We start from the raw sequence: 144179 nt of genomic DNA, 5'->3' as shown, positions 1-144179 counted from the left end.
CGACATATACATAACTAGACAGAATGATCTAGACTCGAAAAGATGCTCTTCTTTCATGCAATATCTCGGCAATGTGCATCTAATTACTTTTAGTTTTATATTTTATTTCGTTTATGCCAAATCGTTTTTAAAATGTGTGGCTTTGAAGCATATTATTAAAATGTTGGTACTCGTGCCTAAACCAATATAAACTGAAAATTCATCACACATTTAGTTCGTGTCTTAGTCGGCCTGTTAATAAATCTTTAGTTTCTTTGGTTTGGGCTGTGACAGAAGGAGACCTTCCCTTGCTGGGTGATTTAAAAGCATAATTCGTTGGTGAGAGTCTCTTGTGCTTCTTTCGTGGGAGGTAGGCTTGTGTCTCGCATTAATGCTGCTTCTCTTTTGTCAATTTGGGTTGAAACCCGCCTCTGTAATAGCAACCCCTGAGGGCAGACTTGGTAGACTTTGAAAACTTGGTTTACTTGAGGCTCCAATTACTTTTCAATTGTGACTCTGAGCACGAGGGTACCGGCCTTTCGGATTGTCCGTGTTGACCTTAAATATCCCTCTCCATGGCAACAAGCTTGCTCCTTATCGATTTGTCTCTCTGTTCCACATTGATAAGTCTGTTCATGGCAGATAAGTGGTTCAGTAATCTTTAACTGTCTAATCTTGGAATGGGCACCTGTAATTAGAGGAACAAGTGAATCTTTTATTAGAAAAATCACACAAGATCTTGAAGAATTCCAGAAACCAGAGAAAGAGAGCAGATGTCCAGGATCATAACAAACAGGAAACATTGTTATTTTTCTCTCTGGTCTTTCTTTTTTAATGTATTTTTTCTTTTTCTTCCCTTCATTTTCTCCTTACCAAATCCAATGCACACACTTCTGTGTTGGGGCTTAGGCACTAAACATGAGGATGGAAGCATTGCCCCTTGTGATCTCCTACTTCTGAAGCTTGACTGACGCTTAAGGGATATTCTAACCCTAAGGGTACAAGCAAATATTGGGTCGCGGGGACCATAAGGAACCTCAACTCTGGTCAGATCAAAACAGAGCTCTGCCTGCATCTCAGCTACTATAAATTAAGTGTCAATTCCCCAGCCCTGCTAGACAGGACCTTTTTGTTTTTCCTCTTTTACCTTTTAGATTCTGTGACCTAAGCAGAGATGCCTCTGTACGTTCTTGGTGTGTTAAGCAGTAACTCGTGTAAGTCTCTCTCTAAAATCCTCTACCAGGAATATTTTGGCAAAGCACAGCGTTGGACATTCTGGTGTTAGTATGTCCCCATTAGGGCTTTTTCTCTTACAATAAATGTTTTCATGAACTCACAAAATGTGTGAGCCGTAACCATCAGAGTGCCAGTTGATGATTAAAAAACAAACTAGGTTTGGGATAAAATTCAAGATGCCTTCCATCCTCCAGATTCGCTCCTAGTCAACAGAGAACAGGGGCCAATGTCCTGAAAGTAAACATGTTTTTGAAACCAAACACCATCAGCCTGAGTGGAGCACCCTAGCCTCGCCCAGGCCACAGATTAATGGAGTCGCTGAAAGCATTTGTTTCACACTTGCCTAACTGAACAAACACATATCTTTTCACAAAACAAACACAAATCCTGGCCATCCCCCCAGGCCTCTTTGCTTTCAAATCCTCAATGAGAAAGTATAGAAGGGGATTGGGAATTTTTTTTTGTAAAAGATTTATTTGTTTATTTATACAAGCACTGGATACAGTCAGAAGCGCAGGAGGGTGAGAGAATTCACCAGAGCCAGAGCGGGGAGCAGAGCAGGCAGAAGGACCGAAGTACACTGCTGAGGGGAGCAGCGGGCACGGCAGGAGACGCCTGTCGTACCAGAAGGGACCCTCGCCGGTGGCCGGGGATCAAACTGGCAGTGCAGAGGCTGCGGGTAGCTTCGCAGCCCAGCGCTCAACCCCTGCACCACCAGGGGAGGCCTGGGGGTTTGGGAATTTTAACCAAATAGTTAAACCTGGAGCCAGGAAAAGAAGGAATGAAAATTGTATATGAAAGAAACAAAAGGGGCAGGGGGAGAGAAAATAAACTGAGATAAATATCCATAAATAATCTTTTATATTGTTAACATTTTATTTCCTTGAGTAAAGGAACGTTTTTTCACGTACATGGGATGGTGTCCATTGGATGGGTAGAGAGAGTCTTTTTAATGTACCATTTGTTTACTTTTTTTATAACCAGAAGAAACATACAACTTACCCCTCATGGAAAATTGGAGAACACAATGGAAACAAAAGTATTGATGGAAAAAATAAATTGCCCTTTAACCCCTCCACAAGGCCTGAGTCACCTTAGCATTTGGTGCTGAGGCTTCGCGTCTTTTTAACAAAAATGAACGTTCCAAAGCCAGTGACGCCCCTGGCAGCCTCGTCTTCTCTCCAGCAGCATGTTGGAGACCTTGCTTTTGTCACTAAGTGCTCTCAGAGAACACAGCTTTTAATGACTTCCGTTCGTCTTCTTGTTGATGTTTCCTTGACTTCACCAAGCTGTAATTTAGAACTAATCATTTATGATGCAAAAAAGTCCTTATACTGGATCAACACCATTGCACATTCAGCTTCACCTATGTGTTTAATTTTTTCCACATTAAATCCTAAAAGTGCAAGCTTGGGTTTGCACCATTTCTTTTGCACAGTGTCAGGCTCTTGGTGAATACGCGTGAAGATCAATGCCGCCCGTGGCAGTTCTGGGGCCTTCGCAGCCCGCACACTGCAGTTCCGCCGGCCAGTCAGCCTGCTCAGCGGTGCTGGCCAATACCTAGAGCCCCGGAGGAAGACTAACTAAGATGTTTTCAATGAGTGTGGGCTTGACCCGAGTGAGGAAACAGAAAGATCTCGAAGTCAAAAGGGACAACGACCCGCAGTCATCAAGCACAAGAGGGAGGCTGAGTGTGTGAGGCAAGAAAGGGCTTGTCTGACTCTGCCATGTGCCTGTGGGTGGTCACCCAGGATGCTGGACAAACCCCAGGGAGAGAATAAATGGTCTGGAGTTGGCAGAGCTGTTTTTCAGCCAGACATGGAAAAGTGGCAGTAGGTTCTAGGGGCTGAAGGGCGAAGAGAGGCCAGAATGAAGCAAATGAGCAGAGCACAGGTCTGGGCCAGGGTAGGGAGGGGTCAGGAGGCCATGCTGTGGGAAAGATGGATGCGGACTCTGGCTCCCTGGTCAAAGGATGCCGCTGCTTGGGACCCCTGGGAAGCTTGTAAGAGAGGCCCACATTTCAAAGAGCCATGGAAGAGGAACGCTGGTGACAAGGCCTCTGGTGCCCGGCAGCCCCGGCCACACCAGGGTGACTGGTGTGTCCCTGCACAGAGTTGTCTCTGCTATACCCCCGAGCTGCCTACCCAGGGGGACAATGAGATGACTTCCCCTTGGGCAGGTGTATCATCACCAAGTCTGTCCTGCCAGGGTGGGATGAGCCCCTGCTACCTGCCGACCTAGTATTGGTTTTGTGAAATTTCAGATGAACAGGGCTTGGCCTGTCTGAAGCTGTGTAGGGAATTTGGAGTCACCCAGAGATGGTAGAGTTGTCAGTCCCACTGGGGAACACACTCAGATGCTTCCTGCTCAAAGCACCCCTCTCCAACCAAGGGTCAGTGGAAGCTGGCTTAGCCAACCTTTAAAGCAGCTTCCAAATCAGAGGTTCTGTGGCTGTCTGTGTGCCAGGGACTTGGGGTGAAGGGGAGGCTGAGTGATGAGTTTCCATGAGTCCAGATTTTGTTTCCATACAGGATGGAGCATTGGAAAGCCACACCGCCTTTTGGAAAGGCAGTGTGCACCAAGAAAGTCATGAAACATCCAAATCTTTTGACCCAGTAGTTCCATTTCTGGGAATCTCTTCGAGGAAATAATCTTAAATAGAGATAAAGCTCTATGCACAAAATTTTTCAATGTAATCTCATAATCGAAAAACTGGAAACAATTCAATTGTCCAATCATAAAGGAGAAGATTTTAAAAACTGTGGTACAACTACTTGATGGATATTGTTTGGCCACTCATGGTTCCAACGAATAACAGAGGGGAAATGCTTATGAAATAAAAGCAGGTTAAAGAAAAAGTCAGCAGCAATGGCATAGGAGCGATTTCACAATCTTGAGTAGAAGATTTCAGCCTGCACACATGCAGCAAGAACGAAAAAAAAACAGCAAAACTAAACTGGCATGTAACCTTGGTTCTCTGAGCGGTGGAACTCAAAGTACTTCTGTCACTTTCCTTTTCTATCCTTTTACAAGTTTTCTTTCATGAGCCCACATTTAAGCTAAAATGTAAGTAATTCTATATGATGATCACTCTTGGCACATGGAGCATAGAAAATAAGTTTTGAGGCAGAAACAAGATAAATATTGTCATGAAAAAATTTATAAGCTGTAAATAAAAAAGTATTAGAAGGAAATTTATCGCGCTCTCTACACACACACGCGCGTGCACACGTACACATATATACAGCCAAACAAAAAATGAGCAAATCAAGTCTTTGGCTGGTTCTGTTCAAATCCTGTGAGGTGAGATCTTTGTTGCATAGTTTATTGCCTCTCCTTGCCCAGGGGAGAGGTCAGAGCCTTCCTTCGTGTCTGTTCCAATCCCTCAGCCCAGGGAAGTCTTGGTTATGTGCATGCACCGTCTCGTCACTCCCAACTTCTCTGGCTCTTCTTGCCCTTCGGATCAAGTCGAGAGTCCCAACAGACTTTCAGCCTCCCAGCCATTGGCCTCTTCCTGACCGCCACCCTCATGCCCAGGGTTCCCTCTCTATGCTTGCCTCCAGAAGCCAGTCAGCGTCGAAGACCACTGTGACGCTGTGATTTATGATCAGAAATCCATACATATTGTTTATTTCATATGTTTGTATACACATACCCATACAACACATAGCTATGTATATAGATACCTGTATATCTATATACCTCCACACAAACAGGTGGATAGAGACATAGATATGTGTTTTTCTTTTGGGAGCACCAAAGGATGGGCCGGTTGAGACTTTCAGCCCCGACTTCCTAGCTGGGAGGTCAAACCCATGAGCAGGGGTCAGTGATTTAATCCAACCCAACCTAACCTGTGGAATGAAACCTCTATGGAAACCCAGATGACCTCCCTACTGCAATGTTTAGATGCAGGAACCTGGTTTCCTGATGCCAGGGATGCCCCCGGGGGTCTCTGATGAGGGGGCACTATGGCGGGTCAGCCAGCCCCGGTGCCTCCTCCATAGGCAATGGTGGGATTCCTCACCTCCTGAGAGAATGGGAGGGGTTGATAGAGGTAATGACTATGGAGTCGGTGCTCAAGTGCTCATCGTGAATTCTTCTTTAACAAAAGACCCTTCTTTTGTTAAATAATTCCAGTATCTAGCAAAACAGCTTATATACCAGTCATGATGAGAAGCTTTACACCAAGGAAACTGACAAAGCAACAAATCTGAACCTTTTTTTTCAGTGCCAGCTAACCAGGTCCTGTTAGATGCTAGTGAACATTGATGGGACTGAGTTCAGTTGAAAAGTCAATTAAGGCCACAGAAAAACTTAAAGCACCAGCTGAGAGGGAAAAATTACCTGTCCAGAAATGACAGAATAAGGCCTTAGCCTTGCTTGGTGTGAGTGGCAGGTTCAAATGACATCTTATTTTTTATCCTCGGCCAATACTCCCTTCAGCATATTTTTCTAGCCATCACTTTTCATCACTGTCTCTAAAATAAGTGTGAAAATAACTGAGTGAAATAAGCACTAATAAGTTTTAACCACGCCTGAGGTCTCAGTACTGCAGATCATTTCAAGTTTTGTCCCCTCTATGAAGATGTCCAACAAGATACAGATTATAGTAAGTTATCTAAGATGGAAAATAATAAAGAAAAAATCAAATATTCTAGAACAGAAAAAAAAAAGATTGTGACACTTAACAATACAAGAAACCTTATCATCAGACACCACAGGGAAATTAAGCAAGTGGGGAATGCCACAGGAAGTATGAACACCCCAGACACTGCACCAACATTTGGCCAAGGCAAAAGATAAGAGTACATATCTCTCTTTTAGAGGTTAACAGACTCGTTTATGTCTAAGATCTTTTCAGAGATGATACTATCCAAAGAAGACTGATTGAGAAAATCCCAGTAAGGAGTCCTCACTCCCCTATAAGAGATTCCAGGGCTGGAACCCCTGAAATTGAGCTTGTAAGGACTGACACTGTAGTTCAGCCTCTCAGAAGACAAAAGTGGAGTGGGAGGAGATTCCTTTAAGTCAGATCAGGGCTCCCTTCCTAGAACAAAGGGCTGTTCTGTGATGTTAGGTTAGGACTGAACTAATGAAAGCATTTACTCTCTCTGACCTACTTTGCCAGTTCAAGTTTAAAATGCAGTCACACCGTATTTTTTCTTTCAATTAGTCGCTAGGACCCCACTTGCTTTTAATAGCAGGCAGGTCTCCATCCTTCCCTCCGTGAATGATCTAAGAATTCTAGGGGGTTGCTTGCTTCCAAGGGAGTCTTTCTGTGCTACTTCCAACCTAGACAGTAGAAAGCAGGAAGCAAAACCTTTGACTGTCCTCTCTCCCCGTGGCTTTAGTTGCATCAAATGGTGACACTGCTGAACACAGGTCACATGCAGTCCAAGAGATGCTTGTTCTCTTGAGGGGGTACTTTGTTGGCCCCATTATTATCCCTTAATTAAGCTTCTATGTAATGACCCTTTTAATTCCCTTATCATGTGTGCGGCCATTACCTCCCCTCCAAAGGACAGTTCTATGGTAGAATGAATGCAGACAAACTTCCAGTCTTATATACCAACACTTGCACCCCCAAACACTTTGTGTCTCTTTGCTGAGATTCCCATTTACCTTTTAGTCAATCCAATTTTGGGGTCCATGGTGCCCTTTCTTTACAGCCAGCTCAGGGCCAGTGCACTCCTGGTCCATGACTGATTTCCTAAATTTGCATCATGAAAAGCTGGACCCTTCATTCCTTACTTTCTAGAAGGTCCTGGATGCTTTAAGCAAATAATCTCAACCCCTCAGTAGCTAAGAGTTACTGGAAGGAAATTTTCATTGAGCCACTAATGAGAACCTCTTTCTATGTGTAGTGCTAGTGCAATTCCCAAGTGATGTTTCTCAACAATAATAAGTACCTACTCCACATGACCTGGATCTCTACGTATTTGTCTAGAAGGTCTGCCCCTACTTTTTAAGTTCCAGTTCATCAGGCCCAAGCATGTTCTAGAGAATATTAAGAACTTAAGAGCTAGAAATAACCAAGGACAGCTGTTTTATTTTGAATTTGAGGGAACAAACCCAGGGACTGTAGCTGATTAAAGTCCTAATCTCCTTGGGCCTCCCTAGGCAGGGAGCTGACCCACACGGTGCAGCAGACCTCTCCTGTCTCACCCGCTGCTCCCCTCAGCAGTGTACTTCAGTAGATCTGCCTGTTCTGCTCTCCACTCTGTCCCTGGTGGAGCCTCTCACGCTCACACCTCTGACCTACACCAGTTCTTGTATGCAATTTTTATATGTATAAATATAAAATATTTATATTTTAAATAAATAAAATAAATCTATGAAAAATAAAATAAAATAAAATCCTATTCTCCTTTAGCAAAAATAAAAAAGGGAAAGTCTTTATTTTACTTTCAGTATTCATTTTTACTACCCTATCATGGTATTCATGATTTTGGATGGGATGGGCAGGACATTTAAAGACCGTTTCTACCAGATGGAGAATGGCAAAACAAAACTTACCTGACGGGGAGTCCACCAGTCTCCATCAAATTTGTGATCAGTGTCCACTTCCCTGACTTTGCAAATATTTCTGCCACTCGCCATTCTCAATTGCTTGTGAAGAATGGCAGGAAAAATATGGCAAAAACTAGATTTTTCAGTCACTTCCACCGATGACATTATGAATTCCATTTGGCTATTGCTAAGGAGATGGAAATCAGAAGGAAAGAAGAAATTGATGGCATCAAAGAGGAGCAGCCCCCAGCTTTGGAGAACCACACCGCCTTGGAGTTATTCTGACCAGTTCTCCTAGGAACAAAGACGTATCAGGCTTCTGAGAACACCCCAATCTCCTCTCCATTCAGTGGTGAACAAAGCAGCTTCGGTGCTCGCGGCCTTTGTTATGCACTGGGCTTGACCCACCCAGAATGGGGTTCCTCTCCTTGTTATTCCAAGATACAACCCCAAGTCCAGAGTCTGAAGCTAAAACCTTGAAAACTCTCAAATAGGATGCAACTCTTTTCTGTGTTTAACAATGAATTTCCAGTGAGTGAGTAATTTTTGTCCTGAAATATCCACTCAGTGGAAAACAAACGAAGAGGGGAAAAACTAAGTAAACAAGTCCGAAAAAAGGTCAGGATCCAGAGATGGAGGTGCTGCTGAGCTCAAGAGTCCAGGAAAGCAGGTGCTGAGGCTTTATCTCAAAGTCCTCCTTTTCAACCAGCCCCTGACTGAGCCTCACCCACTGAATGACTTCCAGGTCCTCTGCCTCTTGGGGGACTAAAGGAGAAAATTATTTTTAGCACAACTATTTGGAAAGCTCTGAGATCTTGGATCTGCTTTTCTGTCTGGTACCAAAGCAAATTTTTCTCTGAGCTCTCGTGAAAGAACCTCAGTCTCTCGTGGATCTAGAATCCTGGAGCAACAGCAACACACCACCTCGAAGCAAGGTATGGGGTTTACTCTACTTTCTTTAGAATGTTGGCAAATGTAGCTGCAATGGCCTGTCTCACTGCAGTTGCTTTGAGCTTATTCAGCAGATGGCTCTGTGAGAAGAAGCCACAGACCAGGCTTTATATCTCTGGCCAGATGCTAGATTTGTGACGAGAAACAAGGTACCTGCTTTTCTGGACATCACGCCCCATCCAGCCTGCCACAGGAAAGTCTTTGGGAAGATGACGTGAGCCTGTTGCTCTGTAGTCTAGAGAATGTTGACAAATGTTAGTGTTTAGTACTGTTGTGCATCGTCGTATTTTACCCGAAGCCGCCAAGGTTTTATGAATCATGAACTGTTGATAAAAATAAATATCAATGAGTAAATATTTCTCTTCGTTCAGCCTTTGCTGAGCCGCTACTGTAGAGAGTCTTTGTCCTAAGTGTTGGTGATACAGAATTGACGGTCTGGTGGAGGAAAGGCAGGTAAATAGTCATCACACAGTAGGCGTGGGTGGCCAAGTGAGGTGAGTGGGGCAGGGAGAGGGTGGGAATGTAGGCCCAATAGGAGCAACTCCCAGGAGGGGAACCAGACCCCAAAGCAGAGCTGAGGAATCACTAGGAAAGGAACTGGGACAGGAGCATCTCCAAGGCCCCCATCCTGTCCGTCTCGCCCTAGCACAGCCATGGAGGACAAAGCCTGCTGTGGAGAAATCTCCAGCCCTGCAGGCCAAGGACATGCCTCATTTTGGCTGTCCCTTGCCACCTATTCTCTTCCTAACGATTTCCAGGAAAAGCAGTTTCAAATTGAATTAATAATCAAGTGCAGCCCTTTGTCATGAAGTCATGTTACGGTTCCCTTCACATGATAGGGGGAGACTCAAGTGTTTGGAGACCAAAGAGCTCGGCCACTCCCTGCCTGTGTTGTTTTTAGGGCTGTGTGGATTTGAGCCACGGTCTTGATTTTCTTGTTTGTAAGGGAAGATACTAGCACCTACATCCTAAAAGTGGGGTGAGGATTGAGTAAATGGTCTTCAAAACACTTAGCACAGTCGTAAGAATACCACTCATGCCCTCCACCCCAATGTACCTTGGTTGTTTTTTTTTTTTCTCCACTGAATGTGCTTTTGATTGTGGCAAAATAAAATAAAATCACATAAAATTTGTCATCATCCCAGTGGCCACTTCTGCAGCACCAAGAACATTCACATAGCTGTACAACCATCACACCGTCCGTTTCCAGAACCTTCCGTCTTCCCCAAATGATACTCCGTCTTCATGAGATAGTGCCTCTGAATACCACCCCCTCTCCAGCCCCAACACTCACCATTCTGCTTCCTGTCACCATTGTGACTATTCTGCACATGTCATACAAGTAAATCATACAATATTTGTCCTTTTGGGAACAACTTATTTCAGTCAGTTTTCAGTTTTCAAGATTCGTGGGTTTTGCATTAGGTGTCAAAACTTCCCTGCTTTTAAGGTCAAATCATATTTTATTGTAGGCATGTATTTAGCCTTTTTTGTTTATTCATTCATTGATGGACACTTGGACTGCTTCTACCTTTGGCTGTTATGCAAAAGCTGCTACGAACGTGTGTGTACAGATCTATGTTTCAGTTCTTCTCACTTTTGTTGGTTTATACTCAGGTAGATGACAGATATGTACCTATAAAATATTGCCATGTCATCATTGTAAAGATGTCTGTTCAAATCCTTTGCCCATTTTCAATGAAATGATTTGTTCTTGCTGTTGAGTTGTGTGATTTCCTTATATATTTTGGACATTAGCCCTTTATCAGATAAACTGTTTTCAAATATATCCTCCCATTTCATAGGCTGCCTTTTCAATTCCTTCATCATTTCTTTCTCTTTGCAGAAGCTTTTAGGTTGCAGGTCTTGCCTGTTTATTTTTGCTTTTGGTGTCATATCAAAAAAAGACAGTTGCCAAGGTCAATGTCAAGGAGCCTCGCCTTTGTGTTTTCTCCTAGAGGTTTGATGGTTTTATGTCTGGCACTTAAGCCTTTGATCCACTTAGAGTTCTGGTTTTTGAGTGGTGTCAGATAAGAGTCCAGTTTCATTTCTTTTGCGTGTGACCGTCCAGTTTTCCTAACACTGTTCATTGAAGAGACTATCATTTCCCCACTGAATATTCTTGGCTCTCTCATCAAATGTTAGTTGACAGCTCATGCATGGGTTTATTTTATTTTTAACAAAGAAAAAAATAAGCTATTTACAAAGAGATCTCAGTCTACGGAAAGATTTTCTAACAGTTTAATCTTCAAGTGTTTCCCATCCAGCAGAACAAGAACAAAGCATCCAAGACTCAAAAAATTTTACAAAACACTGAATACTATATTCCTGCTGTTCAGATTCAAAATATACCTTAACATGAAGATTCTGAAAGCTACAGGACCATGAAGTTACTTTTTAAATATCTTTTAAAACGCTAACATGTGAAGATTTATGCATTTCCTATGTTCATAGCAGCAGTATCCACCATAGCCCAGCCATGGAGTCACCTGTGTGCCCATCAGCAGATGCCTAGATAAAGAAACTGTGGGACATATATGCAGTGAAATACTGCTACAATATTTAAAAAAAGATGAAATTGTGCCTTCTCGGATAAAATCGATGGCTCTTGAGGGGATTATGCTAAGTGAAATAAGTCAAAAGTAAAAGACACATACCGGATGGTTTCACTTATTAGTGGAACTTAAATAACCAAAGAGCACATACTGGCAAGCACAGCAAAAATAATTTCTGGACTCTGAAAAATATGCTGGTTACTAAAGGGGCTGGGGGGTGGGAAGAACAGGGAGTAGGGGGAGGGCAGGGATAGGGCGCTGGCCCTGGAGTCTGTGTGGGTAAGTGAGACATGTGCACGCAAGCAGGTATGAAAAGGCATCGCCAGAGCTAATAGACATGGATACGATTGGCAAATTAATATTTATAATAAATAAAGAGATGTGTCTTTTAAAAACTGAAAACCTGTTGTTTTATAATCCCTACAGGAAAATGGGATAGAAAAATCCTTTACAATAAACATCCAAGTCAGATCTGATCAAGATTCACAATATGTCCAGAGTTTTGATTTTCCAACCCAAAGGAATACAGTGGTAGGGGGGAATACATCTTACCACATATTTTACATCTATTTGCATAATTCCATGCAATCCTTCAAAGCATTTTGTATGGGCAGTGACTGCTAATGTCTATGAAGTCTCTTTCCACAGCTTTGAAAATGTTCTAAAGTTAGATTATATGCACGCACATCTGTACAAGCTCTTGCAGTCTCCTTTCATCTGGGGGGCCTTTTCAAGGGTTGGTATCTTAATCAGACCCACTGGAAGTTTCAGAAAGTGTCTTAATCCCCCTTGAGCAGTAGAATAAACGATTCTGAGTTTATGTTGTGTTACCAGTCAAACAAGCAGAGCATAGCAAAAATGTTCTCCTTGATTTGGGGGGATGGGGTGTTGGGACAGGGGAGATGGTACTGGTAACACACAGATTTGCTCAAGGAACAGAACCTATATTTGCATAACTGCTTTAGCCGCTCACTGATGTGATTTCTAGAAATTAGACTTATTTCGGACCCCCATGAGCACACTATGTTTTCCTCAGCTTGCCCTTCTAGTGTGCTGGCAAATTTCTGCGTCTAATTCCAAGGTGTTGCATGATGTACCTGTTTCATTTTCTAATGTGCCTGTCAAAAAAAAAAAAATCCCTTTCGGATTGTTTCCCCCATGTGCTATGGTCCCTCCCTTTGTGTAAGTAGCCCCCGGCATTCACCTCCAGCATCGCACAGATTTCTCATTTAAGCCCCCTGCAAAATAGCCCCCTGAAGCCACATGCACACATTCTTCCATTCGAGAAGCTGCTAATACTAAGGACTCAGAAAATCAAGTGTCTCCAGCCAAAAGTCCTGCTAAAAACGATCCATCAAACTCAGCTTTGTGGGGGGAACAAGAGCCGAGGGCTCTTGGCTGGTGGCTGAAAGACCTGTGGCCGCCCGGCGTGGAGCGATGGCATCAGGCAAGGCTTCCTCCCACTCAGCTGCTCACCGAGTCCAGTGCTAACGACTTAATGGATACCACGGCGTCCCGTCCCGCAGATTTTAAATTAAAGTTCGAGACCCCCCTCAGGGTAGGCACTGTATCAAATTAACACTAATTGGCATTACACACGATTATCAAGATTATCAAGTAAAAAGCACGGTTTCCTGAAAATGCCACCTCCTTTCTCCTGCTTTCAAAAGCCCATAAATTCTGAAGAAATGAATATGAGCACAAGCAAGGGTGAGCTGCAAGATGTCACGTATGATGTTTCTATTGACAAAACTGGAAATAAATGTGTATAATAGTGAATCAGGTGCAAAAAGGATAGTAGAGACAAATGGGGCCTTTTTTAATGCAATTTAAGTGGGTTTCAATATGGGAAGGTGCTCAGGATAAAGTGAAAAAGTGCAAGAATTACAGGAATGACCTGGGAGGAAAAAAGACTGGAAGGATGTCTATCAAAATGCGTAGAAAAACTACCTCATGTTGACATTTATCATATTCATTTGCAGCTCTAATTTCCTTTTAAAAATGCACTACTTTTGTCAATAGAAAACTTTGTGTTTAAAGCCCATCTTGGATTCCTGAAAAAAATAAAAGCTATAAAGTGACTTATTTGGGGATATTTTTTATTTTTTTTAAAGATTTTATTCATTTTTTTTTTTTTAATATACAAGAACCAGGGTACAGGCCAGATGCCCAGGAGGGTGGGAGGATTCACCAGAGACAGAGCGGGGAACAGAACAGGCAGACTGACTGAAATACACTGCTGAGGGGAGCAGCAGGCGAGACAGGAGAGGTCTGCCGCGCCATGTGGGACCCTCGCCGGCCAGTCGGGACCTGCACTGCAGAGGCTGTGGACAGCTTCACAGTGCGACACTCAACCCTCCACTTGGACTTCCACCAGCCCGCTGGTTGGGCACTGAGACAGCTGTCAATAATGGGCTAATGATTTTCAATGCCTCATGAGGTTTTGCAGGTTTACGTGCATGAGGTGTGAACTGTTGCCAACGTCTGTTCTCACGTGCAAATATGCCAACCCCCCAGCTGAGCGCTTGTATCCATGTGTTTCTCTTTCAGAGCCAAAGATGTTTGTCTTGCTCTATGTTACCAGCTTTGCCATTTGTGCAAGTGGACAACCCCCACGGGGGAATCAATTCAAAGGCGAGAGCTACTCCCCAAGATACATCTGTAGCATCCCAGGCTTACCTGGGCCTCCAGGGCCCCCTGGAGCAAATGGTTCTCCGGGTCCCCACGGTCGGATCGGCCTTCCGGGACGAGATGGTAGAGATGGCAGGAAAGGAGAAAAAGGCGAAAAGGGGGCTGCAGGTATGAAAAATGAAGCTCTCTCAAACACCCCTCCACTACCCCCATCTTTGTTCCCTTTCTTTGTTGTTTTTTTCTCCTGAGAATTACTCCTAACTCCCTTCCCTGCCTCACCTCCATTGATGACAAGGACTGAGCTCTTACTGGGCTTCAGCTACTGGTCCACTCTCCCTGCATTTTCACTTCATTGAAGTGACGGGTCTCATACACAGACGCCATGGTATAGACAGGAGCACGGGGCAACACCATGACTAAGCGAATGAGGGAAGATGGAAGTGACCCTTCATGGCAGGTGGAACCAGAGTCAAACCCTGCCACCCCGACCCCAGGGCTGGGGAAGTTGTTCCAGGCCATGGTGGAGAGACAGACAGATGGACACACTATGCAAGGCAGAAATCAGGAAGCCACAAACAGGTGCCCCCCGCACTCGCGTCTGGGGCAGAGCTACAGTGAGGACTCTCTTCTGTGTTTCCAAATGAGATGTTAGCTCTCTCCAGCTCCCTCTCCCCAGCTGCCCAATTGTCCCCAGTCCTCAGTAATTTTCACTTTTTTCCCCCCTTAAATAAGTTGGCCCAAAAAGTTTGCCAGATTCTGGCATCCTTCAGAGTCAATCAGATTGAAGTTCTAGAGAGGCTGAGGCTGTGTTAACTCCAGTGATTGGAAATCGGTCTTGAAAATAAGTTTCTGAGGGCAAACGCTGGGACAAAGGGTAGGAAGAAAAAAATCAAAAGGTCCAGGAAGCATGTCTCCATCTGGTCATGGTACCTGATTCGCTGCTGTTCCGTGGAACAATATCATAATCCATCCAAATTATTGGATAATAATTTGTTTCTGAATATATCGTGCAGAAAATGTTTGACAAATCAGCCACCAAATCTACAAACATTATTCAAGATAAAAAACTTTTTAAAATAAATTTATTTTTTAACTATGATAGCATTAGGATCCCCCCATCAGTTATCACCACCATAGTCCACCCACCACCAAATTCCCCATCATCCCCCACCATAAGCCATTGGGCTTCCTTCCCTCAAGACAAAGAGCTTTTAATTTGGAACTTAAATACTATCTTCCAAAGGCTGCTTTATTGTAACATCTATGAACACAGTCGACTGCTGGGTCATGACCATGAATCGTGTAATATCACCAGTATTGTAGATGTATGTTCCCAGCCCTTCTGGTTTGCTGTGTCTGGAAGCAATAATGTCAAGTTTACACAAACAAGCATTGGAGTCAGAAGGACTTCTGCTCAAATCTTGGTCCTTCAATTATTTAGTATCCTTGGGCAAAATTGGCCTCTTGAAACCACCATTTCTTCATTTATGAATTGGGGTTAGTCAGGGCAATAGTGAAGATTAAGCACAATGAAACATGTAAATCACTCAACAGAACAGCTTCCACGCATCAAGCTCTCAGGACATGTTGGCTGTTATTACATCGTACATTGTAAGCTGCAAACATGGTCATAGTCAAGTTCAGAAATATCCAAAGCCATATTAGAAACTAGAAATGGGTTATCTGTTTCATGGAATGGTTCTAGTTAAAGATTCCTCTCTGGATATGGATTCAGATTAAGTCAAATGTGCAACATTGCTATGATTTTTAAAATTCGTTGCTACCAATGATTTTAAAAGGTCAGCTCTACTGCCATATTCATTCCTCCACTCTTTCACTCACCAACTCATCTGTTCAGTTCACTCAGCAGGCTCCTTATGCACCCATTGCTAGCCAGTATTATTCCAGACTTAAATAAAACGATGCATGTAAGTGCCATCCCTGGTAGATCATAAATATGAATGGATCTAATTTTGGTCAATTCTGTTATTAGTAGCACTAATAGATGCAAAACAGGACATGAAATTAAATAGGCTCAGAAATCTGTTTCTCACTGTGCCCATGTCTCACCTGAGCACTGACATTGTCAAACCCACTGAATTCCTTCTGTGGAATCCATGCTTAATTTGGTGGCAGGTGATCGATCATCAAAATGATAGTAAATTATTTTCAACTAGTCATGATTTAAATGATTTCTCACATACACCAGAAAATGTTCTTGAAATTTCTGATGAAAAGTTTCTCTCTCTACCTCAGTGCTTCAATAATGTTCTAAAAAATGCATGATCTCATAGGATACTGTTGGAAATGGACCGAAAACACACATTTAGGGTGTGCTGGGACCGGGTGGCCGGCCCTTTGTGACTCTACATTTAGAGGAAGTATTAATTAAACTCTAAACTCTTTTTGAAGGTTTGAGAGGTAAGACTGGACCCCTGGGCCTCGCTGGAGAGAAAGGGGACCAAGGAGAGACTGGGAAGAAAGGACCCATAGGACCAGAAGGAGAAAAAGGAGAAGTAGGTCCAGCTGGAGCCCCTGGGCCAAAGGGAGACAGGGGAGAGCTTGGGGACCCAGGGCCGCCCGGAGTTTGTAGATGTGGCAGCATCGTGCTCAAATCTGCCTTTTCGGTAGGCATCACAACCAGCTACCCAGAAGAGCGGCTCCCAATCATATTTAACAAGGTCCTCTTCAACGAAGGGGAGCATTACAACCCTGCCACAGGGAAGTTCATCTGCGCTTTCCCAGGCATCTATTACTTTTCTTATGATATCACGTTGGCCAACAAGCACCTGGCCATCGGGCTGGTGCACAACGGGCAGTACCGGATAAAGACCTTTGATGCCAACACCGGGAACCACGACGTGGCTTCAGGGTCCACAGTCATCTACCTGCAGCCAGAAGATGAGGTCTGGCTAGAGATCTTCTTCACGGACCAGAACGGCCTCTTCTCAGACCCAGGTTGGGCAGACAGTCTGTTCTCTGGATTTCTCCTCTATGTCGACACAGACTATCTAGATTCCATCTCAGAGGACGACGAACTGTGATTGTCAGACCTGGATGCTCCGAGAACCTGTGGCAGCCGCTTTGACTTACTCTGGGGCCCTGGTAGGCAGAACATGCAGTAACAAGATCCAAAAAGATTCCCACCCAGATGCCAGAGCATTAAAAGACAGTTCTAGCAGAAGCCATTAAAACAAGATGAACCACCGAACAGTTGAAATGATGCTGAAATAAATTACATAAACCGATCACCCCAGATATGAATTCTCTTGAAAGCGATCTTCATAAATATTTAAACAAATTAAAGACAATGTTAACAAATTTTCTATTAAATTCCCTGAGTGATGAAACCAGCTGGCAATAATATTGGCTCATTAAATCTCCATCAAATTACATGTTTTGTCTGTTATTTAAGAGAATCATAACATCCCTTCTTTGACAATTCTCAAAAGGCTCTAGTAAGTCATAAACCAAAGGTAAGAGATGTAGGGTCATTTTAAGCAAGCTAAAGTAAGTAAAGTGATAATTTCTCTTGTTTTCTTAGTCCTTGTTTCCTGCTTGCAAATATTCACTCCACAATTTTTTAATGAGCTTACCTGCTCCAGACCTTATGAGGCTGGGTCAGATTTAATAATAAGTTAAGGTGAAATGCCTACCTTAATGTAGACAAGCATCAGAATAGATTGGTTCAATATTGGAGGCACTTGGGACCTGTTATTTCTGAGAGCGGAGACCAGAGGAGGTTTTGCACTAGGCATGCTAAGGCCTCTGTGTTTAGGTAGGTGAGAGGGAAGACACCAAACAAGGAATTCAGTGGCTGCATTCTCCCCTCCCATTCCTCAAAACACCCTTGGTGGGCCTCCCTGGTGGCGCAGCGGTTTTGCGCTGGGTTGTGAAGCTGCCCGCAGCCTCTGTGGCACCGGTTCAATCCCCGGCTGCTCCCCGGCCCCCGGCGGAGGGTCCTACATGGCGCGCAGACCTCTCCTGCCGCCCGCTGCTCCCCTCAGCAGTGTACTTCGGTCCTTCTGCCTGCTCTGCTCCCCGCTCTGGCTCTGGTGAATTCTCTCACCCTCCCGCGCTTCTGACTGTACCCAGTGCATGTATAAACAAACAAACAAACAAACAAATAAATAAATAAAAACATGCCTCTATAAAAAAAATTTAAAAATTTAAAAAAACCACCCTTGGTATAAGCAATGCAGAGGTGTGAAAAATGTAGAGAAAAAGGCAGCCTGGAAGGGGCGATGGAAATGAAGAATCATAAATTACTAGGACCAACCAGTAAGTCATTCTCCCAAGTCTTTGAAGGGGCTGATTTCTCAGGACAATGAGTTGTCCTCATGGCTTCCTGACAAATAACAGACCCACTCTATTATAGCCAGACATAGTGCCTTGTAGGTTTCCTAAGTATAGAATTCAGATACAGCAGAGTAGATGTCCTTTACATATGAGTGAGCTGATGGGTGGAATGAGCGACCAGACACAGACCAGAATCCTGAGCAAATTGATGTTCCAGTCAACTCCCACAGCTCCCACTCTCAGCAGTGTCAACATCTTATTCTCCAGTAAATCTCACCCTCAACTCTCTGGTCTTCCTCTCCTTTAACAGTAGTAATAGTATTCCTTTGCTATCTCTCCCTCTTAGTGTCTCCTAATGCTCCTGCCATGCAATCCTCTCTTTGCTCATTCAATTCAAAACTGTTTTTTAATGGACAGGAGTCTGGGAGACCAAGGATGATGCCAATTAGACAAAGAAGAGTAAATAAAAAGGGTGGTTTGAGATAGTCACTTGCTTCTAGACAACAGCTTCAACCTGGAATTCCATGCTACCAAGTGTAAAAAATATAAACAGAAGAAGCTCATCTGGGTAACATGAAAATATGGGCCCTTTGGACACAATGGGATTTGCTGGAGGAACTGGAAATGAAGATGTTATTGCAGACATGGCCACAAGACTGTTTTGTGAATTCAATTTTCTTCTTATGGTCTTCCATGAATGCATTTATTTCTTGGCATTGTCTACTTTTAAGTGTTTCTTTCGTGATGAAGTCTATTTTGAATAGCTTTTGAAACTGAAGTTTCTTTAGCTGGTTGTAAACCCAGCAATAAATTTTATTTTTAATGTCACTGATGGGATCAGAGTGTTAAAATGGGAAAGAAAAGGCTATTTTGGTATTAAAAGGATAAACTCTTAAGCAAGCGCAGGTGTCTTTTATTCTGAAAAGAATGACAGATACAATTTATCCACATTTATTTATATTTGTGTAAAGGAAAAAGTAACACAAATTTGGTTTAAAGAATTCCAAGCCTCGTTCCAATCACTCTAAGGGCTGCCATGCAATGAATATGTATTAAGAAATATTTTTATTGACCTTCTACCATTTTGTTTCAGGGAATATAAAGCCCCTTCTGACAGATGAAATACATAAATCACCTGTTAGAGCACATGAGAAGAAAAGGGCAAAGCAAACAAAAATGAAAGAGGGAGGCTAACACAAAACTGTGCCCACATCACAGCAGGATGGCACCAGGGAGGGCTGAGTGCAAGAACTGTCCTCAGAGGGGAGGCAACTGGCTATACCTCCTCAGACTGTAGGCACCTGTCATAAGCCCCAGGTGATTATCTGTGCTTCTGACTAGCTACAAGTCAGGTTCCCAGGACACCCACCTCAGGTTCAATTAATTTGCTAGAATGACACACAGAACTCAGGAAGCCCATTACTCCCTAGATGCCCAATTTATTAGAAAGGTTGCTACAGGGCCTCCCTGGTGGCGCAGGCGGTTGAGCGCCACACTGTGAAGCTGTCCACAGCCTCTGCAGCGCGGGTTCGATCCCAGCCGGTCGGCAAGTATCCCACACAGCAGGGCAGACCTCTCCTGTCTCACCTGCTGCTCCCCTCAGCAGTGTATTTCATCAGTCTGCCTGTTCTGTTCCCCACTCTGTCTCTGGTGGATCCTCTCACCCTCCCGCACATCTGGCCTGTACCCCGGTTCTTGTATAAATAAATAAATCTTTAAAAAGAAGAAAGAAAGGTTACTACAGAATAGGAATCAACAGCCAGATGAAAAAGATGCCCAGGGCAAGGTATGAGGAAAAATCCCACATCCTCTCCAAGTGTTCCATTCACCCCAAATCTCCTTGTGTCCTCCAACCCTGAAGCTCTCTGAAGTCCCCTCCCATTAGGTTTATAGAGAGGTTTCATTACATAGGCATGAATGGCTTCATCACTGGCATTGGCCATGAACTCCACCTCTCTCCCCACTCTCTTCCCTGGAGGTCTGTGGGAGTAGGGTTGGAAAATTGTCTATTCCCTGGCAAACATCCTCAGGGGGTTCCCAAAAGTTGCTTTCCTTAACACAAAGAGACAACTTCATCATTCACAGCACTTAAGAAATTCTAAGAGAAACTGTGATCCAGGAAATGTAGATTGAGACCAAATACGTAGGAGAAATGTATGTTGGTCATCTGAATGACAGATACGTGTATTTCCTATAACTCACAATATCACACACATTAATATTCCTTTCCTTTCTATTCTACCTCAGGGTCTCTGTTACTCTGCAATAGTGACATTTGGGACTGGACCAGCCTTTGTTGTGTGTTTTCTGTCCTGTGCATTGCAGGCTGTCCCAGGTCCTCCTCCCTCTGGGCATGACCATCACTGGTATCTCCAGACTCTGTCCTTGAGGGGGAGCAACAATGTCAGAATTTTCCTCAGTTGAGAACCATTTCTGTATAATCTGGTGCCGGTGACGCTACTCAGTCCTACAGGTTACCTGGTTGCCAACAACTATTTTAAAGATGATCTTTTTTTTTTTTTTTCACAGACAACCACACAGCTGGTCATCATTGTAGTATTTGTTCCCTTCTAAGGACCAAGAGTGGAACAGTACCTTAGCCGGGAAGGTACCCAAAAGCAGCTAGAAGTTATCCCTCATTCCAAATCCTACTTGCTGTAGCCAAGACATTTCTTCTCTGTTTTTGTCTAAGATAAAAAAAAATCACAAAGTCTCTAATTCAAAGAATTTGTTCCAAGAAAATAATGAATAGCTTGTGCAAAGATTTAATTACAAAAAGAGTCTTGTAGCAAAGATTATAATATGGAAGGTTGGGAAATAGCCCAAGTGTTTGATAATAGAATATTGGTAAATGAGTTGTGAAATATTCATCCAATAGAATATAAACAGTGTCACTAAAAGTTATGAGAATAGACATGTATTGGCACCATAAGATGTTCATTAAATGTTAACAGAACAAAGTAGATTACTAAAATATTTTTTCAGTCCTTATCCCATCTTTAAAGAGTGTCTGTATCTGTGTATAGGAAAATTCTGGATAAAATCTAGTTATTAATAGGGACATTTTAATTTCTTCCCTTTTGATCTTTATTTTCAATTTTATATAATGTTAACTGGAAATTAAATTTCTGTGAGTTAAATCATTCATTAGGTCATCAAAGTGATCATTCAAACCCAGGAGGAAATCGGACAGATTTTAATGTGAAAAAAATCATTCCAACAGACACAAGTTTGAATTTAGCTTATAGAGGTAAGAACAGTGAGTCGTTGGCATTAAAAAGTGTAGCTATTCGGGCAGGCTAAGGGGCTTCTAGTTCTAAGGAGACCTAGAGATATGTTGATGCTGTCTATGAGCACAGGAAGGCAATGCAGGATTTAATCTCTTCCTTTCTAAAGAATGCACTGTGAGGGCCTCCCTGGTGGTGCAGCGTTTGAGCGCTGGGTTGCGAAGCTGCCGGCAGCCTCTGCAGCGCCGGTTCGATCCCCGGCTGCTCCCCAGCCACCGGAGGAGGGTCCCACATGGCGCGCAGACCTCTCCTGCCGCCCGCTGCTCCCCTCAGCAGTGTATTTCGTCAGTCTGCCTGTTCTGCTCCCCGCTCTGGCTCTGGTGAATTCTCTCACCCTCCCGCGCTTCTGACTGTACCCAGTGCTTGTATAAATAAATAAATAAATCTTTAAAAAAAAAAAAAAAAAAGAATGCACTGTGGACATGCAAAGCCTGGATGGACATTGTTAAATCTTCATCAGACTCCTTGGATATTAGTGGGTGTGAAAAAAACTGGCCTTACCACAAAACATCAGATTTTGAGTAGCTGTAGTCACACCTATGCAGACGGCCTTGCTCTCCTGTCTGCCAGAAAGGGGGGGTTGGCGGGGAGGGCGGGTCATGTTCCCAGAAAGTCTTCTAGTATGTTCACAATAGCTATACTTTACATGGAATTTTTTACTCTTGAATAGTCAGAGTAATTTCATATTGTTATGCAAAGGATGGCTGAAAAAAATTCTAAGGAAAAAGGAAAGAAACCTCAAAGGTATAGTTTATGTGTGAAATGACATCATCCTTAACATTTTCTGGTAGTATAGCTGGATGTCTATTTCAGAGGATTCTTTAAAGCAAGAATCAAACAAAATAATCCTAGTTTATGTATATTTTTTTTAATTATACCCCCCCATCACACTTGAGCAGGGAAGGAAATGAGTCTTGAATTGACATCATTTTATTTGAGCTTTTATTAGTCCAGATCTGTAAACCCAATAGTTAGCCACAGTATGAAGTCATCCAGAGCCAGCGCATCTGTCAGATGGCAAGGGCATTTATGAGCAGCAATATGAAGAAGGCAGAATCATGGCTTTGCTCCAGTGCCATCACAGAGGTGGCAGAATTTTCTAAAGTAAAGATTCGCCCAATCTAGTCAGAATTCCAAAAAAAATGGTCTGAAAGCACTAGAAACAGAAAAATCATAAAATAAGAAGCTGCAAAGATGGTCTTGTATTACAAAACACTGTCTTTTACAGGACTGCTTGTAAGATGCAGCCTTGGTTGACATAAACAACAGAAAGAAAGCAAAGTCTCTGTAATCATCCCAATCACAGCTTCAGATGACATTCTTGGCACTGCAGAGATTCCTGTTATTCTTGAAATTACTCTGGAACAATGATATGGAGTTACAAGGATTTTCTACAGAAAACACCCAGGACTTTTTAGATTCAGAACTAAAATTAAAGCAAAACTTATTGATGTAGTCTAGTTGGTCGGACTATTGGAAAAAATAATTCAACAGTTGGTAGATGAGCTATTCAGTACCCAGGATGCATACACATCAATAAATCAATTCACACACACGAGTCCTTACCCACTTGAATTCCCTTTGGGCGTAAAACTGAAATTAAATTCAGGACATTCAATCAATGGGAAATTTAGGCAACAAAAAATAATTAACTAGCATTATTAGAGCTTGACTGAGGGCCACCCAGGGACCCCAAATTATTAAGGGGTACACACTCTAAAATAGGTCTGGCCATACACAACACAAAGACAAAGGAAGCAAACTCTTAGTTTGAAAGACTTTTAAAAGAATTTGTGTGTACAGAGAAAAGAAGAAGGGTAGTCTTACTAATAGTTTCCCAATAAAATCCCCCAAATTACCCAGCAATTCATAGGGGTGCCCAAAGAGGGGCCACTGTAGCCTGAAATCTTGACCCAAGTCTAAGGCACCTACCAGTGGGGGACCACAAGAAAATTGTTAGGCAGGCCCCAAAAAGCTTGGACCAAAGAAGTGATTCAGAATTCAAAGTGTACCAAATAGTCCACCATGAAGTCAGAACAAAGGCTGCATTGTCTCTAGCAAGGACCAGGAGAGCAGCTGACTCACCTGTCTCTCAACTACGTGCCTCTTCCAAGTATCACTTCCAAGTGTCTCTACACGTCTCTTTTCCATTTGTCTCCTCCAAGTCTCCTTCCCAGCAGTACCAGGATGCAAGAGTGGTCCCACCTGTCTTTCATGTATATAGTCAGCTCAGCTCCACCCCAGTTCTCATAGCTCCCCTGCTCAGGACTTGTAATCCAAGGTGGCTGCATGTAAGAGGGGGCAGGGGAAAACGGTGCCTCCCCTTTACAAAGGTGTATCTCAAACAGTATGAGGATATTCTAAATCTCCACTGACCATGCTAAGTGCATTGAGAAATAAACTCAGAAGTCACATATGAACCAAAATGCTGGTTTTCCCACTGAAAGCACCAAGTCAGAGAAGAAATTTGGACATGAGACTGAGCACACTTCCCAATGGTGACTTCTAAGTCTTGACCTTGAGGAATATTTGAATCCACAAATCAGAAACTCTTCTATTCATCCTCAGGGAGGCTGGAGATCTGCCTCAGCCCAAGCCAAGTTCATAGATCTGAAAATTGGCCACACCTGCAAGTGGCCTTTACACACATCCCACTCTCAGGACTGACACGGGTTTCAGGGGGGGTTCTAGATTCTTACTAGTTCATCAGTCAGACAAATTACTCCTGCTCCCCCATTGGATGGAGTCCTTGAAAGACAGAGATAAATCATCTGCATTTCAAGTCAACAAGACAAGAGAAGTTCCTGTTTTTCAAGATGGCAGGAACTGGGGGAGGGTAAAGAACTCAAGCCTTCCATCCCACATCTATAGGAGAAGGACTGGTCTGTAAACCTATCTCCATTGTAATTCTCAGAGACCACCATTGGAGTTGTTGGCATGCCTTCCCTACAGAAGAATCATTTTCGGTATCTCTTTGATCCTGTCGCATAGATGTTAGTACATCTAGGTCTGTAGCGCAACCACAAGTTCTTCAATAACTAGAGTTAGTGATACTTCTTCCACTCATGACATCTTCATCCTAAGATTATTAGTAAACTCTGAAGTGAGTGTTTAGCAAAAAGAGTTTAAGGAAATCGAGAAAGGCTCTAGTGAGTCAGAAAGAAGATGGTTTCTCTGGAAAGCTTCTTCCTTCCCCAAACAAGGTGAGAAAACATTAATGCTGCTTTGGCCTTCAAGGATTGCTCTGATGGCAGAATGGAATGTGGCCAGTTTACTTTTTAAGGTACTGACCTCTAGTGGCCGACAGTGATAACGATTCTCTTCCAGGACACATTTTCTAGGATTTTACAAAACCCAAGGGTGAGTACAGACAAGCTTTAGAGATCACCTTTCTCTGCCCACTTCTTATTACAGAAGGGGAAACAGATTCATAAATGATAAGATCTCTGTCAGTGGTCACTAAGGTGGGACTGGAGCCAAGGTCTCTTGATTCATTCCGTTCACCTCTTCCCACTGCCTAGCAGGTGGAAAAGCTACTCTCCTATCTACACTGCAATTAATAATCCACAGAGTAACCACGACAACACTCAAGTTCCAGCCAGCCTTTCTGGGAGCTATCACAAACCTGACTGCATGAACTTTTTGGTACCACTGCATGGTCAGCAGCTAGAAGCTGCGGATTATTTTTCTTCATCATTTTGAATCTCTAACTCCTTTCACCATTACCACCACACAGCAAGCGTCTGACTAAATAAACGTCAGATGGAGGGATGGGTTGATGGACAGATAGGTTTTCATTTGACAGTGACACCAAGTAAACACAAAGGCTGCTTGTCTTGTTTTCCAATTAGCAAATGACAAGTCTAAGATATGTGGGCTCTGCAGCTCACAAAAAGCCAGTATCCGAATCCCGTGCCCCAGGCACCCCACCATTAATGACAGCCTCCCTAATTTCACAGAAGTGGCCATTCTGGCTCCATAAGTCAACAGTTAATTCAAGAAGGGATGGTGTTTTTCAGACTCTCAGTCATACATTTTCATCTTCAAATAATGGCCCAGGGAAACCTTCCTTCCTGCGTTCATTTACTCCTTCAGGCATTTACTACACATTTACTGAGAATCTACCCTGTTCCAAGGATTTCCCAGAGTGCTGAGAACTCGGTGGGAAAGACAAAATGATACGTCCCCACTGCTTTGCTAGAGTTCAGCACGGAGAGGATGAAGAAAGAAGGAAGCCTTGGTTATGGGATGGATCCTTCTCCACTATTAGTGGAGACATGAATTAAGACATGACCTGAAAACCTCAAGAAGTTGCTCAAGTGAGTCAAAGTCCCTGAGAGTCCATGCCCAAGAGAGCAGAATGGTAGCAAGTGTCCCTTTGCCGTCCGCTCCAAATCCCATCTCTCAATAGGGATAATACAGCAGCTACCAATTTGTAGACTTGACTTACTTTTACTCCAGAAATCTATTTGCTAGACAGTTCTTTGGAATCTGCCCTGTGCTTCCAAAAACATCAAGAGTGATTGAAATCAGAGGCAAGTCCAAGAAAGTTCTATTTATACCCTGGTCCATTAAGAATGTTAGAAACAGTTTCCCAATTTGGCAGATAACAGAAAGCAAGCAGATGTCCCCGGGTACTCTCTATACGGATAGATCATCTGGACCAATGTAGGAACCCAAGATGCCCAAGGATTCCGCTTCAGGGCACAAAACACAGTCGCCTCTACAGCAAGCTGTGACTGCGGACAGCAAAGACATGAAAATTCTTGACCCGGAATCGGTAGAGTGAGCATCCCTAAATTGAATCTCGCAAATCACTAGAATTCTTACTTCCCAAGAATCTATAACATTTGGTGCATTTGAAGGAAATGCAGTGCAATTTGCAATATCACAAGACATGAGAAAATGACGGCTGGATAAGAACGCCTAGTGAGGCAGAACATAATCATTTTTTTATCAAAAGACATTGTCAGTTACTTCTCCATCTTGCGAGTCCAGCAAATCTCCTTGGATAAGAATTTGCTTCAGTGAAGGGTCGTTTGAGCCACTCTTGATTTTGCAAACGTAAGACAAAGAAAGACCCGCTAGGAAATGGGACTGGAACAGGATTTTCAGTGACATGACTCACGCTGCCTTTTCCAAATGCTCCTTGTAGTCTTTGAATAAATCTGCAAAGTGGCCAGGGAACCTCTTGCGGACAAAAAAGATTTAGACTCTGGCCCCTTTGCTGCTGAATTTCAACAGCATGTAAACCTCTCTGATAAACTTGGACGGGTCTAGTTGAGTTGATCAGCCAGAAGGATGATTGGCGTGGTGAAGGGAATGCAGTGTCAGGGGGGTTCTGTGGACTGTGGCTCCATCAGAACTCAAACGATGGGGCTGGGAGCTAGGGAATGCAGTTGCTGGTTGGGCTGAGCTTGTGTTTCAGTCTAAAACACCTCCAGACCTGGTGGCAGTTCTGTTGGTGGAAACCATATGGAGAGACCAAAGTTTCTTAACCTGAGCACAACTATTGATATTTGAGGTCAGATAATTTTTCCTGGGGTTGGGGTGGTGGGGAGGCGGCTGTCTTGGACAGTGTGAGCTGTTTAGCAGCAACCCTGGCTTCTACCCATTAGACACCAGTACCATGTTCCCCGGGTTGTAACAACCAAGAATGTCCTCAGACTTTTCCAAATGTCTCCTGGGAGGGCAATATCAGCACTAGCTGAGAAGCACTGATATAAACTGAAGAGTGTGGCACTGGCATCTCTAATGTGAGGAATCTGCTTGGAGACACACGGATGGAGGTGATGGCAAAAGTGCTAGGACCTCCCCCCCCAAGCCCCATACTCCCTCCACTGGCATTCAGGCACTCGACTAGCCCTCGAGGGCAGCAAGTCCCTCAAGATTAATCAGCAACTCTGAGTGATAATGATGTTCTGATGGTGAGACACTGGATGTCCTGCTAATAAGCAAGCACAGCAGCAGGCAAGAATTAGAAAAGAATGACATTGTGATGGTATTTGCACCCTTGGGGTGTTGAAGCAAGTCAGACCCATGCGAGGCACTTAAGGGAAAGAACTGGAAAGAGTAGAATGTAAAAATTGTAAGAGACCTTTCCAGCATGAAAAATATGAGAATTCACCACTCACACTAAAGGAGCAGTTTTCTCTGATATGTAAAAGCATCACCAGTTATTTCAAGTTATGACATGTGTCTCTAAATAAAATGAATCTCAAAGCATTTTATTCTCACTAGCTCAGACAGCTCTCTTAGGAAGTAAGAATTCTGTGAAATGAGCAAATGAGGAGAAAGTGCTGCAATTCAAAACAGGCTGAAAATCACAGCCTTGCAGGAAGAAAATTAAATGCTTTAATATCTGAAAAATAAAAATAGGTTACACAACCAATAGATCCAAGTCAGTAAGTGTTTCTCTCCATTTACTATAGAAATAAGAGGCTCAGATTTGCTATAGTTTGAGTTATATCTCAGGAGGAGATATATATTTCAGTAAATTAGAAGACGTTAATCAACTGTTGAAGAATGTAGTTTTAAATAATTTAAGATTCAAAGGTGATTCTTCAACTTCAAAGTTGAATTTTATTTTAGTGATTTTTTTCCCTTGTGATACATTTTTCTTTCATGGAGAATGAATAAGCCACAACAAAAATACTACCAGACTCTAAGAACCAAGTAAGAATGGCACATTCATCTAAAGTTGAAATTGTATTCCACATTGCAGGTGCAAAAAGCATACTTTAGTCATTTTTTTGACCTAAGTAATGTCTATTGCAGCTCTCCTCCCAAGAAAAGATAGAGAGTAGTCCAATTTCGGGAATGTTCCCCTCCTTAGTCCAGGGCCCTGGTCTCCAAATAGGCTTTAAACACATGCTTAGCGGCATTACCCTTCAAGGCTTTGGGTATGTTTGCTTATCTGTTTTTAGTTACCCATATAAAAATGATGTGCCTCAGAGTTCTATGTAAAAAGGTAATAACTATATTCCGTCACTCAATTATTTAAAGATGTCAAGGCTGTCATTAATGTCGCTGTGTAACAAATGACTCCAAAAATGCAGTGGTTTAAAGAGATTATTTGGTAATGCACAGTCATTCTATGAGTCAGGAATTTGAATAACATGATTTCTACTCTACCAAGAGAAAATTTGAACCCTGGGAGGTGATAGGCTTCTTATCTTACCTACCTCTCATGACAGTTGACCATATCTTTAAAATACATGATATATTAAGTCTGAAAGAAGAAGAAATGTAAAAACCTGAATAGGTTCATAAGCATCAGAGATATTGAATCAGTGGTCAAAAATCCAGCTACATCACTCACACACATACACACACACAAACACACACACCAGTTTTCAAAGAAGACATACAACTAGTCAATAAGCTCATGAATTATGTGATTCACATCACCAGTCTAAGGAAATGCAAGTTAAAACCATAGTGAAATACCACTGACACCTACAGGGACGGTTATCATCAAAAAATGGAAAATAGCAAGCACCAGCAAAAATTCCAGAAGTTAGAATTCTTGTAAAATTTTGTCTGTGACTGGTGAAATATAAAATGGTGGAAAATAGCTTGGCATTTCCTCAAAAGGTAAACCATAAAGTTACCATATGACCCAACAATCATTTCTAGGTATAAACCCAAAAGAATTGAAAGAGGGTCTCAAACAAATACTTGTATGTGACTGATCACTGCAGCATTTTTCACACTAGCCAAAAGCTGGAAACCAGCTGAGCACTCATCACATGATGAATGGATCAACAAAATGTGGTATGTCCATACAATGGAATATTATTCAGCCTTCAAAATGGATACTGTATTGAAACACATGACAATATGGATGACTCTTGAAAACATTATGCTAAATGAATTAGTTCAATATCAAAAGGACAAACATGATATATGATTCACTTACATAAAATGTCTAAAATAGGCAAATTTATAGAGATAGGAAATAGGCTAGAGGTCATGAGGGTTTGGGAGGAGGGAGAAATGGGAATTATTATTTAATGGGTAAAGAGTTTCTATAGGGGTGATGGAAAAGTATTGGAATTGATAGTGGTGAATTTAATTAATGTCACTGAATTAGTGACATTAGAAATTTGTCTAACTCAAAGAACCATTTTTACCACAATAAAATTTCACCAAACCCAAACAGTTTTATAGACAAGTTCTCAGAATAGATAATGTGTGTGTTTGTGTGTGTGTGAGAGTGTAAGAAAGAGAAATATTAGTCTGTTTTTTATTATATCATTTATTCTTAAATCAATGCAAGAAGTGTAAAACAATCAACCATGAATGAACATAAAATCAAAAAATCTAAACATTAATAACTAAATCCAACAATTAATTTCTAAAATGTCTTCACCAAGTTTAGTGCAAGTATACTCCAGGAATGTAAGAAAAGTTTAACATTAAAGCACTCAGTTAATGTAATTCATCACATTAAGAAATGAAAGAAGAGAAGTCATATTCGATTATCTCAAAAAATGCATTAAAAATTTATGATGTATGATTTCACATTCATTCTTGATTAAAAACTCTTTAGCCAGCTAGCAACACTTAACCTAACACAAAAAGATTTTTACATTTTGATTTAAAACAAATCTGAAAGATTCATTTTGCTCTCCCAAAAATTTTTTCAAGAAATAATATTTTTGAATGATCTTTTTTATTGATTCCAGGACATAATGAGATGTATAATTCATGTGAACTGGTTTAGTTTGGTTAAGTTTCCAAAGATAAGGAAGGTCATAATCAGAAGGCTAATTAACACAGCAGTGATGCACAAATGAATGACAGCTGACCATCTTGAGTAGATGGTCCTTTACAATAAGCATCTGCTACGGGCTGAATGGTGTTTCCCAAAACTCGTATGTTGACGCCCTAACCTTCAACATGACCATATTTGGAGATAAGGCTTTTAGGAAGTCATTAAGGTTAAATGAGGTCATAAGAATCGGGCCTTAATTTGATAGGATTGTGACCTTATCAAAAGACAAGAAAGCAGGCCTCCCCGGTGTTGCAGCGGTTGAACGCTGAGTTGCAAAGCTGCCCGCAGTCTCTGCAGCACCGGTTCGATCCCCAGCCACTGGGGAAGGGTCCCACATGGCGCACAGACCTCTCCTGCCTCCCGCTGGTCCCCTCAGCAGTGTATTTCCTCAGTCTGCCTGTTCTGTTCCCTGCTCTGACTCTGGTGAATTCTCTCACCCTCCCGCGCTTCTGACTGTACCCAGTGCTTGCATAAATAAATCTTTTTTTAAAAATGTTTAAAAAAAGACGAGAAAGCTATGTCTCTCTCTAGCCACAAATATCAAGGAAAGGTCACCTGGGGACATAGCAGGAAGGTGGCCATCTGTAAGCCAGGAAGAGAGCGCTCACCAGAAACTGAATTGACTGGCACCTCAACTTTAGACTTTCCAGCCAGAAGGATGAAAAATAAATATCTGTTTTAAGTTACCATCCCCCTTAACTTTTTCATTTACTAAAACAAATAGCATGTACTGTGTGCTAGGACTTCATAAATATTAACTTAGCAAGCCTCTTAACAACCTTCTGGTGTAATTATTATTATTAACCTCAGTTTATAGGTGAAACCCTGAATTGAAACCCAGAAAGAAAGTCGACGTGGATCCCTCAATTTGAAAACCAGTGCTCAGCCCCTTCCTTCCTGCTCTCACCTGGAGCTCCACCAGACACGCTGGGCCTCTCTAGTCTCTCCGCCACATCTTTCATCCACTCTTTTCTATATTCCGTCTCTCTGTGCCACATTTTAGTATTTTAATTTTCGCTTTTACATCATTAATTCTCTTTCCAATTCTCTCCTCTTTAATCCAACTTCTGTTTCAAAACAAAACTATGATGACTTGTTACTCATTTCTTCACGTTCTAGCTGGTTCTTTTTCACATTTCTGTGATCTTTGATAGTCTCTTACTCTTTTTTCATATTTTCAGCTCTTCCTCTCGTGTGCTTTTATGGTCATCACCTCTTTTTCTCTTCACCATCTGAGCCTTGTGTTATCAGAAGTTCTTGGTTGTCTGAAGACTCTGCGTTGCCTTTTGCTCTTTTGTGTAATTTTGGATTGTGTGATCATCTTCCACAAAGTTTATCATCATGATGTAAGTCATGGTTGTGAATTCACCAGCAGGAGATAATAAACAGTCCCTCAACCTAAAGATTCGCTCCTTCACTTTGGAGGGTTCTTCTTCTTTCATAAACTCTCCTTTTCATTTTTCTGATTCTCCCTGTGGTACAAGTGTTTTATTTCTTGACCTAAGATCCTTTTTATTCTCTCTAAAACATTTCTGCATGAATATGAAAGTTAATTTTTTCATTGAAAGACCCAAAATTGCCAACATCTGGGATCTGTTCTTTATGACTATCCTGTTTCTCCAGAAAATAATTTCTTACTTTTTCCCAACTCAGTGCCGGAGGAGGGAGAAGGGAAGCCAAGCTGTGTGTTGGCGCCTCGGTCCCCAGAGAAGGCCATGGGGAGCAGCCCACCCACGCTCCATTTCATAGGCGTTTTCAGCCCTGAGACCACCCACACGTTCTGCTGTACCTGGGAATTGAGACCAGAATGTCTCTGCCTCCATTTCCCTAGAGAAGAAATCCTCCATCTCCTCTGGGCAGAAAAAGGATGTGGAGTGGGCATTGTACTTCAGGCTGCCTGGAGTAAGTGAGGGTCCGAGGGTCTGACCCCTCCATTCAGAGACTTTCAGATCTTGTATTCTCAGCCCCTTGTCCCTGATCTCCGATCATATTTTTCTCCTGGTGCTGCTATAACAAAGCGCCAGCCATCGGGTGGCTTAAAACAACAGGAATGTGTGGTCTCACAGCTTTGTTGATGAGAGGTAAGAAATCAGGTATTGGGCCTCCCTGGCAGCTCAAAGGGTTAAGCACAGCACTATGAAGCAATCTGCAGCCTCTGCAGCACGAGTTCAATCCCCAGTCAGCCAGGGAGATACCCACATGGCACAGCAGACCTCTCTTGTCTCACCCACTGCTCCCCTCAACAGTGTTTTTGGTCATTCTCCCTGTTCTGCTCCCCACTCTGTTTCTGGTGAATCCTCTCATCCCCCGCCCCCGCACCTCTGGCCTGTACCCCAGTTCTTGTATGCATAAATAAATCTTTAAAAAAAAAAGAAATCAGGTTTTGGAGGACTGTCTGACTCTGAGGGCTGTGAGGAAGGATAGATTCCAGGTCATGCCTTCGGTATCCACTTTCATGGTAAATGAAGTTCCCCCTGTGTCTTCACATCATCTTCCACTGTGCGTGTCAGTCTCTGGACCCAAGTTTCTCTTCTCCCCATCAGCTTTAGATCACGGTGCACTCAAATCATGTCATTTTAACTTGATTATCTTTATTAAGACCCTACCTCCAAATAAAGTCACATTCTGAGGTACTAAGGGATGGGACTCCAGGACTCTATTTTATTTGTTTGGAGGGACACAATGAAGCCCATTACACCACTAAGTCAAATCCTGTCCATTTCTTCATTCTGGTGCCTTCCTGCCCCCACGTACACAGACATACACACAGACACCGGGACACACAGATACAGATGCACAGAGACACGCACAGCACACACACACACACACACACACACCACACACGATACGCTTGGAGTGTGGCTTTCTTTGGTCTATTCTGTTACTTCTCCACCTACTTTGCCTCTTCTCCCACTTCCTTGCTTTTTGGAACCATAACATGTCTCACCCCCTTCAATAATTTTAGTGGAATTCAGGGATTAAGCAGAGATTTGATTCTGTAGATTCGGTCTTCCAGGCTGAACAGGAAACACTCCAGAGGAACTTTTGCTGGTGCCTGGAAGCACCGCCATGGAGCATTTACTTAGGACAAGTTCATGCCCCAGCCCAGTAGGTGCAACCTACCAAGATTCTAAATCGCCCCCTCTGAGCACCTTCACAGCAATGCCCTGATCCCTGGCAATGAGGAAGGCAGACTCTTCAGGCTTGTCTTGGTTTCTGTTCAGCTCCCGGGGGTGGGTTTCCCTCTGTCCCTCCCTGGCTGGCTGTGCTCTTGGGCTCTCCTGCTCCCTTGTACCCCACTAGGAGACATCACCTGTCACTTTAAAAGAAAAAAAATCCACCGAGTGACCTTCCTTAGGAACGGGTTGCTAAGCTGGTGTTTTTTGCTCAGAAAGATGGCTGTGGCTGCTGCTTCCCGGGGAGCAGCCCAGGGGACTACCCAACACACAGCCTTTCCTTTTGGACTCTGAGAAGATTCAACAGTGAGGCCGATCGCTCCACCTTCCCATCATCCCAGACAGCAGAGCCTGCAAAGTGCCTTTGTCAAGTTCCCTGAGGTAAATCAGCTCTCACAGCTGCAGGGAGGGTGTCCTGCTTTCCGTTAGCCTTTGAGCTCAACCTCTCCCTGGGTGCCCTGAGCGGATTAATGAATTGCAAATGCAGAGTTTCGCGTTAGTATTTACAGTTTGCTTTCTGGAGTGGAGACTAAGAGCAGTGCTGGGGCTGCTTTGATTGGACCTGCTGCCCGTCTGCTTTGCAGGAAATGTAAATCAGTCTCTCCATAGCCAGGGGTGGAATTCCCCCCGGCCGCACTCTCCGCTTCCTTCCTGGGATTTCCACGCCCTCCTGTTGCATTCCTTTCTTCCGGAAATCTGGGCTGCATGTTGCATTTTCAAGCCTTTTAGTTCAAATTAATTCAAGAGAAGTTCTGGTTAGGGCAAGCTTTCATTTTCTTGGAATTAGAGAAAAGAGCCCGTACAGACAAAAAGCTGAAGGCTGCTGCTCTTTCCAAAAGACCGCAAGAAAACCTGGCTGTGATTTAGACTGTTTGTCTCCCTTCATTGCAAAAAGGTACTATGAAAGAGCCAATAAACTCTAATGGCAGTACACGGATGTTATTGCATTTTCATAGAAAAATTTTCTGAAAGTAAATCCAACACCTGAGCGAAATGTCTCTATCTATCTGTCTCCTAGACGCCACTCAAAGACTCGTGCATTCAGCAGTTACAGAGCATCAGCGATGCACCCGGCCATGGGCTGGAGTTTACAGTGTGCAGAGGTGAATTAGACCTGCTCAGTTTGGAGTTTACCTGAAATAGCCTATGTGTAGATAATAACAGTACAATGAGCTAAGTACTTTGAGAGATTTATAAAAGGGTCTAAAGTGCTCAGACGACAGAGGGAACCACTTTCAGGGAGGGGCATGAAGCACTCACTTCATCATGGAAGTGCACTGGGTACCTGTCACCTGGCATGGTGCAAAAATGGCATTTATACAACTCCTTTGAGGGTGGTTATATTATAAGCAACTGATTAAATGATTTTATAAAGCTTTATGTCACTAACTTAATGCTAAAGGATGCTAAGGCTGGAATGATTTGTAGTTAGATAATGAACTCAAAGGGGGGCTTACAGCACCTGCCCAGGGTCTCTGACTCCAACTGAGTGAGACAGAAAGCTAAGCTGTGTACCAGAGAGCGGATGCTCCTGGGGGAGGAGCCAGGGAGGCCTCGGAAGCACCATAAATGGAAACTGGAGGAAGGAGAGAGGAGACATGGGGCATTGGAGTCAAAAGACTGAAGGTGGGAACAAAGATGGTAATGGAGGAATTTTTTTTTAAAGATTTATTTATTTATGCATACAAGAACTGGGGTACAGGCCAGAGGTGTGGGGGGTGAGAGGATTCACCAGAGACAGAGTGGGGAACAGAACAGGCAGACTAACGAAATACACTGCTGAGGGTAGCAGTGGGTGAGACAGGAGAGGTCTGCTGCGCCGTGTGGGTAGCTCCCTGACTGGCGATCGAACTTGTGCTGCAGTATCTGCAGATTGCTTCATAGGTTGTGTCTCAGCCCTTTGCGCCACGAGGGAGGCCCGGTAATGGAGGAATGGACTGTGATCTCAGTTCTTCACTGCTAGTTGGGGGGATCATCAGAGAAGCAAGAATAAAAGGCAAGACTGAGTGGTGCAGAGGCAGGAGGGGGGTGCTGGAGTCACAGTTTGTGGCAGGTGCTGAGCGCGACAGGGGCTCACTGTAACCCTGGGCAAACCAGGGAAGCTGCCAGAGACTGCCTCAGAGGGAAGCTGGGTCTCCTCACGCGTCACCTGAGGCCAGAGTCCTGTTGTGAGGCTCCTGTATCAGATCTAGAGAGAGTCTGGAGAGTCTGCAGTAAATCATGGCTCTTATTTTGATGGCGCGGATAGGGACATATTAACACGTCTCCGTGCATGTAGCGAGACAGGCTGCACACAGTCGGGCAGTGCACATTTGTCTTTTCTTAGCATCAGTGTTCATGAAAATAAATTTGGATGTCACTCGATTTCCTGTGAAACTCATTCAAAGGTAATGATCAGGAAAGAATGAGGAGAAAAACTCAACCCCATTACATTTTTCATTTCCTACGTCTACTTCTCTCATAGGTAATATTTTTTTTTAATTTATTGAGAATCTCTTTTGAGTTACAAAATATTTCCATTTTTTCCAGCTTGTAATCACACTGTTTATGAGAGAGCTTTTCTGTCCGTCAGCATTGAATTTCCATCCTCCACCTTCTTGGTTCTCTCTAGGTTACCTCCTCACCCTTGATTTTCTTGGCCGCTTCCAGCATTTCACTTCCTCTAGTATGTGTGGCCAGTGAGGAGGATGGAGACAGAGTCTCAGGTGTCCATCATCCCCTTTAACGAGATAATTCCTGCGACAGCTGGTGGACCCTGAGCGCCTCAGAGGAGCAGCTTGTACGAGCAGGTCCCAGCTAAGGTTTGGACCCTCGTTATTAAGTGCAGGGAGGATTTGTCACGTTCTCGTATCTGATCTTTGCTAAGGAGGAGGCTAAGGCCCGATCTGCAGATGTGGGGACGCAGGGCCACTGGAGACCCAGGCCAGAGCAACTGCAGAGTGCGCTGGACCCAACGCTGACAGGGAGAGGGCCAGTGACACGATGGGCAGTGGCCAGCAGCAGAGTGAAGTCCAGAGAGAGACTTTTGCAGGAAGGGGCTCTCACAGCTCTTTGTGCACCGAGAGTTAACGAGCCAATGGAGAGGAGAGAAAGGGTCATCCCAGAGAAAGGGGGGAGTATCCAGTCAGGGTCCTGGAGGAGAGAGGGGGATGGGCCTGGTGGGGGCAGGGACAGGTCACAGAAACAAGAGGAAGGGTGGGGGGTGACGTGACCCCGTGGGCGGGGCGGAGAGGGGGCAGCGAGGCCCTCTCTGTTAGCATCTGGGCTCTCCGAGTAAGAACCAAGAGCAAGGGGAGGAGGAGGAAGGGAGAGAAGCTGGAAGTTTGAGGACCGAGGAGACTCTGCGAGACAGGCCCTCAGGGGCACCCCACTAGGTCCAAGCGGCCAAGGCTGAGCTCTTTCCTCACCCCCACCCGCTGCTCACCAGGCCAGGCTCGGGCACAGACAGTGTCCCCCTCCCTCTCCCCCAGAGTCCTTCCCGCCTGCCTGCAGGGACGGTGTCCTCAGAAACAGGCCATCCGCCCAGCCCAGACGCTTCATGAACTATCAAGGGCAGCTTCATAGCTGCCAAGAGTAAGAAAAAATTTCATTGCACAATGCCTGATGTTTTCTTTGTTCCTTGCCTGACAGGGTGCAGCCGTCAGAGGCAAAATGAATGCCAGGGAAGAGAAAGTGAAAATAATTACAGAGGTAAGTGGTGGCATCACTGCCCCAAAGGCTGGTGTGCCCACATGCTCACATCACCCGTGTTTGTGAGGATGGTAAGCCACAGTGCGGGCCCTGCAGCGCTTATGGCACACCCATTGTAATGAGCATTTATGGCACACCTACTGCATGCACAGGGTGCTCTGCGAGGCTGCTGGTGACCAGTGTGGTTGACACCAGAAGTACAGACCTGTGCGCACACTAGGGCTTCACCTCCACTAGAATACTCTAAGACACTTCTCCACCCTCTCAGGAATGCCCACACGCGGCTGTTCTAAGCTACCACCCACAGTAGGTGGATGCCCGCTGATTTCTAAAGAAGTGCAGAACGAAGGTAACCACTGTGGATTATAACCACTCATAAAATCCTCTGTCTCCTGGAGTCCTGCAATTGCTAATTCTCATTACTTGCTGTGCTGTCTGGACCAGGGAAGGGAGGTGCCATCTCTAGTCTGGAGACTGCAGGCCTCCAACAGAAGAGAAAGTTTCCTCTCAATCCTTGTTTCTCTCTTGCCTCAAGGGCTCACGGACTTGAGCCCAGGGAGGCATAAGGAGAGACTTTCTGCTGTTCGCAATAGGGGAGTAGGGGGCTGGGAAGAGCCTAAAGAAGCCCAGGGAGGCATAAGGAGAGACTTTCTGCTGTTCGCAATAGGGGAGTAGGGGGCTGGGAAGAGCCTAAAGAAGCCCAGGGCCCAGGACCACCCCGCAGGCTTCCCGGAACCCGCTAGTGAGAGGCCCTAATCGCCCACTCTGAGGTCAGCACATTCCCTGTGCTCTGGTTCTGCTCACAGCGTGCAATCCAGCCCCAAGTGCTCATGGTTTCACCTTCTATGGAACCTAAAGTCCTGCGGGACAGTTTTCCATGGATGAAAGAGCAAAGCACCATAGGGGAACAAAATGACGTCAGTTCTCACGAGTCCAAGTGGCTGGACTCCTGAGCTAAGAATTCTCCCCACTGGGGGCCTGAAGAATGAGGCCGGAGTGAGGTGGGGCTTGCATTCTGGGGCGCGTCACCTGGGCCCAGCCAGGCCCCCTCGCCGGTGGGGACCTGGTTCCCTCCCCTTGCTGACCTCCACTCCTCAATGACCCTCGCCCAGGGCGGTGGTGAGCAGCGGGGGGGGGGGCGCCTGGCGAGCTGCACGCATTGCCATGACATCTTATATCATTAAGATTCATAGTCGATGTTCCAAGTTTGCTTGGGTATAAAGACCAAAGTATCCCAATTAAGAGATACCTAATAAATTTGGGATACCAGGGAGGGGTTCTGGGTGCATCCTACAACTGCGTTCTAAAAGCAAAAGCTTGGGCAATTTAGAGGCTTCACCAAAACCTTAGAAAGTGTCAGGCCTCCTTGGTGGCGCAAGGGGTAGGACGCAGCCTATGGAGCTGTCCACAGCCTCTGCAGTGCAGGTTGGATCCCCAATGGCCAGGGAGCTACCCACGTGGCACAGCGGACCTCTCCTGACTCCCCGCTGCTCCCTCAGCAGTGTATTTTGGTCAATCTGCCTGTTCTGTTCCCCACTCCGTCTCTGGTGAATCCTCTCACCCCCTACACCTTTGGCCTGTACCCCAGCTCTTGTATGCATAAATAAATAAATCTTAAAAAAAAAAAAAAACCTTAGAAAGTGTCATCTAGAAAAAGTAACAGCGTCCCCTGCTAGAGCTTTTCGTCCTTTTCCAAAGGAGCAACTGACCTGCCCTTCACTGGGCCTCCCTGGAGTTGCCTCTTACATTCTTCTCTGCCCAATAGCAGGCCGGGGAGCAGAGACCCCAAGCCTGAAACAGGTCCTCAGAGCTGCCCCCGCACCCCCAGAGCCCTCTGTGCGGTCAGAGCCACTTCCATGACCTTCACTAGCCATGACCTTGAGGGCAGCCAGACACTCTGAGCCCCCGGCCCCGGAGTAAATGCTCGATAACTAGTGTGGCTGAGACGGTGGGCGCCCCGATGTCGTCGCATTCGACATGTTTTGAAGCAGAGGCTTCGCAGGACCGTCTATGGCGAGAGGAGTGGGCCAGGGCAGGAGGGGAATCTCATTTTCCTGCCTCGGATCACACCTGGGGTCTCCTCCGGCGCTTCCCGAGGTGACTCTGCCTCGGCCTCTTCCCACAGGAGTTCGTGGAGAACGCGGAGGAGCTCGCAGCCGGGGAAGGACAGAGGAAAGCCCCCAAGGCTCCGAGGCACAAGAGGAGGAAGCAGGTGGGGCTCGCGGGGCGGGCGTGTCCGCCGCGGGGTGCGCCCTGCCGGGGAGGGGGCGCCTGGGCCCTGCAGGGCACCTCAGCCCACCTGCCCCGCCTCGACCCCGGTCGGCGGCGCCCGCTCCCCCGGCCTGGAGGGGGCCTGGGAGCCGGGGCGCCGGCCGGGGTGTCTGCATCGGCGGCGGCCGCAGGTGGCGGTGCAGGACCGCGCAGCCCGGGCCCTCCGCTCCAAGCCCAGACCCGCTCGGGGCTCGGCCCAGCCCGCTCTGCCCCTGCTCCGAGCTCCCGCCCCCGGCTTGCCCCCCGGCTGGGCAGCCTCTGGCGCCGGGCAGCCGCCTGGAGGTACATGACTCCCCGGGCGGCGGGAGGATGCTGTGGCCGGGGGCTGGCGTGGAGAGTCCCGGAGGCCGGCGGGGAGGGCAGGGCAGGCTGCGCCATTTTGCGCCAGCAGCCACGTGAGGGCTCCCCTGGAGGGGGGCGCGGAGGGGAGGGCCCTGGAGAGCCAGTCGGGGAGGCTCCCCCTCCGCCGGGCCGGCCGGGCCGGGCTCCCCGGCCTGGGGACCGGCCGCCCTGGCGCCGCGTCCGGGTCCCCGCGCTGGGATGGAGACGCCCGGGCAGGGCGCAGACTCGGGGCGTCTCTCCGGCACCCCTTCCTCTGGGCCAGCGGGCTCCGCAGCCGGGACAGGGCGCGCCCCGAAGGCGGCGATGCCCCGGGGCGGATGCACGAGCTCGGGCCTCAGCGCGGGGCGCGGCCGCGGAGACCCAGGCGCGCGCGGGGAGGGGGAGTGAGCAGGGAGGGGGCGCAGGGCACCCCGGCCTCGCGGCTCTGTCTGGACAGCCCTGCGGCCGGAGACGCCTCCCCTGCTGCGCTGCAGAACCGCCTGGGCAGTTTTCTTTTCAAATCAGATGCCTCCGGCCGCCCCAGGCCGCTCACTGAGTGTCTCAGACCCAGCAGCCTCCCCGGGAACAGGCCGCTTTGTTTCTCTGCCTGGACCCCTGAGGTCAATAACTCGCATTAAACTCGCTCTTGAAGTCGGGTCCCCGCAGTGCCTCTCCGTGCAGGGCAAACCTCCGTCTGGCCCCGAAGGTGTGCTCACCTGCCCTTGTGCCCTTATGCTCACCTGCCCCTTCTGCGAGCTCGAGGAGGGGCACGGAGGCCGCTCTCTGCCCTGATTTAGGGACACTCTAGTGCTGCTTCCAGACGATTTGGAACCGGGGGAACCTGGCTTGGAGGGGACTTCGCGGCCTCCTGTCCTCCCAGGCCTGCCGCACGCTGCACCGTGCCTCGGAAAAGTGAAAACGCTCATTTTATGTTAGGGCGCCCCATCAATTCCCGAGAAAGCGCCCAAGAAAGTAGGCAGAGGGCCACTTCCCTGGGGGCGGCCACAGTGACTCGGGACAGGGACCCTGCATGGTCGCCCACATTTAAACACGGTGACCTGTCCACTCACCCAGGGGCCCACCCCACCCTGAGATAGGAACCGAGTTCACTGAAGCCAGGCCTCACCCCTGCTGACCGTCTGCCCACAGCTGCTGACCGCTGGCCCCGAGGACATGGTCTCTGAGAACCCCCAGCTGGGCCCCCCGCAGGAGTCGGCACAGGAGGACCCCGGAGCCAGCCTGCTGAGCATGACGACCCCACGAGGTGCTCGGAGTAAGTGTCGGGGTTCAGTGCTACCGTGTTTACTAATAGCTGATGGGGTGACACGGGGGCTATTATGCTTGCTCCCCCTCACTACACGTCCCCCCGGCATGGGTGGATTTTGAGGTGAGCATGTGTCCAGTCCCGACACACACCTTCAGGGCATATTTTTGTAGTCAAGGGCAGTCGTTGGGAAGGTCTGTTGTCAAAGAAGCGGGGCTGGAATGAGACATCAGAAGACACAAGGGAGTTTCTGAGGCCCTCGGTGACCTGGTCTTGAGGGTCCTGGCACTGATCCCTCACAAACAACAAATAAGAAACAAAAAGAATTACCTTTCTTGCCTGCTAAGGTGTTTGCACACTATATTATTACATTTCAGTCTCAGGAAAGACCTGTCTTCCGGCGTTGTTTGCCAGACCAGGAAGCCAAGGTTAGAGACCCAACCGCTAAGGAAGGGGAGTCAGAAGTCAAACCCCATCTGTAGACCCCAGGGCCCGTGTTCTTGACTGTGCTCCCCTGGATCCCTCTGGGGCGAGCTGGTCTTAAAAGCTGACCAGTCACCGATCCACTGGAGGCCGACAGCAGCGCTACCACCGGCTCCGGTGGCTCCAGGACGGGGCTGGCCAGCAGGGCATCGCCAGCTGAGTGTCCTCACAGACTGTCACTTCTTTCCGAAAGGAGCGCCCTCCAGGTGGAGCACCTCCTCCTCTCTGTCCCTAGAGTAGCTTTCTCTCTTTGGGGTTTTTGCTTGTCTCATCCCGGCTGCTCTGGCTCAGGCATCCTATACATGCAGCCTCCTTGGAAGGCTGCCCTCCGCCCCCGCGTGGGCTGAGTCCACCTTCTCGATGCTTCCTGGCCACTGCACCTGTGTAAGGGATGGGAGTCATTTTTTATCGCCTGTCCTCACTGCCGGACAAGATGGCTCCGAGGGGCAGACTGACTCTCAGCTCAGCTTAGCACACTCTGGCCCTCAGAGGGTGCTGCGTCAATTCTGAGCGACAGGTGTCTCCAGCTGTCACGCTGCTTTTTACCTGAGGCCAGGCCTGGAGACCTGTGCTCACCCACCAGCCCACACGACTGGCACTGCCTTCCTCAGGTGAGGATCTTCAGTCCTCCCGACTCAGCCCTTGCCGACCTGATGGCTCCAGCCAGCTCCTCGCCTGGCACTGGCCCTCTCTCATCGTAGCATCCCCGCCCCAGAGCTCCACCGGCATCAAGGTCAGGCTGTGCTCCAAGACTCAGGCACCAGCACCTTGTGGCCTGCCCCAGGGTACCAGGCACAGCCCAGTGGTACCACCTCCTAGGTCGGAGGCAGCCCAGCGCCTTTCGCTTCCAATTTACTCTGCAAGCATATGCTCGGTTGTGACATTGCAAATCAAGAAAGCTTTCACTGACCAGCCATGTTCCGACTCAAACAAACATCTCGAGAAAAAGTCCACACGTTCCCCCATGATCCCAGCCTGCACCATCTCTTAAGGGAGGAACTATCAAATGTTAAGTCGTTTCTTATGAATCTGAGTTTCCTCATTACCAACATCTGTTTTCCATTCAGCCACGTTAGTTTCTCTGATTAAAGCATGATTTCGGAGCCAGTTCCGTAGTATGGGTTGAAAAGAAAGTTTGGATTCCGATGAGACTTGATGCAAATGGAAGGAAATAGATCATTTATGTTAGGCCTACTTTTTAAAAGTCATCAAGGCCTAAAAACAAGTGTTAAAAGCAAAGAATGAGACACAAGGGAGAAAGTGCAAGGGCCTGGGTCATGGGGGTTACCTGAGAGACCAGCAGCTGGGGAAGGGGAAGAACATTCTAGTTCGATGAGGATGCTTAACGGGGAGCAGAGAAAACGTCAGGAAATTCACCAGCACTGGGTTCACACCAGCGCTGGAAGTCCCGGGACGAGGAGAAAGAAATGGCACCTCGCGTTCTCAGTGTGTGTTACTCCCTGCATGTCAAGGTGCTTTGCCATCTGAAAAGGCTTTCTGGTCAGGAGAGACTAACCCTTCCTTGGGGAGGATGAAGGGCCAGCCCAGAGCGGCCTTGGCCAGGCAAACTGACCAATCCCCAGCCAGACCCCCTCAAGCAGCCCCTGCTCCCAGGAGGTAACAGTCCTCTGAGGGAGTCACCCCAGAACCAGGTGCTCGGCAACCAAAGGCAGCCCCTGTGGCCCCAAAGCAGCCAAAATTACCCAGAATAGCCACTTCTAAGCTGTGTGCCCTGCCCGGCTCTGCCTTTTCCAGCAGCTGCTGTAACCAAAGCCCCCTCTCCTGGCTGGGCCCCCGGAGGCCTGGGTGGCCCCCATGTCTCTCGACCTAATGTCCATCCTCCTGCCTCTAGGTTCCGGAGGTAACAAACTTTGTTTCCTGAGCTGCTTTTCTGCCTCCTCTTGTGGCCACCCCTGACCGAACATCTCAGGAAAGAATAGCAAACGTGCCCATGGCTCCTTTTAGAAGCCTAAAAGTTGAGGGCCTCCCTGGTGGCCTAGGGGTTAGTCTCAGGGCTACCACCACTGTGGCCTGAGTGCGATCCCCAGCCAGGGAGCTACCCACATGGCGCAGCAGACCTCTCCTGTCTCGCCCACTGCTCCCCTCAGCAGTGTATTTCAGTACATCTGCCTGCTCTGCTCCCCACTCTGTCTTAGTGAGCCCTCTCAGCCCCTGCACCTCTGGCCTGTACCTTATATGCAAAAATAAATAAATCATATATATCTATGGGAAGGAATTTTTTCCTAAAAAAATCTCTTTTGCAGCAAAATTCCTCCAGAATCATCTATTCTGTTTTTGTGGCCAGCCTGGAAGCTGCTGAGTCACGTGTCCCACTCCATAACAGAACTGTCCGTGTGTGTCCGTGTGGAGGTGGCTGGTGAATTCATCCTGCACCGGCTGATTCAGTAGGGGTTCTCAGCTTCCGCCTTCCTTGGCATCAGCAGCCCTGAGGTCACTGCCTCTTCCTCCTCCTTTGACCTCTGTTTCCAGGGGCTTGGATACAGGTTTTCCTTTCACCCCACTGGCAGTGCCTGGAGATACAGGTCTCCTTTGCAGCTCCTACCCCTCATCGGTGACAGTCAGAGCGCCCCAGCTCTAGCAACACTCTTCTCTGGCTCATGGCAAGACTTTATAGGTTCTATCTATACGTGGACCAGTCCCCAGTTTTTACCCCCAGCCTGGCCCTCTGTGAGCCCCACCTGCCAACTCAGCATTCACTTCTGGGCATCTCCGAAGTCAACTCACATTTGTAGTAATAACCTCGGCAAGATGTAATTTATATGTTGTAAAATTCACCCATAGTAAGTATAAAATTTAATGATTTCTAATAAATGGATGGAATTGTGCAGCCATCAAAATGCAGGTTTAGCCTATTTCATCCCTCCGAGAAGATCCGTTGTGCCTCCTTGCCATTAATTCCCACTCACGACCCCCCATCCTCCCGCCCTGTCCCAGACAAACACCCATGTGTTTTTTTAGACCTTTTCTGGACATTTCTAAATGGAATCATACCAAATATAGTACTTTTTGTCTTCCCTCTTTTACTTAATAGAAAGTTTTCTTGAGACTCATAGATGTTGTGGCGTCTAGCCACATTTTGTTGGTTTTTACTGGTGAATTATATATACCCCATTGTATGGGGAGCAAGGATATGCATTTATTTACCTTTTGATGGATATGTGGATTCTTTCCAGCTTGGGTTGTTATGAATAATGCTATGAACACTTGTGACCTGACTTCATATGTTTTCATTTCTCTTGGGAAGTCTCCTAACAGCAGAATCCCTGGATATTAAGATAAATACATATTTGACTTTGTAAGAAACTGTTGATGTTTTCCAAAGTGATTGTAACATTTTACTTTCCCACCAACAGTTTATGAGGAACCCAGTTTCTCCTTCTCCACACCCTTGCCAACACCTGGTATTATGTCTTCAATTATAGGCTTTGCAGTGGGTGTATAGTGGTAATTCAAGTGCTTTCAATTTGTACCGCCTTAATGATATTGAGTATTTTTATACATTTATTAACCATTTGTTTACCTTTCTAGTAAAATATCTAATTTTTACACGCTGTTAATTAGTTTGTCTTACTATAGAGTTTTAAGTGTTCTATGTGTTCTGGATACAAGTACTTTATCAGATATCCACCTGCAAATATCTTCTCCAAGTAAACAGCTTGTCTTTTCATTTTCTTAATGAGCCCTAGGGAAGTACAAAAAATTTTCTATTTTTTTCTACTAATGCTTTGCTTTCATGATTGTATCTAAAACTTCTTTGCCCAACTCAAGGTCATGAAAAATTTCTCCTACATTTTCTTCTAGAAGCTTCATATGATCTATTTTGAGACGACTTAAATTTTACTTGCTAGAACTGAGCTTTTGATCCTCTTGCAGTTCCACTTATTTCTCCCCATCTCCCCATCTCACTAAAAGGACATTCCACTTTTTCTATTGCTTGGATTGAAAACTTAGAGCCATCCTTAAACCCCATCTTTCCATCTGCCCACATAAGTGCTATTCGCGCTACCTTCAGAATAAATGTAAAATGTGACCATTTCTCATTGCCTCCTCCCCATCTATCTTAATCCAAGTCACCTTTAATTCTCATCTAGAGTATAGTACTAGTGTCCTAGCTGATGTCCTTGTTTCCATTCTCACCTCCCAATCTTAACCCAGCAGCCAGGGTCATCTTATAAACTAAGTCCGTGTCCCTCCTCTGTTCAAGCCCCATAACGGCACTCACAAGACTCGAAGATAAAAGCAAATTCTGTAATATGACCTCTACTTCATCTCTATAAGAGCCTGGTATTCCATCTCCCACCTCTAAACTTCCCCTTTCTGCTCTGGTCTCACATGTTAGTATTTGCACTAGATATTACTTGTATCTAAAATGTTCATCCCACCCCCCCAGGGATCTACATGGCTTTATACCTCCTTTTCTTCACCTGCTATAATGTTGCCTTGAAGTCCTTGCTTGGCCAATCTGCTTAAAACTACAATATACCCCTCCTTCTAGCTCTCCTGCTTTATGTGTCTCCACACCACCTGACAATGGTAGCTGCAGAAACCAGTAACCTGTGGTCAAAGGAGGGAGAAATATATTTGGAGCTCCTCAAAAGTCCCATCTACCCCCAAAGTGTCACTATGTGATCTGTTTCACAGCCCACTGAAAAGCTCCAACCTCATGGCTTCTAGGGACTTGGCCTGATGGCGCTTACTCCAGGAGAGCACCCTATACACAGAACATTTGTGGAAAACAGTTAGCGGCAATAGTTCAGCATCACAGAGGTCATTGTTCAATGTGGAACTTGCCAGAGGTTGCATTACCAGTTATGGTTTATCAAGAGGCTGATCAAAAAAATTAAGAAAAAACTGGAAATGACCTGTCTATAGGGACTTTGAAAGCTTCAGCATAATTCTGGCAACCATAGAAAAGCCTGTGAGGTCCCCAAACTCTCATCCCCAGCTGACATCAAATCCTTATCCAGCCCAAATATGAGAGGAAGTACTTTCAAGTCATGTATCTGATAAGGTAGAGTGTTTAAAAAATAAAAAAAGCCAATAGCCCAATTAAAAATAGTCAAAAGACTTGAATAAACATTTCTCCAAAGAAAATATTCATCTAGCCAATAAACATATAAAAAGATGCCTAACAGTATTAGTCATTAGAGAATGGGAATCAAAACCCCAATTAGATACAACTTCACCCCCGATGGTTTTAATCAAAAAGACCGATAATAACAAGTGTTGCAAGGATGTGGCAAGATTAAAATCATTGCTGGTAAGAATGTAAAATAGTGTAATTACTTTGGAAAATATTTTGGTAATCCCTCAAAAAGTTAAGAAAAGAGTTAGCATATGACTCAACAAGCCAACAGCTATACCCAGCTATACTCAAGAGAATCAAAAACATGTGTCCACACAAAATTTGTATATAAATGTTTATAGCAACATTATTCATAATAGCTAAAAGGTGGAAAACAAACCAAATGTCCATCAGTGGATGAATAAAACCGCTAAGTTACACTTTCAAAGCATGAACTTTATGGTGTTTGGATTCTCTCTCAATAAAAGCATTAATGAAGAGAAAAGCAGGGGAGGTATCAACCTGGGGACATAAAATGAGAGGATTTTAAAATTATTTCAAAATGAAATGCCTATTTATTGGGTTGTTGGAAAAGTCATGATGCATTTTTGCTTGAAAAATACAGAAAAAATACGTCATGACTTTTCCAATAACCTGACATTAGAAGGCCATTGTGTTTTCTGAGGTACCCATTGTAGTAGATGTGTTTAAAGGAAAAATGGAACGTGTCTACCATTTTATTAAGCCTGTAATGGGAGTGTTTGGGGTACAGTGAGTATGGATGATAGGAAAAGGGACACAGAATTAAAAGATCTGGAAGCCATTTGCAGACGTGAAGCTGACAAAGCCTTGGGCTGCAGAGTTTGCTACAAAGCCAGAGTAAGACAACTGAAGTAAGCCTGAGGCCTCTGAGGAAAAGCATCAGTTTGCCAAGGAAATCCATGATCCATATTAATTGCCATTATGTATGTATTTTTAATAGAATGTCTTGAATTTTTCTCATTTTCCATACATTTTTGCATGCCCTCAAATCAAATCTTTAATACTTTCGAAAATTACTTTCATCACACTCTTTGCATTTGGTACTTACGAAGCACTTTTCATGCCAGGTTTCCCTAGCTGTGTCAAAGAGCTCTTTCTGAAGGTCTCCTTGTGTAAATGTGAAATCACACCCTTCCTTAAGCTTGGCCAATCAGTTCTTATCCCCAGGGCAGGAAAAATATAGCCAGTTTGGGATCTCATAGCTGATTAGTCATGTAGTGGAGTAACTGACAATAAAATTGGGGGGGGGGGGAATTTATGAGGGTTCCCTTAGTATTTCCAGCTGTTTAAAGAAACACTGTCATATTCCACCAATATAAAAATGAAAGTAATACCTTGAAGTTATTATGTCAAAGGGAATTCGTACCCAAGCTTTCACAGATAGCACTTTAGTAATGCTATCTTTAAAAAATAGTCTTCAGTGTCATCAGCTGGGTCCATGCAAACGCTAGGTTAGAGCTACAAAGTCCCGTTGCAATAATCACCAAACTCACCCTGGAGCCGGTCACATTCTAGATGGGAAAATGACACGGCTGCAGACAGGGCTTGGAAATTCTTATGCCCCTAAACGTTTTTCACTAGCACAGACTTTTTTTAAGAAACAGGCAAATATAATACAGTATAAACACATGTTGATTTATAATGTTGTACACCTGAAATCTATATAATGTGATAAACCAGTTACTTCAATAAAAAAAAATTTTAAATAAATAAAAATGGGAGGGCTGAATAAAAATATAATAATCAGACAAGAGTACTTTTCACTCCTTCAAAATTTTTCATGGGTTTTAAAAATTAATGTTAAAGGGCCTCCCTGGTGGCGCAGCGGTTGAGCGCTGGGTTGCGGGGCTGCCCGCAGCCTCTGCGGCACCAGTTCGATCCCCGGCTGCTCCCCGGCCACCGGAGGAGGGTCCCACATGGCGCGCAGACCTCTCCTGCCGCCCGCTGCTCCCCTCAGCAGTGTACTTCGGTCCTTCTGCCTGCTCTGCTCCTCGCTCTGGCTCTGGTGAATTCTCTCACCCTCCGCGCTTCTGACTATACCCAGTGCTTGTATAAATAAATAAATAAACAAATCTTTAAAAAAAAATTAATGTTAAAGAAGCCACTTGGGCTTCTTTATTCAGAGGAGATAGCATTTCAATAAAATAGACTGTCTCTCATTGAAAGAATAATTCATGTGTATGTATAGTAAGCTGTCAACTGAAATTTCCCTTTTTTAAAAAAAGGGAGAGACTTTGTCATGATCAAAGAAATGTACAGTTAACATTCGAAGAGCTTTTCTCCAGGGACAGAAGTGAGGTGGGTGGTGAGCCAAGAAACGGATTGGAAGGCACCAGAGAGCTGATCCCGCCAAGACAGTCCACACACTCATGTAACACTCACCTGTCCTGCACTGTGTGGCCAGGCCACAGAGCCTGGGGGAAGTGGGTGTGCATCAGGGAGCCACCGAAATCTATAAATTCCAAAGGCAATACCTGCCAGTAGGAAATGTCTTGAGAATGAGGGATTGACCCACCCCACTTACACAGTCTTTAAGATGGAAAATAATGGCTGGATTTTTTTTTAAGATTTATTTTTATTTTTATTTATGGATACAAGAACTGGGGTGTAGGCCAGGGGTGGGGAAGTGAGAGGATTCATCAGCGAGAGTGGGGAGCAGACCAAGCGGATCTACTGAAACCCATTGCTGAGGGGAGCAGTGGGTGAGACAGGAGAGGTCTGCTGTGCCATGTGGGTCACCTCCCTGGCCCGGGATGGAACCCATGCTGCAATGGCTGGTGATAGCTTCATAGTGCTGAGACTTAATCCCTTGTGTCACCAGGGAGACCCCTGGTTTAACGACTATGTTAATCACTTCTGCCCCCACCTCCAGCTCCCCCATTGCAGGAGTCAGGTTTCTGGTCTTGAGCCTCTTTCCCAACTTTTCTACTTTTAACCTCCATCAGCTTCACACTCCTAGTCACCTCCTTCAAAGCCTCAGCCACCACTACCTTCTAGTTCTTTCTCCAAACCAAAGCCCTCCAGCTTGAGTGTTCTTACATCACCTAGGTTGCTGGGCTCCGCCTTCAGATTTGGATTCGGTAGGTCTGAGGTGTGGCCTGAGAGTCCGCATGTCTGACAGTGCCCAAAAGATGCAGCTGCTGCTGTGGGCACCCCCTCCAAGTCACCCCGCCATTTCCTGCTTGCACCCTCTTTGCAATTATTCCCACTGATCCCCACCCCGACTATCTCACCAGCACATCCCAGTGCCCCAGTGCCGGCCCTGGGGTCTGACCCACTCTGCCCCCCCCACCCCCTCCACCCTCGGCCCCACCAAGCATCCTGGATGTGCAGCTGCAGGTGAAGCTTCCAAAAATGGTGCTGGATTCACAGCCTCCTCTCTCCATGTTCCTCAAGACACCCCCACTGCACAGAGGATATATTCTGTCTCTGAGTGTGGCCTCAGAAGCACCTCATATCCTGACCCCAACTCCTGCACAGGGCCCTGTGTTCCAAACATGACGAAAGTCTGTCCCCAACACTGTCTTATTTCCCCTCAGTCATAACAGGTTGGAGCAGTTGGGCACGTACAGAACTGGACCAAATCCCCGGCGCCAGAGCTGTGGGGTTGCAGAACCAGTGACTTGTCCCGAAAGGCCTCAGCATCTTCATCTTCAAGATAGCTGGTGATGAGAGCACCTTGTCAACTGAAATACTCTCGATGATCATTAGACAGTTTATTAGATGAGTAAAGTGAGGATTCCTACCTGGAAGCGGTCCCCAGATTTGACTCTGAGACCTGCTCCTGTAATCACAGGTTGGAGCTCAACTTATAGAGCGTGTTACAGAGTCAGAAGAGAAAGGAGCCATAAGTCGCTGATGTCAAGTGTAACTGACAGGGGCTGCTGGGTCCTGTCCGTAGGGTCAGACCTTTCCTTTCCCTAAATGATCTTGACCCAAAGAGATGGCGATGCTGTCTGGTGCAGAGGAGGTCAGTGCTGGGGTTCATCACTTCCTTGGTGTCTAAAGAAGGAACCCTAAAAAGCTCCACACCCATTGTTTGCATTTTCTCTGGCTTCTTGGTCCTTGGTGAGGATGGATGCCTGGTTTCCCCGCAGGCATCACAGGACAGGACGGAGCCTGTTCTGACTTCAAGTCTGTGCAGATGCTATGCCCTCCTACCTAAGATGGGGGAGGGGTCCCAGAATGCTCACAACAAGTTCACCCTCCTGTGCCCTCCAGCAGGCATGGCCTAAGACCACGAGAGCGTGCATCGAACACAGATTTCATGCTGCCCGGCCCCTAATAGCTACGTAGCATTTCATGAAGCTTACATATCTATGGAATAGCAAGTAAAAATACCTGTGGTCTCTATGCTGTAGCCCAGGACCTCGACCAGGCCGGTAGAAAAGGTTTCTCTGATTAAAATTAGCAGCATTGGGCCTCCCCGGTGGCGCAGCGGTTGAGCGCTGGGTTGCGAAACTGCGCGCGGCCTCTGCGGCGCCGGTTCGATCCCCGGCTGCTCCCCGGCCACCGGAGGAGGGTCCCACATGGTGAGCAGACCTCTCCTGCCACCCGCTGCTCCCCTCAGCAGTGTACTTCGGTCCTTCTGCCTGCTCTGCTCCCCGCTCTGGCTCTGGTGAATTCTCTCACCCTCCCGCGCTTCTGACTGTACCCAGTGCATGTATAAACAAAACAAACAAACAAACCAGCAAACAAATAAATAAAGCATGCCTCTATAAAAAAAAATAAATAAATAAAAAAAATAATAAAATTAGCAGCATTGTTGAGAGTTGATCCCAGAAACCCTGTCCTAATAGCTACCCATTCACCTGAAGAACTATGTTTCTCAAATCAACAAATTTGAGAGCCTCTCCCCAGTGGTGACGGAGCTGGGAAGTGTGTCTGATCCTTGAAGAGTCAAGTGTCATTTGTTTCATTCTCAGTTAAGTGGGTGTGACAGCGCTGGCAAGACATGTGCCTATTACATCAAATGGACGGTCACCAGCGTTAGCTCATGGGTGCTTATGTAAAGTTCTAAATTTACAAATTAAAATTGTACTCTCATGTTATTTTTTTTCTAATCTGATCTCTCCTTTGGAAGAAAAAATGTTGTTTTAAAGTCATTTTCTTGTATTGTTTTAGGCTTGCCTCCAATTCCTTCAGCTTCCAGAACAGGTTTTGCAGAATTTTCCATGAGGGAACGCATGCGGGAGAAATTACAGGCTGCAAGGGTGAGAGAAACCACATGAATATTTTGCTCTGAGCTGGTTACAGCGCTTTAGGTCTTGTCTGGATAGATTTGTTTGCTCAAAACTACGTGGATTTGAATACTGTTAAATTTGCTTTTCCTGTTTAAATATTGATGTAGTGTTTAGCATTGGTACAGATGAAAATTATGCTTAAGAATTTAAAGCCATTGTCTAAACATTTCCACTTGCCTTTATCGCATAAAGAAGGATACCGTGGAGTTTTTATTGACTGTTCCATGGAGATGGTGTCTGAGATTTTCCAAGGTTTGCTGACATTATGGAGCAGTAAATTTCTGTTTAATTTTTAGTCCAAAGCAGAGAGTACATTGCTGCAGGAAATCCCTACCCTTCGGCCCAGGCGCTTAAGAAGCCCCAGCGAGAAGGAATTGGAGACTGAATTTGGCTCGGAGGTGAGAAAGGGCCACCTCTACTTTGTGATCAAAAACAGGGAGGCAGAATATAAAATTTCCAGCAAAACTTTCTAGGACAGTGCTGTACACAAAGGAGGTGTCCAATGCTTAGGAAGAACTATGCCAGCTGCAATTTGAGGGGTACTCCTCAATGCAGACATTTTGTCAAGTCTTTCCCCCATGTTTTCACATGGAAAACATCCCCCAGGGTGTCGTCTGACAATCCTATAGGATGAGTAAGCCATGCCCAGCAGTGCCAAGCCAGACTCAGAGTACAAAATGCTGGAAAATTGTCCATTTCCAGTCTGAAAGTCTGACAAAGGCAGTTGTTACACAGGTGAGACATGGGAAGATGATATTAAAGGTCCCCAGAGCAGGTACGCTACCTTGTATTCATAATAAAAAAAATAACAATTTCATGCTAAGAAATTGGTCTTGAATAATGATAAAGTTTCTATCATAGCATAAGCTTGTTCCTTCTTTTTTTTTTTTTACATTTAGATTTATTTATTTATTTATACAAGCACTGGGTACAGTCAGAAGCGCGGGAGGGCGAGAGAATCCACCAGAGCCAGAGCGGGGAGCAGAGAAGGCAGAAGGACCGAAGTACACTGCTGAGGGGAGCAGCGGGCGGCAGGAGAGGTCTGCGCGCCATGTGGGACCCTCCACCGGTGGCCAGGGAGCAGCTGGGATCAAACTGGCACTGCAGAGGCTGCGGGCAGCCTTGCAACCCAGCGCTCAACCGCTGCGCCACCGGGGAGGCCCAAGCTTGTTCCTTCTTTTGTGAATGGCTTGGGATCTGGACCATAACAGTGAATAAAAGAGAAGTAGGTAGGTTCCTGGAGAGGTGGATCAGGAGTGATGGTGGCAAAGTGGGAACAGCAGCTGGGGACTGGCTGTTGGAGAAAGAAGGGAACCCCCGCATGAGAGTGAGTCCACCGAGGCCTGGACCTGTCCAGAGGCAGCAGGCGCTGTGTCCGAGGCTCTCAAGAAGGCCCTCCAGGCAGTGCAAAACTTACTTACACTCAAGCATTACTGACACTTTTCTTCATAGACTCTCTAGAAGGATGCTCTGTGAATTAGATAATCTACAAATCTGTAGGATGAAACATCATTTTCCATTTTCAGGCTTGTTGAGTTTAAATTTTCTATTTGTTCAGTCTTGAAAGAGACAGAGTTGAGTAAGAAAACACTGAACCATCCTAGCCTCCAAATGTATTTGACATATGCACCCAGTTCGTTCCTTCGTGATGTTGGGGTGTGACAAGGAGCAGGAGAAGGATGGTGAGGGCTAGCACTTACTTGAGGACATTCTTAGCTTCTTGATTTCAGCGGCGTGTATATCATTGTTTCCACTTGTGCAGCCAGGCAAGGAGGAACAAAGACTTCAACAAAAAGATGAGTCCCAAAGCTATTCCAGAGTGAAGTTTCGTGATTCGACACGAAAATCCAAGTCTAAACCCCTGGTGAGAAATTCATTTTTTTTTTTAAGATTTATTTATTTATGCATAGAACTGAAGTACAGGCCAGAGGTGTGGGGGAGGGAGGTGAGACGATTCACCAGAGACAGAGTGGGGAACAGAACAGGCAGACTGACGAAATACACTGCTGAGCGGAGCAGCAGGCGAGACAGGAGAGGTCTGCTGCGCCATGTGGGTTGCTCCCTGGCTGGCCAGGAATCGAACTCATGCTGCAGTGGCTGCGGACAGCTTCATAGGTTGCGTCTTAACCCTTGCGCCACCAGGGAGGCCCGAAATTCATTTTTTTAACTCATGATTGTCTTAAATCTTGTATGCTTTAAGTCACATTTGCTTGTTTGCATTTTCCAAAAATATCCAATGAGAAATAATAATACAATTAATCTGGTTTCTATTGCATGGAGTTTGCAAGAAAAAAAGCTTGAGAAATGACTGCTACTTTTCAATTTCTACCATCTAGCTGCAGAGATCAGAAGATGAGCTGATTTGGGAAAGGGAGATGCCTGGTAGGCAGGAAATATTGGGAACAAGACTATTTGTTCAGCTCTGAAGTGGCGCCAGCTTTCCTTATGGGGACAAAAGGAGGATGCTTACTCAAGAAGAGGCAAAACTTCCCCAGTAATAACTTTTTTAAAAAGTTAATAAACGCTATGTTGCTTATAACTAAAACTAACTTTTTTACCATTGTCCTACAAAATGGTGAATTAACTTTAGGGCATTTTTATCATCTTTTCTGAAGGATTTACTGCTATAAGTAATATAGTTAGGTGTTTGTTAGAGTAGAAATAATTGCTGGTTTATGAAAAAGTAACTTACTATAGTAACTTATCAAAGGGGAGCCCACCAGCTGCCTGTTGAACTTAAAGTTCATCACCAGGAATCCCACACCTTCGACAAGGATGATTCACTTTGGATATATAGAATGTTCCTGATAGACGTAGCATCAAGGCCACTACCAGTGAACTATACAGAGGTTGTTTCAGCTTGTATGACCTGAAAGTCTGTTGTTTCCACTTTTCCTTAGGTGCCACCTGGTTTCCCTTCTGCTGAAGAAGCTTATAACTTCTTTACTTTCAATTTTGATCCTGAACCAGAGGAACTAGAGGAAAAACCAAAAGCAAAAAGGAGAGATGGAACTAGCCAAGGGGAAGAGGAAGGAGAGGAAGAACCACCCATGCAAGAAGTAAGTAAAATGGTACTAATACTGTGATGGTAATGAGGACAAAGGCAGTAGTGATGGTGGTGGTGATGACAGTGATGGTGATGATGGTGGTGGTGGTGATGATGGTGATGGTGATGATTGTGGTGATGGTGGTTGTGATGATGGTGGTAGAGATGACGGTGGTGGTGATGGTAGTAGAGATGATGGTGGTGGTGATGGTGATGGTGGTGGTGATATCGGTGCCAGGTGGGAGGTTAAAGTGCTGCATTTTAACTTAGGAACCCAAATCCCTTAAATAAGTGTCAAGAATAGTCATCCTGTGAGGAGGCCAGAGTTGTGGAGATGTCAGTGGCTTTACCTGACACCTCTCTTCTGGTTTCATCTGATTCTAACTTCACTTTCTGGGTATATAGAATAATGAAAAACAACAAATTTGTTTGTTAAAATAAAAGGCCACATATTTTTAGACTTTCCATTAAAAAAGATAAACCAAGAAAAAGGTCATTTTATGGTAGGAGAAGTTGTTTGATGAGCTTTCTACCATTATTTTTTAAGCAATCCAATAACCTTTGCATGATTTCCCATCATTCTTTAATATGATGCAGGATGAGGAGGACCTGCTGGATGGCAAGGAGGCTGAGGAATTCCTCCTGGGCTTAGACCATGGGCCTGAAGGCTTCGTGGCGGTCAGGCCTGCGGATTATGAAAGTGCCCATGTTCGGCTGCAGGTGGAAAAAGAACTCCTGTTCATACCCAGCAGGGCCACAGGTACATGCTCTTTTTATCTTCCTGCTTAGCTTGGGCTCTTCATTTTCCTTTGAAAGTATGGCTGGTGTACCAAGATGCCTGATATCCACAACTGATCCCAACTTCTAATCTGACTTAATAATTGAGAAACAGCTTCAGATAAAAAATACATAGAACATGAAAAAATATCCAATCAACAATTGATAGAATAGCAGACGAAAGTCCAGGATGCTGTGGGAGTCCCTTTATCAGATCTTGCACCTGTTCTGGGGTTGAGGGTATGAGACTTAAGATTGAAGCTGTGAAGAGGAACAGCTCTCTGGTTGGCTAAATCATTGCCTTGGGTGAATAATTTAACCTCTAGTCCCTCTCCCCTCCATAGGTGAGTAGGTCTAGAGAGGGAATGGCTAAAAGTCCTACCCTCTTCCTCCAGGATGGGTTCCCCAACTGTTGTCATCCTTGAATGACCCAGGAGACCCCAATCTCCTACATCTCATTAGCATACAAAGGACATTATCAGTCTGGAAGTTTTGAGAGTGCCAAGAAGCAGGCTGGAAGGGGTTCCTCACCCACCCATGGACACAGGGCAAGGATACTGGTGCAGGACCATCTGGTTAACTCCTATTTATGCTTCTCTCCTCCTTCCTGCCCGGGGTCTCCCTTCACTCTTTATTCCCCTGGGATTTCCTTCCCTCCTGAGAGCCCCTGAGGGATCACCCCCCTTCTGATAGCTCACCCCTAAAATGGCAGGCAGCTACATCCTGTAAGAGGGGGCCCGGACTTCCCTTAGTTGGAAGCAGGATTTCTTTTCATCAGATTTTACCCGAGTTCCAATTAAATGTGGAACCAAGGACACGTTATTGTTTGGCTTGGATGGGTCTGACTCATAAGTCTAGAAAACATTAGAATTGGTTGGACAGCCGAAGTTTCCTTTAAAAATGGGCAGCTGGCAGAAGCACCCAAAGATTGGGATTTTGCTGTCATACAACAATGATGATGGAGCTGGTGGTGGTGGTGAGGGTAACAATAAATGAGGTCATGCCCACGATCACCCTAAGCATTTCCCCACGCTTATCCCCATCTAATGCTCCCAATAACTAGGGGGTCGGTATCATCATCCCTCGTGTGCAGGAGGTAAGACCTCAAAGAGGGGCCTGGCCCTTCCCATCATCCCTGATGGGAGCTCAGTCCTGTCATCTGCAGGTCACACCTGCCCCTTTGCTGTGCTGACGCCTTAGCTGTTGCACCCTGCAGTGTCACCCCTTAAATAGGGGATTCCACCACATGTGTTTGCCAGTAAACACATTCCTCTTTTCCTCGGTTCTGTCTCTAGCTGTCACTTTGGAAAACATGCAACTTCTAAGAACAGAAATGAAATCTCCAGTGGCGTTTTTATTCAGCAAATTGCAGTTTGAAATGTATCTGTGGACACTGATGCTGCTTGTGTTTATTTATGAACTCGCTAGTGCCGACATACAAAAAGCTCCCCGAGAACGTGCAGCCCAGATTCCTGGAGGACGAAGGGCTCTACATCGGGGTGAGACCGGAGGTGCCTCGCGTCAGCCAAAACATCATGGAGAACAGGTTGCTGGAGCAGGAGCAGGTGAGCAGAGCTGAGCCTGGAGGAGCGTCTCCCGAGGGGCAGTGCGGCACGCTGGGCCCTGAACTCTGGGGTGTCTGCACACAGAGGCTCAGTTCCTTTTTGTCTTGGTCTTGTACATTCTGCAATCCTCCAGCAACCCCTCCCCTCCACTGCTGGATGCAGGCTCCTGCTGCTAAATCAGATTTGCCAGACTTTTCCCAAGAAAGCAAAGTAAATATTAAACTTTGTTAAACTTTTTAGGGGGGCAGAGAGTGAAGATTGTATGTAAAATTAACTTGCAGGAAGGGTGTCAGTGAAGACTCAATTTCTAAGGAAACAGAGGCTTTAACAGAGATGAGGAGAGTGCATAAAATGCGTATGTTGACTCAGAATTTTCCAGCAAATGTCCATTTTGTAAACTATTTCCTGTCCAGCTAAAAGAAAATGCCCTTCCCTCTGCTTGGATTTCAGGGGAGAAGGTGGTTCGGAGATGATGGCAGAATCCTCGCCCTACCAAACCCCATTAGGCCATTTCCTGCGAGACCGCCGGTGTGGACAGCCGGGCAGAGCGTCAAGGCAGAGCTTGAGACGTTGTATAAGAAGGTAAGGCCCTCCCCTCATTTTTTAAAAGGTTTATTTGTTGGAAGTGCTTTGTTTTTGGAATAGCGTGCAGTACTGAAGTTCTAACATTCTACTTTAGTGTGTTTTTTAAATAATTCCCGGTCTTACCTGCAAAGACCAAGCAGCAGGTGTGTGATGTGGGGGCCGTGCTCACCTGTCCCTGCTGAGCCCAGGTGAGCTCCCAGGTTGGGGCTCAGCCGGCATCTCTAGCTCCTGTCCAGCTCGGCCACCTACTGGGCTCCTTGGCTTTCTGCCTCATCGCACACGTACACGTTCCCCACCCGCTGTCTCTTTGTTAAGTAGCTGAAGGTTTTCCATCCTTGCCGGTGCTTTGTCTTTCCCTGAGCTCCGGGGCTGAGCTGTCTGGGTTGATCTCCCGACCTTCCTGTAGAACATGCACCTCAGTCTCTCTCTCTCTGCGCAGGCTGCGGTTTCCTTATCTGTAAAATTGAAACGATAGCACTCTTTGGGCTGCAAGGAGCTTAAGCAGAGGGCACTTTGTGCTTCCCCAGCCGGGAAGACGGGGAATGAGAGAGCCTCCCGGGACGGACGGACGGGGCGGGTGAGAGCAGCAGCCCGCTGCAGGCTCTCTCGGCTCTGGCTCTCGCTGCATGCACGCCCCGGGGCTGTCATTCCCCAGGACAAACGTAGAAACTTGTACTTCAATTCCACCCCCCATGATTCTTTTTCTGCACATCTTTAAACTTTTTTCTCCGTTGCTGTGATCTCTGCATGGGCTGACAACATCCACTGGGAACGCACACACCATGCGAGCCTCGGATGGCCTGGTTTACAGTTTTCAAATGAACACGGGAGACTCTAGTCGATCCCCAGTTGCAACAGTATATACATCTGTTCTCGGGGGAAGTTGTTGCTCCAGTTTTCATGCACCTTCCCAGCATGTAAGAAAGGACAACAGCCTCAACCAAAGGAAGACAAGGAACTAGGGGTCTTTCCCCCTAGCAGGAAGAGAGTTGGGGTACCCCTGGCTGCCTAATCCCAGGGTGAGCGGGAGCAGGGCTGAGCGTAAGGCAGAGGCCGTCGGCCATCCCTGGAAGGCGGGCTAATGCAGATTTGGGGATGCAGACGCGAAGCCCTGGTCATATTCCAAAAACTAGAACCTGCTCTCGGCGTTACTCATTCCAAGAAAAGTACAAGACAGAGCCTGAGAGCCGCACCCTGGGTGAGCTCAGGCCCCTGAGCCCAGTGAGGCAGAAAAGCAAGACAAGAACCAGCAGGAGCAAAGCAATTAAGGAGGAATTTCCCACGAAGTCTGTGGACTGGGGTTTAGTTGTTCGCATCTTTATGGAGTGAACATGCTTAATTAGTCCAGGTGCTCCTGGATGCACAGAGGCCACGTGCTGTCAAAACTTTTGACACAAATCCATGTTGGGATTGAATCCTTGTGCCCAAATGAAGGAGAAAAGGAACAGGCTTCCTTTCCCACGGTTGGAGCAGTGAGGATATTAATAATCAGAACTAGGCTCTCCTTAAATACAAAAGGTCAGTGGCCCATAGAGGGGTGGTCTTTCTGCCCTTCAAGTTCAAATGGAGATTCAGCTCAGTATATCTAGAAGGTTCTGAGCTGGAGCTGGCCACTGCTACCATACTGGTCAACACACCCAGGACTACAAGGACTTTTTTTTTTTAAATAAAAAAGCCATCTGGGCCTCCCTGGTGGTGCAAGGGGTTAACTCTCAGCACTAAGAAGCTGTCCCCAGCCACTGCAGCACGAGTTGGATCCCAGGTCAGGGAGCTACCCACATGGCGCAGCAGACCTCTCCTGTCTCCCTGCTGCTCCCCTAAGCAGTGGATTTCAGTAGATCCACCTGTTCTGCTCCCCACTCTGTCTCTGGTGAGTCTTCTCACCCTCTGCACCTCTGGCCTACACCCCAGCTCGTGTGTGCATAAATAAATAAAATAAATATTTGAAACAAAAAAGCCATCTATCAGCCCTTCCACAAAGAGCAGACTGAATGCAATTTTCTAGGACAAAATTTGTTTTGTTAAAATAAATGCAGGCTATGCTGTATTGGTGTCCTACCAGAAATCACAAGTCCTAGATATGCGTTAGTGATCTATGAGGCCAGAAGATATGAATTGAATGACTATAAAAGTAATAAACTAGATCCTTACTTGTGGGTAATAGTACAGATCAGGCCACAGCACCACCCAATGACAATTTTACTGGTAAATGCAGGCTCCTGTGCCACTGCCAGTATTGGCGTTATTTCAATTACCAAACAGAAACAGACTACCCACACTGCAAACGAACACCATCACTACACTGGAAGTAAAAAGAAATATTAATCCAAGTCACTTTGGAATGTAGCACTTTGACCATGTGATCTCAGACTAAATGTGAAAAGAACTAAAATTACCACACTTAACATGTTTGCTGCTTACAGTCACGTGGATTAGCAGTTCCATGACTCATGTTCAGAATATTGCAAAATTGAGCAAAGGAATAATTATTCTGATGATGGTGGAGGCCACGCTTCTCAGGTTAGAAAGGGGAAGAATGGAGAAAACAAACTAATCGTGATTGAAAAACAGGTCTCATTAGATAACAAAAGTGAACGCTTTCTGTACAACACACACACACACACACACACACAGTGTTGAAGAACGTCCTTTGCTGTTCTAATAGGGAAAAATGCTAATAAAATCCTCTACCCAGCGCCCAGCTCGCAAGCGCCCTCTCCTGGCTCGCCACCCTCCCTCTGCACACTAGGCTTCCTCCCGCCTGGGGTACAGCCCTCAGGTCCTGTTCATCTGTGTGCAAAGATGACATGAGATGGGTGAAGTGCTTTGTGGGATCCCACAGTGTGTAAAACACAGACTGAACCTTTCTGCTCAGCCTCCTGATGGATGGATAGAGGCCTGAGACAGGCCGTGAGCTGCCCAAGCTTCCAGACCAGGTAGGAATGAGTCATCACTAGGAACCAGGGCTGTGACCTCGGTCCAGCACCGTATTTGACACCATGAAGATGCAAGTGAGAAGACTGCCGAGCAGGTTGCCCACACCCCCACAACTGACCCCCATCACCCACAACTGATGGACAGAAGTTTCAGTTCTGATGAGAGTTTTGGAAACTTCCGTTTAAGCTCATAACTTGTGAATAACACATGTATGCCACGTAATCTTATTCTCGCGATAACAAATTAATTTCCAAGCTTCTACCTGCGAAAGAGGAAAATAGAGCAAAGTGTCTCAAGCCCCACACCCCCCTTTTGGTGGGTGTCTAGTCTAGGACAAGGAGAGAAAATGGAGACACAAGATCAAAACCAGCTTTGAGGTCCCAGCCTCAAAAACTAGAGCCCACCAGAGTGTAATGATACGCACAGAATAGTTTGAAGATTTTGTAGAAGAGAAACAGAGAGTGGTTTCTCAGCTACAACAGGCGAGCCCCAAAATCCCAGGAAAACGAGGCGCCCGCGCAGCTTCCATGAAGCAAAAGTTAGTCTCTGGCAGTTGGCTATAAAATAAAGGTTTCTCCACCTGAAGAATTTATCTGTGCGCCAAGTCATGATCAGCCTGGGAAGTCCTGTGTCTGGTTCCTGTGGCATATGATGATCCTGAGCCTGTCAAAAGGAGAAAAACAAATGCCAGATGATTTGCTCGAAGGAACAGAATGACTCAACAGAAGCAAACTCTTGGAATCTGACGCAGCACTGAGGCTGCTGGCAGAGGCCCAGAGTAGCTACCGGGCAAAGTAGGGGAGAAGAGTTGTTGGTACTGATGTTTTGGTGGTGGGCAAGGTGGGGTAACATGCATTTGAAGAGATGTGAGGCTGCACCCCTAAAACATGCTGTGTTGTAAACCAACATTACCTCAATTAAAAGAAGATAAATAAAAAGAAAGGGAGACCTAATTCGAGAAACAGCCTTTTTACCATGCTAGGAATAAAATCTTTTAACATCATTTCATGACGGCCACAAATACTGATCAGTTTGGGCTGGCATGTATGCTTCTCTCCTTAAAAGAAAAAATTAGGGCCTTCCCTGGTAGCGCAGGCGGTTGAGCGCAGCACTATGAAGCTGTCCGCAGCCTCTGCAGCGCAGGTTTGATCCTGGCAGACCGGTGAGGGTCCCACATGGTGCAACAGGCCTCTCCTGTGGCGCCCGCTGCTCCCCTCAGCAGTGTATTTCATCAGTCTGCATGTTCTGTTTCCTGCTCTGTCTCTGGTGAATCCTCTCACCCTCCTGCGAATCTGGCCTGTACCCCGGTTTGTGTATAAAAAATCAATACATCTTTAAAAAAAAAGAAAAGAAAAGAAAAAATTAAAATTCACAGCTGCCAATGCAGGATGTCGAGAAATAGAGTCACATGACAAAGATTGGGACCGTGACTTGCAAGGATCTAGTTCTAAATAATATAGGAAAGCAAGATTAAAACCGTTTCTTTTCTCACTCCTTGTCTTTCATTTTACTTTCAAAGTATTCAGTTAAGTGTGGGTCCCTTCGATCTGGAGCCTGGAATTTGGGCCCCTGTGCTGGGGTTCACAGGGAGGGGGGTACTTTGCCTCTCACTGATTTCCCAGGGCAGTTAGATTATTATCCAACATTTTAGCTGTGTTCCCCCAACACTCTGCTCTCTTTGGCAGGCAGTGAAATATATCCACAGTAGTCAGCATATGATTGGATCTGGAGAAGCTTCCGGAAACTTCCAACTGGACATTGATATCTCAGGATTAATCTTCACGCACCACCCCTGTTTTAGCCGGGAGCACGTGTTGGCGGCCAAGCTGGCCCAGTTGTATGACCAGTACCTCGCAAGACGCCAGAGAAACAAGGCGAAATTTCTCACTGATAAGGTACAAATGTTCTTTTCTGTGCACCTTGTGATGGGGTAGCTTGGTTATGAGGGTCACAGAACACAATGGAATATTCCTTTATTTGTTTATTGTTTATTATTATTGTTTATTATTCCATTATTGTAAGAATAGGAGGAATAGCTCTGTCGAAGCTCATTTTGTTAGAAGTCTGGAGACAGTGGAAGCTGGACCAGCCATTCTCAGAAGAGTCAGGGCATCATTTGCCCTGAGAACTCGAGTGGGGAGTAGCGTTTCTAATTCAAAACTTTCATCCATATCTTTTTAAGCTCCAAGCTCTAAGAAATGCGGTTCAGATGGACCTTAATCCAGTGAAAACTCACAAGTCTCTTGACACAACCCAAAAAGTCATCAATGACTATAAATCTGAAATTCGGTGAGTAAAGCTCATAATACGACTGTTTTTTTCTCGTTAGATGTGAGCTTGTTGAGTTTATTTATTCAGTTTTTCTGAATACATTGAATATATGTGAGTTAAGCCAAATGAGGTAATGAGATATTCCCATCCTATTAACACCAAATTTGAATCCCAAGAAAGGAGTAAGGATGTGGATGATGGTGACTTGCAGGCTCTGCTGGTGGAGACAAGTCCTTCTGCTGCCAGACGTGACAGGGCAGCGAGACAGTGCTCGTGAGCTGGGACCCAACAATTCTGCATCAGATGCACGGATGCCAGGGAGCTTCATGCAGTTATGCGCGTGGAGATGTGTGCAGATTTCACAGCCTCATTTACCAAAGCAAGAGCCCCTACCAAAGTGAGCACACCCAGCGCGGGTGGAAGGACTGAGTTAGATCTGCACATGACACAAGTAAGACAGCGCTGAGGATTCTCATGATGTGACAGGTCCATGCAACCTGAAGAGCACCCGAAACGACACTCATGTGTCTAGATGTGTGCTGGGAACACACAGTGACCCACATAGAAGAATGTTCTCCATTCTAATTCAAGCTTTCTTGCTTGCTGAGGTCTTTAGAGAGTTCTGAGTCTCGGCCACCCAACCACTAGCCAGCTGTCCTGTTCCGCCATCTTCCCTTCCCACAGCCACCAGTTGAGTATTAGAAAACTAGACCTCTGTGTTCCTGTGCCATCTCCATGGACAGTCATCACAAGTACAACCTCCACACTCAGACCTCCCCCTGAAATTCAGGAGCTAGCTTGTGAAACACCCCCCCTGGTTGTCCTTGGAGCTGTCTCAGGCAAACCCCACATTGCTGTGGGCATTTGTCTGTGTCTCTGTCTTGAGGGAAGCTCTAAACTCTCTGACCTCCCCTATCTCCTAGACACTTCTCAGTCCCCTGGGATGACACTGGGTGTTGCTCAAGATTGTCCAAAGAATTAATCAAGTGATTGGTTGCATAATCGAGCACTTAAGGGTGTGGATTTGACTGTTCCTAGAGAGGGCTTAAAATAAGGCAGTAAATAATTTCCAAAGACCTTAGCTAATGGAAAGAAAATTAACAGCATTTTCAAAGGATGCCTCTTCAAATCACACTCAAGGTATTATTAATCTAGCTAGCACTGAAAACTCGCCAAGGCCTGAAGTAGATTACCTCATGTCCTAATGTGGAGCTTGTGATGTGTGTTGACACAGACAGACTTGAACATATTTGGTGTTAACCAGGACAGCTCCATAGCCTCTTGTTTAGTTCATGAGACCTGCAATTACTGGGCCTCTTTTTTTCAAAACTTCAAAGGTGGTTGTTTGTTTAGGATACAAAGTGTTAATACCAATTTTAAAAGGTGATTTACTTAAGTTGCTGTCAGTCTGCCCTAGAGAAATCAAAATCAAATAAGACTCTCAAAACAGGTTGGCATCCTCTTGTCTTCAAATTTACGTTGATATTTTGGTTTTCTAGAAATACTGTAACTAGCAAATTAGCTCTACGGTCACTATAGCATTTTGAGTTTACTTTCTATTTGTAAACAACAGCGAGTAACTTGCTGTTGTTGCTTTCTAATATGTTCTTGTGTATTATTTTCTGTCTTGTAGGCAAACAAGGAAACTGCGTGATGCTGAACAAGAAAAAGATCGAGCATTGCTTAAGAGCATCATAAAAGTCTGGAAAGAGATGAAGTCCCTTCGAGAGTTCCAGAGATTTACAAATACACCCTTGAAGCTCGTTTTGAGAAAGTAGGCCCTTTTTTCAAAGATTTGTTTTATTTGGGCTTTATCAGGCATAGAGAAAGTTGTATAGAACACAGGTACAATTTTTAAAATCATTACAAATTAATAACCATTCCTCGGGTAAAAAAATAAACATTGCCTATATCTGAGAAGCCCCCACGTTCTAGCCCCAGCTGTATTCCCCCTACCCCCATCTAGAAGTAACCATTTCCTGGATTTTCAGTTTTGCTATCTCTATAATCCCTAAAACATATAGTTCAATATGCCTGTGTTTGATTTTCACATAAGTGAAAGTACATCGTGTTAGTTCTTTGGTGAAGTAACGTGTGTTACTGTGTTTGTGAGATTCAATTACTTTATGGCACATAGTTGCAGTTCATTTTCTTTGCTTTATACTACTGCATTAGATGAATGTAACAAAGTTTTTGTAGATTTACTCTTTAGCTCCAGAAAGTAGATTTTATTTTTTTTTTTTAATAGAGGCATGTTTTATTTATTTATTTATTTATTTTGTTTGTTTGTTTATTTATACAAGCACTGGGTACAGTCAGAAGCGCGGGAGGGTGAGAGAATTCACCAGAGCCAGAGCGGGGAGCAGAGCAGGCAGAAGGACCGAAGTACACTGCTGAGGGGAGCAGCGGGCGGCAGGAGAGGTCTGCGCGCCATGCGGGACCCTCCTCCGGTGGCCGGGGAGCAGCCGGGGATCGAACTGGCGCCGCAGAGGCCGCGGGCAGCTTCGCTACCCAGCGCTCAACTGCTGCGCCACCGGGGAGGCCCAGATTTTAATTTTTTTTATTGAAGTGACATTGATTTACATTATAGGTGTTTTAGTTGTACAGATTATAATTCAACATCATGGCCTCCACCAAAATGTCTGGTTTCCCTCCACCACCATATAATTGATGTCCATTTTCCCATGGATGGACATTTGAATTAATTCCATTTTTCAACTTAGTAGATAATGTGTGCATGTCTTTTAGGGCACATGCACATGCACATGAAGGTTCCAGAAATATACCTGGGAGTAGCATTGTTGAGTTTTAGAAGATGCACTTTTCATGGGGATCCCAAACATTTCCCAGCTCATTTTGACACCGGTGGGTGGGGCTGGGGGCACACATATAGTGCCCTCCTGAAGAATCACACAGCCCATGGCTCTACAAAGGCATCTCCCAGGTCTAGGGCTCCACAGAACACACCACAACACACAGTGTGGGCAGATCTCCTGAGGGCTTGGCATTAGCGGCAGAATCACCAAAGAAAAACCCACATCATCACCCTAGGTCAAAAAAGTGGGTTCAGGAATTCAGTAGCAACATAATGAAGCGCCTCCTCAAAGGCTTGAGTGAATGAAATACCACAATTTAGCTGCTGCTGTGGGCTGTAGTGGCTCAGTTCACCCCTGGGCATTTGACTAAGTGGTGGCCAGCTCAGCTCCCCTTGCCACCGGTGTGCTGGGGCTAGTGACTCCCTACCTCCCTGTGCCTGCTCCCCCACCCCCGTGGATAAACATGAATTATAAAAGCACCTGCCTCTCAGGGCCAGGAGCTGATGGGCGAACCTTTAGAAGAGGTTCCAGCATATAGCAAGCCCACGCTTCACCAAAGTTGGCTGTTGTTCTCTGACTTGATCTTAAGAAATAACCAAGATACTGTGAATTATTTCCAAGGGAAAAAGTCGACCAGAAAGCAGACAGTGAGGCATATGAAGCAGAAATCCAGGCTGAAACGAGCGAGTTGGTGGAGGAGCGCATGGAGGAGCACGAGCAGCAGATGGCGGAGTACAGGGCCGCGCTGCAGCACTGGAAGGCCTGGAGGAAAGCCCAGGTCTGCCAGCAGCCACCACCTCGGGCCGGGCTAGCCAGGGGACAGGCCGGGACAGGGCAGGGAAGCTGGGGTCCCCTGCCAGCTCTGCTGGCTCCCTCCCCCCCCACACTGGGGGATAAAAAGGATGAGGTGGTGAGTTCATAATGCAATTGATAAAAAACCCCCAGCCAGCCGGTACCAGCACCAGCTATTCTCATAGCTGGCCCTGGTGTATCACTCTGGTTATTTGAGTGAACTAACAAGTAACAACAGGTAATCACTTATGCGTGTGTCCTAAGCTGCAAAACACTTAGCATTACACACGCATTATCCCACTGAATGTGGAGTGTGGATGCTTCTGGGTTTCCCTGAGAAAAGCGTCTAACTTTGTGTGCATGACTCTGCAAAATTGAACCCAAGAGCAATAAGTAATATATCAGGTGCCCTGTGATGCCACCTGGCTCGCAAGTCTTCAGTTTCAAGATGCGTCCTGAGCTGTTAGAACCAGTAATTAATGCTTTGCAAGTTCAGGGGCCGTCACAGGGGTCAGTGCTTTCTGGGTATAACCGCATTTCAACAGCCCTGGAGAGTGGTCCCGAGGACTGTTCCCAGTTTGGAGATGAGAAAACGGAGGCATCGAGAGGTCCCATCTTAGCAGCCTCCCCAAGTGGTCGCAGGGGCTTGGGGAGCAGCTGGGTTGGCCTCCAGGCTTGTCTGGATCTGAAGCATGCTCTTCAGTGACTTTCCAAATTCCTGTCTGGCCTAAGCTTGCCTCTTACCCAACAGAGAGCCAAACAGAAGAAAAAGCAACAAGCAGAGGAAGACCACCCCGATGAGGAGCTGGGGGAGTCGCCTCCCGAGGAGGAGCTTGCAAAGCCCGTCCCTCCGGAGCCTGCGGACCAGGCGCTGGTGGAACAGCAGGTGCGGGAGCGAGTGGCCCAGAGCCGGAGGAGGCCCGGGGAGCCCACGCTGGTCCCGGAGCTGAGCCTGGCGGGGAGCGTGACGCCCAATGACCAGTGTCCCAGGTGAGTGGACTACGCAGCTAGGAATGAGGTTGACGGGGACACAATTACACAAGCGCCAGCACACACGCGAACACAGACACTAGGGTGTGCATCTCCTGACAGCAGGCGTGATGGGCTCCATCGCTGATTCTCTGTAAGTAGTTCTGAGACTAAGCCATGGGAGACTCAGGCATCTGTAGTTTGGGTGATAGGATTCATCTACCTACGGGCGCGCACTACCTGATGCTGCCAGCAGGAGGCGCTCTTCCCACAGGCTGCCTACCTGGCTTCTAATTTGCAGCCTTTATCTGTAACTGGCGGTTTCTGCCTACTAGTAGCATCCCACTCCTGGCACAGACACCTGGGTTCCCTGATGGCCCTTGATTTCAGCTGTGCTGGAGGCCAGCTTCTCTTGGAAAACCTCGTGGAGCTTCCCAAGGAGCTGTGGACATTCCCTGTACCTCTTTGGGTCAGGCCAGGGAAACATACTCTCCAACGTTGATGAAAATAACATCTCTTGTCATTTGTGTGTGATGCCTAAGACAGAAACAATCAGAAGCTTCATTTAGCATATATAAAGCTGTACATAATCACAAAAACACATGTACATGTCCATCTTTTATTTTTTAAGATGTATTTATTTATGCATACAAGAACTGGGGTACAGGCCAGAGGTGGGGGGTTGAGAGGATTCACCAGAGACAGAGTGGGGAACAACAGGCAAATCCACTGAAATACACTGCTGAGGGGAGCAGCGGGCGAGACAGGAGAGATCTGCTGAGCCATGTGGGTCAGCTCCTTGGCTGGGGGTTGAACTTGTCCTGCAGCAGCTGCAGATAGCAAGATAGTGCTGAGACTTAACCCCTATCACCACCAGGGAGGCCCCTAATACTTTATTTTAAATTGTAGCTTCTTGCACATGTTCACATGTTCCCTCAACTCTAGCACTTATATGCTAACACCACCACACTATTCTCCAGCACTTAATTAGCTATTTCCAAGCCACAATGCAATAGCATATAGTTCTGTAATGAACATTCACAATGCATGACCACGTAGAAGGATATTTTAATTTGTAAATGATCTAATTTATCAAGGTGATGTTTTTTATAGCACTGTAGATGATTTAGGGGTACAGATCCATACCTCTTCACACACGTCTCACCACACCGCCTCCCAGGGACACATGTTTCATTATATCAGGCTCTGCCAGACCTGTCGCTGCTGGGGTGAGCGAGGAGTCGCACCTGGTGCTTCTTGCTCTGTTGAGATACCACGCGTATCGCCTCGGTCAGGTCATCCCCCTCTGGCTGCCGCTCACCTGTCTGCCCCGCCGTGCAGGGTGGAGGTCTCTCGGAGGGAGGACGTCAAGAGGCGCTCCGTGCACCTGAAGGTGCTCTTCAACAACAAAGAGGTGTCCAGGACCGACAGCCGGCCGCTCGGCCCCGACTTCCGCGTTCACTTTGGACAGATTTTCAATCTGCAAATATTCAACTGGCCGGAGAGCTTGAGCCTGCAGGTAAGCGGGTCCTGATGGACACTCGAGGGAGAGATCAGCGCCTCCTCGGCACGGCGGCCCTAAGGGTCTTGGCAAAGGAGATGTGTTAACCTCTGACTCCTGGAAATGCCGGCAGAGTGACTGGAGAAGAGCCAGATGGGTGGGGGGCCAGGGGCTGGGGACGAGGAGGGTTCTCCGGCTCATTCATGGGGGGATGCTTCAATATCACTGTCTCCAGGGCTCTGGCATGATGTTCCAAAGACATGGATCATGCCTTGCTCACCGCTGGCTGCGATGGAGGCAGAGCAGAACAAGCAAATCTCCCGCCAGCCTCCTCCACACGACCTTCTCCGTGTCCACGGCACGGTCATGGCCTCGGGACCTGCCTCAGCTCCAGCCTGAGCTAGCCAGCTCTGTGCAGAGCCTTTTCTCAAAGAAGATCACGCGTGTGGCTCCAAGGCCTCCGTTTCTAGAGGACACTGCCCATCCCGCCACGGTCTCGGGCGCGCTGCTCTCGTGGCGAGTCCCCCCCAGGTGCCAGCAGGATCGCGTGCTGCGAGCCAGCCTGTGGGTCGCGTGGCCTTGCTTGCCGCCAGCTCGGGCAGCACCGCCGGGCCTCACCCACCACTTACGCGGCAAGTCCTCATCCCCAGCCACCACGAGTGCCAAAAACGACAAAGTGTCCTGCCCCTCGCTCTCTGCTAAGCCTAGATGTGGCTTCAGAAGCCTCCTCAGCACAGAGCTGCGGCAGCCACTACCTGTGGGCTACGAGCGCTGCTGTGCCTGGTGATTCCTGCCGTTTACATGCAGGCCACTGCTGGGGCTCCTCATCCTTTCTGCTCTCGGGTCCAAGGCTCCCCCTCCCTCCCCTCTGGGGGCTTCTCCTCCTCTGTCCTCTCAATGTGTATGGGCGAGGGAGGGAGGGAGGTGGGGGACTCTGCCCACTTGCTTTACCTGGGTCTCACTGTGTGCCCACCTGCCTTACCTGGGTCTCACTGTGTGCCCACCTGCTTTCCCTGGGTCTCACTGTGTGCCCACCTGCCTTACCTGGGTCTCACTGTGTGCCCACCTGCCTTACCTGGGTCTCACTGTGTGCCCACCTGCTTTCCTTGGGTCTCACTGTGTGCCCACCTGCTTTACCTGGGTCTCACTGTGTGCCCACCTGCTTTACCTGGGTCTCACTGTGAGACGCATGTCTGAGCCTCCTGAGCCCTCTGCGCCAGGATCAAGACTCCATTCCTGTCCCCACACACGCGCTCTAGCTCTCTCTACCGCTGCACCCGAGCAAGAGAGGCCTTTCTCGGCTGGGGTTTCCAGGAGCCAGAGTTCCTGGCGCAGTGCCCCCCTGTTAGGATGGCGAGGGGGCTCTGGAAGGTTTACCATCTTATGCCACTGGGGGGCGCTGTGCTGCTGGGCTGAAGCCCACTCTTCCCACATGCCCCCTCCTGCCCTGGCGGGAATGTGGGCACTCGAGCTAAGTTTACAGATTTCACCGCAAAGGGAAAACCATCTCTTCAGGATAAAACTTGATAAAGTCAACATAACTCCAGAGGCCAGCTCCAAATTTTGCTGACCCCTGACCTTCACCAGGAGGGGCTGCTGGTGGTCCCTGGGGGAGTCAAAGAACAGCAGAGATTTCCCTTGTTCTAGGCTTGGGACCCATTTCAACCTGCTCTCCCCACACCCCTTGCAGAGAAGGGGCTGCCCTCCCCCATTCTGCCCCTGCAGAGTGGGAGCCTCCTAGGAGAGCAGGTGGAGAGCTAGAGGGTGCAAGAGAGCGGCAGCTGTAAGGGGGCGGCAGGAGGCCGAGGGAGTCCTTGCAGCAGACACCTCCTGAGAGTGCACGATGCTGGAGGCAGGTGCTGCCCCCACCCCAGGGGACCGGCCAGACCTGTGCTGGTCAGCGAGAGTGCAGCCACCTGGGCAGCACGTGAAGCCCCACTCAGGCCATTCCAGATCTCCTGAAGTGCTGTGGCAGGAATGTCACCCCCCACCTTCCATGAGTGCACAAATGTCTGGCTTCACGTGGGTTCTGAAATACACAAACCGCCTTCTCTACGATCTCCTGGTCACTACCTTGAATACCAGCTGGCTATGGGTGTGACAACCCAAGGCATTTTTTAAGGATAACATCATATTTTCTAAAATAAGATGAAATGGAGTTTTTAGCTGCAAAAGCAAAACTTTATCCCATAATATCAAGAATATGCTCGGAGGCCGGTGAGCTTGGACCTAAGAGTGAATCGTGCTGTCTTCTTTTAAACAGCACAAATCAAAGGGGCCTTGGCTCGGTCCTTGCACTTTCCTTAGAGACGTGGTCACTGGTCAGACCGTGTGGAATGGCTCTGTGGCCCAGCGATTGAGTAGTGGCGACAGAAGAAGTAAAGTTAGGGGCGACTGTATTTTGACCCTCAAGGCCTAGCACTGTGCCACTTGGAAATTTTCTATACAACTGCAAGTTTTGGATCAGAAGATTCAGGAATCATTGGCAATACCAGGAGGGTCAGGGAAGTTGCTTTAAATGCATCCATGTGTGTCAGCACTGCCCAGTCTTGAATTACGTATCTCAGAAAAAGTTCTGAGATTCCAAAAATGATAACACATCAACTGATGACTCAACAGCCAACTGTGAATATTTCTCACTTGATTTAAGAGCCAACTGTGTGTCTAACGCTGAGCCAGGAGTGTAGTTTAGAATGCCCAGCCCTGCCGGGGAGCTGTAAATCCAGCCAGGAGATAGAGAGAGAACCACAGAGCAGCCGTACTTGGCGTGGATGAATATGTCCCTCGAAGGAGCTGTGTCGATGGTGACATTAGATCTCATGTGTCCTGAGCCACAGGCTCGGAGCCACCCAGCCCGGCTTGAGATAAGAAATGCCAGGCAGTCCAGCAGGAGATAAGGCCTGAGCTAGCGCCGGCAGTGAGGCATGGGATCGGAGCTGGCGGTGGAAATGGGAAGGAAGAAGGAATTAGAGCAACACCACAGCCTCGAAAGAAGGACTGTGAGGGGCCTGCTGCCCTGGTGGTGCAAGGGGTGAAGTCTCAGCACTATGAAGCTATCCACAGCCACTGCAGCAGGCGTTGGATCCCCGCCAGGGAGCTACCCACATGGCACAGCAGACCCCTCCTGACGCCCGCTGCTCCCCTCAGCAGTGGATTTCACTCAATCTGCCTGTTCTGCTCCCCACTATGTCTCTGGTGAATCCTCTCACCACCTCACACCTCTGGCCTGCACCCCAGTTCTTGTATCCATAAATAAACCTTTTTTTTTAAAAGAAAAAGGAGGGCCTCCCCTGGTGGCGCAGTGGTTGAGCGCTGGGCTGCGAGGCTGCCCGCAGCCTCTGCAGCGCCGGTTTATTCCCCGGCCGCCGGCGAGGGTCCCACAAAAAAAAATAAATAAATAAAAAAGGATTGTGAGGAAGAGAAAACAAGAGACATATGGGTTTTGAAGTGAAACATGTCTGAAGTCAAATCCTAATTTTGTGACTTACCAGATGGGGGGGTGAGGGGAAGTTTCTCCCCCTTTTTGAACCTTATCACTGCACCTGTGGGGTCTGTTACCTGGCTTCATCCTTACACAAACCATCCCTCAGAGGGACGTGTAGAGATTAGACAAGATAACAGACCCGAAGCCCTCGGTGGGCTCATACAAAGAGGTGTCTTTGGGAAGCAAAATTTTTGCAAAACATGAAAAAAAAAATCTTAAAAGGCAAGAAAGCACATCACTCTGAGATGATCCGAGAATAAAGGGAAACATGGGCAGCTGGAGCAGAGCATCCCACCGGGGCTGGAGGGTGGACTGTGACCTGTGGCCTCCTGCCCCGTCCTTGAGCTCAGGGTGACGGCAAAGAGTGAACAGGCCGCAGGTGCTCACACCACCGGGGAGAAGATCCGAGAAGGACTTGGGCAGGATTTCAGCAGCTCCCAGACAACCTGAGGCCCTGAAGGGACGAATTCATGAGCTCTAAGTAGTAGACCTGACCCCTTCCTCCTGCTGGCATCACTCTCTGATCTAACCTAAAGCAGCTGGGAGAGGCGGGCGCTCCCTCTCTGGGCGCCCCCTGCGTTGGCTTGAATAGGGCGACTGTCGCGGCCTGCTCTCACTCACCCTCTCCCCCGGGGGTCAGGCCATGCAAGTGGACAGGGCGTCTCAAATTTGGCACGGACAGGGTGCACCTGATCTCCGCGGGTGCCACGGAAGCCCACGGCTCAGCTGTCCCCTCTGCGATGGGGCTCCCAGCTGGACGGCGACCGGCCCGGCCCTCCATCTGGGAGCTGAGCCCCGCTGATTGGGGCGCCTCTCTCCTCCCTGCAGGTTTACGAGACCGTGGGACACAGCGGCGCCACCTTGCTCGCGGAGGTGTTCCTGCCTGTTCCTGAAACCACCGTGGTCGCGGGGCGCGCGGCCGTGGAGGAGGTGGAGTTCAGCAGCCGCCAGCTCGCCGCCCCGGAGCACGAGGGCGTGGGAAGCGGTAGGCGCCGGGACCCCCGAGCCCCCCCCCCCTCTCTCTGACCTCACTTCTCAGCCACCAGGTCGTGACCTGAGGGTGTGCGTGTCCGATCATCCCTTCCTTGGCCTCTTGAACACACTGAATGTATTTGTTTAATCCCCTGCTTGCTCTACTGTGTATCTTGCTCTACTGCGTATCTTACCGTCCTGGGCCATTGCCTCTCACTCCTGGGGACTCATTTTCTCGTGCGTCTGGCCACTTTTTCTTGGGAGCTCACAACTGGACAGTGATCTGCGAGAATTCTTGAGGCCCAGAAGTCTGGGGCCTACACTTGCCGTAGCTTCACGCTGATACTAGCGAGCTGGGCGGCCAGTGGTCAGCGACCCTCTCCGACATGGCCTTCCTCGTTCACCCCGTGGACAGAAGAATCCTTTGATGTCCTCTGGGGTCATATTTAATTTTCAATATGAAGGGGAAAATCTTCCCAACACCCAAAGACACTGCGCAGGGCAATCATGGTATTCTTTGTGTGAGTAACGCTACTCGTAGCTCCAGAGAGCGATGCTTTCATGAAAATTTCTTCTCCCTTTTGTTGACTGAACACACGGCCCCAAGATCTTTTATCATTTATTCCTAATCAGCGGCCACCACACCGGTGTGGCTGACTGGGTCTGCAGTAACTTAGCCAGAGCCACAGCTTGGGCTGTGTCCAAGCGCTTTGCAAGCAGAACCAACTGGACTGGCTGCTCCAGCTTGGGGTCCTCCTGTCTCTTCTCCAGGGCCTCTGCACATCTCGCTTCCTGGCTTTCCTTAGGCCTTTCTCCAACAGTTTCCCCCCCTAGAGCCTTTCCTACCGCCCCACCCAACAGTTCAACCTGCCCCCACCCTTAAAACACAAATGTTCCAGAGCCTTCCTTGGCTTATCACCCAGACGTGCCGGCCATTTTCTCTTCATTCTCCCATTTGATGCCTGTCTCCACTACTTGAATATCAGCTCCCCGAGGTGCAAGCGCTTAACGTTTTTGTTTCTTTACTGCTATTTTCAGTGCCTGGAAGGTACTGTTTTAGACAGAACCCCATTTTAGACAGAAGAAACGAAGGCTCGGAGAAGTCAGGGCCTGTCTTCGGTCACGCAGCTGTTGGGAGGGAGCCAGAAGCAGCCACAGTAACAGCCACTGCGGAGGCCTCATCCTGGCAGCGTCTAGGCCGCCCGCAGCTGGCCCAGGGCGGCATCGCTGGGAGATCAGGGCTGCAGACTAGCACTGAGGCGCCCCGCCAGCCCCGCTGGCCCACCGCTGTCTGCAGTTTGCTCTCCTCCCAACGCCGGGCCGGCTCCACTGGCTCAGCGCGTCCTGTTCGATGGTGTTCCTAGGGGTGCCCTTCTCCTTTGAAGCTGATGGCAGTAACCAGCTGATCCTGATGACCTCAGGGAAGGTGTCCAGCAGTGTGGCGTGGGCCGTCGGAGAAAACGGAGTCCCTCTAATCCCGCCGCTGTCACAGCAGAACATCGGATTCAGGAGGTAGTGTGGGCTGGAGCAGACGGGGGAGCTTGCGGGCACCAGCCGGAGCCACAGCCAATGGGGGCTGCTCGAAGCATCGAGTTCTTACCTGGATCCTCATGGGCCAGGTCTTCAGAGATGTTTATTGTTCTCCAGGAGAAAAATGTAAATACTAACAATTTAACAAACGGGGCATTTGCCAGTAGAAGACACAGCGACGGCCCCGACCCTTATTTAAGCTTCTCGCTCCGGGGAGTCTGCTCCAGGAGGGGCGTGCTTGGCATGAGGTTGTGTGTGTCTGGCCCTCTGCAAGGTAGAACCTTCTGGTTATATCAAAGTCTTCTTCTCAACCCCCTTCTTAGAACCTTAGATTTCTGCTAAGACCAGCAGAAAGGGCCCCAGGGATACTGAGGTGGCTTTGTAGCCCCCTCGAAATAACTGATGACCAGCTTTTCATTTACCTCTGTCCATTTGAATGTCTTATTGGGAAAAATGTCCATTCAGTTCCTTTGCCCATTTTTATGAGATTATTTGTGTTATTTGGGTTTTGCTATTGAGTTGCATGAGCTATTTATATATTGTAGCTATTAACCCGTGATGGTGTGCTCTGCAAATGTCTTCTAGCACCGTTTGTGCTCCTTGATTGTCCTTCTAGCATATTGAATAGCGACCATCAAGGAAACAAAATGGTGGACGTCCTTGCCCGTGATCAAATTTTTTCTCATGGAGCATAAGGACCTCCATGAGCTGTGAGTCCCCTGGGATTTTATGGTTCGATGCAACCTGCTCTCTGGCGAAGCCACCTCATGCAGCCAACTTGGTTTTCAGTGCTTTGAAGAGAGCAGATGCCATCTCATCTATTGGCACGTCAGGACTGACGGACATGAAGAAGTTGGCCAAGTGGGCAGCAGAGTCCAGGCTTGACCCGAATGACCCCAGCAATGCCCCTCTGATGCAGCTCATCTCGGTAAGGTGGCAAGAGGCTGGGCACACACCACTCTTGGCTTGGCGTGGCCATGATGGCATGGCTGGGTCCTTCACACTCGTTTCTTTCGCTACCTGCCCTCCCTGCCCAGGTGCTTAAGCTGCACAGCAGGTGTCAATTCCAGCAGCATCTTCCTGGCGGTGTATCAGGCAGGCGCTTCACTCCCAAGCCTGTGCCACTGCATAGGTGGGGACAAGCAACCAGCAGCTGCCGGTCAGCTCTGGCCGGCACACACTCACTGTGCAGTAAATACAAGCAGCTGTTGCTTTTGTGGGATGACGCTCTTACCTCTAAACTCTGTGCAGCCCTCGAAGAAAGGTCTTATCTTGCCCCTTCTACAGAGAGACACTGAGGTCAAACGCTCAGTTACCTGCCCCAGGTGAGCACATGGATCTGATTGCAAAGCACATGCTCTTTGCATCACACTTTTAAGAAATGGTGATTTTGTGTGTCTCCTTGTTGAATGATTGATTAGGTTATCATTTAGGTTTCATGTAAGTATTTATGTGATCAATTGCTAGTATCTATCATACATTTAAAATTCCTTTTCCTGTCGATTTTTAAATAAAATGGAACATTGGTTAGGAAATGGTTGTATTGATATCGTATGCCATGTTTTTACTCCATAATTCCCACAAAAGCCTAGAAAACAAGTAAATGGTCCAGAAAATGTCCATCCCGTGTCCCTGTTTATCCACAGGGTAATTATAACCGATATAAAAATTTCCATGTCTCTCCCGGTCTTTATTAGATAACTTCAAAGCTTATTCCAACTTTCGTCTTTATAAGCTCTCCTTCTAAAACGATACCTCTTAATGTGGATAAGAGAAATATTGCAAAGAACAGCCCATCTCACCTAACGTGTTTTCTCTTCCATGCCAAGTATTCAAATCCCACTGTGGCCACCATCTTGAAATCAGCAGCAAATGATACCTCTGTTTGATCCATTTTGGTCCATTCGCCTCCCTGTGGAAGGACAGGATGCAGGGGCCGCCTTCCCCTCTGGCCTCTGGTATAAAGCGAATTCTCCACCAGGATGTCCTTTGCCCCAGCACATCTCAGCTCATGGCTTCCTCTCTGCCCAGGAGGTCATGGTTGGCAAAGCTCCCAGCAGTGGAGTAGGGGGCAGCCCACACCTGCCCAGTCCCGCTGGTTCGGGCAGCAGGTGCCCCTGGCACTGAGCGTGTCCATCACCCATTTCCCAAGGGCACGCAGCACTGCTCAGAGACAGGGAGCGTGGCCAGCAGCGCAAGGGGCTGCTCAGCTGACCCAGGGCCTTCTCCTACCATTGGATATGAATAGATTTTGAAGCTATATTTTTATATTTTAATATCTTTTTGTAGACCGTGTGAAATAGTTTACAGACCGTGTACCCAGCTAACCTGATTTTCAGCAGGCACCTAGGAAGGCACTGCCAGAAATCTCCTTTTTTCGGCCTGTATAGTGTGCCTAACACCTAGTATCAGGGAGCAAGCACGCCAAAAGGAACCTTGTAAACTTTTTGGGAAAATGATCACTGTTGTTACTATTTTAATGTGTTTTGTGTTTAAATGAAATGTGGGGGCCTCCCCAGTGGCGCAGCGGTTGAGCACTGGGTTGTGAAGCTGCCCGCAGCCTCTGCAGCGCCAGTTCGATCCCCAGCTGCTCCCCGGCCACCAGAGGAGGGTCCCACATGGCGCGCAGACCTCCCCTGCCGCCCGCTGCTCCCCTCAGCAGTGTACTTCGGTCCTTCTGCCTGCTCTGCTCCCCGCTCTGGCTCTGGTGAATTCTCTCACCTCCCGCGCTTCTGACTGTCCCCAGTGCTTGTATAAATAAATAAATAAATCTTTGAAAATAAATAAATAAATAAAAATGAAATGTGGGATAGCGCCAAGTCTCTCGGTCCAAAACTGCTGAGTGTTCACTCCCCAGAGCTCAGGGCCCAGCTTCTTCGCATGGAACCCGCCCTGATCTGGGGGTCGCATTTTCTGCTTTTCGTAGGTGGCTACCAGCGGTGAATCCTACATCCCCGATTTCTTTCGACTGGAACAGCTGCAGCAGGAATTTAACTTTGTTTCAGACGAGGAATTAAACAGATCCAAACGATTCCGGCTTCTTCGTCTTCGAAGCCAAGAGGTGCCAGAATTCCGAAATTATAAGCAAGTCCCAGCGTATGACCGAGAGATCATGGAGAGGGTGTTCCAGGTGAGAAGCTGTCGAGAAGGAGCTGGCAACGGGGAGATGCTGCTGGCCGTGCGCTCTCCGGGGACATTGCTGTGCTGTTCTCAGTCGCCAAACCCACTTCTCTTCGCAGCCCTTTATGTGACCGGTCGTCGATTTTTTTGAATTCAGTGTTTAAATCATCTGTCGCAGTGTAATGACATATACATGAAGAAAAGCTAGAACTGTGGGTTAGAAAATATCTTAAATGTTAGAATGTCAAGCTCTCCCTAGCCAGGAGCTCTGCACCATCATAGTGCAGTGAGTATTCACCAAGCACAGGCCTGGGGGGAGCATCGCAGGGCAAACTAGACGGTCTGAGCAGCCTTGGGGTGCAGTGGGTGGGGCAGAAAGGAAGTGGGGTGCAGGGCAAGAGCAGCAGGCAGCTGTGAGGTCTGAGGGAGGCGGGGGCCAGGTGGGGCGCCCCTGAGGGTTCCAGGTGACACACCCGTGCAAGTGGGGGAGGGCAGCGGAAGTCAGATGGGCACGTATGTGTTTGATGAGATAAATGAGGAGCCATAAAAATTTGATTTTTTCCCATTTGAATTTTCATGCAGAACCTATTCTTTGAGAATATTTGGGTTACTTGGTTCTTTGAATTAGATGGGACAAGTGAATAGAAATAATTAAAAACCCAGTTTGAACTTGCTCAGGCGCCAAGGGAGGTTTATTGGCTCATGAAATCCCCACGTGTTTTATAGCTAAGACTTGTGAATGCAAGAGTTGACCTGGCACCCCAGGGCCCCTGCAGGCAGGGCATGACCCCCTTCTCCATCCTGTCTGGGCGTCACCCCCACTCCCGTGCAGAGAGAGCTGCCTGCCCAGGTGGTCCCCAGCACCCCTCAAGTCCACACCTCATAGCTGCAGCCGGGCTGGGGATGTGTCCCCCCGAGCCACCTGCCCATTAGGGACACCTGGGCCCACCATGCCCAGCCAAGTGCTGAAGGTGGCTGCTGCCTGGGGTCCGTGGGGAGTTTTATCCCTAGAAAAAGAGGGACGCCCAGCGGCCCAGCAGACAAAGCCAAGCAGCATCCTCAGCGCTCCAAGTGGGTGTCTCAAGTCAGTCGCGGCCAAACGCCATTATTTCTGTCATGACTTTATTTAAAACGGAAAAGGCTCTGTTAAGCGCAGGCTTAGGCTGCTGCTGGCGAGCCCGGCGGGCGCTTGAGCCGCGAGCCCTTCGGAGGCCTGGGTCGTCCGGCGGCCGCACGAGCCCCCACCAGGCAGCCGGCCCACCGCTCCCCTCCGGGGCTCTCCACGGTCAGCTCCGAACCAGGCATTAAGCGGGAGGTTAGAAGCACCTGGCGTGCCCCCCGCCGCGTGTGGTGGCTGCTCCTCCATCTCCAGGGCGGCGAGCGGGCACTGGCTCTTTCCGAGGAGGAAATGATTTCCCCGTTTCGCTTTAGGACTATGAGAAGCGGTTGCGAGACAGAAATGTGATCGAAACCAAGGACCACCTAGACACCCACAGGGCCCTGGTAGCCAAGTACCTGCAGCAGGTAAGAAAAATCGTTCACGACGACTTCATGTGGAAAAACAGCATCCTGAGATGGGGGGGCGGCAACTGGACGCGGGGCGGGGGGTGTCCCAGGGAGAGTCTGTACCCTATTAGGCACCCGTGGGATGCTTACCAGCCCCAGCCTCATAACTGCACAAGCGACATGGACTCATAGCTACCTTCATCTTTTGAATGAAAACACGAGGACAAATCTCCTTTTATGAGCAGCGGTTCTCTTAAGCGGGGCCCAGTAACAAGGGGCTCCATTTCCAAGTTACGATTTTCAGTTATTTGGACGTTTGCACCCTATTGCCTTCGTATTGAGCCACCTACTAACTGCCCGGGCCCTGAGAGTCAAATGTGCTTCCACCTCCCCGGCTCCTTCCTGCCCCTGGCTGCCCCTCCCTGCCCCTCCCCTTCCTGTGGGAAATGTGGCCGTAAGACACGCTGGAGAGACGAGAGTCATCTACCCATCCAGGTATCTGCCCTGCGGCCGCCCATGTGTTAAAGCCCATTATGACATTTAAGGGAGCTTCTGTTTTTTTAAAGATTTATTTGTTTATGCATACAAGAGCTGGGGTACAGGCCAGAGGTGTGGGGGATAAGAGGATTCACCAGAGACAGAGTGGGGAGCAGAACAGGCAGATCCACTGAAATCCACTGCTGAGGGGAGCAGCGGGGAGACAGGAGAGGTCTGCTGCACCATGTGGGTAGCTCCTTGGTGGGCTTGGGGATTGAACTCGTGCTGCAGAGGCTGCGGACAGCTTCACAGCGCTGTGCTTACCCCCTTGCGCCACCAGGGAGGCCCTACTTTGTTCATTCAGTCAGCAAAATTATTTACCGTGTGTGCCAGGAGCTCAGCTGGGTCCTGAGAATATCATGGGATCCCAACAGAGTTCTCTGCCTTTGCGGGGCGTCCACTCGAGCAAAAGTGGGTGTTCATGCTGCTGAGAAAAGCGAAGCCACGCTGGGGGTGGGGCTGCATCGGGGCAACATTAGGGTGAAGTCGCCGAGGGGTCTAGGAAGTGAGCTGAGAGGATTATGGAAGAAGAGCGTTTCAAATGAAGCTTCTTTCTTGCCCCAGGTCAGAGAATCGGTGCTAAATCGCTTCCTGATTGCAAAGCACCATTTCCTTCTGGCCGATTTGATAGTGGAAGAAGAAGTTCCCAATATCAGGTAACAGCAGACCTCTCGTTATTTCTTAGAAAAGTTTTCCTGGAGCAGAACGTTCGTGTAAATGGAAGATTTTCTCTCTGTGATGACGCGCATTTGGGCCCCAAGGAAAGCTGGAAACGGGCAAAAGCCGACTAATGCCTGGCGGAGGGGGTCTCTGTAGGAGCCACAGGGGATCCCCCATCCCATGCCAGGACCCCGTCTCACTTACCCCCACTTCCACCAGCCTGTGCCTTTCCCGTTCCCACCCGGCCTAGCGCGGCCCTTCCCTCCTGAGCTCTCCTGCCCTCGCATCACCTCCGCCCCCCGCTTTCCCTGGCTCTCTGGGCACAGGGCCTTGGGGTGGCTGAGAACTAGGCTCCGGGCCTGGGGGCCGGAGGGGGCCTGGGTCCAGCATCACAGCTGTGAGCCCACAGCTGCTGCGTGGCGAGGGGAGGCGGCAGGGAACGGGGATGTTTGCACACGAGTGAGGGCTCGTATTTACACACTGACTCCCCGTCACTGACACTAACGCTCTGAAGTCTCCACACGGCGGGGACGCATAGACGAGCACACCCAGATCAGACCTGGAGCACCCACGGGCGTCATGCCCTTCGGGGACCCACCTCTCGGTCTCTGAGGTCACTCCCCTCGCACACACTCCGCTGCCCCCCGGGACGCAGACAGGGACGCGTGTCCGTGCCCGGCAGCCCCTCGCCGGCCGCCTCCGGGCAGGGAGAGGAGGGAGAGGCGCCCCCCGGATCCTGCCAACCTCATACACCCCCCTCCGCCCCCGCTGTCCCTGGATGTTGTCATGATCATTATACACGGGATGGATGATGACTGTTCATGCTGTTTTCTCCATTTCTTTTCTTTCTTTTTCTTTTTTTTTCTGCTTTACTTTCTGCGTTAAGTTCTGAAGGCTCGGGGTACGTTCTTTCTTCTTTTAATTTGGGTTTGTTCTGGGCTGTAAAACGCGATGCTTCTGTACCCAAGGCCCCGCCCCCAAATGGTCTCTCCCTGGCTCCAAGGAGGCAGCACAGCCCAAGGGGGAGGGCGTGAGAGGGGAGGGTGGGCCACGGAAGGGCCCCCGGCAAAGGTGTCTCTCTGGGGTCCCCCAGTGTGTCTCAGGTAGGTGCTAGCAGAATGGCTAAGATGATGGGGTGCCGTGTGGGACATCCTGGGTGGAACTTGAGGGCATTTGCTAGGTGAGAAAGACAAACACTGCGTGTTCCTAATACGCACAATCTAAAGGAGCTGAACTTTGAAGACCAGAGTGGAATCGGGTTCCCAGGGGCTGCGGGGGGAGAGGTTGGGGAGATGTTGTTTGAGGATACAAACTTCCAGCTGCAGGTGACGTCCTGGAGAGCTGGCGCACAGCGATTCTGTGTTAGGGGCTTCGAAGTCACTAAGAGGCCAGATCTGAATTATTCTCACCCCCCAAAATTAGGATCGTCCAGTGCCCCGATGGGGCGCTGACTCACGCAGGCGTCGCGCACGTTGTCATGTGCAAACGCGTCCGCCGACACCTGTGCGCGCTAAACGTACAGTGTCTGTGGCGGTGGAGCTCACCAAGGAAAAGTAACTTAGAAAAGAAAATGTAGGTGACAAGTCACCAATAAAAGGAGATTTGCCAAAAATGTAAACCAACGCTGCCCTTCTCATACTCCTTTTTGTTTTGTTTTGGAAAAGATCATTATTTCTCATAATTGGATCTGAGCAAACCACCTCCCCTCCATTTCTTTGTAAAAAACAAAACAAACAAACAAACAAACAAAAAAAAACGGAGAACAGTAACTCGTAAGGATGAGAACATGAGACGCCAGACGCCTGCTGCTCCCTGCGCTCGGAGCTGCTGCGTAGAGGAGCTGCCCCCTCTCTGCGGGACACCAGGCCCCGGGACCGTCCTGTGCCCAGCTGGCCCCTCTGGACAGCGCCCAGGTCAAGCAGGAGGCCGCGGGCCCTGAGCCGCCGGCCGGACAGCTGGCTTGGTGCTGCCATTCGCTGCCGGTCACTTCCACCTGCCGGGTGGAGTTGGCGGGACCCCATCCCTGTGAGGGGCTCCCCTCCTGCCCGCCCCCTACTCCCTGCCCATCCCTGGCAGCATCCCCACAGTTACCTGCAGACCAGTGCCGGGTGCTTCGATGCTCCTCCCTCGTATACCCCTCAACAGCCCCAGGAGGTGGGTCCTGTGATCCCCATTTCACAGGTGATGAAGCAGAGACTGGGCGAAATAATGTGTCCCTGGTGAAAGCCCAGCGCCAGGGCCACTTCTGTGTAGCTGTGAAGCGGGGGACGCTGGGACCGCCCCCCTCGGGCCCAGCTAACAAGTGCTGGGGGCCGGGACAGGAGCCCCCTCCTGCTCACACAGCCGGCGCCCCGGGGAAGGGGCGGTGGTGGCCCTGATGGGGCGGGTGCAGCTGCCACGGAGCAGGGGCCGGAGGCGTCTACCAGCAGCGACGGGCAGACCCCAAAGCAGGGTATCGGGGAGCGTGTGAGGGCTGGGGCACCCCAGCCTGCTCTGCTTCTCCCCGAGAGAGCAGCTAAAATCTGTCCCCCGCTTCTTGGGAGACAGCCTGGACCACGTCCTCTGTCCTTCACGGGACAGCTGTCCAGAGACGGGGTGGGGGGCCCCCGGAGCAGCGTGGGAGTCGTCTCGCCCCGCTTTCAGACCTTTCTTTTCTGCGGAGTCCTAATCCCGTTCTGTCCTCACTAGCATTTTAGGCCTAAACCTTTTCAAGCTGGCAGAACAGAAGCGACCGCTGAGGCCAAGGAGAAAAGGTCGGAAGAAGGTGACGGCGCAGAACCTGTCCGACGGGGACCTGAAGCTGCTGGTGAACATCATCCGGGCTTACGACATCCCTGTGAGGAAGCCGCTGGCCAGGTGAGGCCCCAGGCCCCACAAAGTGGCGCCGCGGGGGGTCCCCCCACAGGTGTTCACACTTGTTTTCAACATAGATGTTGTCCCTGGTGCTTGGGGCTTGGGTGGGGGCTTCTTGCTGACATCAGCGCCCTATTGGCTGCAAGTAACAGAACCAGCTCAGCCCAGTTAGGCTAAAGAGGGTTGTTGGGGTACCTCTGGTACCTGCACACCCTGGGGCTGCCCCTGGCTCCCCTCTCTGGGTCTGCTCTACTCTTCTCCATGTGATACGTCTCCTCCACGCGTCTCCCACAAGCCCCCACGTCCCCGGGGCAAGCCCAAGGCCCAGAACAAGGCCCTTCTCCACCTGTCTGCCCTTGGGCCCGCGGCTGTCTGAAGGCCCAGCCTCACCTGGCGCTCAGCCCACCTGGCGCTCAGCCCACCCGCAGTGAAGCAGGCGTGGGAGACATGGCACCTCCCCTTTTTATGGAAATGCGCCTAACAAGCAGAGGGCATTTCCCGGGAGGCGGTGGGAGCACCCGGAGTGGGTGAAGGCAGAGCAGGCTGGTGGGGCTCCGGGCCCTGCTGCCTGAGAGAAGAGGGTGTCACTGGGGGGAAGGCAGGTCCCCACTCAGGCATGCCCGGGGACAGGAGGGGCGGGGACTCTGCTTTGCTCTCAGACATGCAGGCCTGGGGGTAGAAGGTGGGGAGACCCTGGTAATGCTGTGCCGGGGACCCACAGGAAGCCTGGGGTGTGGAGCCCCAGCGTCTGTGCGGCGCCAGGATCGGCAGTGGTGCCCATTCCTGGAGGACCCACCTCTGCTTCACCCTGAGGTTTATTTCTTTTGCTCATTTTCCCTCTCAGCAAATTCCAGCCGTCCTCGAGATCTGCAAGGACTTTCAGCGAAAAGCACCCTGCTTCCCCGAGCACCCACAGCCCCACCCCCGGCGCCGAGCACCCGCTCGGCCAGGTGAGACGCCCCGCGCCGGCTCGGGCCCCGCTGCGTGTCTTTAAGAAAAGCCATGGTTTGTTTTCTGCTTTGGGTTCTGTGGAAACCTACTGTTTAGCAAATACATTCTGCCTCCGCGAAGAGCAAACTGAGGGAGCAAATCAGGGACTCAGGATCTGCCCTTGGTTTTCAGGTTTTAGTCCGTCCTTTCGTGGAAGTCTCTTTTCAACGCACCGTCTGCCACACCACCACCGCCGAGGGGCCGAACCCCAGCTGGAACGAGGAGCTGGAGCTGCCCTTTAGGTGAGCGGGTGTCCCTTTCTCCCGGCCCGCGGGGCGCGCCGAGGACACCGGGAGGAAGAGCGGAGGTGGGAGGCCTTGCCGAGGGGACGCCATTGGGAGTCAGGGGGCAGAGCGTCCAGCTGGGGACACTTGGGCTCGGGGGACACCCGGCTTCCCTCCGGGCTCTGGCTTCTTGGAGCTTCCCTGGCCCTACCGCCCTCCAGCGCTTTCCTGTCCTCACTCGTCACCCCGACTCTGGAAGCTTCACATGAGTTTGAAACTCCCTAGTTCCCCCAAGTGCCGCTTTCTCCGTCACTGGAAATGCACAGGCACCTAAAATGTTTGGTTATGTGATCTTAGATTTGAAAAGACAGTCTTTGAGATCTCCACGCAACCTTAGAAATTTTCCAGTTCAGGGGGCTCCCTGATGGCGCAAGGAGTTAAGACGCAGCACTATGGAGCTATCAGCAGCCCCTGCAGCACGAGTTCATTCCCCGGCCAGGGAGCTACCCACATGGCGCAGCAGACCTCTCCTGCCGCTCCTGCTGCTGCCCTCAGCAGTGCATCTCAGTAGATCCTCCTGTTCTGCTCCCCACTCTGTCTCTGGTGAATCCTCTTACCGCCCCGCATCTCTGGCCTGCACCCCAGTTCTTGTATTCCTAAAAAGGTAAATCTTTAAAAAAAAAAAAGAAATTTTCCAGTCCAGCGCTCGACTGTGGTAGAGTTGAGAGGAGAGAGGGAAGGAAACTTGCTGAGGCCATGAGAACCAGGGACACGGCAAGGCCTGGTTAAGCCAGACGGGAGGGGCAGATGCCGTGGTCACCCAGCAAAGCACAGGCTGGAGACCTGGACACGGGTCTGGAATCCGCAGCGTGGCCTGCTGGGACCTGGGGGCAGCGGGTGGCGATGTCCGGGAGAGGATGCCACCCCTGCACGCTGACCTGTGGATGGGATGGGGTGGGAGCCGGGCCACTCAGGCCGGCCCGCGCCCCTAGGAGGGTGCGGTTACTGCAGAAGCTCCGCTCCCAGCGCCAGTGCCTGCTGGGCTGGCCACCGCACCCAGCTGCCGGCTCCCTGCCGAGCTCATGGTGGGGGGGCAGGGAGGTGAGTGACCATGACTGTGGAGGCCGAGGGTCAGTCTCCAGCCTCGTGCCCTTCCAGAGTGGGCAGCACGGCCCTGCCCAGGCACCCCCAAGGGATAGGCACTGCTTCCCCCCCTCGTGTCTGGGCTGGGGTTGGGGTGTTCGTTATTCGAGCGTGGCCTTTGCCCACTCGTTGGCTCTATTTTGCCCATTTTCACGCTGCGATCACACCGCAGGGCCCCCGACGGGGACTACAGCAGCACCAGCCTGCAGTCGGTGAGAGACGACGTGTTCATCAATATTTTCGACGAGGTGCTGTACGAGGTCTTGGAGGTGAGGAACCCCCAGTTTGGAGGAGGACCTCCGTGCTTGGGGTCAGGGCGGCCCCCCCACCGCAGGGTGCATCCCACACACACCCCGTCCTTCCAGGGCTGCGGGCTTGAGGCGGCACGTGGGGGGGGCAGGAAGGACGAGAACGTGCTGCTTAAAATTTCCAGTTGGCGGCCCGCGGCGCCCCAGGATTCACACCGTGCCCCCCACTCACGGTCCTGTTAGCTCTGGATGACTCTGTGCTCACTAAAGCTCCAGTTTACTGACGAGGAAGCGGAGGCTCAGGGGTTAGGTGACCGTCCTGGGTTGCGAATCTGTGAGCGGAAGAGAACCTGGGCCTCTCGCCGAAACCCACATGCTCGCACCTGAGCTCCTCCCGGCGCCGCCGGGCCAAGGATGGGGTCGTCCGAGTCCTCGAGCAGCTCCTCCTCTCCCCCTCCTTAGGACGACCGGGAGAGGGGAAGCGGAATCCACACGCGCATGGAGAGACACTGGTTGGGATGTGTGAGAATTCCGTTCAGCACCATCTACTTCCAGGCCCGGGTAAGCATGTCCCATCGCAGGGCCCCGCGGACCGGGCAGGGCCTCTCCCTCTGTGCCTCTGCGGGGAAAACCCCCTCAGTGCTGACAGCCCCTCCGGGCCGCGCCGCCTCGAAGCATGGAAACCGCTGCCGAGCCCCAGGTCTGTCATGTTCGCCCCAGGTCTGTCATGTTGACATGGCTTCCTTAGGCCTGGCGGGTGGCCGGGGCTGTTCCCCTCTGAGGACTTTTAAAACACTTCAGTAGACATGAAGGAGCGGGGCCAGGGAGGGGGCTGCAGGGGGCCGCAGCTCTAGTGAGGATGGTCTTTCGTGAGCTGTGGTTGCTCTGACAGCGCAGGAGTGAAACTCTCAGCCTTTTTGAACTTGTGGCTAAATTAGATCATTGAGTAGAATCCCTCAGAATCCGCCCCGCCCACCTCCACGGGTACCTGCTGTGATGGTCGCAGGAGGGTGACACAAAGGGAGTGGGATACAGACCTGCTCAGAGCAGAGAGCGCAACTCTGAGCCCTGTGACCGCAGATGGTGTCCGTGGCGCACACGAAGGAGGCTCGTGGAGAGAACAAAATCATGTGAAGAGAAAACATCTGAGCTGAACCTTGAAAAACCTGGTTCTCATTCTGAAAGGTGGGGCGGGAGGCTGGGGTTTTACTCCACGGCAACTGAGAGCTTCCATGCGCCAGCATATCCCTGCTGTTGCTTGTCTACTCTGCAGTCCGCGTGCACTCAGTACGTGGTTCTCCCTCCAAAGCGAGTACTGTCATTGCCTCTTTGTTTCTTTAAGATTTATTTACTTATTTATCTATGCGTACAAGAACTGGGGTGCAGGCCAGAGGTAAGGGGGGGGTGAGAGGATTCACCAGAGACAGAGTGGGAAGCCAAACAGGCAGGCTGAAATACCTGCTGAGGGGAGCAGCAGGGAGTCAGGAGAGGTCTGCTGCGCCATGTGGGTAGCTCCCTGGCCAGGGATAGAACTCGTGCTGCAGTAGCTGGCAATAGCTTGATTGCACTGACTTTAATCCCTGTGCCCCTATAATTGTCTCCTTTTTTAAAGATGGTCAAGTTGGGGCCCTTGGAGTTTACCCAGGGCATGAACTCAAGCAAACTGGTCTTATCACTCACTTGCAGAACTAGTTCTGACTCTGCGGAGCCGGAGCCGGAGCCGAGCAGCATACAGGGATACAGGCCTTTCAGTGAGAGCAGAGAGCCCAGCGGGATGGTGGGGGAGGCCCCAACGCCGGTCTGAGCAGCTTTCAGTGAAGGCTGCCGGGAGGTGGACTTGTGCTGGAGCACCACCAGGCTGTTGCTATTGAGTCATATTTTCTTCACAGATCGATGGAACCTTTAAAATAGACATCCCCCCCGTGCTCCTGGGCTACAGCAAGGAGCGAAGCGTGCTCATCGAGCGGGGTTTCGACCACGTCCGAAGCCTCAGTCAGGGCTCCTACCTCACCCTCTTCATCACCATGGAGCCTCAGCTGCTCCCCGGGGAGCCGGTGCGAGAAAAGGTAATAATGAGATCGTGTCTCTGACGAGGAGCACCCGCCGCTGCAGGTGGTGCTGTGTACACCGCACCCGCGCTCAGGCAGAGGGTCCCGGCCCAGGAGGGCCCCGGTGCCATGTGTGGCTCTCGCCGTTTGGACAGAAGGAAGGCGGCAAGGTTTGTACTTCACTGAGCCAGGGGTGAGCGTGCCCAGCAGCCTGAGCTTCCAGGCAAAGCAAGACAAATATCCACAGGCTTTGCTTTCAGGATTTTCTGAAGGGGGGGGGAGACCGTGTGATCTGACGCACTGGAGAAGCAGCTTTGCTCTTGCGGGGCGGTTCTGTAGCTGCAGAGTCCCCCTCCCACCCCAAGTCCTCCTCCACCGGCTGGTGCTGCTCTCCAGCCAAGGAGGCCCCCAGGCACCTGGTGGGGGCGGGAGGGCGGGTCCCCTCAGCTCTCTTCAGGGCACAGCACTGCAGTTTGCAGTGTGGAGGATGCCGAGGGGCCAGGGAGCGGGTACAGGCCGCGACCTGTCGTCGCAGCTACTCCAGCACCAGCGCCCGCCCTCCGGGAGCTGCGTCTCGCTCAGCCCCACCCCCCCAGGGTTCCGCCCTGCTCTCTCCTTTGGGGCTCCCGGCTGCCTCGTCCAGCGGGTCTCCATGGAGGGAGGAGGGCATGAGGCGCCCTGCCCAGGGCCAGCAGACAGGAGAGGGCAGCGCCACGGAGACAGCTGACTCTCAACCTGTGTGCGCAACAAAAATTCGCTGAGCAGCCTCCACGCGGCGTGGATTTTAGTCACTGGGGACACATCCCAGAAAAGCAGATCAAAGTCTCCAGACTGGAGCCCAGACACGCAGGGGAGGCCGGGGCTTCGCCGAGCCTCAGTCCAGCCACTGCCCTAGGACTCAGGAGGGGATGGAAGGACCGAGCACGTTCCCGCGTCTGCTTTCGTCTTAGAAGCTGGTTCACAGGGAAAAGTCTATCCCAGGTTCCCTTTCACGAGCCATTTATAGCTGCATCACTCGGGGAGCCCATTCACCCCCTCCACACGTGCACCTGCCCCGCTCACCCTCCCGAATGTCTAAGCCCAGGAAATCCACCCCATGTCCAGGTGGGCTTCCGAAGCAGCTCTAGGCCGCCTGCTTCCCCGGCCAGATCTCCCCAGCAGGGCAGCAAAGGGGCTCTGGGCCCTGCAGGAGCTTTCTGTGCTCCAAGCCGGGCTGGGGGCCGGCAGCTGCTCTCTTCCGTGGCCTTCCACTGCCCCTTTGTGGCTTGAGGAAGCATTTCCCTGAGCCTGGAAAATGAGCGCTTGGGAGGGGCGGGGTGGGGGGTGGTGCTGGCGGGGCAGTAACCCGAGAGCGAGCTCCTGTCCTGACACACCAACGCCAGGTAAACCAATGTTATGCCAAACAAGCAGCAAGCCAGCCCTCCCCTGGAGGCCAATTCTTTGCCAAGATCCTCAGCCCCTGCCATCCTGACAGTGGCAGAAACCCAGGCAGTGACCAGGCCCCCAACCCCGTCCCACCCTGCCCGCCCAGGCCAGGCTTAGGCAGGAAAGAGGGGCTCTGGCCTTACCCAGAGCGACCACCCCCTGGAGCTGTTCTTCCACTTTCAGCACTTCCAGGACTCCAAGGTGAGTCTCTCCCCGCCATCCCCCCTTGTGGAACATTCCCTTTGGCTTTTAAGAGTCTTTATTCATAATTTTCTTTAATAAGAGTAAGAGCTCCGGAAACTATTTTAATGCCCTCTTCTTTGCATTGTCTTGGTGAAAACAAGTTTTAAAAAGTAGATTATCTCCGTGAACCAAGTATTCTCTCACGTGTTTTTCTTTCTCCCTTGCCTCTGGCAGATGAGTGCTGTGCTTAAAAAGGTACTGGGCATCTCGTTTTGCCACTCACTAGGCAACAGCTGTGAGGCTGATTCCCTGCTTCTGTCCCTCCCTCCCTGCCCCCCCATCACCCCCAGCTGCTGCCCCCCCCCCCGTCACCCCCGCCCCTACGCACTGTGACCCACCCACCCCTCACCCTTCCCCAGCAACAAGCTGTAGACGTCAGTTCCGTGAAGCGTGTCCACCTTTGTCTCTCGGTCCACTTTCATGTGTCAGGTGGATTCCTCTTTAGCCCTGAATCTAGAAAGCCGGGGGGGGCTGTCCCCTGCATGCGGGGAGAGACCACCACTCTCTCCAGGCCCATCAGATCCACCCGCTGCTGCCCACATGGAGGTGACCTTGGTCAGCGCTGCTGCAGGATGTGGCTATTCAACAGGATAAACCCCTTCTGTTCTCTCTGAACGTTTACATTCACTCAGGACAAAGAACGGGGCTGGTTAAGAATCTTTCCATTTCACGTTGAGTTACGACGCATTGTAAACTTAGTCCACCTTCCTTTGTTTCACCTCAAGCTCTTTCTGCCTTTAGCTTTCCCTGGGTGCTGCTTAGATGACCAACACGGCAGGCCAGGCCGTGGTTACTCTCACCGCGGACACAGCTCCCCGGTGCCCTCGGCATCACTGACCGCGAATAGACACTAGGAACATCTGCCCGGCGGCCGCCCCGCGAGGGACACAGAATTATTCAAACATACGTGACCCCCGCCCTCCAGACACACCCGTTTACAAAGTCAAAGCACAACACAGCATCGGGGCCAAGGGGGGGAAGCTGTAGATGCACCTTTTCTCACCTGGAAGGTCAACGGTCAGCACAGGCTGCAGATCGTTGTTCTTTCTGGGCCGGGCGAGAGCTGCCTCCCTTCAATGTTCCCACGCAGCTGCCTGCGCCCGCCCCTCAGGGGCTGTCAGCGCCTGAGCGCTGACGGGAACTGGACTAGAAGTCGCTCGAGGGAGCTGTTTCCGCGCCTGTGTCCAGAGTGCCTGAACCTTGTAGACGCCATTAAATGTCAAGTTTGAAATAATCATTTCAATTATTTGAAAATAATTTTAAATTATTTGAAAGTTATCTGAAAATTATGTAAATGAATGCGTATAGTGGAAACAGGGATTAAATCAACTAGTTTTTTTTTAATACCACCCTTGTTTCATGATTCTCCTTCTAAAATTAGATATTTGTGGCTTGATGATTCTAGTCACTGATGCCGTATAATCTCGGCATTTTCTCTTATGTGCTGATCACAGCCCTGGGCACCGAGTGGGCAGCTGCCAGGTCTGGACACTTGGTGTTGATGTAAAGTTTCGGGTCTGGGCACAGCCCACGAGAACATACAAGAGGCTCTGGGGCACACTTTCCCCAAGCCTATGGAATATACTTTAAGTATTTAATGAATCCGTGTAATTTTGGGATTATAAGCACAATTAGCTAGAGCTGTGGACAGACGGGGCAGCACCATTTTCTAAGACATCACGTAATCTCTCCCTGAAGCGCTGTGCTGGGGGTGGTCTGAGGGGTTCTGCTGTGTCTTTCACCATGCCCTGTAAACTCCACCGTCTCTTTCTTTTTGAAGTTTGATTCTCAGGAAGATGAGAAATTGCTTCAAGCAACAGAGAAGTTTCAAGCTGAATGTGCGCTGAAGTTTCCAAATCGGCAGTGCCTGACCACTGTGATCGACATAAGCGGGAAAACGGTCTTTGTTACTCGCTATCTCAAGCCTTTGAACCCTCCTCAGGAGCTCCTGACCGCCCACCCCAACGACCCCCAGGCCACAGCGGTGAGTCTCTCATAGGCTGTGGGTGCTGGTGCTGAGGGAGCACTTAGAAGGTCGCTGTGTTCACCGTAACTGCAGCATTTCCTAGTCCTTAAGAGAGGGTCCACAGCAGGATCAGGAGTGACCAGAGCCACGGTCACTTGTTTTAGTACCACGAGGCTTATCACTTCCTCTAGAAAAGTCGAAAGCCACCAGAGAGTTATAATGATAATTCTTAGTTCATCCTTTCCGTGCACAGTATTTGAGGACTTGGTGCCCTGGACACTAGACTGGCTGCAGGAAAATGGACATCTGGAGGACGCGCACCCAGACACGTGTGCTGCGTAGTCTCAGCAGCTTTGCCGGGATCTGAGCCGAGGTCTCTGATGTCACGACAGATACACTTTTCTTTATGCCAAGATCACTAGTGGGCATGATACTGAGTAGTTCAGATTTAGCAAAGATGATTTCTTAGATTTACTATGTGCACATTTAGGCCCTTACCACACAGCGGGCACACGGGCTGTGAGTGCACACATACCTCTGACAGCACAGTGTGTGCCCCTGGCGGCCGCGGGCCCGAGCTTTGTCAGGTGGGCTATTCTCCAGTGGATCCTGCAACCGCGAATTGTCTGATAGACAGTGTGGGATTAAGGGCGGCTAATAGCTCATTAATATAGTAATTGAGGAACAGGGCGATATTTGCAGATATAGTAATATCCAAAAAAAACCTTTACTTTTTTTAGTAATCAAATTTTACTGAGGACTGCAATAGGAGCTCCTATTCTCTCTAGCGTAGTGTTTGCGTGAAACTTCTCCCCACAGAGAACACTTAAGAGGAAGTAAAATACTTAGAACATTTTTTAAATCAAGGAAACCCAAAGATGGCACAAGAAACCCGATTTCATAGAGATGAGGACTTGAAGTAGTGTTTGCTGCGAGGTTGTAGGGGATTCCCAGAGGGCTGAGGGAGGCAGGACGATGCTTGGGGCTAGAGCTGGTGGAGTCTGGAAGGATAGTATAGCAGGTGGGTAAACTAGGAAACCACCTGCAGGGCAGGAATCCTGCCTGTCCCAGCCCTGACTCTGGATGGAAGCGAGATAAAGTCTTTCCTAGAATTCTTAATCACTAAGCAGTGTTGACTCACATTTGAGACTGGAATTTACACTCCTTGTATGACCTAAAAAACCTGAAGCAAACATGTCACTGAAAGGGCCCCCTATTGGTAGTACCTCTAACGCAAGACCTCTGGAAGAATGTTGAAACTCAGCCTCAAAAAAAATTCACAGAAAAAGTTCCAAGCAACTGGAACATCAACAACAGAGAAACAAGTTACCCTGAAGGTAAGAGTTAGCAAAAACAACTGCAGAAGCAGGCCACAAAGAACGCAGATATGGAAGTGATCATACTCTGAAGACAGCCAGCCAGGACTGTTCCCTGAGAGCAACCAGGGCTCCTCAGAGCAACGACAGCGTTCCGGAGCTAGAGAAAACAAAATAACCCGGGAGAGTCTTCTGATACGAGAAAGGAAGCACGGAAACCAGAAAGAAATGATGAGGGCGTTTCCGGGAGAGCCAGGAGCCAGTTCCAGCCGGTGAACACGGGAATCGTGTGACCTTCCCGCCGTGACCTGGGTGGCACTGAGAGAGAAAATATGCGCACGGCACTCGGGAAGCTCGTGGGGCGCGGGTTGTGCTCCCAGAGGTGCTCGTGGTGTGGCCTGCTCAATTTTGTTTTACTTAGTTTTTAAAGGTCCTTTTGTTTAAACAGGAGCTGGTGGCTCGGTACGTGTCCTTGATCCCTTTCCTGCCGGACAGCGTTTCCTTCGCTGGGGTCTGTGACCTGTGGAGCACGTCTGACGTGAGTCGTCCCTCCTCCCCTCGAGGAAGGCTGGCCGGCTGCTTGTCCTGAGCCGCCCTGGCCCTCAGTCAGTCCGGGAACCTACATTCCCATCCTTCTGGCAGGACGAGCTATATTCTCTCTTCTTCACGCAGTTTCCCCAAAGTGCAGAAGTTTCAAAAAAATTACTAATTTGCACAAAGAATAAAAAAAAAAAACCCCAAACCCAGACACTTCCGATGTCTTAGTGCTGATTTATCCTCCCAGGGTTATCTTAACGACACCCCAGTCTTAGTCACTGAGAGAGTCAAAGCGCCGCACCAAGTCACACTTGGAAACTGCACACACCTGGCCTGGCTTCACTCGCGGGCTCTCGGTCTCCATCCCATGGCTGGCGGGGCGAGGTCTGGCTCTGCACAAGCACCTTGGCCTCTGCCTCCCGGACCTCCCCGTCCACCTGGGCGGCCTCAGCATCCCTGACACGGGAAACTAACCAGGTGCCCATTCTGCCCTGGCCCTCATGTTGAATTGTGTTTGCAGAAAACGGAGCTCTGTTCTACAGCTTCCTTTTGAAGGATAGCTCTAAACTGAACAATTTGACTTCAAAAATGTTTGTTGCCTGTTACATTTTGGCAAGATAACACTTGCTTTAGAAATGAAATGACACCACCCTGGGCTCTCAGAAGGCCTAAGCAGCCTAGGCCATGCCTGTGCCCTGGAGCCACCACGCTGACCCTGCCTATAGTCAGTCTAGACTGAAGCGGTGGATCCACGCAACATGTATCTTTTTTTTCTTTTTGTCAGCAATTTCTGGACCTCCTGGCAGGAGACGAGGAGGAGCACGCAGTACTACTGTGTAATTACTTTCTCTCCCTGGGCAAGAAGGCCTGGCTGGCGATGGGCAGTGCAATTCCTGAGGTAAGTCCACCCAGGCTGACTCAAGGGGGCTGGCGCTGGCTGACCCACTGTGTTGATGATGGGCAGGACTTATTTTCTTAACGATCCTGGACAGTGGCCCAGATAGCAAGAAGTAACCAGGCGCTACACAGGCTTCGGAAAATGTTTGTGCAAATCTGGGCCCTTTGCAATCCCAAGCTCCTGCCTGGCTCTATCCTTTTACCAAGGGTCTCCTCCTGTCCATGGACTCAGAATCCTCTCCCCCTCAGGCCAGGCTAAGGTGTGAAGGGGACCCCAGAAGCACGGCAGGGAAGTGATGTCCCTGCTCCGCCTGCTGGCTCTACAGGCAGCTGCAGAGCTCACAACCCCAGGGGCAAGCACTAGACTCTCAGCAGCTCTGCTTGGAGATCATCGTTGTTTTCGATTGGAGATTTTCGGACTATGAAAATTTGTTTCCCCAGCCCACTACCAATATCCCTAAATTGGAGACATGTTGGGTAATTAGGGACATAAAAATTTGCATGGATCAAGGCAGCTTATCCAAGGGGGTGGAAAGCCTCAGGAAGAGCTCCGAGGCTCTAGGAAGCCTTGGGAGGTGCTGCTGGGCAGGCAGTGTCACACCTGAATCCTAACCCACCCCCAGCATTACCTTCCGAATCACCTGGTATAAGGGAAGGAATGAGGCTTGAAGTCATAGGGCCTGGGCATAAGGCTCCAGTCACGCTGTGAGCTGTGTGACTCAGCAAGTCACTTCACAACGCTGAGCTTTATAAGGAAATGGGGATAATTTTTGCCCCACCTTTCCCAAAAAGCTATTGTGAGCATCGAATGAAATCGTTCATTGCAATAAGTAAGTGCTCATTGAAATGCTTATTGTAAAAAAAAAAAAAAAAAAAGAACCCAGTAATATACAGGATTCCAAGTAAAATCAAGCCCCTCTTCAGGCTCCAGCCCATCCCACTGCCTCCCAGGGTGTAGTCACTGTCCAATAGTTCCTATCCTTCCAAAGAATTTAGGCGCCTGCAAGGTCATCCACTCAGAGTAATGTCAGTTACTGCATTCAAAACAGACGTAGTACTCAGACCTGATCAGCACTGGAAATACTTAAAACCCAGTTTACTGAGTCTAAAGAGAAAATGCTTCTAAAGAGAATGCTGCTTTGGTCCAAGAAGAATCTTCAGTCAATCCTAAAATACACTGATTAGGGATCTGACCACTTAGCCCCCTTGAATCACCAGCTACACCAGGAGCAGAGGCAAGATTTTGCAACAATGAACATTTTATTTCACATCAAGTGCAACCTAGAACTTCAAACTCATTTTGACATGGATTTTAGAACTGACTTAATGAATTGTCTGTGCCAACTACTCTTGACTTCAATTGCATGACCGGTTGGAAAATGTTTTGACGGCTCTTTCCCTTTAGGGACCAACTGCCTATGTAGTGACTCGGGAGCAAAGTCGTTACCTGATATGGAATCCCTGCAGTGGCCACTGTTACGGACAATATGATACCTTCTGTCCCCTAAAAAGTGTGGGCTGTTTAATTGGCCCTGATAATGTAAGTATTATCATGTCCTCTTTTTTTTTTTTTTAAAGATTTATTTATGCATACAAGAACTGGGGTGTGGGTCGGGGGGGGGGGGGGTGGTAGTGAGAGGCTTCACCAGAGACAGAGTAGGGAGCAGAACAGGCGGATCTACTGAAATACACTGCTGAGGGGAGCAGCGGGCGAGACAGGAGGTCTGCTGAGCCATGTGGGTTGCTCCCTGGCCAGCTGGGGATCAAATTCCTGCCGCAAAGGCTGCAGCTAACTTCACAGAGCTGTGCTTAACCCCTTGCACCACCAGGGAGGCCCTCATTTCCTCTCAAATATGGTTGCTTTTCTTTTTTCCTCTGGCCTACTGATTTAAATTTTTATGTAGGCAAAAAAAAAATGTATATACATACTCACATGTATTGAAGAGTGAGGCGCCAAGCACAGTGGCGTGTCCTGCACCCGTTCCTCGCTCACTTGTTACTGTGTCTCTCCACTGCTCCTCCATGTGCACAAGCACGTGAGCACAGACACACGCGTGCACACCTGCTACCCTATCTGCTAATGTGCTCTTCTTTCTTAGATTTGGTTTAATATTCAACGATACGATTCTCCACTAAGGATAAGTTTTGATGTCACCAAGCCCAAGCTCTGGAAATCCTTCTTTTCAAGAAACCTTCCATATCCTGGCCTTTCCAGTGTTCAGGTATTCTCTTTTATTAAGTGTAGACAAAGAAATTGAAAATGTGAAGTCATTAAGCTAAGTAGTCAGCTATGTTTTCACCCCGGATTCTGCTCCAAGACAGTCTCAATAGTAGACTCACAACAGAAATATACCAATAAGAAAGACCCCATCAATAGCATGACCAATAGATGTGAAAATTTGATATAAGGAATCCCATGACATCAAAATATCATAAAATCAATGTAATTTTTTTATGTTGGTCCCAATTCATAAATTAAGTCCATGTCTGCTACTGAGACGTGAACTCAAACTGAAGGGCAGGACCCACTAGGGTGCTCAAAAAATTAATCTAGAGGGTTCTGGCCAGTCATAGGTTGTTAAGTATGAGAATTATTTACAACTTTTCATTTGATGGTCAGATATATATGTACATACTGGGTGTGTACATAAAAGGTATGTTTTACTGTGGATCAAACCTTTCCAAAAAAAAGAGATTTAAAACCCTGTTCTAGAGAAATTCTCCCATGTGTACAAGGTGACACATGCAAGATGTTTGCATCCCCTTTGCAAAAGGCACACTGTAGCAGCTCAGGAACCAGAACAGCATAAATTATGGTACATAATGAAAGGCATTAAAGTAATTACACAGAGAATCTCAGTAAGCAATCTACAAATGTTTGATACCATCGCTAAGGGCATTGCTTAGGAATATGTATATTTGTAGTAGAACCATAAACACATTTTACTACGTGCCTAGCTCTACTGGGACCGTGGCGGAGGGTGAGTGAAGCATGTGCATCTATGAAGGTGGAAAGCTGTAATCCCAAAATTACAGTTATGGAAACGACTGACAAATCAAAATTGGAGGGGGAGATCTGCTGAGCTCCACCAATGAATGTGGCATGAGGGAGTGCTAAAAATTTCTAAGGGAATGAAATCAAGAAGGAACATCACAGCACTATAATGTGATGTTTTAATTAAATGGGTCATGAGTACTTTGGCATCTGTTACTCCCTACATCCGATTCAGTGTCTGAGATTTCATAATTTAAAAAAACTATTTAAAAGAGGATGTACAATTATTCAAATTAAATATATGTGACTTGCTAGAATCACTGAGCTGCTTCCTCTTTTACAGCCAGAAGAGCTCATTTACCAGCGCACAGACAAGGGGGCCGCCGCTGAACTGCAAGACAGGTCACGTGAGGCCCGTAAATCCACCCGTGCCCTGTCACCGGGAGGATAAAGCCAAACTAAACAGTTCTGAGCCTGGATCAATGTGAAATAATTTGTGCAATTAAACTTTAATGTGTGTTTGTAGATACCAAGTACCGATTACAAACGTGATCTCTAAATCCCACGGCCCAAGAGGAGGCTCTAGCATCCGCAGGGTGTGGGGCAAACAGGACTGTTCTCCAGGGAAGTAGTTCTCCGAAACCGTCACCTCGGATTAGAGCTCGACATCATGTTATTATGGGTCTCGTTCAAACATATCATCCTCAGCTTAAATGCACCGCTTTTGTCCAATTAGTGGCTTACAGAGCCTCGGTCGTTTATAACCCTAATACATGGAGGTGGCTCTAAGAGTTTATGTGAGTCCCTGTAATCCTTATAACTCCGTAAAATAGGCCGCCTCCTGGCTTCGCTTGTGTGGGAACTGAAGCGCCAAGGTCCACACCCTTGTTTAGTGTTAGAGGAAGTGTTCTCTGATTCTAACCTGTGCCTGTACCCCCTCTACTGTGTCAAGCTGAGTGAAGAGCAGCAGGCCATGTTACAGGAGATTAACCAGGACTTCTTCTCAGGTGGTATTACCAGAAAACACAAAGTTACTCTCCACAACAAGTTTCAAATTAAATCTTATTTGGGACCCCCACCTAGAGTAACTAATTGCCCCCCCCGCCCCCAACATCTTTTGTTTCTTCTAATAGCTTGAGGATACTGTTGCTTAGATTCAAGACACTTAGTTCTCCAGTATTACAAAGTGCAAGGCAGTTCATCCACTTTTACTCAAAACTACCTTGAAATTACAAACATGAGTGTGTTTTACGCCTGCAGCAGCAGATCCTGGGGCTACCAGCAGCGGGAAGCAGGCTGGGCCCCATCTGCGCATTTGTTGAGGGATGCATGCACCTCTGGAATTGAAACAAGTTTCAATTCAAATCCCAGTTTCCCCACCCTCAAACAGTCCCTTCAAAACTAAAATTGGAACAATATCCCACCCCGTAGAGTTATAGTTAAAGTTAAATAAAAATGTTTAAGAAGCAGTGAGCACAGCACCTGGTATATAAGGGTCCAATAAAAGGTAGAGATTTTTCTTCCTCTTGCGTAAGTGGACTCCCATACCTGTCCCATTAGTGTCACAGCAGAGTATGAAAAATTAAATGGCAATGATGGCTATTTAAGGGCAGGTTTAAGGCAATTCAGAAAAACAATCCTTATGAGTAGGGGTCATTCTGGGGAAAAGAATGAAAATGCAGCATTAATAGCCCTGCAAATATTTGAAATTTTCAACACGAACCCCACCCTTTATGCCTAGTCTATAATTTATCTGAACAAAGTGATGAAGCGTTTCCTAACCATAAAAGTCTTCTGCTAAAACTATCAAATCCAGCCATCCCCGTTACCCAGGGCCCCTCTGCTGTGGGAGGGGCGCTGCATTTTCAACACATTGTGTCTCTCAGCAGAGCACGCTCCTGTGTGCAGCTCCGTTCCCCTACAAGGTCCCTATGAGCAAGCGCTAACTTTTCAGTCATCGGGAATTAGCCTGAACTGGGCTCTGTGCTTAGTGAACTGCAGTTATGTGATCACCTGAATCGCCACTACATGCAAACTGTGATGTTATTTACGAGGTAAAGGTCACCAAAACTGGAGTTTATTTTTTTATGAACAGAATTGAAAAAATACTGAAAGAAAAAATCATGGACTGGAGGCCGCGCCACCTGACCCGGTGGAACAGGTACTGCACCTCCACCCTGCGCCACTTCCTGCCCCTGCTGGAGAAGAGCCAGGGGGACGAAGTGGAGGAAGACCACCGCGCAGAGCTGCTCAGGCAGCTGGGAGACTACAGGGTGAGTGCTGGGTCTCACCCCACCCTCTGACAGGGCTCAGCGACAGGCTCCCAGAATCAGAACCCTCCACTGCTCTCTACAGTGAGGAAGCGTCAGAGATAAAAAATGTGATTAAAAGTTCAAATCTCATTAACTAACCTATCATTAAATAGCAAAATGAACCTATAAAATTAAAACACCCTAATTTTTGAGGTAAGAAGATCCTATGAAAAATGCCTTTTATAGAATACATTCCAAGCATTCATGTCACTATAACATCGGCTAAATCACATTAGACTTAACTGTCATTAAAGTGAAATCTCTACATGAGGTATTTTAAAAGGATATGATTTTATACTAATCGCTTTCCATTGCTAAGGAAAATTCTCACTAGTGACCCAGCATTCTCCGTGTTTCTGTGAACTGCCTGTACTGCACTCACCCCCCACAGCCGGGGAGAAAGCCGGGAAAGCAGGCCCAGACAAGGCAGGAAGCCTCGTCGGCTACAGGGCAGGAAGCCAAGCTGGACATTTACCTTTACTCACGGGCTAAAACTTACCCGTTAACTTCTACGGCCAGACTTTGCACCAGGATGTTTTCAGCTCAACAGAATATTCAGTTCAGAGGCTTGAGCCGTAAAGGAAATGTCAGACATGGCGCGTCTCCCCGCTCTGCCTGCCTCCCCTCGACGGCGAGCAGTTCTCTTGGTGACAGTCCGATGGTTCTGGCAGAACTGACGTCCACACACATGTTGTCCTCAGCAAGAACGCCTGTGTGCCCATATGCCCAGCCAGGCACCCGAGCTCACACTGGCCACAGGCCCGTCCCCGGGTCTGGCAGTGTGTCCGGGAGTGGGTCGGGCTGTGTCCGCTTGCCCTGGGTCCCTGGCATTCCATGCGAGGCTATGCAAATGGGAGCGTCAGAGCAAGGGAACAGGAGAGGGTGCTGAGAGACCAACTGATGCCTTACACCCCGAGTCACTGAGCCAGCACAGCAGGGTGTTCAGACCACCCCGTCTGTACAGATAAGTGACTGCACCAGTTCGATCCCCGGCTGCTCCCCGGCCACTGGAGGAGGCTCCCACATGGCGCGCAGACCTCTCCTGCCGCCCGCTGCTCCCCTCAGCAGTGTCCTTCGGTCCTTCTGCCTGCTCTGCTCCCCGCTCTGGCTCTGGTGGATTCTCTCACCCTCCCGCGCTTCTGACTGTACCCAGTGCATGTATAAATAAATAAATAAATAATCTTAAAAAAAAAAAAAAAAAAAGAATGTTAAGAATTGCAGGCTCCCACATAAGGGAGAAATATAGTGAAACCATAAAGCTTTGTTAATGACTATAAATATTTTTTTCCTTCAGTTCTCTGGATTCCCCCTTCACATGCCCTATTCTGAAATGAAGCCTCTCATCGAAGCCGTGTACAGCACTGGAGTGCATAGTATCGACGTTCCTAATGTTGAATTTGCGTTAGCTGTGTATGTCCACCCATATCCCAGAAATGTTTTGTCTGTTTGGATCTATGTTGCCTCCCTTGTACGCAACAGGTAATCTTTCCATTGTTCTTTCATGTATACTTTTTTTTATATCATGTAAAAACTGTAACAAGGATATGAGGATATTTTCAAGTGATCTGGATCACACCAGAAAATATTCGCAAATTATGAAATAAAATAATCCTTTTCAAATATATGAAGTAAGTGCTTCTATTTGGTGGTCTGCCCATCTGCCCGTCGGCCCTAAATTCAGTGACTACCCACAGCTCCTCCCACTATCTCGGAGGTCAGGCCTGCGCTGCTGTGCCGGCTCACCTGCTACGTTTCTCTGCCTGTCCAGCAAAATACCAGACTCGCCTTTTAGGCCCAGCAAAAGAACACAGCTTCTCTGGGGAAAGGAGGAACTACTATGCAATATGAAATTTTTATTCTTAACACTGAACGTCTCCCACGACCTATCCTACAGTAAGGCTGAGCAAGCATGCATACACCTCACACGCACACCCCCCACTGAGGCAATATAGCATATGGGGGGGTTATATTTAAATATTCGCCAAAATACGCCCTTTAAGAAGGGACAAGAGGGCTTCTCTCCTCTCTCTAGGCCACAGATGGACAAAATGAGAGGGGGTCCCTGTAGACTAGAAGCAGCAAGACCAGAAGAAGAGGAGGCTGCAGCCTGACCCTGGACTCCCCACAACTGTGAGCAGCAGCTCTGTAGTGCCCCCCAGTGAGGCGTTCTGCCCAGCAGCACAAGCTTGGACACGCTGTGACAATAGAAGAGCCCTCCCTGGAGACAGTGCCTCAGCTGAGCAGCGCTCCCACAGCTGAACACTAACAAAGAGAAGTCTCACTGGGGCTTCATTTCCACGCACGCCCGCTCTCAGGACACATCACATCACGCGGTTACACGCCTGATACCTCAAGCATGAAGTCGGGGCTGCCCATCGGTCACTACCAACACTACATGAACACAGCACATATAAGAGCACAAGCTCTGGAGCAACCCTAGCTCTGCCAATTACCAGTGGGGTTCAAGTCCTTTTTAATGGTTTGCTAACGCCAAGCAGCATAGGATACAGCAAGAGGGAAGCACCTCAATTACCCAGAACACCCAGGAACACTAGCTGCTCAATATAAGTATAACATTTAAGTCAAGTCCTGAAATAGCAATAACCATTTTTTCCATAAGCATTAGCAGAAAATTTTTCCCCGAAATATATACTGTCAGGCCTCTCCGGTGCACAGGGGGCTGAGCACAGCGCTATGCAGCTATCCGCAGCCTCTGCAGCTTGAGTTCAATCCCCGGCTGGCCAGGGAGCAACCCACATGGCGGAGCAGCAGACCTCTCCTGTCTCGCCCGCTGCTCCCCTCAGCAGTGGTTTCAGTCAGTATGCCTGTTCTGTTCCCCACTCTGTCTCTGGTGGGTCCTCTCACCCTCCCATGCTTCTGTCCTGTACCCCAGCTCTTGTATAAATAAATCTTTAAAAAACAAACAAAATACATACCGTCATCTGATTACATGGGGGACCAGTTCCCCTTGATGACGCAGCACCATGGTTACTATAATGAGTACAATCACCAAGCGGTCCGTGTAAGTAGAGAGACGGGGGAGGAAGGGGGTTCCAAGAGGACTCGCCGCACAGGCACATCTGTCCTCCTTGAAATAATCCCTGATGTTCACTGTTGAGATGAACTTTATGACACACTTAGGGAAATAAAACATAGTAAACTACAAGAGTCAAGCCTGCAAAATAAAACAACTAGCCTTGTAACTACTCGGGAAACTCAGACCTCATTTCAAGTTCCTTAAGAAAACCAAGAATTGTTTTCCTCTTAGCATTGAGGCCAGACTTGCAAAGGGAAAATGACTGCAAACCCAAGGTGAAGACAGTCTGCTTTCCCAGCCACGCTACTCAACACGAAAGAAACTTGTGGGGACCCAATGTGAATTCTGCAGTCGTTAACAGCACAAGAATGAAAGTGCAAAAAACCCTTAGAGGAAGGTGAACCTTCAGGAGCCAGCACATACTCTCCCATCAGAGCTCATCTCCCCTCAGAATGAAATTTAAAAGCATGAGTGACTTCTCCTTATTTATGCTCCTGTCAAAGGATCCTTCCTTCACCTTTAGACAAAACTAAAATAATATTTGCTCTTAACCTAAACTGAAACCTGTGTCTACCTGTAGTTTCTCTCTCTGCTGCTACTCCTCTTCCCCAATAAAATAAACAAAAAAACACAAGGGACCCCAAGGAACAAGACAGCAAGAATACTTCCACGGTCTTGCATGCATTTACAAGGATACGCCGACTCTTCTTGGCTTAATGACATAAAATTACATGTAACATGACATAAAATTGACTTAGTATGTGTCTTCCTGAAAGGCGGGTCTTTCTCCTATTATATTTTTACACAGCAAGGAGAAGCAGCTTACAAATTCAAATTCTGATAACGGCATAATTAATTTCAAGGACAACTAAGCTCAAAGGTGTCTGCATAGTTCGTTGGAGTCATGATTTCACTGGAGCTCAAAGGACAAAATATTTCATTCTATTGTATACTAATGCAAACCTGAATTGAGACTTACAATAAAATCAAAACACAAAAAAGAAACTATTGATAAAGTCCTCAAAGGTTTTATTTATACATTTCTTCAAATGATTGTGGAATTTTTAAAAATCCTCCCCCCCTCCCCAATTTGACAATCTAGGGACAGTGGTGGGAAACAGGGGTCTCTGAAGAAAGCAAATATAAATCCACCAGTGCTCTGCTAGCTCACTGAGCTAGCACCAAGAAACCAGTTTATTCTAGAACATTAAAGAATCTTATATGTGGGTATGTTTGAATTGGCCCTCTGAGAGTTGTTCAAATAAAGGAAACATTATGAAAAAGAGACTGGTTTCCAAAACGTGCAGCCTTTGAAAGTAACCCTTGGGAAATGTATGTCTGAAAAGTTCCACCAAGCGTGGTGCAGTGTCTATACATAAAGAAAACCAATAATCCCCACTGACTTTAAAACCCAAAATAATCTAAAATGTACTTTAAATGGCATGGCATTAGTGACATTCTTTTCAAAGCGTTCAATTTAAGAGAAATCTGATGAGACTGTTCTTACCCTCAACCTTTATGAAAAGACCTAATCCCTTTCTAAAACAAAAATATGATTTGCAAGAAAAACAACACTGTACAATTCACTGGTAAATCAGGATTTTCTGAGGCTGTAAGAAATGGGGCCAAAACAAGTCACACTCAAAAAGGGAGGGTAACACAAGAAATGTGCTGTCAGTAAAGTGCATGAAAGGAAGCCTGCTCAGCTAAATGAAGTAGACAAAGGTCAGAAGTCAAGGGTCATTCGCCAGAGCGGCAGCAGGCTCGAAAACCACACTGCAAGTTCTGGCATCCGCTGGCGGTATCAGCATGAGGACCTGTATGGAAACAGAAAAGTGTGAAAGGAGGAATTTCTTCAAGATTACATTAAAATAGTCCTGCTTATTAAAAAGCTAAAGCATTGATTTTTTTATTATACCAATCCATTTATATCATGAAAGTAAAATCTCACAGTGAGTGTAAAAGGAATTACTCAGATTCAGCGATCACTAACAGCAGCCTGAGTTTAACATCTCCTTCATGGCCCCAGCAGTAAGTGAAAGAAGGGAAAGATAGAATATTTTGGCAATAATCTTGCAAAATAAAAATCCAAGAAGGAAAGGAGATAACCCACAGAGGCAAAGCTATCGAGCCAACTTGGCAGAATTCCTATGTTCTGAATGGCCTTCTTAGACATATAAATTAGGCAAAAACTGTCTATCTGTAATACATCAGTTAAAGAATCCAATAGTGAGTAAAGACAGCATGTAACATTTTTTAAATTAAGAATTATATACACATATACTTAGAATGTCTCCATATTTTTTATTTTACATCTATAGTAAAAATAAATCATATGGTAAAGGCAGATGAAATTATCTTCCAGAATTAAGCATAGTGGGTGGTTAAACAAACATACCTAAGACACACTAAAAATTATAATTCAATTACAAAGGAGAGTGATAGAATTGTGGAATAACTGACATTTTATCCCAGTCACGCTGCTCAGACAGCAGATAAGAGCTCCATTAGGACATGTAGCTGAGGCTCAGAACACATCAAAGGAGAGACAGCCTGGCACAGTTCAAATGTTAAGGACTCAGACTGAGCCAGTATTCATAAAGACAGGCAAATGTGGAAAGGCTGATTTAACCAGATCAAAGCCTTTCAGAATCCCCTCAACGCTGACAACCAATCCTGCGTCTGGACAACCGGAAGGGCGCTGAGAGGCATCAGGGTGACTCCCCTGCGTGGCCATCAGCATGCGCTCAGGCAGCCTGGCTGCCCAGCCTCACACCCCGGCTAGACCCAGGGACCATCTGGGGGGTGGGTACTGACAGAGAGTTCACTGGTGGTGCAAGACTGTAAAGAACAGCTGACTCATTAATTCTTTACTCATCCATTAGAACCCAATACTATAACTATGGTATATAAGGATCCCACAAAAGCACATGAAATATAATTTTATTGTAAAGTACATAACTGAAATTGTACTCTAAACTGTATCTACTTTAACTTAGAAGCTATTTAAATTTGCTTTGGCTTTTTAAAGCAGTAATCCGTTGCCCGAGAAGGCAATTATGCAAATAACAAAATAAGAAAATAACTACTTGGAAATGAACACACTTATTTCCCTGAATTTCCTGTGCTCCCCAAATCACATAAACAAAATACAAAGGACACATTTCTTAGGATCTACAATCAGCAAGTATAATGTTCGTATCTTTCATTATGGAAATAATAATGCATCTGTAGGTAAGAAAAGAAACTAAAGAACTGCAATAGCTTATGATTTAAGTCGTTTTTAAATACTTATGTTTACCGTTAAAATCAATGAGGTTGATACTTGCAAAGGGGGTCAGGTGTTTACATGGGAAATGGTGTATCAGAGAAGGCTGGCTGCAAATTTATAACTGCCACTGAAGCCAGTAATATGTGACTCATTATATTAAGTTTATGTTTCAAATGTCCATAATTAAGTTTCAATTATTTCAAATGTAAAATGGAATTACTACAAGTCCATTTTCATGTAATAGAAATTAAAATCTGTCCTATTTCAAAATGAAAAGTAGTGTTGCAAATACTCAATATTCACAAGCAAGTATTTTTGTTTTCCCTTGAAATAAGAGACTATGTTAGTCATTTTAATACAAAGTCAAAATAAAATTCTTAGCACCTAGACATTTCTTAGAAATGGCCTGAGAAATCCTGTAATTTGAAACTCTTTTCCACTGTCAGCTTTGACCAGATTTTCCCGCTGAACTTATTTTCAGCTTCAACTATTTGCACCAGCTGAGCCTCCTACCATCCCTCCCCTCCACACCTCCTTCCTCACCTGAATGTCGATGACCTAGAGCTCTGCCTGCCAATCAGCTCTTGCCTTTCTCAAAGACCCAAGCCTGCCTCACCTCGCCAACCACCGCCTGCTTGGTCCCTGTGGTGAAATGCCTGAACTGGTGGTTTTGTGAACACATTATCTGCTGATCAATTTCTTAGTATGTAATTCAAATCTTTTTAAAAGGGAGAAATAAAAGGAAGAGACATGGAGACTTTAAATTTCCCCCCAAATACTTCAAAATGTCCATGATCTTATTTCTAAAAAGGATACAAAGCTGAAAAAACTGTGTACCGAATTCAACAGTGGCTGAGGGAAAAACCTCGAGTGACAGCTGAAAGCAACAAAGTGAAGGATGCTCCTGGCTTGTAGGGAAAAAACAAAGGGAGACTAAAAGACGTCACCTGGATCAAGGAGGCTATTCTAGAGACTCAGATCTTCCCAAGGCCACACCGCCTCACCAGCCTCCCCGAAAGACAGGTCAGCACCCCTCACCTTCACACTGACCATGTGCGTGGCTCTGTGAAAGTCTGAGGGGTGGGAGGAGCAATGGGGAGAAACAGAAACGGTGGCCTAAGAACATGGGCCCTGCATTAGCAGGAAGCTAGCCCGATCCTGGGACCTGTCAGCATCTCCTTACTCATCACAAAACCAAGTTCTCACTTACATTGATGTATGTTCAAATGCGCACTGGAATGTCTGAGCTTTATTGGGATTCTAACTATAAAAGAGAGAGAACTCAAGTGTTTGCAAATGTGAAAAGAGTCTAACCAAAAACTAATACTAATGACCTCAAAACACAGAAAGGTCAACGACAGAGTAGGCTTGTCTGATCCCAAGAATCCACAAAGGATTCATCCCTTGGAGGGTTTTATTCTAGTGACAGCCTGGGGTAAAGCAGAAGTGAAGACAGCCACTGTTTTGACTTAAGTTAGTCTATATTGCAGAAAAAATGGGAGAACAGCAATTCCCAGAGCAAGGCAAGGACAGGCAACGTTAACAGAGAGACCCTTCATTATCAGAGGAAGTGCTCGGGAGAGGTGGCAAACTGGCAAACGCAGGACAGGATAAACGCAACAGAAACAGGGAGGCAGCGTGAGAAGGAAGCGAAGACAGGCGAGGCCCGGGATGGCAGGTGAGAGCCGCACTCCCAGACGCTGGCGACTCATAAGGCAGCTCCCTTCAAAATCTGGCTCATCACCAGCAAACGTCTCTCTCAACACAGGACAGAAACCCAAATGGTTATAACACAGGAGGGCTAAATTATATTGAACAATAAAGACAATAGGGAAATTAAATTTGCATGAGCATTAAACAGTATCGTTAACTGCAAGGTAAAGTATAATTAAAAAAAAACTTTTAAAAATATTAGCTAGTTATGTTAGCTATATCATTATTTCCTCAAATATTTATTATTTGATGTTTTCCCTGAACTTTAAGTGTATTACTTATACACTTATACACTTAAGTATATCTGCACTTACCTTCACTTACCTTTAATTCCTCTTTAACTTAAATCAGAAACATAAGAGAGCAAATCATCTGAGACCATGTCACCTTCAGAACTATAAGCTAATCTATCTGAATTCATAAATTATACATACACTGAAATGCAAAGCAATACAAAAGTTTGCTACCATTGTTCAAATGTTCTTCAGAATTCTGAAACTACACAATTGCATTTGATACTCTGTAAATGACAGAATTTTTTTAATGTTATGGCTAAGCAGCCTTCTCACATTTAAATCTTAACTTTTCTGATCAAGTAACAAATTTAAATGTCACGAATAATCTCATTCAGAAGAATCAAAAGTGGCATGTTATACTTAGCACAGTATTTTGCTCATCGCAAATATTCTCTGAATATCTGATTACTATGTCTTCCAAAATCTCTGCTAATGATCAGAAAATAGATCATTATACTTTATTTATCACTTGTTATTTATTAATGAATATTGTTTATCAGTATTTACCCTTTTAATTAGTTACCTGGAAATTAACTATGTAAACTCTCTTTAGAAAAGACACTATTTTAAGTTAATGTTACTCTCAAATAATTAATATATAATTTGTCACCTACATATGTTTATTATTCTTAGACCCATGTAAAACATATCAACTAATTTCAGAAATAATCAAAATAATAAGGGCCTCCCTAAGCAGTTGAGTTATAGTGAAAGATACTGGACCAATCGTCTTGTCAAAACAACACAACTTTATTCTAACATTTTCTAGGTTGTCCATATCTCCTTTTAAGAAAAGGATTATTTCCAAGCATGACTTTAAGAGCAGCGGGCTGGAATCCGGAAGCCCACATTAACGTGGCAGGTCACCCTGAAACCTGCAAGGACTGCCATGTTCCCCAAGCGCTTGCTAATTTATGAAGAAGCAAAGGAGACTTAGCGTTGAATTACACAAGCATTATTTCCTGTCAAATCTTTCAAACTCAAATACTGTCCTTAAAATTAATTTACTGAAAGTATCACTCGGAGTTGGGGGAAAAAAGTAAGACTCTTACATTTAAAAAAAGGAATACGGAGGCTCCTTTGGGGTCCTTGAACATTTGAATATCCAACACCAGTTAAGATGACAGAAGTTCCAACAGACAAGTACAGAAGATTTTAAGTATTTAATTTGATCTCATCATCTAAATTATTTCAATAAGTTAAAAAAGATGCAAGTAGGCAGGTTATAAAAATGAATTAAAACCCGACCTCCTCCACCCCATAACATCTGTGTACCTCCAAAATGTTAACGAATTAGGTTGAGAAATTCTTTCTGACTGCATGACCTGTGCTGGTCAATGTGGACAACTCAAGTGCAACACACAAATGCACCATGTCCTGTGCAGGAAACAGCTGCTCGCTGACCACTCCCCTCATGCGTCCTGCGAGCCTCAGGAAGCACAACTCGGAGCCTCTGGGGCAGATTGTGCATTCAAAGCACACCTCCCTTCTCACCCTCACTCAGGCCACAATGGAAGCAAGTGCTTGCGTGCAGCCTGCACACTGTACACCACGCTACAGTCAAACAAGACTCGTTTTCACCACTCCTGATGGCAACTGAGGGCAAAGAAATGCTCCAACTCAGAGCTGCCATTTCAAGAACACGGAAGGCCAACTCCTGCATCCCTGACGTGATTCCAGAAATAAGAGAGCACCTGTCTCCTGTCTCCTCAGATGGAGGAGAGCCCAACGACCTCGAGAAACCGCGTGTCTGCTGACTCCTCTGCCTACTGGCAGGTCATTATCCAAGGGACCACGCCTCTCATCTGACTCTGTCTACTGCTCTGCTCAGAAACTCAGCTCATCCTCCCATCATCTTAAGATGAGATGGGCTCTCAAAGACAACAGGAGTGAAAAGACAGGTGCACAAAAGAATCTGAATTTCTTCCCAGTTACAAAGGTAGCTAACTACAAATATTAACTGAGGAACAGCTTTCAATGCCTTTGAGAATGTTACTCTCTTCTCAATGACTACCTAAAACCCAAAAGGGAATGGAAGGTACTTCAAAAAGTTTAACAGGCCGATTAGAGGGTAGGAATAGGTTTAAAAAACAAAGTAACAAAATCAAGAAATATTTATCTGGTGATTGTTAAAAGTAGCTATAGGACTCAATTTTGAAAATACTGTAAGAATTTTAGTCACGTCTAAAGTCTCTCAACCTCTTCCTCAATACCATCCTTCTCACTCTACCTCGAGATCTATCTGGAACCAGATCCTCTAAGATCCCTCAGGATTTAGCCTGTGACCAAAGTCCTCCTTTTTCTATTATATTTTAGAAAGCTGCCCTACAAAAGAATTTAGTCTGCCATCCCTAAGGAATCAGTGTATCTAGAACATCAATACTCTAAGTTGCTAATGAGCAGTCACCTACACCACTCCCACATTTTCGAAAGAATTTAAAATGTCTACAACAACTTCCCATTTTTGGAATGATAAAATTATTACAGATCTCAGAAATCTGAGAGAATGGATATTTGAAATCTCTCCACAAGAAAAACTTACCTGAAGAGAAGTTACTGAAGATGTAAATGATTTTTTAAAATTTTATCAAAAGTAAAAGACTAAATGTGAAAATAAGAAAGTCTGGTAGCATGAGATCCAGAAAACCAAACCTAAGAATCAATTCCTTCAAAAGGATCTCGCTGTTAAAAGGCATTACCGTTAATGTTGTCACAGTAGTAAAAGTATTCATCATTGAGAGAAGGACATGCTGAGACCAAGTCCTGCAGACCCGCGCCAGTTACAGTAAGACAACCGGAGAGATTCAGGTGCTCCAAGTAAGGCAGCCCTCCTCCCCGCGTCAGAACCCTGAAAGAGAAGCAAGTAACAGTCAGAACATACTCCAGCTTCCTCTAGAACAGTCACACTGGCCCATGGCCTCCTGGACCACAGGTAACAGACCTTTCCAATTGGCAATGAGAACATTTACAAAATTCTATAAAACACGCTAATAGACCACAACTGTAGGCAGGAATACATTTCACTGAGCAAAACTTTTTACATTTTCCTACAGACAATGAATAAACAGGTATGAAATTTTCTCTTTATAAGAACATTAAGCAACCCAATTCTTAGAGGAAGGAAGTACTGAATCCTGGAACTAAAATCTTTATACTCCTACCAGATTGTCTAAGTGAAAATTACTAACCAGTGTGGCAATTCCTCAAAGAGTTAACATATGACCCAACAATTCCTTTCTCTAGGTATATACCCAAGAGAACTAAAAACATTTGTTTACACAAAAATTATAAATGAATGTTCATGGCATTAGTCATAATAGCCAAAAAGTAGAAACCCAAATGTTCACTCACTAATGAATGGACAAACAATAAGCAGCACAACCATACAACAAAATATCATGTAGCCACAGAGTATACTGTTACATGCTTGGTTGTGGGAGAAGTTACATGAAGTGGGCCTCCCTGGTGGCGCAGGGGTTAAGCACAGCACTCTGAAGCCATCCACAGCCTCTGCAGCACAAGTTTGATCCCCGGCCAGGGAGCTATGGACATGGCACAGCAGACCTCTCCTGTCTCGCCTGTTGCTTCCCTCAGCAGTGTATTTCAGTCAATCTGCCTGTTCTGCTCCCTACCTCTGTCTCTGGTGAATCCTCTCATCCCCAACCCCTCCAGCCTGTACCCCAGTTCTTAAATGCATAAATAAATCTTTTTTAAAAAATAGGAAATATGGACATTTCCATAGTGCTAGAAGTGCTAGGCAAAGTTATTAGACTAGGGGAAAAAAAAATAAAAGAATAAAATCCATCCAAATTGGAAAATGAAAAGTGAAATTATCTTTGTAGATAGCATGATCTTATATGTAGAAAATTCTAAAGCATTCACAAAAAATTGCTAGAGCTAAGAAACAAATTAAGTAGAACATAAAATCAACATGCAAAAATTAGTTATATTTCTATATAGTAACAATGAATAATCTGAAAAGAAAACTAAGCAAAACAATCCATTTACAATAGCATCAAAAAGATGTAAATATTTATGAATTTAACCAAAGAAGCAATAGACTTCAACGCTGAAAACAACAGAACACTAGTGAAAGAAACTAAGAAATAAAAACAGGGAGTCAAATATACTTGTAAGCAATGTTCACAGGAGCATAATTTGCAACAGCTAAAAGGCAAAAACAACCCAAGCATCCACTAACGATGACATCAATGATGACCAGGTAAGTAAAATGTGACATGTAAATACAGTAGAGTATTATTCAGCTATAAAAAGGAACAAAGTTCTCCCGCTCGCTACATGAATGAACCTGGACAATATTAGGCTAAGTAATATAAGCCAGACACAAAAGGACAAGTTATAGGATTCCATTTATGTGACAGATCTAAGATGTATAAAATACATAAAGACAGAGAGCAAAATAGAAGTTGCCAGAGACTGGGAGGGATGGGAAATAAGGAGTTATTGCTTAATAGCATTTTTCTATTTCAAACAGTGAAAAGATTTTCAAAATAGAATTTACACAATACCACTGGATTTGCACGCTTAAAAACGGTTATAATGGCAACCGTTACAGTATGTAAACTTTGCCACTATTTTTTTTTTAATTTGATACAAAATCTGGAGCAAACACTAAATAAATGATGTAGTGGAAAACAGTGGAGATAAAAAAGTACTTAACAGCAGAAGTAGTTAATAAATCCAAAATAGATCAGGATGTCAGAAAAAAACAAGGAAAAAAGATGAAAAAGGGGAAAATAAACAGCAAGATGGTAGGCATAAATCCAACCATATCTGTAATTACATTAACTGTAAAGGGCCTACACAATCAATTAAATGAGAAGAAAAGTTCAGCTGGATTAAAAAAAAGGAAAGCCCAACAACATAGGTTGTCTACAAACGGCTAAAGAGCAGTTGCTTTGGATTCAAGAAAAGAAAAAAAGTTTGCACAATGGAAGTGGTAAGGTTAAGGGGCCAAAGGAGGTTGAAAAGGTAATTAATAAGCTATTTTTATATCAATAACAGTCAAAATTTATTTTCATCCCTATGAAAACCAGGAAATACTGTAGTAAGACTACCCATATTTAACTATCTGTGCCCTACGGCTTCAATATAGTTTAAAACTTTTATTTTCAACTTAATTTTTACAATGTTCTTTTAACAAGCTCCTATAACCAACTTGCCAGAGCTCACGTGATCCGTGCCTTGTGCCTGAATAAGAACAAACGGTTAATGCAGGACACAATGAATGCTCCCAAAAAGCACTCCTGTGCCAGTAGCTGGCGCGAAAGTATGCATGACCTGTTTCTTCTCAAAGTTACTGACATCAGATGTAGGTACCACAATTAGTTGATTGAAATACTTTAAACAACACAATGAATGCAAGAAAAGTTGATTCTAAAAATTAAAATTGTTATTTTTCTATTTCCTTAGCCTCTTCCCCAAGAAATGCACATAAAACACACTAACTTCATTTCAATCTCTCCTCCAAAAAGGCTCCTTTGAAACCCTTTCCTAGCCATCAAATATGAAGGAACCTTCTCTTTATTCACTAGCCTTAGTCCAACTTTACTTTCCTACAGAATATTCAGTCTAATTATATGTTTATTGGTTAATTCTAACGTTATTTTATAGACACTGTGAAAATGGGGAATTTATCTTATTTATTCTGAAGTAGTAGAAGAAAGATGTGTAATAGATGCTTAATAAATATCTAAATGATATAGGAAGATTCCTTCCTGATATCCTAATTTCAGAGACCATTTGCACTCATATTTCTGACTTTCTTGACTTGCTGAGTTTCTGTGTATTTTCCTGCCCCCAAAATGAGTTCTTCCCTGAATACAAACTCAGTTTTTCTCAATAACCTCATATGTGAATTTCTCAACTACTACTCATGAAAACTATTGCTACAAGGAAGAAAGAAAATGCAACTTCTATCCACTCCCAACAGCAGCAAATTTTCCACTTAGTTCCTATTTCCGAGGTCAACAGCATCAGAATTTTAACAAATAGTGCCAAACCATACTGTGAAGTAACAACTAAAAATCACCTTCATGCTTTTCTTCAATTTCACTTAGGAAATTAACTCGCTGCCTTGGAGGAAAGCAGAGATGAAAACTCCTTAGTATTCAAATAAAACTTTAATACACTTTTAAAAATGAAAAATCTCCTTTCCAGTATTACCCCAATCTTACACAGGAAGTTTCTAAGTTCTTATTCACTGAAATCAAATGGAAAACACCTCTAAGTTAAATTCATCAAAATCTTAACTCCCCTTAAACTCATACATTCTGGGTTATTTTTCAAAATCTTGACAAAACTGAGGAAAGATAGGAAACTACCACTTAATCAGACATCATTGCAACTCTGAAACATTGCCAAAGGTTGTCTGTATTATTCATTCTTTGAACAATAAAATGGTCGTGTTGAAAATGTAACTGAATAAAACCACGAATAAGTTTTCAAAATAGCTGTAATGATAATGAAAACGATACTTACTGGTATTGGAAAATGATTTATCACATTTTAAATTGAACCAAAAATTTCTTTTACTTTCAAATCTAGTTATAGTCAAAACTAAGTAAGTCATATTCATTGGGAATACATATAAATAAAAATAAGAAATCTTTTAAAGGAATGAAACTCAAAATAAGACTATCCTTTGCTATCTACTGTTTCAACTACAGTAAATGCACTTGGGTTTGAATAAAGAGAAAATTAATGGACTGATGCACAGGAGCCAAAGAGTAGTAACAGGCACCTCAACAGGAAGCATATTGGTTATTATTAGTGACTTGTAAAAGGTTTTTGTAATAATCTCCTATTAAGATCTTTTACAATGGTAGGGAGTAGTAGATTCTGTACTGGATGCATGTTTCATTATAACATATCTGACACTCCATTATTAAAGAGCCCTAATAACAGTCAAACTATTTAAAAACATGTAATCAATTTCCAAACGCTCATCTCAAAGATAATTATTGCACAGAAGCTACCACTTATTGAAAACCTATTCTGTATCACTGAAGCTGCTTTACAAGTATTCATCTTATGTAAACCTCAAAACTAGAAGGTTAAATAGTTTGGACACAGTCAATTGTGATGCAGCCTACATGGAGCCGTGCCTAGGAACATGCTACCCCAAGTCTGCCTGCGCCAGTGAGGGAGCCACGGCCCCTCTCTACGCTGGGCATCGGTGCTCCGGGTGGGCCCATGACACATACAGGAGAGGCTGCTGAGAGGAGCCACCTCTCTAGTAAATGTTTCACCTCCACCCTTCCTTTGCTCTGGGAAAAAAAAAGATCAACTTAATCTGCTAAAAATCAGGGTTGCAAGTAAAATGCAGAACTTTTCTCACATTCTTTTTAGGACTTAAGAAAAAAAAATACAAAATGAGGAGCTCATAGTCAAAAGCAAAAAATTCTAAAGCCTGGGGACTCAATCCCAATACTGCCTACAGTGCTTTGCTTCCTGGGAGACGTGAAGGCTGCACAATGATTTTGAATCACTTTACAAACACTGCAAATATTCCAAAATCCCCAATATAAACCCTAAGGCATTTAAAACAAAAAGTCTAAATATGAAAGAAGAGTATTTCTATACCTCTTAAAGATTTATTTTTTAATGTTAATGCCGATAATTAGGATAAAGTGAAACTACTCACTTTTACAAAAATTCCTTTAACTTTCCCATAGATTTAAATTTTTATTTATAATTACTAGACAACACAGTGCATTTGGAATATACAGAACCTTTTGTCCTTAAAGGACAGAGCTTCCTGAAGAAAGAATGTAGAGGGCTACCCAAGAAAAGACTTTTTCTGCTTGGCACTCACTCTACTAGGAGATCATCAGCCCCTCTCCCAAGCTGCTCGCCTAACACATCTCCTTCACTACAACCAAACTGAAACAGCAAGTCTGTGAACATTCCCCCAATGAGCTCAATCTAATCTGCTGAAGATTAGATTTACCACCAAAGAGGCACATTAGATTTTATGCTAGATGAGCTTTTCATTGTTTAATGTGTCTGACATCCCCTTATTACACCACCCTAATGAAATTCAAGTCTATTACAAGATAAAAGAGAAAACAGGCAATCAATTTCCAAAGGCTCATATCAAAGATAATCAAACCATTATCACATGTTGTTAATGTGAGGGCAACCACAACCACCAAACTCCTATACGGTGCCCACAGAGCCCGACCGTGTGCTCACTGGGTCCCGTCTGCGGCAATGACATCTTCCACCACCACCCAGGGACGCCCTCTTCCATCAAGGTCAACCTAAAGCCATCTCTTCATCACATTTCCTGATCATTTATCAACTGGATGAGAGGTCTCTCTCCTCTGTCCCCACAGAAACTTTATTCAGGATCTCTTAAGATAGCTACACAAATAATACACAGCAATAAAATATGGTAGAACTATTTTCTTCTGTTACAAATCCTTGAGAATAAAAATTATATCTTACTCATCTTAACATCCACTAAAGAACCTTAGAAAAGTGAGCGGCAGGCATTTGCTATTTAAACTTTTATTTTTTTTTAATTTATTTATACATACAAGAATTGGGATGTAGGTCGGTGGTATAGGGGTGAGAGGATTCACCAGAGACAGAGTGGGGAGCAAAATAGGCGGATCCCCTGAAATACGCTGCAGAGGGGAGCAGCGGGCGATACAGGAGAGGTCTGCTGCTCCATGTGGGTCAACTCCTTGGCTGGGGGATCGAACTCATGCTGCAGTGGATGGACACAGCTCAATAATGCTGAGGCTCAACCCCTGCACCACCAGGGAAGCCCCTTATTAAACTTTTAAATACATGCCTGTCCACATATCACAGAGATTTGGTCTAACAGAAACTTCATGCTGAAGTGGTACTGTTCCAACTCTGAGGTAGGACAGACCTTGGTTAGCATTCTTGGTTAAAATAAACTGGCTGAAGGAAAATGACTTAGAGCCAACATTTCATATTTCATTTGAGAATGAGAACATGTCTATTTCCTAATAATCTAGAACTGCTTACTGACCTGAGACCACGGTCTGTGATCTGGTAACATCCAGACAGACTGAGAAACAGAAGAACACGTCCAGTCTCTTGATCAGCTTTCTCACTCCCAGAGTAAATTAAGTCTTTTCCCCCAGGCAGTCTAGTCCTTGATGCTTTTCCGCATAATGCAGAGGACTCTGGGAGTGCTGACATAGTTCTTAGAGCTGTCCCTGTACAACAAAATGAATGACCACAAAGTGCAAAGTCCGGGGCAGCACAATGCTGCTGCCAGCAGACGCTAGTCCTTAGTCCAACGATATCCTTACTGTAACAACCAGAGGAGGAACAACCAAAGTTGGATGCTGTTTCCATTACACAAAGACTTTCAACATTCCTGTGTCTCCATTCCACAGCATCTTCAATATCAGCCAAATCTTCAGCATCCAACATCCACACATAAGGAGAAGTAAAATTCCCAGAAGAAACAGACTCAGTCCAGGGATGTTCGTTATCTATTTCTTCTCCAATGCCTTCGTTAGTCAGGTCATGCAAACAAGCAAACGGCTTGCTGGACTGCATGGTAATGTCTTTGTTTTTCCACGCAGTAGAAGTAATTTTGCTTGTAGAAGTTTTCAAAAGGCCACTCTGATGAGATCTCAGAATTCCAAGAGCTCTAGAAATCTTCTCTAGAGCCACATCTGTGATTTTTTCACATCCAGACAGATCAAGATGCCGAAGACTCTGGCAGCAACCAAGCCAAGACCAACTATAATTAACAGAAAAGGAAACTATTAATAAATATTGCTAAATTCTTTAAAAGCATTCGACTATAAGTAATTGGAAGCTAGAAGATCCCAAATATAAAATTTTCAAACATTTATGGAATATTTATAGTCAGGCACTATTTTAGAAGCTGGGGATAAAGAGAAGACACTAAGCGTAATTAGGAACTAAGAACACAGCTAACTAAGGAAGGGTAGGGGGAGGAATGGGTATGAAAGGGAGAGATTTAAATTTATTATCTTGGAGAGAAACCAGTAGAGGAAGGCTGCCTCCACCTGAAAGGAAGAGACTGATGATTAGAGGAGGATGATGCGGAAAAAATAAGTCTAGAGCGAGCAGAGATTAGTCTTAGAGAGCTCAAGCCTCCCTCTAACACAGGGCGAGAGGTGTGGCTGGAACTACTAGTGTGAGGAGGAGAAGGGTGAGATAAAATAGAGATTGATGGCAGCCAAAGAAATAAAATCTACAGCAAGTATAGGTTAAAGAAAGTATCACGATTCCAGGTTAACTGGAAAATGTAAGAGGGAGCTTCACCAAATGGCACTTAGAGGCCAACTAAAATGGACAACTGCACAAAACCACATATTGCCAAATCACAGGGCTGCACAGCAGGGGCAAAGGCCGAAACACAGGGCAGGATTGTAAACCCCAACACAGATGGGGGTTTGGATCCACTAGGACCTATGGTAAGAGGCAGGGGCTGGGATGGTGCTATCAAGCTGGAGCCATACATGACTGGAATCTGATAGCAGGAAAAAAAATGAATAATTAAACTCCAATTAGCAACTGAGAAACTACAGAATAAATCTACCGATGAACAGAAAACGTTACATTAAAATATTTTGAGGTAACTAACCTGTCAAATGCAGAATCTGAAATGTTAGTCTGCGTGAGATCCAGGTGCTCCAAGTTAGGACAAAGCTCTAAAATCTGCCTAACCTAGGAAGGAAAAAGTCACCGTGAAGATCTGCAGACACGTAGCGAGCTGGGGGGTAATTTTCAGTAAATAATGTAATTTGGTAGTTCTCAACCTTTGTACGTGCAATAAGTACTTTAATTCTGCGCTATAAATACATATTCTAAATTCAGATCCTAGAGAACTATTTTAGTAACTGTGAGATTGAACCTAAGAAATTTTTATTTTGAAGGAATACCCAGGCAGAATCTGATGTAGGACATCACAAGTAACATTTTACAGTGATTTAATCTCACTGTCACTCTTACCATGAATTACATGCTAAGATGAGTCACGTAAAAATAGGCTCCATCACTTAACATCTAGGAAACTGAATAAACTGTTTAACCTCTCCTGGATACTGGTTCCTTACCCATAATGTATAGACAATAACATACACTATAAAGATTACGGTGAACACTGAAATGAAGTGACACCCAGTCAGGGTATGCCATGGCCCACCCACAGGGAGGCGCACCCATGGGAGGCTATAACTTCCTTCCTTAAACTCAAGGAATAGGGAAAGCAAGTTGAGATCATTGCAACTTTTTCGTAATACCCAAGCTAGTGCTAATTTATACATACCATTTTGCTGGAAACTGCAGAGCTGTATGCTAAGACCAAAGTTTTTACAGAAGTACCAACATATGGTAGAACATTATGGATCAAGCCATGGAGTAAACGTTTTTCCATTTGTGCAATGCTGATAGCAATTGATTCCTCGGCAGACTCCTCTGGAAAATGAATTCAAAAGTCTGAGAACTTGATATACAAATTGCAATTAGGCTACTTAAGGAATCACCAAATCATTAAACCTGAAATACTTTTTTGCTATCCTTAAACTCCATTATATATGCAAAGCAAGTTAAATAGGCAAGTTCTCACTCCCAAAACTTTGTATTTTTTTTTTTAAGATATATTTTTCATTTATTTATACAAGAACTGGGGTATAGGCCAGATGTGTAGGAGGGTGAGAGGATTCACCAGAGACAGAGTAGGGAGCAGAACAGGCAGATTGATGAAATACACTGCTGAGGGGAGCAGCAGGCCAGACAGGAGAGGCCTGTTGCGCCATGTGGGACCCTCGCCAGCCAGCTGGGATAGAACTGGCGCTGCAAAGGCTGCAGACAGCTTCACAACGCGGCGCTCAACCACCTGAGCCACTAGGGGAGGCCCAGGACTTTTTATTTAAAAGGTCTGACATCAGGGCCTTCCCGGTGGTGCAGCGGGTTGAGTGCAGCGCTATGAAACTGTCCGCAGCCTCCGCAGCGCGGGTTTGATTCCCAGCCAGCCAGAGAGATTCCCACATGGCACAGCAGACCTCTCCTGCCTCACCTGCTGCTCCCCTCGGCAGTGCTTTCGGTCCATCTGCCTGTTCTGCTCCCCACTCTGTCTGGTGAATCCTCTCACCCTTCCGCGCCTCTGGCCTATACCCAGCTATTGTAGAAATAAAAAATCTTAAAAAAAAAAATTTAAAAGGTCTGACATCATGGGGCATCCCTGGTGGTACAAGGGGTTAAGTCTCAGCACTATCAAGCTATCAGCCAGGGAGCTACCCACATGGCACAGCAGACCTCGACTGTCTCATGGCTGCTCCCCTCAGCAGTGTATTTCAGTAGATGTGCCTATTCTGCTCCCCTCTCTGCTCTGTCTCTGGTGAAACCGTTCACCCCCCGCACCTCTGTCCTACACCCCAATTCTTATATGCATAAATAAAAAAAAAATTCTTTTAAAAAATTTTTTAAAAAAAGGTCCGACCATCAACTACAAAGAAACAAAAGAAAAATATAAGTTTATAAAGAGAATGAAGATTTTTTCCATATGCTTCAGGGTTGAAGGTGATTTTCAAATCAGTTAGGTAAAAGAAACAATAACTCTACTTTCAGGCACTAAAAAAAGTTTTGTAAAAAAGATACTAAATTCATAAAATTAAAAAAAAAAAAAAACAGCAGAAAGGAACAGAGACCATCAGAAGAAATATGACCCAAAATAAAAAGCATTTTTTAAAGACTTTCATTTATTTAGGGCCTTCCTGGTGGTGCAAGGGTAAGTTAAGCACCACACGATGAAGCAATCTGCAGCCTCTCAGCATGAGTTTGATCCCCCGCCAGCTAGGGAGAACCCACATGGTGCAGACCTTTCCTGTCTCGCCTGCTGCTCCCCTCAGCAGTGTATTTCAGTCCTTCTGTCTGTTCTGTTCCCCACTCTGTCTCTGGTAAATCCTCTCACCTCCACACCTCTGGCCTATACCCCAGCTCTTATATGCATAAATAAAAAATCTTAAAAAAAAATGAAGACTTTATTTATACACAGAAGAACTGGGGTGTAGTCCAGAGGTATGGAGAGGATTCACCAGAGAGAGAGTGAGGAGCAGAACAGGTGAAGTGACTGAAATACACTGCTAAGTGTTGCAGCAGGTGAGAAAGAAGAGGTCTGCAGTGCCATGTGTGGGTCAGTTCCCTAGCCAGGGATCAAAATCAATCCTTAGTGGTGATAACACTGAGATTTAACCCCCAACCCCAGAGAGACCCCCCCACAATAAAAAGCATTTTATGTGATTTGTTATTGTATCTATTTATGTAAAGATGAACACAGAGCTCAGAAACTTGAAAAACTAACTTGGTCATAATGAATCAAGCAGAGAATTTTCAGGTTAAAAATGAGCATGGTTTTGCTTTTTTCTCAAACTTCTGTAGAGCTAAGACATTTACAAGATATACTATTAACAACAAACACAACCCAAAAAACTACAAATTTCAATTTGATGTAAAGAAGAAAAACATACTAACTACTCTAAAAAGAAACAACTAAGAATTTTATCACCTTTCTCAGGATGTAATTATTACGCTTACCTGAAGGCCTAACTTGGATATCTCTAAACATAAAACATCAACAGAATAAATTTAGGAATTCTCACTTAAAACAAAACTGAGTGTAGTGACAAAAGAAATATAAGAAGAATTACTGAATTTTTTATTAAAGGTTCTGCGTTTACAGATGGTAACCTAAATTCTTCCATCAGACATATAAGTAAAATATAGAGAAAAATAACTTTAGTGAACTCTATTTATTCTACTATGAATTTTATTCCCAAGTGATTCTTTTATTTCTGTGCCCTTCTTATTTAAATATGTACTCTTTACTGTGAAAAACAAAAAATTAAACATCCCCCGAAATACAAAAACTTCTCCATAAGATTAGTCAAGACGGTAAACTTAAAAACACTAAACTTAAAAACACTAGCATAGAGGGCAGAGGCACCACAGCTCAAGGCTAGAGTCGCTGAACAACTAAGCAGGTCCATCACCTTAGGAAGGCTCCGTCCTTACAGCCTGTGCCCCTGTGTTTTTCAAAATATGAAGAAAACAACAGGTTTCTCTTTGGTTGTTTTGAGGCAGTGTGAAGACACAGACACTATCTGATAAAGTCTTTAAAACTCTTAACATGGGTATTATGGATTATTATAATTACGACTACTAATAACAATTATTATTACTATGACTATCCATCTCATAGAATGGACAGATCAAGTCTTCCCTACATCTAAGCAAAGGTGGCATCTTCTTGAGGTCTACGCTCAAATTTCTCAAAGCAGCTTACTATTTTTAAGTAAGCATCTCGGAAATAAAAATCCCCTACAGTTTCAGTTTTACCAAGCAAAAAAAAAAAAAAAGTTTTATCCATTAATTTTTTAATATTTCTTTTAAAGGTGCAGGGGGCGAGAAGATTCACCAGAGACAGAGTAGTGAACAGAACAGGCAGATCTACTGAAATACACTGCTGAGGGGAGCAGCAGGGAGACAGCAGAGGTCTGTTGCGCCATGTAGGTCACCTCCCTGGCTGGGGATGGAACTCGTGCTGCAGAGGCTGCGGATAACTCTTAAGCCCTTGATACACTAGGGAGGCCCAATTTTTTAATACTTCATCAGCATGTAGTAATTACCAACTAGACTAATATTTAAGATGTTTCCCACACTTCCAAATACTACCTTTCTGAACCTTACAATGTTTTTCATAATATACCTTGAATTAAAAATTATGTATTCTAAATTCTACCCTGTTCCTTGAGGTTAGAGACACTCCTATTCACCCTTGCATTTTCCCAAAGTGCTTGATGAAGGCCACACTACTTTTTATAATTCCTTATCAGTCACAAAGAAATTTTCATGCATATGACTTTTTTTTTTAAAGATTTACTTATTTATACAAGACCCGGGGTATAGGCCAGATGCGTGGGAGGGTGAGAGGATCCACCAGAGACAGAGTGGGAACAGAACAGGCAGACCAAATGAAATACACTGCTGAGGGGAGCAGTGGGCGCGACAGCAGTGGGCAGCCGGGATTGAACCAGCGCTGCAGAGGCTGCGGAGAGCTTCACAACATAGTGCTCAACCGCCTGTGCCACCAGGAGAGGCCCTGCATATGACTTCTTTATTCTGCAATAACCTAGTAAGGTAAGTCAAAGGACTGTCTACAAATGATTAAACAGATTCAACAGTTTCATCAAGCTCCTTCCTCTGGGCTACACATGACTCAATAAATGCTGTTGAACTGATGAAATGGTTCTAAAACACTACAAACTAGAGGACTGTAACATGAGCATTATTTCAGTAGGGAAACAATTATCACTCCCTGCTCTTTCAAGTATTTAAATAGAAAACAAACTGAGTAATGATCCCTATGCACATGTAAAAATTACTTCAAACAGAAGAGTTTAAATTTACTTATTTCTTCGAGTTTACAAAGTAGTAACGTAAAAACATAAGTTTCTTTAGAAAACACAAAATATGTAAATCTTAGTATCAAATAATTGTAAGTACTTAATTATTTAATATAGTATTAATTACTAAAGCACCTTGTGGGCCTCCCTGGTGGCTTAGGGGTTAAGTCTCAGTGCTGTCACCCTCCAGGCCTGAGTCCAGTCAATGGCCAGGGAGCTGACCCACATGGCGCAGCAGGCATCTCCTGTCTCCCCTCTGCTCCCCTCAGCAGTGTATTTCAGTGGATCCACCTGTTCTGTTCCCCACTCTGTCTCTGGTGAATCCTCTCATCCCCCCATACCTCTGACCTACACCCCAGTTCTCAATAATGCAAAAATAAATTTTTAAAAGAACTGTATAAATCAGCTTTATAAATATAGCACTTTGCATAGCTTACCAGATTCATCTATATCGGCATCTTCATCCCACTCCTTAAAAGCACGACTTTCATCTCTTCTGTTGTTCTCCCATTCCTCATCAGGTTCCGTGTCAAGCTCTGTGGCAGGACCACTATACCAGTCACCTGCTCAACAAATAAGCCAATGAAAGAAACAAGGAGAGATCAGGCTGGCTCACATTACAAGCCACATATTTCAAATACAAATCACTGCACACAAAATATCTGAGCCTAGGAAATGGGCCAGATATTGTTGGAAATATTTAATAGGTTTAAAAATTACACTTCAATAAAGGATTCCATCTCAGACACATGAGAAGAACTATAAAAATAATTATCAATAATCCCACATACAATTTTTAAGTCACTGAAAACAATCTAAGCTTTTCCACCTGCTGTGGCTTCAGCTGGCTCCAGCAACATCCCCACTTAGAAAGGAGATAATGCAAAACGGAAGCAAGACTTTGCTCAGGAGTCAATTAGTCAGCAACTCAGAAGTTAGGTGGGAGCAGAAGACAAAGGGAAGGATTAAGGTAAAGCAAAAATCACACAATTGTGAAGTAAGAGACAAAGCAGAATGAGTTATGGAACCCTTAACATGGCATCTAAATCAGAGTTGCTCAGCCTCCTCCCTGGGGACACCTGGGCTGCCGGGTGGTGCGCGCCCGCAGCCGCCGCACAGGGCGTCGCAGCAACCCTGGCCTCGCCACCCAGTGGGGGCCTTTCCCACTCCCCGAGAGGGGACAAACAAAATCTCTCCAGAGACCGCTGTTCCCTGGATGGCCATAAAGCCAATTATGATTGAGAAACTGAAATCAAATACCACAAATAAACAAAAAACATTTTTACTGGACTTCTTATTTAAACATAGTAAAAATAGAAAAAAAAGGAACATCACAGAAATCTGACACAGCGTTACCACATTTGATCTTTGTATCAAATAACACCTACCTGTATATTAATTCCAAACAACTCATAATTAGAAATATAGTAAACAAAGGATTTGCTATACCCATATTTGCCTTATTTAACTTTTCACTTAATAATGTATTATCCCACAATAGGAAAAATTATTCCACATGAAATTAGTAACCTTTTTTCTTTAATTTATACAATAGCTGTGTTGCAGGTCAAAGGCGCGGGAGGGTGAGAGGATTCCCCAGAGACAGAGTGGGAAGCAGAACAGGCAGACTGACTGAAAGCACTGCTGAGGGGAGCAGTGAGACAGGAGAGGTCTGCGGTGCCATGGGGAATCTCCCCAGCTGGTTGGGAATCGAACCCGCGCTGCGGAGGCTGTGGACAGCTTCACAGCGCTGCGCTCAACCAGCTGTGCCACCAGAGAGGCCCAAAATTAATAACTCTTCATCTGGATCATCTAAGTCTACCCAAATCTCCAAAGCGCTTCATTCAAAATACATTACAAGCCTAAGAGCAGCATATTTTAAAAGTACGTTAACGTACACTAATACATGTTAATGTAAAAAATAAAACATTTTAAATGGCTCATAAGCAAGTATATTTAATGTCAGAGTGCCAAATTATAGAAAACTAAAAAAAAATGTGAATTTTAAAATTAATACTCATCTAGAAGAAATTGCTTTAATTCAGTGACAGAAAAACATGCTATCCTAGTGGCATCAACCCGGGCAGCATCATATGCTCGTGATGTTGCATGGAAAAGTAACTTCCCACAGTGAAACTAATGAATGTAAAATCCTGATTTATAGAATGAGGTGTTACCAATCACAAAAAATATACTAAAGACAAAATCACACTCTGGTATTTTGACGCTCTACCAACCGAGGTACCCAGACCCCCGAACTCAGTTATTTTAGTCTCTACCAAAAGGAGACTTTCTCAAGTGGCGCCTCACCTTCAAATTTTAGAATCAGTTTGTCCGATACTTTTAAAATACTCTAATTATTTAAAGTTATTCTGACAATTTATCAATTTTATTATTACTTTATTAATCTATTAACTTTCTTAATCCCCCAAGTTGTCAAAAGGAGAAAGTAGCATAAAAAAGTAACAGTTTTTAATACCTATCATCAACAATTACCAACATTTTGTCAATTAGTTTGCATTTCCTCACAAATTATGTTCGTAATTATTTCAAAAGAAATGGCACACATCACATAATTCACCATGAACACTTCAGTATTGCTAACTTGTCAAAAATGTATACAAAGAACACATCCTCTAACCATCAAATCTACTATTTGGCCAACCTTTCAAGAGTTTCCCTCCCTGGTTTAGCCTATTAGTGACTGAGGATTCACCCCGCACCCCCCAATAAAAAGTTGACACATTTTTAATACAAACTGAAAGTCCCATTTACCTACCTCTGGCCCAATGAACCGGGTAAAGATGTTTCCAAAGTGATCCAGTTTTTGCCAGCTGAGACCATTTAGTGCTAACTTGACTGCATCGACATAATTCTTGAGGATTAAGATAACTGAAAATTGACAGCATTACCTCTGGAGGAAGATGGGATATACCAGTGGGTTGTTCTGACACTTCTGCTTCTGTAATAAAGAAGAAACACTTTAACACGAGAGGCCGCAAGAGCAAATGCAATAAGAAATTACAATCACATTTCTATAATTAAAATCCAGTGCCTAAAGTCCACTCCTTCCTGTCTGTAAGATGTGAAAAGGGAACAACGCGGATTAGTGGTAACATGGATGTGTTCAAGTCGTTAAGAACAGGGAGGGTTAAGCTCTCGTGGTCCAAATCTCACTTCATCAGCGGGAGCCACAGCAATGAACACAGAACCGACTTCCTCTGACAGAGGTGTCACAGGGGAACAACACTCACTTTGTAGCATGAGCAGCATCACTTGAAAAAGGAACCCAACAGGTTATGCAGCTTTAAATCGAGTCTAGCATGGTCAGATTATGAGATCTCCAGGACATCCTGATGACACACACAGGCACACATCCCTACTCACGTGTCAGCCCTGCAGTCGGTGTCCCCCTGAAGTCCTTTCTTGAGTCTCACCTTTCCTTTCCCAGATCTGTGAATGCTTAACTTCTTGAACCTATACAAGCCCCACCACCTTAGACTACTGCTGAGCCAGGTGAGCCAGCACAATGTAACTACTGCCAATGGTGGTGTACGTTACCAGGACCCTGTCAGCCATTGTTGCAGAAAGCAGTCACCGGATGACCAGTGACTACATGAAAGTATGTCAGTAGCAGTTTTCCAAAAGCAAAATGCAAATGAGGTGCTACAATAATATAAAATATAAAGGATTCCTCATTAAAGCACCTTTAATGAGGTGAGTACCTTGTACACCTACCTGATTTGAGTACCCTGTATATCTGATTTGTCTTCACAAAGCAACTTAAGTATAGAAATACTATGATCAAATTACTTTAGCCTAGCCCTTTTAAAAAGGAAATATTTTTTTTAAAAATACAGCTATAATTTGCTTTGAAGGAATGGGAAAATTAGATGTAATAAAGGTAACGCTTTTAAATCTGAGGTTATAATTACAACTACACCAGATGCAACAGGTCTTGGCTTGGTGTCTAAGGCACAAGCTGCATTTCAGAGGAACTCATACAAGTTTTATGGGTTTAATTATAGCTTAACCTAGAAAAACATTTTTGTTTCAACATGCACCTCACCTACTTTGTTGAATAATAAGAAAAAAGGATCCATTCCAGATAATTTTAAGCTAATTTAACAAAATGCCATTGTTATCACCTATCTAGAAGGAACCAAAGAACTTTTAGTACCCTAAAGATGCCAATTTTCTTTAATGAATTTCTAAAAGGCAAAGCTATCAAAGATAAGAATTAAAATGAGGACATAGTCGGGTCTCCCCAGTGGCGCAGCGTTTGAGCACTGGGCTGCGAGACTGCCCACGGCCTCTGCAGCACCGGTTCGTTCCCCGGCCGCCAGCGAGGGTTACACACACACACACAAACATTGAGGACATAGTCAATGTGTGTGTGTGTAGGGGGGAGAAACCAGATATGTTTTATTTGTATTTTTCATTTGTTTTCTCAAAGTGACTGTACCTACAAAATCATGCTCTCACACTCACTGCCCTGTGTACAGCTGGATAAAAGATAAAGACAATGACAGGTAGATCAGAGTTAAAGCCATACGCATGACTGGTTTTAAAAACTGATGGAAGACATAGGGAAGCAGGAACATGCCACCGGGGTCAAGGGCCCTTGGAAAGTGCTGCAAATTGCTCTCTGCACAAGGCAGTTTTCAACAACCATGGGCAACATAACAACAAAACATTGTTAGTGTGTGTAAAGAAACTACTTTTGGAAAGCCTGTTCTGCATGTGCCCCAGGTATATGAGATGCTAAATTACCACCGACAACACTCAATTCTAAAATAGAAGCTACAACCTTCAACTAAATTTGTGCTTGAAAGTAATGGCTTAAATCGCTCAAGCAAAATCTGTAGATAAAAAGGGGGGAAATCTAAAGCTCCTATCAACAAGATGCAAAGACCTTGAATCTGACAAATGGTTCCTACCTAAATGTACCTCACCTTTATCTGACTTTTCTTCCACAGAGTATTTTAAGAGCTTCTGCCGCTCTTCAGCCTGGTTCCACAGGCTGAGCCCCCGCAGGAGCTCGGCTGCGTCCTTCTGGGAGCAGTGCTGTGCGATCACCTTCTTCTTGATGTCCTTGAGCTCCTCATAGGTGAAGTACTCCATTAACATGGGCTGGAAAACCTAAACCAAGCAACACTGGTGAGGAAAGATGCCCACCCTCCTGGTTAACTTAGTACTGGTGCGAGTATAGGATCATGACAGAAACCTTTGAGATTTTACCACCAAGTTAGTTTGCCCAAAAAGAGTAGACTGTCACCAAAAAGGTCCTTCTCTGTGGTTTCTCCAGCTAATAATTTTAAAGCGTCAGAGCCAGAAGGTTTTCCTGTTCAGAGCCTGACAATCATTTTCTCATGGTCAGACATTTGTCAGTTAACTGCCCTGGTACTCAAGTACAGAATCTGAAGCATGAGCGTGGTACCCAGAGCACTGGGACCGTAAGAGCCTCACTCTGCTGAGACCCTGAACTAGTCAATATTATCTAAGAGACTTCTTCTTTGAAACAGATGCTTAAACCCAATCTCCAACTGCCATCATCAGAATACTTCAAGGTGGAGATGTCTTTTTGTTGTCGTACTGTTCTTGGGTATCACACACACTACGAACACGGCTCCAGGAGCTCAGTGGCTTTAATGCTGGCTGCATATTACAGTGACCTGCAGAGTGCATAAAATCCAGCCATACCCCACCTGATTTAACTGGTCTGGAAAGGGCTTGGAACTGTTTTTTTTTTTTTTTCCCCAAACACTCATCTGATAATAAGGTGAAGCCATAGTTAAGAATCATTATAATAACTAACTTACAGCTTGAACAATTTCCAGTTACTCATAAAATATTTTCTTCATTCACCACTATTTACCCTACTTTTGAGAAAAAAGAATCTGAAAATGTACTCACTCCTTCATTCAATGATATCCTAATATATGAATACTAGGTATAAAACTGATTAAGTTTAATACCATTTAATTATTAAAATCCACTACTAAAAATAGAACATTATAAACCTTTTAAACTTAGGGCCTCCCTGGTGGTGCAAGGGGTTAAGCACCGCACTATGAGGCAGTCTGCAGCCTCTATAGCACGAGTTCGATCCTGGGCCAGCCAGGGAGCACCCCACATGGCACAGCAGACCTTTCCTGCCTCATTCGCTGCTCCCCTCAGTAGTGTTATTTCAGTCCGTCTGCCTGTTCTGTTCCCCATTCTATCTCTGGTGAATACTCTCACCTCCTGCACCTTGGGCCTGTACCCCAGCTCTTGTATGAATAAATAAATAAATCTTTAAAAAAAAAAAAAAAACCCTTTTAAACTTAGTATGAAGTACATAAAATACTAAAAAGTTTTTAAAGTCCTCTCAAGGTTCTGACATTAGGTTGGCATATTCAATACCGCCATCTACATAACAAGAAAATATGTGTTAAGTCAATGAATTAAATCACTTATTCAGTGAAAACCAACAACCTCTCTGAGGGAACTAATAGACCTTTTCCTCCCCCCTGGGTTTTTCTTCATTTCCAAAAATGAACTGGGGGCTCTTCTTCCTAGGCATTATTTTGAAGAATTAAAATCAAAACAATCATCTGTAAAATCTCCTAGCTCGGGATCACAAAGGGGAAACATCAAGCTTACCTCCTCTTCCTCTTTCATGTGTGGAAGAAAATCTCTTGTAAAAGCCTCCAATCTCTCTTTTAGCTGCTTGGCATAATTTAATTGCTCGTATTCATTCTTTAAAAAAAAAAAAAAAAAAAAAGACTTCATTATTTCTTCGACACCTGATCCTAAGAAGTTAGTTTAAAATGCAACAAAATCTCAGGGAAAAAAAAACCAAACTGACAGATAACAAAGTGGGATCTGTACACAAAGATGTCCTTAAAACATCTTTTTTAAAAGAAACCCTGAAATGCTTTAGTTATGTGCTCTCAATAGTTTTCCTCCCTTACAAATTTTTTAAATGTTATAAAAACTTCAAAAGCAGCAAGTATTTGCTCAAAACTTCTATTAATTTATAATACATATATATGTATGTTTATGTACATGTATATCCTCTTTCTCACTCTATCTGTGAGGAGTCCACACAGCCCCTTGGGCTGAGTCACTGCAGAATCCCTTTAAAGTCACCTAGTAAATTCTCCACCTCAAAACAATTCAGTATGTCAGTCATGAAGACCACAGATGCTTCTAAAGGCAAGGAGCTCACCACATCTTGAAATAAACTGTTCTAATTCGGACAGCTCTAAACAGCTAAACAGTTCTCCCTCATATGAAGCAGGATTCCACTTCCTTGTAACTTACCCATCACTGTCCATCTGCCCTTTCAACTCAAAGGAGGTGAAAAACTGGGCCTCCCTGGTGGCACAAGGGGTTAAGACAAAACCTATGAAGCTGTCCGCAGCCTCTACAGCAAGAGTTCCATCCCCGGCCAGCCAGGGAGCAACCCACATGGTGCAGCAGACCTCTCCTGTCTCGCCTGCTGCTCCCCTCAGCAGTGTACTTCGGTGGATCTGCCTGTTCTGTTCCCCACTCTCTGGTGAATCCTCTCACCACCCACATCTCTGGCCTGTACCCCAGTACTTGTATGCATAAATAAATAAATCTTAAAAAAAAAAGTATGTGAAAAATTTACAGAATAAACTAAAAATCTGAGACTATTCTATCTCCACTGATCTCTCTCTAGTCTCCCCCTTTTTGGACTGATTTTTTCAACTGCTTCTCAATATTCTAGCCAATGTCCTACTCTCGGGATTTTACATATTCCCCTGAGATACCAGGGGCTTCCATTTCCACCGAAATGCTAATCTATTAATTCTCAAACTTGCTTTTCCAAACCGAAATACTCCCCTGGGTAAACCCATGTAGGCTTCTCTATTGATAAATGCCCACCTGGACTAACTTCAGTTCAAACCAACCTGTCCAGAATGATCTCTTTATGCCCCAAGTCTCTTCTGAATTGCCCAGAAAGTCAGATTTGATTCTCCTTATTTCTTTTCTCCTCTTTTTTTCCTCATCCCTTTACATGCAATGACTACATTCTATGAATTTTATTTCCTATATAACTCTCAAATCTGTCCCCTTTGCTCTATCTCCACTAGTCACACTTCAGCTCAAATTCTAACCATTTTATTGAAATCAAGAGTCAAAGCATATACAGGAATAGTAGGCACATAAGTGAACCTCCCTTCTGCCACTGCCCGTACTTCATCCTTACCCATCTCACACCTAGTAAGTATCTAGTGTGTGATCTCAGAAACACACACAATCATTTTTGTAACAAACCTCCTGTTGAGTCTTTTATCGTATGATATATAAATATAATTAAGAAAATCTATGGCAACTAAACAAAACTATCTTTAATTTAGTAATCAAATAATGTTAAATGCTTCTATTTAACAGACCATATTCCCTAAAATAGGGAAAGGAAAAAAAAATTATACATTCCAGTCAGTATTCAACTTTAAAATAAGTAAAATTTATGAAATGAAGTGTTTTTACATTGTAAGAATTTAACTTTCATCACTAGCAACTGCATTTGTTATATAGCTTTCTGTAAATGTTCAACAGTAACAATTTTATGGTAATTAAAACCTCAACTTAACACTTGAGACATGGCAAGCAGCACTCATCATGCAGCATATTTGTGGTAGTGAAGAGCTGACCACAAACCCGAGTCCAGGTCCACCAAGCCCCAACTATGCTCTGGCCTCGAGCACCAGTCCTGGCCCATCCTTGGCCCTATTAGCTCAGTCTTAGCAAAAGTTCCGCTGAGTCAGTTTAGCAAAAATCTCCCACACTCGGCATCACATCATTCTCTATTTCTTTCCACCTTCAGTATTTCATCGCCTTGGTTAGGCAAGGCTCTCCCTATCCTGCTGTTTCCTCAGTCAGTTCCCTGGTCAGAACCCCACTTTGCCTTTCTGTATTCAGAGTTGAGCTGGGTTTCTCTCCCCGATGCAAAGCTCCATCACAGCAGGCCTTCATGAGTAAAGTCTTCCTTACTAATTTTAACAAATGTCACAATACTTTTTTCCTTAACATAACATTACTATAAAATGCCAACAAGTCTGGTCAATGATATGCCAGAGGACAGTACAATTTGTGGTGATGAAATACCCATTTTTGTAACTCACCTTAACATTCTTCAGTCCCTTTTCAAAGAGGCTAAGCATCTCAGAGAGTTTATTATCAGAATGTACATTATAAATGGTCTGGCTGCGTTGTTGAAGCAAACCAATAATGTATTCGTTTTCAATCTGCTCGTGCATTTTGAACTCCTTAAAAGTAGCATACAGAGACTGGAGAAGAGCACGGAAATCGTTGTTGTTGGAAAAGTTGGTTTTAGAAAGCTGAATAAAAATTTAAAAGGACAAAATAAATGGAAATACAGACCAGTAAGAAATATTTAAACACATTCCTCTTTAGTTTTGTATGTAACAAAGTACCTCCATTACACTTGACTAACTTAAAGAACAAACAAACAAAAAAAAAAATTCACAGATTTGCAAGTTATAATGGTATAATAAAAAGAGTACTACGCCAGGAAGATGTTTTGCAGGGCCTAGGGTTATAGATAAGCGATGCATGTAGTCTAAATAGGAGATCAGGCCAGGCACCGTCAAATCTAAAATCCCATTTCCCTCTTTTTCTCTCACTCACATCTATGTACACACACTTAACACAAATACTCCATAGAGTTATATGTAAACATTAAATAATCATGTTAGGATGTGATAGGTATTTTCTTCTTTGTTCAAAATATTCTTTATGCTATTTATACTGCCTTTACAAAGTAAGAAACTCAAAAATACTCAACAATAGCTGGTTTTAACTTTTAATATCATGAGTCTGATCCATCAGGAAATAATTACAAAGTACTGCACTATTACATCATTATTAGGTTACTTTAGGGTAATTAAATGCTTAGCAACTTGTGATAGAAATATGCACTTTTCTGGGGAGGAGCTGTTGCCACAATGCAGGGGAAACCTGGAGCACCAACTATGAGTAAATGCACTGGAGGAAAAATACAAACCACTGAAAACACAAGGAAATGATACATGGTCATTTTAATTCTATTATTCAAAAAGAGAAAATGACAATCTGGGCCTTTTACAGTTAATGGCAAATCAAATTCTAATTCAAAGTAACATTCAAACCCATTATTCCCGTGCCATATTAAGTCCACTTTCCATTACATCAATCACTTAAAGGGGAGGAATCTAATTAGACAGGTGGACAGCGGGTGGGACTCTACTAGCCCTACCTTCCCTGACCTGCTTTGCAAATCTGATCTATGGTTCCTATTCCTAAAATGGAGCTAGTCTAAGCTTTCTTGCTTGCCTGTTCTCAGCAGGAACAGTGACAAAGTATCAGAAAAGATAACAAACTCCTAAAGCAAAACCATTGCACTATATATACTAGAATGAACTAAGTATCTTCTGCAAAAAGCTATATGGATTAGGTCTAAAGCATTCAGAGAAAATACAGACCCAGGGTCAGATTCTCTAGCATAAGGATCTCAGCCCTACCATTTACTTAGCTCTGTAACCCCAGGGAAGTTACTTTTCTCCCTCAATGTCTTAATATTCACTTTGATGTTAAATGGGAATAATGAGAGCATCTGTACTCCCCATGGCTGCTGTGAAATTAAAATGAATTGGTGCTTAATAAATGTTAGGTAACATCATTTTAAAAATTAAACATTCATTTTTACACTCATGCATTTTTTACCCTATTCAAATATTTAATAACAGTTGTAACAAGTAATTGGAATTCATCAGTAAATAAACACCTCTGTGTTTATGGAACTTACATTCTAGTGATGGGAAGTAAGATGCGAACATAAACCACAATAAACAGGCAAATTATCTAGAACAGGGCCTCCCCTGGTGGCGCAGGCAGTTAAGCGCTGCACTTTGAAGCTGTCCACAGCCTCTGCAGCGCTGGTTTGATACTGGCTGGCCAGTCGGCCGGCCGGCGAGAGTCCCACATGGCATGGCAAACCTCTCCTGTCTTTCCCGCTGCTCCCCTCAGCAGTGTATTTCGTCAGTCTGCCTGTTCTGTTCCCCGCTCTGTCTCTGGTGAATCCTCTCACCTTCCCGTGCATCCCGGGCCTGTACCCCGGTTCTTATATAACAATAAATAAATAAATCTTTAAAAAAAATTATTTAGAACAGGAGTTCTATAAAAGGCCAGACAGTAAATATTTTAAGTTTTGCAGGGCATACTGTCTGAAGCAACTATTTAATTCAGCTGTTGTCGCACAAAAGTAGTCACATGAATAAATGCAGACATATTCCAAAACTGTTTTATGAACACTGAAATTTGATTTCACAAAATTTTCACAGGTCATAAAATGGTATTCTTTGGGCCTCCCTGGTGGCACAGGGGTTGAAGTCTCAGGGCTATCACGCTATTGCCAGCTGCTGCAACGTGAGTTCAAGGCCAGAGAGCTGACCAATGTGACGCAGGCAACCTCTCCTGTCTCGCTCGCTGCTCCCCTCAGCAGTGTATTTCAGTGCATCCACCTGTTCTGCTCCCCACTGTCTCCAGTGAATCCTCTCACCCCCTGCACCTGTGGCCTACACCCCAGTTCCCTTTTTTTTTTTTTTAAGATTTATTATTTTCTTATACAAGAACCGGGGTACAGGCCAGATGCACGGGAAGGTGAGAGGATTCACCGGAGACAGAGCTGGGAGCAGAACAGGCAGACTGACGAAATACACTGCTGAGGGGAGCAGTGGGCAAGACAGGAGAGGTCTGCTGAGCCATATGGGATTCTCGCCAGCCAGCCGGCCGGGATCAAACCCATTGTAGAGGCTGCGGACAGCTTCACAGTGCAGCGCTCAACTGCCTGCGCCACCAGGGAGGCCCACACCCCAGTTCTTGTATGCATAAAAAAAAAAAATCCTTTTTTTTTAAAAATTAATTAGACACTAAGAGACTCTGAAATATACTAAGGCTTATGCTATGCCAGGTACTATACTAAGTATTTTTGGTATTATTTAATTCTTATAGCAATCTTCACTGATTACTTATTTTTATATATTTTAACTGATAAAACAGATTCCGCGAAAAATCCCTTACCCAAAACCATGTAACAGACAACAAAGTCCCTATCACTTTAAAACCTATGTTCGTGCCATGAGGGCCCACCAGAAGACATCTTCCCTGAGCAGCAGAGGGGAATGCCAGGGAGCACGGAGCCCCCGCGCCTTCTCACCGGACGCGGGGCGGGCAGAGCCGCAGACGCTTCTGGCCGTGGGCCGCGCAAGTGCTACTGCCACCTAGTGGGGGAGCCGGGGAGCGGCGGCGCGGCCTGGCAAGCACCGGCCCCCACGAGGAGGAAGCCCTGGCCCGGAGCGCCAGCAGTGCTCAGGGTGGACGTGTTTTCCAAACATTTTCAATCAGGACATTTGGCACGAAACAGGGTGCAATCTAGACACAGGTATCACCAAGACTTCAGAACAAATTTCAGAAAACAGTATTCCCCTCTCTAGCCTGCAATGTAATTTTTCATTTCATTTTTTAATGCTCTTTCTGATCCACACAATCAATTGATTTCATGACCCACTTCATGGGTGACAGGGCACACTTTGCAAAACATAAGTTCTACAGAAGGATCTAAGTTCCTACTGGTGGCTGCTCTCACAGAACAGGATACATAGTCAACACACCGAACAACCAGTAACAAGGTGTCACCCCTATTTTGAAAAAATGTATAACTGTCTGTCTCAGCCACTCTACAACCTAAAAGCTACAGTCTCGTGTCAAACAGCATCGCCAACGCTGTGTATCACTCACAGACCAGACATCTTCAAATACAAATTAGAAACAACACTGTTGCAGGACAACCCCAATATGAAATGGGGTGGCCTGAGTGTGGGTTCTCACCTGCGCACTAAAACAGGGACTTACTGAGACTCAACTGCAGCAACACACTAAAAAGGTTTATAAAGGGTTTATTTACAACAAGGGGAGGTGAAAGGAATAACCCAGGGAGAAAGAGAGAGAGAAATCAGTGAACCGTCCTACCAGTTCTGCTGAGCTGGGACCCCAACAGCTCTCCCAAGGCCAGAGAAAAACCAAGGACCACCTGCCCCCTTCCCGGCACCGCCCCACACATGTCTCTTGTTATGTACCAAGCCTGGCTGCTTAACTCCGCCCTCAGTTCCCAGCATCCTCCCCTCGTGGTGATGACTTTATGGGGTTTGCAGTCCTTGGCTCCTGGGATCTCTCTGGTCTGGGGTGAGGGTGGGGCCCATAAAACCTGAGTTTGTGGAGTTGGTTCGGGACATCCTCGCCTCCGGACAACAGTACAACAAAACCTAGACTTATTACCCCTAAAGTACTAGGGGTTTATAAGTACCCCTAGTACTTGTAAACCTAAACTATTTTTACTTTTTCCCTCTTCAGATGCTTTTACTTAATCAAGAGAGAAACCCTGACTGAGAATGAAGAAACCGTAATAACTATCTGGTCAAACTTACTTTACAGGTAGAAAAAACTATGACCCACAGGTGAGATGTTTTGCATAAAATCCACACAGTAATAAGGTGCAGACCCAGCAAGTTAATGTAAAATACAACTTCGGAAGAGAGGAAAATCCTAAGATTAAAATCCAGGCTCCACTAATTACCGGCTGAGTGAGTTGGGTTAGTTTCCTAACCACTAAGTTTATTTCCTCATCTTTAAATGAGGGATAATGTTTGTCTCCCAGGGATCTTGTGAGGATTAAAAGAAACGGCATGATGGTGTATTAAGAGCTCATTACATTCCCTTTCCTTCCTCTCCTAGCTCTCAACTCAACATTCTCGCCAATAAGCCCGGCTCCCCACACAGTCAGGAACAGCCATCGCAGGTATGAACGAAACGGAAAAACTAAAGGAATTCTTCTTAAAGATATACACACGCAATTTAAAAAAAAAAAAACCCTATTCAAATTATTCTGAGCTTATTTCCTCCTTAGGGCCCTAGTCATAAAAAGTCCTTTCTTCATAAAACGATAAAGTAGATGGCACTTTTAAAATACCCTTATCTGAAAAACTTGGGTAACCCATGAGGCCTCCACCACTCAATTTTTTTTATAACTGGCTTATGAATAAGTCTGGTAATCTGCACTAACCACAACCCTCCCCCCACCGCCACCTCGCACTTCGCTCTCAGAAGTCAAGGCGCCTGGAAGGCCATTCCTGACACTTCACTGTGGAGCCGACAATGTCCCTCCCTTGGCTCACGCTACAGCGAGTTTGGATTTCCAACCTAGAACGAACTCGGTGCGACCATCAACTCCTGGAGAAGAGGGACAAGCCACACTGCCAACACTTCCGGGCTGCCTGAGGGGAAACGCTCATCAGCACAAGGAATACAGTGAGGCTTGGAGGCACAGTAAGGAGCTGGAGCAAACTGGAGAGAGGATGTCATCCAACGCAGTTTCACTAAAATTCTAAGTTGGAAGATGGGTGAATTAGCAAAAAGATTTCATAACATACTGTTACCAGAAAAAAACATTTTCAGAGATAACTATGGTCTCAGACAAGGAAAATTAAACTTAAAATCATGATGGGACTTGGGCTTCACGAGCATTTATCACTAACTGCTTACGTGAACTAGGCCTAGCTAGCCCCAGCCTACAAGTCCCAGTTATAAAGCGAAACACCCCTGCCTTTCGCACCTCAACAGACGGTTATCTGGATATAAGGAAGCGTCTAAAGTGTATCAGACTTGAAAAGTTTGATACTAGAAATAAAAGTGACTTCTTCATAATTACTGGTATTTGAAGTCAAAATTTAGAATACAGCAAAATAACATAGTTTGTATCTTTTTAGTTTGAGAATAAAAAACAATTCTTGTTTTGTAAAGTTTTACTGTGGGTTGTCTGGGTTGACTATCCCTGGTGTCCACAACCAAAAAAATGGTGAAAGCAAAACTCGAGATAATAAGTGAATAAAAACAAATAGTCCTTAAAGGACTACGCGGTCATCATAAAATAGTTATTTCTCCATTCCAGTTCCCCAAGAACTCGAAGGGGAGATTCCCAGTGGTTAGAATCAATGAAAAATCAGAATGTAGAATTCCTATGCAGGTTTTTTTTTGTTTTTCCTAAATCAGCTTGGTCTTTGTTAATCTTCTTGATGAACATATACAACAATCTCAGTAACTACATCTAATTAGCTCAGAATCCGTGAAAATGTCAACTTACGCGGTCTCAGTAACTCTTGCAGCTACTGCAACAGGGGCAACTACTGAAAATCTTTTAACTCGTGGTTTTTAAATACAGCCCTGTATTCTCACAACGTGTTCAAATGTTCTCAATGACCAGGTAACGACGCGCAGCATCAGGGACTGCCTTCTTCAAAGTTGGAGTAAGGCTGGCTGGTCTAGTACTAAAGAACTAAACTTGTGATAGTTAATTATTCTGGAAGACTGAGTCACAACCACTGGGGAAGTGGCGAGCGCCACTAGTTCCCCAGGAAAGTGCACACATGCACAAATTTCCCCCAGCAATTTCTGGTGCTCTCCGGAATACCTCTCCCAGGCTAACCTGGAGGCGACCTCACATTCCATTACTCACAAACTTTCCCTTGCAGATTTCGAGAACGTAAAAAAATCTCCCCGTATTTTTCCTTTCTGCACTTAAGGGGGGGTCAACATAGCGAACTGCAAAAGCCAAAAAAGGTAAAAGCAGTGGCGGTCACTCACAGCCCCAGGTTCTCGCAGCTGAACGCCTCACCTATGCCCAGCTTCCCTGGTCAGGGGCTCTCCACGCCGGCCCCACACCCCACTCACCTGGGATCTCCGCCCCTACCAGAGGCCGGGGTCCCACACCCCCCCAGATCCTCATCTGGGGGCTTCTGGACCCGCTCTCAGGGCGATGGTGACACGCAGCCAAGGTCGAGGCCACCGTCCTAGACTGCGCCTCTGCACCAGGGGTGTTTCCACTCCCAAGATGGAGGGAGGGAGGGGACCGGGGGGTGCGCCTGAACGGCTGGTCCTGAGTGGGGCCTCCGCTGAGCACCGCGGGCAGCCTCGAACCCCCTCCCGGGCTTCAGGAACCCCCCTTTCCTCTCGACAGTGGCTCTGCTTCACGCCCTGCAGTTTCTGAAAATTCCTAAAAGTTGGTCTCCAGGCTTGCACCAGAGTGGCTTAAACGCTTCTTATCTGATTCACTTCTGCACCCACCCGAGTCCTCCGGGTGCCGCCGCGCCTCTCCCCGCGCGCTGGCAACGGGCGGCCCCGGCCACTGCCCCGAGGTCCCCCGAAGGGCCCCAGCTGCGCCCACAAAGGGGCTCCAGCAGCTCGCGCTGCACCGCGGCGCGTCCAACAGGGTCCTGGGAGTTGCAGCAACTTTCCCCGCGGCCCGGGCACGGGGCCGGGAGCGCGGCCGGCGCCCGCGGCAGAGGCTGCGCGGGGGGAAGGAGCGAGAAAGCGGGGTTCGCGGCCCCCACGCCAGGACACCCGGGGTCTCGCCCCGGTGCAGCCGGTGCAGAGCTGGGGGGGGGGGGGGCGAGCGCGCGGGGCCCGCGGAGCCGCCGCACCGGGAGCCGCAGCGGCCGGGCCGGCCGGGGGCGTCTGCGGGGTCCCCGCGCCCCGCGCAGGCCCGGGGGGGCCGGGGCGCCGCAGACGCGGCCGGGCCCGGCGGGGGCGGCCCCACGGGGGTCGCCGCGGGGAGCCCGGCCGGCGGGGCGCTCGGGGGCCGCGGGGGCCGCGGGGGGCGCGGGGGGCGCCCCGGAAGGCGCGGGCGCCGCAGGCCGCTGAGGCGCGAGGCGGCGCCGCCCGAGCGCGAGGCCGCGCCCGTTACCTTGTCGCAGTAGCGCCCCACCAGCTGCTTCATCCGCCAGTGCGGGGCGGTGAACACGTCCACCTCCTCGGGGAAGGGCGCCATCGCCGCGGCCCCAGCCTGCGCCCCGGCCGCCGCGGCCGCCGCCTCTCCATAGACACCCTCGCCGCGGGCAGAGGCGGCGCGCCCCTGCGCATGCGCCCGCCCCGTCGGCGCGCGCGCCCGAGCAGCCGTCCGCGGGGGCGCGCGCCCGCCGCCCGGAGGTTCCGCCGCGCGGAGGTTCCGCGGCCCACGTGACCGCCCCCCGCCCCCGCCCCCGCCGGGCCCGGCTCTGCGCTCCCCTCGCCCGCCGCGAGCCGGGAGACGGGGCCGAGTCCTGCTCCTGGTCGCTTCCCCGGGCGATGCGCGGACGCCCTGCGGCGGGGAGGGGTGTCGGGCCGCGCTCTCCACCCCGCGGTGCCCGCCGGGCCTGCGGACCCAGGCGGCCCAGCACGAGGGCTGCAGGCGCACCCCAGCCCAGCCGGGGCGCCCCGACTCCCCGCCGGGTCGGAGCGAGTGGGCGCCCCAGGCCTGGGGGCCCTGAGGACCCAGCCCCCCCCCCCCCCGGAGACGGCGCCTCGTGGCAGCGCCCGTGCGGAGCGGGCCTGGGTCCAGGTGGAGACCATACCTGGCCCCCAGGTGGAGACCATACCTGGCCCCCAGGTGGAGACCATACCTGGCCCCCAGGTGGAGACCATACCTGGCCCCCAGGTGGAGACCATACCTGGCCCCCAGGTGGAGACCATACCTGGCCCCCAGGTGGAGACCATACCTGGCCCCCAGGTGGAGACCATACCTGGCCCCCAGGTGGAGACCATACCTGGCCCCCAGGTGGAGACCATACCTGGCCCCCAGGTGAAGTCTGCAGACTCCGAGGAGGGCAGACTGTCCTCTGGGGGTCCAGAGGCGGGAAGGCTCGGCCAGCACTGGGAGGCCAGAAGGGGCACCGCCTGGGGAGGCTGAAAAATCACCAAGGTTAGATTCGGGCAACGTGCTTGGGTCACGTGCGCCACTGTAAGCCGAGGCCCAGAGAGAAGGAAGAAGCTGAAACAAGGTGCTCCCGCCCCAGCCGGTTCTGGCCTCCCCGTTAGGCCCTTGCTTCCTGGAAGGCTAAAAGGCTCACAGAAAATGGGGGGAATAGGTAAGGGTGACAGCTTGGGTAGGTTTATGCCACTGGCGTAATGGCCATAAAGTCCAGAAGGCCAGGAACCAGGTCTCGTCTGCTTGCCTCTCTGTTACCTGTCACAGTTGCATGACAACACGGGGTTCAATAAATACTAGGTAAGTGATGGAGTCGAAGGTGAGAAAGAACCTGGCGGTAGAGTGTGTGTCTCTGCTCCTGCAATGTGCCGCTTACCTGCAAGCCAGTGGGCAGTAGTTCAAAGCTCAGACTGGGGATGAAGTTAGATTCCTGGCTTTGCCAGCTCTTACTTGTATGGCCTGGAGCAAGCTCCGTGACTTCTCTGTACCTCCTTCTCCTCCTATATTGACAGCTGTGAACTACATGCTGTGTCCTCAAATACATATGTTGAAAAACCCTAACCCCACACCCCATCCCTGCATGCTGGCGTTTGGAGATGGGACCTCTTTGCAGGTAAGGAGGGTTGGAGGGCCCTGAAGCTGAAGCCCTCATGATGGATCAATGCCCGCGAGAATCACTGGAAAGCTCACTTCCAGTCTCTACTAAGTGAAGAGACAAGGACAAATGGGCAGTCTTCAACCAGAAAAGGACCCTCACAGTGCTGACCCCTGACCTTGGGCTTCCAACCTCCATTACTGAGAAGTAAAAGCTGGCTGCTCATAAACCACCAGCTCACAGGATTTCTTTTATAGCAGCCTGAACTAGGAAAAACACCTGCCTGGTAGGGCTGTTATGAGGATTAAGAGAATGGTATATTTGAATGTATAATGATCACATGCTATTGTCCCTGGCACATAGAAAGTACTGTCCATAAGCTACTATTATTAAATAAAATGACTTTGTGAGGTAGCACTGTAGGAAACTTAAGTCTGAAGACATTCGGGTAATTGTCTAACCTCCCACAGATTAATAAATTAGTAATCTGGCCATCTGATTCTAGGTGTAACTGTTAGTAGGCAGAATGAGGAGCACCCCAGTGCCCCCAAACATGCCTGCTCTATATGGATTCTGCCATCCACCACATCAAGACAAAACATATTCTTATGCGTAAGACCTTCAATAAAAATAACTTTAATAGAATTAGTGTGCAGTAGAGAGAAGAGAAAGAATAGTTTTCCAAATGTAGCACCCAAAATAACCCATGCCCTCATGGGTAAATGCCAAGCCAAACAGGGTTGGCCCAAGCCAGGCAGCTGAGGCCCAAAAGCTAGCCACAAGGCTAAGGCACCTTCTGGCAGGGAACAACAGGAAAAGGGCAGAAGGGGCCAGTCAAGTCTGGTAAGAAAAGAGCAAAATCAAAGTACAAGTCAAGATAAAGGCTGCCATCATCAGCCTCCCCAGAGGTCTCTCACCCATGTCTCTTCCAAGTGTCTCTTTCCATGTCCCCCAAGTCCTTGGTACAAGTCCAAGGTGGAGAAGTAAGTGCAGCTTCTTCACTTGTCTCTCTGCTCCATGTGCCTCCAGGTCTTCTCCTTCCTTTTTCTTCTTGCCTACCTTTTCCTAGTTTCTCCTGGATGCTAAGCTCTGCCCTGCAGTAGGTGGGGCAGGGAACCTGGACCCTCCCCTTTCTATAGATCCTCACACTCTTACAGGCCATGCTCTGGGTCAGGTGTGTGGGTACTGAGGTGACGGTTTCTACAGCCTGTCCGGAAGCGACAGGCGTACTGCTGGAGTGCTAGAATACAGATGAGGTCCACAGTAATTCTCATTCTCTCTTTCTCCCTTTCTCCCCCTTTCTCCTTCCTTATTATGCTCTGCATTTTCACCTGGGCCTTGCCACTACTTATTTAATATCTCCCCAAAGACATTTCCTTGTTTCCTTGTCTGTTTACTTCATTCTGCTCTTTCACTCCAGCTGTCCTAGGAGGGAGAATTAGACGTCAGGGGAACCAGTTACATAGAGGAATGAACTTCACGCGCCTGTGCATTTTGCTTTCTCCTCAGCACTTAGAGCAAACCCCGTCATAGTTAGCACTCTCCATACTGAGTGAATGCAGACGGGTGGGGGAAGTTCGTGACATATAATTCCCTCATTTTCACTGACTTTTAATCTACTGTGTCTTAGTCCCCAATACCTGTTTGTGTCGGTGTTGTTCCCTGGTGTCACCCCAGAACCAGGCACATTATATGGGTGTTTAACAGCGACAACAAAAAATCATCCACACACACAGAGCTTCACTGTACCCCAGAACTTGAAGCTGTGTAGTCAGCTGAACGGTAATAACACCTACTTTAGACTTTGGCTGTTTTAGGGAATTAGTTTAAGGTGACAAAATGAAAGAAAGTGGTAAAAAGGAAAGTCCTGTAGGTCATTCTTTCCTTGCAAAGAAGCTGTTAATATTAGGTCCATATGCTGAGTAAAGCAGCAATTAATCA

At 46.6% G+C, this 144179-nt stretch overlaps 3 protein-coding genes across 14 annotated transcripts; 2 read left to right on the top strand and 1 right to left on the bottom strand.

The window, feature by feature from the left end:
• Positions 1-13792: 13792 nt before the first annotated feature.
• On the top strand, positions 13793-16909 carry C1QTNF7 (C1q and TNF related 7; the record flags this gene model as incomplete). The annotated part of the gene is made up of 2 exons (XM_084233247.1): positions 13793-14033; positions 16278-16909. The coding sequence occupies 2 exons, from the start codon at positions 13793-13795 to the stop codon at positions 16907-16909; spliced, it is 873 nt and encodes a 290-aa protein (XP_084089373.1).
• Positions 16910-40846: 23937 nt separating this feature from the next.
• Positions 40847-101554, top strand: CC2D2A (coiled-coil and C2 domain containing 2A; the record flags this gene model as incomplete). The annotated part of the gene is made up of 34 exons (XM_084233769.1): positions 40847-40961; positions 51688-51776; positions 52103-52204; positions 53569-53670; positions 54707-54877; positions 55450-55612; positions 57058-57194; positions 57645-57776; positions 62402-62611; positions 62899-63005; positions 64621-64761; positions 66425-66581; positions 67347-67585; positions 68906-69083; positions 73378-73534; positions 74886-75033; positions 75841-75979; positions 77978-78181; positions 79603-79695; positions 80779-80870; positions 83563-83730; positions 84572-84677; positions 84850-84959; positions 86257-86353; positions 86795-86893; positions 88222-88398; positions 91829-92032; positions 93779-93868; positions 94652-94765; positions 96170-96304; positions 96864-96986; positions 98103-98161; positions 99855-100032; positions 101366-101554. Exons 1-34 carry the CDS (start codon positions 40862-40864, stop codon positions 101552-101554), a joined length of 4710 nt encoding a protein of 1569 aa, XP_084089895.1. The 5' UTR covers positions 40847-40861.
• A 3294-nt stretch (positions 101555-104848) lies between these two features.
• FBXL5 (F-box and leucine rich repeat protein 5) lies at positions 104849-140806 on the bottom strand (the record flags this gene model as incomplete). 12 transcript variants are annotated; one of them, XM_084233439.1, is made up of 12 exons in its annotated part: positions 104849-104925; positions 111088-111236; positions 117417-117606; positions 117703-118142; positions 119016-119098; positions 119700-119848; positions 124272-124397; positions 126614-126796; positions 128790-128976; positions 130480-130575; positions 132975-133190; positions 140645-140728. In XM_084233439.1, the coding sequence occupies 12 exons, from the start codon at positions 140726-140728 to the stop codon at positions 104849-104851; spliced, it is 1980 nt and encodes a 659-aa protein (XP_084089565.1). The 12 variants fall into 12 exon arrangements, with proteins under 12 accessions (XP_084089565.1, XP_084089557.1, XP_084089559.1 ...); XM_084233431.1 differs by having other exon boundaries at positions 117417-118142; positions 140645-140806; XM_084233433.1 differs by having other exon boundaries at positions 117417-118142; positions 124272-124400.
• Positions 140807-144179: the final 3373 nt, after the last annotated feature.

Source organism: Talpa europaea, assembly GCF_964194135.1.
Source record: "Talpa europaea genome assembly, chromosome: 5".
Classification (NCBI taxonomy): Eukaryota; Metazoa; Chordata; class Mammalia; order Eulipotyphla; family Talpidae; genus Talpa; species Talpa europaea.
This window is presented reverse-complemented; position numbering and strand designations above follow the sequence as displayed.